General features: G+C 44.6%; 1 long non-coding RNA gene across 1 annotated transcript; it reads left to right on the top strand.

Moving 5' to 3' along the window:
• Positions 1-76,836: 76,836 nt before the first annotated feature.
• Positions 76,837-140,189, top strand: LOC146831414 (uncharacterized). Its single transcript, XR_014961278.1, has 3 exons — positions 76,837-76,936; positions 139,427-139,814; positions 140,078-140,189. It is a non-coding gene; the product is annotated as an uncharacterized LOC146831414 (long non-coding RNA).
• The last annotated feature ends 3,990 nt before the right edge of the window (positions 140,190-144,179 follow it).

Here is a 144,179-nt window from a genome sequence, read left to right as displayed (position 1 = left end):
CTTTAATCAGTGTCTTCTCTTCCTGTACAGAACTCCCCACTCCTGAATTTTATGATGTGTTGTTTACTAAAGCACAACAGACATCACACCTCAATCCTGACTGGAAGAGATCCCTGTTTTAGTTGTATTGGGGCATTATCTGCCTGTGAGACTCAATTCTGCTGTTTAGCAACAAAGAGTTGCTCGCTCTGCCGAAACATACAAAAGGAGCCAACTCAACCACATTACTGTAGTAAGGACTCCCTTAATACGTACATACATTGTTAAGTTAGCATAACCACGTTAGAGGTTAGAAAGCCATCTTGCTGCTTTTGCGCACGACACTGCGTTCACATGTTATTGCTTAAACAAACTGCTGACTCGAGTTTTGCCTCACACGAGAGCAATCTGTTGTTACCATCCCGAGCTCTGCGCAGCGACCTTGGTCTGCACATGATGTGACAAACAGTCTGAGTTGTTAGACAATGCATGTTTTCCACTCTAGGTTGATCGACCCACTATTTAGCCATAACACACGAGCAGCTGCAAATACCTGAAAGTTGGTGCTTTTAATATCACAGACATCATGTTTATTATTCAGACCGAAGACGAGCCTTCCTGCGAGAAGACTCCTGATGCTCCTGTGATGTGATTTCACTAAGCTGATCTTTGAGGTATGGGGTCCCCTATTCAAGCCTAAGAGACCTTCTACTAGTCTAATAATAATATTAGCTTCTTAGTAAAGGGAAGGTGGTAGTATCCCCTGTCATTATAACATGATCACCCCTTTTATATTCTATGGTATTGTAACGATGTTGATGGTTTTGATTTTAATCATTTGTCTGCTTGTATTAGCCAAAGTACTGCATCTTAGGACACGTGGTCTATAAAAATAAACTCTTTTTATTTACACCGTGTCTCCGTTGATTATTGTTGTGGACTGATGTGAGAATAATATACGAACAGGTATTTCCGATTCACACCATTACTGAGAGTATACTGAGTCGCTTGTTCTGGGTTGTCTTTTCATTGGGACCGGCGAGCTAAATCTCGGATAACGAATGGGACACTTATGCTAGCTGGATACTGGGTTCTGGGTTCTGAGGTGAGTTTCTGGTACACCACAATTCACTGAGGTCCTGGGGTTCTACGCATAGTTCTGTGTATAAGCAGAATCCCTGCAACATGGCGCACCTAACGTTTGGTCTATGAGTTGAAATGCCTTAGTAGTGCTTATATTAGTCCACAACACCCTCATTCTTGTTTCCGGATAACAAGTCTGACGGATTTAAACCTACCTATTTCTGTTGATATAGGTTTCTTCAAGCTTGATCATTAAAAAGGTTATTGAACCCTTGTGCTACTGAATACTTCAAGTGTATCTTGTCCTTATGGCGGTAGATATTGCGGCGCATAGCCGTGCAGCTCTGAAACGTCATTTGACGCAGTATGGGGTGCCGGACACTGGCATGAACGTCATCTTTGTGGTGGGAGCCGATGCGGCTCATCCCTATGAGTTGTTCTACTCTTGGGTGACGATTCCGGCGGTGAGTGAGGATGATAATACCTTTCATTCTTACACTGCCACTGCCGTGCCAGCGAACTATACGCCGTACAGGACACAAGAAATACCAATATCTGCTTGGCAGCATCTTATTTGGTTTAATGGCGCCCTTCCCCATGTGGTTATACCGCCGAGAATGGGCCCTTTATCAATTGCAGGGGCCACTTGGCTGGTACTAGCCGGATTTACGCCTCATCCCCGTTACCTCACGGTGACGGTGGCTGAGTTGCGTGTACTACACACTGCCCTTATTACGGTATATAGGGCGTTAGTGCAGTACGTATGTATGTATGTATGTAAGGAGATTTCTAGAGCGCATGGCTGCCCTTGAGCGTCCCAGCGCTAGAAGATACGACAGCGAGTTCAACCGATAGCGAAGCAGATGGTTATGGGAACAGCCATGTCTTTAGTGACTTTCGAAAGGGAAGCAGATTGTGTTGGGCCCGGAGGTCAGGCGGAAGGGAATTCCAAAGCTTGGACGCATGAAAGGAAAAACGTCGACCTCCTGAACGAGCTTTCCTTATCTTGGGAATTTGAATCAGATGGGCGTGCGAGGATCGGAGGATTCTGGTAGTGGTATATGGAACCACAAGGTCCTTTAATATGGACGGCGCTTTTCCCTGGACGATTTTGTGGGTTAGGCACATAGCCTTAAAATATACCCTTTGCTCAACGGGCAACCAGTGCAAAGCTCTAATCGCTGGTTTGGCAGAGCAGCGGGTCTTAGTGTTTGTGAGAATCCGGGCAGCGGCGTTTTGCACCACCTGTAGTCTGGCAATCACTTTTTTTGGTGCTCCGAGGTAAAGAGCATTACCATAATCCAATCTTGAAAGGATAAGACCCTGTAAGAGGAGTTTCCTTTATTGGAATGGGAGCAAGGGAAGAATCTTACGGGTGGTGTGTAGGAGACCAAGGCATATTCCAGCCGTTTTTCTTGCCTGGGTGTTTAAGGTGAGATTTTGATCAAGCCAGATCCCCAAGCTTTTAATTTCAGCTTTGGGGATTGGAGGAGCGCCCATGCATGGGGGCCATAGAGACTCCGGCCAGAAATGGGATTGGTTGCCTATCACCATAATCTCCGTTTTGTCGCCATTGAGTTTTAGATGGGATAGGTTCATCCAGCTGACTATGTCCCTCAGGCAGGAGTGCAGATCTATTTCGGGGTTATCCTGCCGGCTGAGGGAGACAACCAGCTGGGTGTCATCCGCGTAGGTCAGGAGTTTAATCCCATACGGGACGACAATACCTTCTAATGGCGACATATACACGTTGAAGAGCGTAGGGCTTAAAGATGAGCCCTGAGGTACTCCGCAGTGTATAGGTGTCTCCCTGGAGAGGAAATCACCCTCCGCCACCTGGAAAGATCGATTGTCAAGAAATGACTTTATCCACATCAGGGCCGAGCCAGAGATACCAAGGTCATGGAGTCTCTGGGCCAGGATACTGTGGTTGACGGTGTCGAAAGCCGCACTGAGGTCCAGAAGGATCACTGCCACTGATCCTCCTGTGTCGATGATTTTTCTCGCCTCTTCGACAACCGCCACCATCGCTGTTTCCGTACCCTGGCCGGGGCGGAATCCTGTCTGTGTAGATTTTAGCAATTTGTTGCTTTCCAGGAAATTTGATAACTGACTGTTGATGAACTTTTCAGCTATCTTACTCACGCATGGGAGCAGGGAAATAGGTCTGAAGTTGGCAAAGTTATTCGGGTCAAGATTAGGCTTTTTTAGTAAGGCCTTGACAATCGCTTTCTTCCAGCTTGGTGGAACACAGCCGCTTTCAATGGATGCGTTTATCAAACTCACCATGGGCGCCAGAATGGTGGGGGTGACTTGTTTAAGATGTCTGACTGGTGCTGGATCAAGCGGGGAGCCGCTTTTAAGGGATTGGAGGATGGGCCGCAAGGTTTCCTCACAAATGGGAAGGAACATATCAAGTTCTATGGGTGAATTCCAAGTCTGCTCTGAATGAGTGGATGCCGGATCGTTGGGAGGAAGTGGGGGAAGATGAAGGAGGATGTTTTGAATCTTTTGGTCAAAAAACGCGGCTAACTCGTTGCAGTGGTTATCCGGGAAATTGAATGTTAGAGGTGGCTCTGGAATTTTTAGAAGTTTTTTCATGATTTGAAAGGTTTCTCTAGACGAACAGGATGCCTTGCTAATTTTATCATTGAAAAAAACTGTTTGCGCGTCTTTGAGGGCTTTTTTGTAGATAAGAATAGCTCCTTTGTATTCCCTTTTGCTGTTAGGATCAAAGTCTTTCCTCCATATTCTTTCTGCTCTCTTGCAGGATTTTTTCAGGAGGCGGATCTCATGGGAGAACCACGGAGAAGAGGCTTTTTTCCTAGGTTTTAAATACGTTTTTTTAGGCAAAACGGCATCGAGGGAATTTCCAATCCAGGACCTAAACTGTATGTCCGCAGAGTGCGGATTACTATCGGGCCGTGGCCTGGTGCATTCAAGTACATGCATCCATTTATCCCGGTCAAGTTTCGGCCAAGGGCGAGAAAGTCTGCCCGGTGCTTGATTGGGCGGAGAATAGGTCTTGATCTGCAGGCTGAAAGGAATAAGTCGGTGATCGGTCCAGGGCACTGGTATCGGTATTCCCACCCTAAGATCAGGGAAATTGCAGAAGATAGGATCCAGCCGGTGTCCCAAATTATGCGTGGGAACATGTAGATGGTTTAATAGATGAAATTGATGGGCAGCAAGATCTGAAATCAAGTCAGCGGCCGTGGCATCCTTGGTGTTATCAAACTGAACATTAAGGTCCCCTAAAATTAGGAAATTGGGTCGAGTGCTAGCCAGGGCCACGGAGCATTCCAAGAGTGAATTGTGGAACTGTCCCATGGATCCTGGTGGACGATAAATAAGGACTCCTGAAAGGGAGTTACAAGGGGAAATTTGAATAGTGAAATGGATGTTTTCACAATCCGTCATTGGGCTATCGAGAAATCTGCACGAGAAGAGGTCTTTAAAAATGACGGCTATTCCCCCACCCCTGCCCTTCGGGCGTTTCAGATGTTGTATGGAAAAACCTTGGGGCAATGCCTGCACGATATCCGCATCTGAATCGGGGGCGAGCCATGTTTCAGTAAGAAACAGAATCTCTAGATGATGTTCTTCAATAAGCAGATGAATTTCGTGGGCATGTTTGGGGAGTGATCTGCAATTCAGCAGAGCCATATTTATAGTTGTCTGAGGGTTGTTCTCGTTTATCGAGGGGGTAAAGTTAAAGGGACAGTGGGGGCAGTTAGTACAGTGAGAATCTGGTCTCAATAAGTGAGAACCTGAGTGTATAAGAGGCTGGTTGAGATGATGTAGGTGGTCTCTGGAGTATGTAAGCCTTGAATTCTCACCAGTGCCTTGCTCCCGGCTCGGTCTGGCGCGGACGGGCGCAGACGGGCTTACCTCTGGCGCACCTCCGGAGCGCCACCGGCGCGCCCGCTGCGCTCGTCCGCTGCGCTGCCGGAAGAGGCACATGATTTATAGTTACGGATGTAGGAGGAAGAGAGCGTGGCCTCACTGCACGCCGGAATGGCGTCGGCGCTCGACTCCTCTGCACAGCCTGACCAGGTGAGCCTAATGCCCAGGATCAAAGTGCCAGGAGGGGGGGGAATGTGAGGATAAGCACAGAAAATACGTGACTCTCAAAGTTTTTTTAAAAAGTAGCACAACACACACTTTCCCGGCTTTCCGCCTCAGGAAAACTCGCAACCATCAACCGGCGCTTGTGGTCGGTACCTTAAGTATGTTAGGTGGTGGGCGTGGCCTAAACAGGGGCGTTGCCTCCAGAAATGGGCGTGGCCTCACTGCACGCCGGAATGGCGTCGGCGCTCGACTCCTCTGCACAGCCTGACCAGGTGAGCCTAATGCCCAGGATCAAAGTGCCAGGAGAGGGGGAATGTGAGGATAAGCACAGAAAATACGTGACTCTCAAAGTTTTTTTAAAAGGTAGCACAACACACACTTTCCCGGCTTTCCGCCTCAGGAAAACTCGCAATGTCACGCAATGTGCAGGCGGGGGCACCTGCTGTTGCGGGGCAGCCTACTGACCACCACGCGGTGGTCATTAGTCCTGTTATGGTTAATTCTGTTATGGGCAAGCGCCCCCAAACTAGGGATGATTTCCCCTTTTGGCTTGCTGAAAAATTTGACCAAATAGAAGCGGTATACCCGAATACATCTCCTGTGGAGAAACACAGGATCCTCACCATTAGTTTGCCTAAAGACTTGGTCCCCCACATAGATGATTGTGTAAATTGGGGCAAGGTCTTTGCAGCGACGTACGCGCAGTGCTTTGGCACTCCGTCTATGTTGCAGCTGCCCTCCGTTATCAAACGTGTTCAAGAGAACCATGGTGCGGAGTCTGCGATAGAGTTAGGGATGCGGCTCCTCGGACAATTTGACCTGGTGGCTACCATGATAATGGGAAACCTTAAGGGTGGTGCTTTGCACTTCCAGGTTCGTAATGAACTGAAGCGAGTTGCTGAAGAGGATAAACCGCAGGAATTTGCGAAAATAATCGCAGAGGCATACCGGGATTTGGGTCGTAGCTCTTTAGGAGTTAAGCCTGTAATCAAAATTCCCGATCTAAAACAGCAGGGTAAGGCAGAAGCCTCTGGTAAGGACGACCGACCAAGTTTTCCAAAACAGAATTGGCGGTCTAAACAACAGGGAAAGCAGCAGCAACAGAAACAGGGCTCTCGGCCTGCCTCTCCCGTACAGTCAAGTAGTGAACGCACTTATGATCTGCGTGATCGTGCTACTATTAAGTCTCCTGATAGATTTCAGGTTTCTGAACAGCGTTCTCCTCGTTCTTCACAGGAAACATCGGTTACACAGTCCGGTGGCGGAGGCGGTGGCAAAGGTCGGGGTGCTCCACAACAGCGTGACCAACCCCGACAGACTGAGGGTAAAGGCAAGTAGGACGAATTTGCACGACAAAGACCCCCGTTTCAGAAGAAGAAAGTGGCGGCTCTGACGGCAAGGTATGCCTCAGATAGTGCGGACACAGCTTCGGAACCGGACAGGGCGCTGACGCTACTGGACAGCGCAGCGGAAATTACCATAGTCCGTCAAGCTCTGCGTCCATTTCTGGCGGTGACAGCAACTGATATATTGGTTACTGTTGAAACAGCTGACACCAGAGTGGCTCCCCCTGACAGACTTTATGAAATAGTCTTATTAATTGAGGGTGACATACAACGTACAATAAAAGGGATTTTTTGGGATAATCTGACCACCACCTATGATATCCTCCTAGCGGAGGCAGATTGGCCTCCAGCTTTCATTTTAGAGGCTCCTAGAGGGGAGGAGGTAATCCTCCCGTCCTTTGCGCACACAGTGCCTAAGGACCAAGCTGAAGTGTATGCTGGGGAGTGGGCGCTTGCGCTTGCGCCGGCGGTGTATCGTACTCAGGTGGGATGGGACCGATTGTCCCCCTGCCATGAGATTCCATTGCGGTCTATGCCCCAGCCACAACCACAATATCCCATGCGTCGTGAAGCTAGACCCCACGTCGCGGCGATCCTTGAACAATTGGAATATCAGGGTGTTATTGAAACTTGTGTGTCCCCTATGAATAACCCTTTATTTACTGTAACGAAGCCTGACGGCTCGTACCGTTTAGTTTTGGATTACCGGCACCTAAACTCCCATTGCCGGACCTGCGCGGTACAAAATACACATAGCTCGGCTTTAGTCGACAGTCTCGTGCGTAAAAGGTTTAAAACGACACTTGACATTTCCAATGGCTTTTTTAGCCACAACCTGTCCACACTGAGTAGCCAGTGGACGGCGTTTACTTCGGGCAGCAAACAAAAACAGTTTACAAGATTAGCCATGGGTTACAAAAATAGCCCTGGCGTCTTTTCTGCTCGCGTGGTTTCTCTCTTAGAAAGAATTGACCCCGATGCATACTCCTATGTTGACGATATCTATCTTACGGATGATGAGCTGATGCCACATCTGTCTCGAGTCGACAATATTATCGTGAGTTTTGCTGACTATGGCTACAAATTCAATTTTGTGAAGTCTCACATCGCAGAATATACGGTGTTGTTTTTGGGCTACGAGCTCAACAATGAAGGTAAGGGGTTAGCCCACCACTTTCTGGAGAAGTGTGCACGCTTAAGTGCTCCTACGACACTGAAGAAATTACAATCTCTGCTGGGCTTTCTGAATTTCGGCCGTACGTACATTCCTGATTATGCCCAGCGTATCAAGCCGCTTTACGCCTTGGTACAACCTTCGTTTTCGAAGTCTAGCTGGCAGCTAGAACACTCTGCAATTTTACAGTCTTTACAGGCTGACCTTCTTGCTTCACAATACTTGCTGACATGTGATAACCGCACTAACCTGGTAATAAGAATAGTACCAGGCGCCGTGGGGTTCACGTATTTGACGTTTAATGAGGGCGATACAGTCCCCATTGCGTACAAATCCCACTTGTACACCTCTGCTGAATTACGTTTTTCCACGGTCGAAAAAGTTCTGACTGCTGTGCAGATGGCGATCCTCAAGGAGCGCGCACTGTCGCATGGGAAACAGATTCTGGTTGTAACACCATATCCTGCCTTAGAGGCAGTGACTAAGGCAAGTGTACCAAATTCTAAAGCTTTGCATCCACGGTGGATACAATGGGCCACAACACTGACGTCGCCAGATGTCACTTACATCTTTGATGCCTCATTACAGACTCAAGAGTACTTGCAGTATGAATTCGTTCATCCGGCACCTCTGTCTTTGCGCCCGCTCGAAGAATACCATTGTGTCATATACACTGACGGGTCTGCGCAGCCCGCAATTGGATCAAAGCACGCTTATTCAGCGGCTTGCGCAATTGTCGTTGGTACATTTGTAAATGGTGATTTCCAATCTGATGCAGTGCATACGCAGTCATTGGGTGATTGTACAGCGTAATTAGCGGAGCTTCGGGCTCTGGTGCTTGCACTGGAGTTTGCTGATCCCCGAGTCACTACTCTCATAGTGAGTGACTCCTTCTACTGTGTCCAGTCCTACAATGACAATTTACACTTCTGGTCTCAGAATGATTATCGATACACGAAAGGTAGCACAATTAAGCATAAAACGCTTTGGGTTCGAGTGGCAGACTTTAAAGAACGTCTCCCTCTCGTGAATGTTATTCACACTCTTGGTCACCAACGACTTGGTGTCCATGCTGTCGGAAACAGCTTAGCTGACGAGGCAGCGAAAACAGCAGTGGCTACATACTTAGTGGCAGCAGTTACAAGATCCAAAAGTAAGATTGATGATGACATCTTGGCAGCTATTGCTGCTACAGAGAAGGGAAGTGATTACCCGAAGGGTTTTCCCTCTCGTTATATTTATCATTTAAGTCCTGATAACGTCCCATTAGTGAGGATTAACGACGTTGGTGACAGAATTATTCCCAACGCGGACTGCAGACCAGCACTGATACTAGCTGCACACGAGGGGTTGGCGTCAGCCCACACCGGTGTGTCGGCTACAATATCTCTGCTACAACAACGTTACTGGTGGTTTGGTTTATATAAACAAGCGCGCGCATATGTTCTTGATTGTGACATTTGCCAACAGATTAAACCTTCTACTGTTGCGCGCCCACCACAGACACGGCTGTACATCTCTAATAAGCCATTTGGTTGTGTTTATTTAGATCACTGCGGTCCTTTTTCTTCTGATACTGCGTACAAGTATATCTTGGTTGCAGTGGATTCGTGCACACGTTTTCTTTGGGTATGGCCACAAAGGAGTGCTGACTCGCGGACTGTCATCAGGGATTTGCGTGTCTTTGTGGGAACTTTTGCGTGTGGTACCTTCCATTCTGATCAGGGCCCTGCATTCGCCTCAAAGGCTTACAAGGAGGCTATGAGAAATTTGGGGGTCCTAGTCAAATTTTCGTCCCCCTACCGGCCTGAGGGTAATAGTGTGGTGGAGCGAATGAACCGTGACTTAAAGCAATCATTGACAGCACGTGTTTTAGGCACAGGCCGGAACTGGCTAGCCCATTTGTATAACGTCCAACGTGCACTTAATAATCTCCCTAGAAGGTCTCTGGGTGGGCGGACCCCGTACATGATGCTCTTCGGAATCAGAATGTTTGTTCCAGACCTTGATGGTCTAGACATGGCGGCGTCGACCGCACCCTTTGACGTAGATGATCACTGTGCTGTTTTGCAGACTCTACAAGAAGCCAGAGACTCTCTTTCGAAAGAACACTTGCCCTCCACATCTGAAGCTGAGGTTCAGATTCCGGTAGTCGGCTGGCTACCCCGAGTTGGAGACCTGGTCCGTGAGAAGATGGAGAACAAGAAGGAGTTCGGCCCCTCTTATCGTGCACCAGTTCCAGTGCTTGGAGTGCAGGGTACAAGAACAGTCATTTTACCTCCACTTCCTGGTCGCAAAGAAAACAGGTACATCTCTATTGACAATGTCAAACTTCAGCGAGTGGCCGATACTTCTTAGTATGACTCCGGCAGTTTCATGCCAGACGATGCAAAGAAATTCAATGTTGGTTCCTGCTTCTAACACCTTGTCTGATGTTGCCATCGAGATGCATTCAGTTACTGATCCCTTGCTGATACCACCGGCTGGTGGTTTGCCCGAAGAAACTGAGTATGCTTATCCTACACGTGGACCCTCGCCTGTTTTACAATCTACAGCACTTGGCCAGTTCCGTTTCTCCTTTGACACTAACTCTTTGCCCTCAACTCCCCCATCGAACATTGCTGTTTTTGTAAGCTGGTTTAAGAGACATTTTTTGATAGCCCCTTGGACATACATCTGGTTGCTGCTTTTCAGTATTTTTTTGTTTATGTCCATTGGATTTGTTATAGTTTTTTTCCGTTTGGTGGATGGCCACTATCTCATAGAGAGATCGACAATTAGACTTATCAATGGAACTTTGGCCCCCCACTCCTCGTCCCACATCATGAAAAGGGACCAGACTTTTGTGAATATTACTGCCTGGCCCGTCATGGATGGAATCGCATGGGATGCTGTTAAATTTCAAATTCATGGGCCTACAGAGGTCATTAATGTACCTAATGTATTTCGTGTTTCTATGGGTGATGTAGTTAAACAGAACATACGTTCTGATGATTGGGATGTACACGCCATTGAGGCACTCTTTTCAGATTTGAAATATTATGCCGCTTTTGATGCTGAGGATTTGTATGAAAATGCGGCTAATTATGCAGAACAGTATTGTTTTCAACATTATGGCAATCACTTCCTGCATAAAGCAAATACATTTAGAAATTTTTTAAATTTTACCCAATGGGAACACTGTCCCACCCCCTCGTTTGGCAGTTCACATACATTAGTTGATAAGTATACTTATTTTACTGATTTCAGTGTTTCAGCCCCGGCATCCTTTTATTTTAAAGTTAAGCCTGAGTCTGCCTCCAAGGTTAGACTGACACACACCAAATTGCTTTATTCTAAGTCCTTTATGGATGAGTTGTCAATCAAAGGTTATGATCTGTGGAAGGCTACTATTGATCTTAAGTCGGTTTGGGGTTCCAAACCGTGGCAGGTTCAGGGAACTGAAGCTTTACACCGTGCCTGTCTAGTACCAAATCATATGTTGTTTTTAAATTCAACCATCTTCCAAACCACCTGTTTCGGATTGGCAACTTCTAAAAAACTAAATTCGCCTTCTGTGCCGGATCTGGGCGCTTACCCAAATTGGGATAACCACACAGATCTGTCCCTTCCTTCTTTGCAGTCATTAGTTTCTAATTCATCTTTCAATATTTCAAAATTTAGTAGTGAGGGATGGTTAATTTGGCAAAGCAGTTCTGATACCTGTCAACGTCGTTTTCTGGGACTGAAACCGGGGTATACTCAGGAACGCGTAGACCCACGGTTTGAGTCGTCACATACAGTAACTACGTACTCTGTAGGGAAATTATGTCAGTCCTGGCTGCGACATTCCACCTTGGCATCTGTCAAAGTTCATTTATCAAAATTACATGACAAAATAGATTTGAATGATTTTGTTAAAGGTCCTGTGGGTGGCAGATCCAAAAGATGGGCGTATGCTATTTACAACGAAGTATGGAAACTGTCGCAAATTGAGGCAGCTTCACGATTGAGAGCTATTGATCAGGCTAATATGGAAAAAGTATTAGCAGTTATTGATAACAGCATTAGCACTCTTTCTTCTCGAATTTATACATTAGATAATATTGTTTCTTCAATTGTTGATATTGTGCATGATGATATGTCTGTATTGTATCATGGTCAAAACCAGTTGCGTTCTGTTATGCAGTTTGCATGGACATTACAAACATTGAAGGCAGGGAAGGTCCCCTGGGACTATCTGAATACAACATCTTTATTTCTTCCCTTTAACCTTACTGACAAACAGCAGTTCATGTCCATGAAAGATGCTTCATATTCCTTGTTACATATTGAAAAGTTGGAGCCGTTACCTTTCTCTGTAGCGGAAGTAGATTCAGCAGTGTGGTTATTACACGGATTGATAACTCTCCCGTTCGCCCTTTTCAAGTTTACCTCTTGTATGAAGCACTGTGCTCTGGGTAGATATGAACAGCTGGGTACCGCTTTCATACATGAAGTCTGGTCCCTCCCCTTTACGTATAGATGTACAAGGGACGGTACTGAGGTTTATCTGAAGGGTGAGGAATGTACAACGACACCTGATCATTCTGTTGTATGTAGGCACATTCAGTTGCACGGTGCTTGTAATGTACATGCCCCGAATTTGGCCTGCGTCCTCAAAGGTATCCCGGTACCAGTGATTACGCCATCTTTCACGCTGCTTGCAAACGGTAGTTATTTGATTTTAAATAATGAAGCTTGCTGCGGGATGTTAGTGGGAATCCCATACATAGTAACTGTATCGCAGAGAGTTGTCTGCTACAATAATGTTCTGTTTCCTCCCCCGCATGGGCGGCTGGATGCTTCCATCTGGCCTTCGATTCCAACCTTGAAAGCAGAGTTCAACAAGATGAGCAGAATAAGAGCGCTATTGTCCCAAAAGGAGGTGCCATTGACTTCCTCCCGGGAAACATTTGTCCTTCACGTAGCAAATACGCGCACTGAGGTACAGGCGCTTTTGAATACTGACCTCCCCCTGCATTTTGGAGCTTTGATCCAAACTATTTTCAATGCCTCGTCCACGACTGGCCTGGCTCATTTTTTTAAACTTGTGGGCTCGGGCCTCGTGACCTCTTTCCAAACTATTTTTGGTGTGATTCCGGCATTTTTTCATTCTATTTTCTCGAGCGTCTTTGGAGGTGTCCCGTTAATTCTGGCGCTAGTGGCAGGTGTGCTACTTTTACTTTTCATCCTACGGAATGGCTGCTCTTTCTGTGCCACACGACAGCCTGTCCCGTCTGCAGCTTCTTCGTGACAGGATGCTTGAATACTATGGCGTCCTGCCATTGGCGACTTTGAGCCTGGCATATGGATTATCCTTCCGGTATTCCTACTTCACCTGCGTGCAACCTGTCTTCCACTGCCTAGATTGTCCCTTTGAATGGCCTATGGATTTGTGCTTAACCAACATGGTGTCTCCGGACCCGGATTATGATCGACTGATGAGGCCCTTAGTGTCTCACGAGTTCGCCTGTTCTGGTGTTCGGATTATGGCCTGCGGTGCGGCGCATGGTATCCTGGGTAATTGGGACATCGCAAGAGCGGCATATGACTTCTTGGATATGAGTTATTTGGAAGTACACGCTGGTTGCCCTCTGATGGTGCTAGAAGCTCCGCTAATGGAAGAACATGTATGTTCCTTTTCTTTGATTAACTGGATGGCTGAAACCTTCAGTGGCCGTGCCAATGATTTTCTGCTGGAAGCAGTGGCCACATATGTGGCATATACATTCATGGATTGAGTGAACTGTCGTCCACTGTGTTTTCCTCACGTGTCTTGAACAGTCCCTGTGCATCTGCACTTCTGCCCGGTGAGGAGTTTTTTCATTTTTTTCACCCCCCACTGCACGTTTGAGGTTTTTTGTTTTTTCTTTCCACTTTTGGTTTTTTCATTCTCGGACTTTGCCTGAACTGACCCTTGTTTTTTAAGTTGAATACGCCTTGTTCTGCTCTGTCGCACTTGAACTCTGCGTTCTCTCTTTTCTTGCATACTAAGTAGTGCTTCGATCAAGGGGGCATGTAGTAAGGACTCCCTTAATACGTACATACATTGTTAAGTTAGCATAACCACGTTAGAGGTTAGAAAGCCATCTTGCTGCTTTTGCGCACGACACTGCGTTCACATGTTATTGCTTAAACAAACTGCTGACTCGAGTTTTGCCTCACACGAGAGCAATCTGTTGTTACCATCCCGAGCTCTGCGCAGCGACCTTGGTCTGCACATGATGTGACAAACAGTCTGAGTTGTTAGACAATGCATGTTTTCCACTCTAGGTTGATCGACCCACTATTTAGCCATAACACACGAGCAGCTGCAAATACCTGAAAGTTGGTGCTTTTAATATCACAGACATCATGTTTATTATTCAGACCGAAGACGAGCCTTCCTGCGAGAAGACTCCTGATGCTCCTGTGATGTGATTTCACTAAGCTGATCTTTGAGGTATGGGGTCCCCTATTCAAGCCTAAGAGACCTTCTACTAGTCTAATAATAATATTAGCTTCTTAGTAAAGGGAAGGTGGTAGTATCCACTGTCATTATAACATGATCACCCCTTTTATATTCTATGGTATTGTAACGATGTTGATGGTTTTGATTTTAATCATTTGTCTGCCTGTATTAGCCAACGTACTGCATCTTAGGACACGTGGTCTATAAAAATAAACTCTTTTTATTTACACCGTGTCTCCGTTGATTATTGTTGTGGACTGATGTGAGAATAATATACGAACAGGTATTTCCGATTCCCACCATTACTGAGAGTATACTGAGTCGCTTGTTCTGGGTTGTCTTTTCATTGGGACCGCCGAGCTAAATCTCGGATAACGAATGGGACACTTATGCTAGCCGGATACTGGGTTCTGGGTTCTGAGGTGAGTTTCTGGTACACCATAATTCACTGAGGTCCTGGGGTTCTACGCATAGTTCTGTGTATAAGCAGAATCCCTGCAACATTACCCTTGACTGGACATCCCTAATTCCTTCATTTTACAGTTCTCAAAGAATGACAGACATCTGTGCCATCTGATCTATATCACTTGCCTGAAGAAATTGTGTCTTTTCTTATACTGAGTTGTCAAAGAATTCTGCTAATGTCCCTCACTGCAGAAACTCACATTGCAATATTCCAATGTTGTAACACCCACAACAGTCTCTCACAGATAGAAAATGCAAGGCAGGCTGGCTTTACCTCTGAGACCCCTTGTTTTACTCTTTTTATAGACCAAAATGTAGTTGCAGGGCTGGGATTCCAAAGCAACAGATTTATTGATTATGTTTTTGTGTATGTATGTATGTATGTAAGCACGTGTGTATCTATGCAACCTATAAAGCATGCTACTATCTCAGGTCTTCTGAATTCCTCATCAGAAACTAAACCATTCGATTTTATTCCTTGGACATCAACTGCAATAAATAATTTAAAAGGTTGAACTTGAAACAACTTGAAATTGCACAATTCTAAAACAAGTAAATAGCTTCAATTGAATAATTCTTGAAAAAGTGTGTACAAAAACCCAACATGCATTGGCATACATTCAGGGGCAGATTTATGAAAAATTCACCAAGCACAGCAACTAAAGTTACTATGCTGGGTTGTGTGAAAGGGAGAGAGCAGAAAAGCATCATATCTACTTAAATATGGTGCTATTTATCTCTCCGTGTTGGCGCAATTTAGACTGTCACTCGCCGACACACAGACTCTTATGCCATAGTGCAAGGGTGTGTGTGTTCTATTAGGAATCGTTTTTGTGCTGGAAGAGGAGCCATCCACCTCAATAACATAACATAATTTAACGTGTGTATTTGTAAAGTGCATGTTCACCCACAGGTCTCTTGGCGCTGAATAACAGATGTTTATTGTTAACCAACTCAGTGGTACTCATTTTTGACCTCAGATGGATGAAAGGCTGAGTGGACCCGACGGGATTTTAACCTGTCAAACACAGGCCCCTGCAATGGATGCATTAGTCCACTGAGCCACCAGACCCAGCAAAAACTATTCTTTAACACTTTTCCTGCTTTGTATGTGTACTGTACAATGTAGCACACATGCCAAGCAAGCAAAATGAGAAGAAATGAAAATATTTCTCTGCATTTTGTCTTCATCAAGGAAGTGTAAGATTTTAGCACAAATCCCTGTCTAACAGTGTTTGTAGATAGGGATTTGCATAAAAACCCATGGGTGGTTGCATATGAACACCCATATACCACCCACAGAACACCTCATTGATGCAAAGGATCTCCTACTATAACCCTCTGGAGAGCCTTACGTTCCACCAATAACCATCTGGCCAGGATTCCAAGGGTCCATCTTGTGGAAGTGGGTGGATGCTCTTTCTCCCTCTTGAGGCCGGCAGGATGAATTAATCTCCCTTTGGAATTGCGCCGAACAGACAATGAAGGATTATTTTGGAAAAAGCTCAAGACATGGCTTTTACTGTGTAGTCCACTTCTATTTCTTTTTCTTTCATTGACTTCGCCACATAGCGCCTGGACTCTCTCTTGAGTAGCCATGCTCTCAATAAATCTGCTACATCAACATTAAAGTAAAGTCAAGAAGTGCAATTTTTCATTACTTTGGGAAACTAGCCAATGCAAGTCCTGATTTGCATTGGAAAGTAAATCCCAGCATAACAGTTTGCGTCATGTTTTTATTACAAAGCTAACACACACCAGGTGCTAAGAGTTCAGAAATGTGAGTTTTAGTCTCTGGCACAGCCATGCAAACATGAATAACCTGTGTTTAACACAGAATGTTTAGAGTAACCTGTGCAGCTAAAGTTCGTTGAAGATACTCGAGGTAATGAATTCGAGAGGTTGGATATAGTGGAACAATACACTTTGGGGGATTTTCACAAGAATGTGTGATAACTACCGCAAGAGTAGCGTAACACAACTCTCAACATCGCAGCCTATCGCGGGAAAATAACCCCTTGTCAACATGGAATTCACAACAAGGAAGCCCCATGCAATAGTTTACCGAAACCGTGGCCAATGTCCGCGATACAACCACTTCGATGGAGATAAAAACACAAACCCCAACGCCAAAAAACCTGCGATGGGCCAAAGCGCGATAAGAAAACGGTGACAACCAGTGCGAGGGCAGCAATACTCACGCGTAATGCGGGAAAAAGCACAAGAACAGCATATGGAAAAGAAAATGCCACAGAAAAAAATACATCAACAGCAGAGTACCACGGATGCACCCTGACCGAACCCAAAGGACAACATGTACACCACAGCATCCAAGCACCGTGGAAGAACAGAACTGACAGGCACACCGCATGAAAGAGACAAGTGGCAGACAAATCAGAGCCGCAGGAATGACTTGCCCACCTTGCAGCATACGCACATAAGCAGAAGTGCACCTCGACATTAACAACATCCCGGTACAAACAGCAACCCCTCCACAACTGAACACAGGACACAACTGGTTCTGCAAATGTGCACAACATGGCATATCACATCTGAAACCGCATGAAAATGTAACATGACAATGTTCGAATACAACCTGTAACCTGCAAATATGTTTTAATCACACATGCAGTACAATTGGACATCTTCTATTGTCCCATGAGTGCGATGGACGGCAACAATGTGACATGCTCATGAGAAGTAAGTGTCAGTGATGGAGTTCCTACGGGCCATTCCTGCCGCAGTTGCAGTGTGATGTGGGCCACCTGCCCCATCATCACCATCATCTTACGGTACCTCTGGAACTGGGATCCATGGGGCATTGGTGCGAACACAGATGTTGTGCAACACACAACATGCAACGATCATCTTGCACACAATGTCCGGGCTGTACAGGAGCTTTCCACCTGTGCCATCCAGGCACCTGAAACGTGATATGGAAAATGCCAATAAAAAAATACATCAACAGCAGAGTACCACAGATGCACCCTGGCCGACTGCAGAGGACAACATGTACACCACAACATCGAAGCACCGTGGAAGAACAGAACCGACAGGCACACCGCATGAAAGAGACAAATCAGAGCTGCAGGAGCGACTCGCGCACTGTGCAGCATATGCACATAAGCAGAAGTGCACCTCGACATTGACAACATCCCGGTACAAACAGCAACCCCTCCACAAGTGAACACAGGGCACAACTGGTTCATCAAATGTGCACAGCATGGCAAATCACATCTGAAACCACAGGAAAATGTAACATGACAATGTACAAGTACAACCTGTAACCTGCAAATATGTTTTAATCACACATGCAGTGCAATTGAACATCTTCTATCATCCAATAAGTGCCATGGATGGCCACAATGTGACAAGCTCGTGTGAAGTAAGTGTCAATGATTGAGTTCCTAAGGGCGATTCCTGCTGCAGCTGCAGTGGGATGTGGGCCACCTGCCCCATCATCACCATCATCGTCCGGTACCTCTGGAACTGGGATCCATGGGGCATTGGTGCGAACACAGATGTTGTGCAACACTCAACATGCAACGATCATCTTGCACACGATGTCCGGGCTGTACAGGAGCTTTCCACCTGTGCTGTCCAGGCACCTGAAACGTGACTTCAACACACCAAATGTGCGTTCAACGATGCCCCTGGTGCGCATGTGGGCCGCATTGTACTGCCTCTGTGCGGGTGTGTCCGGGTCTCGGAGGGGTGTCATCATCCAAGGCCAGAGTGCACATCCTGTGACAGTGCACGGAGAAAAGAGTCAATACTTGGTTCGGCAGTATGTGATGGCAGGTCCACTCATACAGTGATGCTTGTGCTGGCTGTGTGTGGGGTGAGTGTAAGACAGCCCTCAGGGAGTAGCTGGTCCCAGGCACTCAGAAATGCAATGTCAGTACAACAAGGGGGAATGACGCGATTCGCCAGGGCTAGTGGCCCCGGATGCACGGCAGCCGACACGGGCCCACTGCCATGGGACGCTGACCTGCGGGAGACTGGGGTAGGGTCATGAGGGCAGAGCAGGGCCTCTCATGTGTCATGGGTGCCTTCTGCGGAGTGTCACAGGGAGAATGGGAGGCCTACCCTCAGGGCATGATGCAGGGGGCACATGCCAGCTCTGTCCGGCAACATGGCGGATATGAATGCCACAGACCCAGGCCAGACACTAAGTCCGTACTTGTCCGTACCCCCAGGCCACGGGCTCAGACACAAATGATGTCCTGCCAGAGGATGACGGTCACTCATGGCACACAGGGTAAGTGGCACCACATGTCGCAGGCCTGGGATATGGAATTATGCCTCACAGATCAAAGGGAGTCTTGTGCTGTGGCCGCTACCACAGACTTGGGGTCACTGCCATTCAGGACTCAGGACACTGTTCCACATGTGGGACCTACTGGGCTGAAGAGTACTCCGGTGGGGCATGTAAATTAGTGAGGAGTGATGTGGACCAGCGTCAGGGGGGACAGCGATGGTCTGCGGAGGCTGCAGAGGTCGCAGGACTGGGGCTTGGTGCTTGCACCGGCACATGCTGGGCCCTCGTTGACACACAAAGGTGTCGGCAGGTGAGCAGTGCTGCCCTGGTGCGCTGGGGTGGGCAGGCCTGGTCTGTGCTTCAGCGTCCTGGGGTGCAGCAGGTGCACAGGGTCGCAGGCCGCGCTGCTCATCGCGTCGGCCTCATGGCAGGCTACGGTGCCGCACTGTCAGTGATGTTGGCCTTTCCGGGAGTGGACCACGCCCTTTGCAACGGGGTTTGTCACCACACCCTTGCGCAGCCCTAGCGTACTCAGGGCCAACCCACTAGGCTCACACACACAGTGGGGATGCAGCGTGCAACACTTCCGTTATCTGGGCCACGGCCTGGGGTGACATGGTTGTGTCCACTGCTCACTACTCTCCAGTCACCAGCAGTTGTGGTCTGCATGGACATATCAGTTGTTTGCATTCCCATGTCTGTCATGCACATCCACGCCTCACTTCTCGTTGTGTACATTACCACTCATGGGTAACTTGCATCCTCATGGCTGCATTCCGCTTCGCCACACGTTCAGCTGTTGTGTGGCTGTGCTGCCATGAAATGTCTGTGTTGGGTGCAGGGGTAGCCCAGGATGACCATGGAGTGGTGTTGTCGTGTCTGGTAGGTGGTCATTTAGTTTGACATGTTGTATGTGAATTGGTTGTGTGTGCATTCCCACAGTTGTGTGTTGTGTGTTGGTGGCTTTGGGGTGTGTGAGGTGTTGATTTGGCACTTACCAATGAGCAGTCCCATTCCATATGTGCCATCCTGGAAGCACTGGTTGATGATGGACTGTCTGAAGATGAAGGAATCATGCACACTGCCTGAGTAGTTGGTGACGACATTGGTGAAGAGTCCTCGGTGGTCCACTATTGCCTGCACATTGATGGAATGCTGATGCTTTCTCTTGCAGTAGTGGTGTGCAGTATCCGCAGGGGGCACAAGTGGGACATATGTGTAGTCTATTGCCCCCAACACGGTCAAGAATCCGGCTATGGCGTAGAAGCCTTGCTTTGTCTCCAGATGTTCCTGCGCAGTGTTGGGGAAGTGAAGGTACTGGGGTATGAAGCTGAGGATGGCATCCAGGACAGGTGTGATGAACTTTGATAGGGCTGGCTGTGAGACCCCTCCGACTCTGGCAGTTGTTGGTTGGAAGGTACCAGAGGCCAACAGGTGCGGCACAGCCAGCAACTTTGTCTACGGAGGGATGTTGGTTCTCCACTGTTTTGGGACCGTCATTCTGTGAGCGATGTTGGTCATGATGCGGAGGATGGTTGCCCTTTTGAGCCTGTAATGGGCAATGACTTGCTCGGGCGTTAGGTCTGTGAGAGTGGTGCGTTTTCGGTACGTCCGCTGTCTCACTCTGTGCTGCCTCTGTGGTGGTCCGGGGGGTCGGGTTCGGGTCCTGGGGGTGGTGGCGGTGGGTATTGTGGCCCTGTTGGTGTTCCCTGCTGCATGATGAGTAGCTCCATGGCATTGTTTGTTCTTCGGGTGTGGCTGTGTGCGAGGCTCCGTTGCCTACTGCAGGTAATCGTCCGTCTTTACACCTGCTTGAGGCAGGTTTTAAATACCTGTGGCTACCGCGTCTTATCGCATGTTTTTGGTTTGCTTCGCCGATCTGGCAGTTTGTTATGAAAGTGGTGTAGTGGTTTTTTCGTGTGTTTTTGGACGGGAACCCCCACTCTGCGTCACATTAGCAATAGTTGCACGGATCTTCTGTGGTTATGTTTTTTGCAGCTGCTATCGCGGATAAACTGGTGCTGTGGGCTGTTAACACCAGCTTGTGAATGGGGCGATCGATTTATCGCAACTTTGGCTGCGAAAAAGTGCCGTTAACTCGGCGATAGCTCCTTGTGAATATCCCCCTTTATTTTAGTTTTTTCTAATCTAATTGCTCTGGTAGCCTTTTTTACTCTGTTCCATTCTCTTTTATCAAAACACCTTTTTCTCCCAATCGTTCACCAGTCAAAAGTTGCTTCTTTCCTTACCTGTCAACATTCTAATTTTGGTTCTTTATTTCTTTGTTGCTGCTTTCTTCCTTTCTCGTAAATCTATTGCTTTTTCTCTTCCCTCAGGTCTTTCCTTTCTACCGCTCTCTCCTCCTTCATTTGATACATTCGATTCTAATATGTTGCCATTGAAGGTTATACTTCCTTGCCCACCAAACTTATAGATTAACTAGCCTTAATGGACTTTTCGAGATTTTATAAAGTTTTGTGCCACTGTAATTCTAGCAGGGATGGGAAGAGTGGATGTCAAGTACCATATCAGATTCTGCCTTACTTCTTTTGGCCTTGCAAAGACACTGGGCCTTTCAGAACATTTTTTGATCTCAGAAGTCTGCAGTCTGCTGCCTGTCTAATAGCTCTCAATCTTTTTTCTTGTCTTGGTCTGATTACCTCTTGTCAGACCTTCTGACACCAAAAAATGGTGCTCCTGTTTACTGTTTGTCTGTCTCTCGCAGTGTGCCGGTCACAGGCTAGCTTTCCCTGCAGCTGTAGGTTATGCTCATCCAGTAAACGCAGAGAAAGAAACTCTTTGATATCTGACTTCAAAGAATTTTCTGAAAACAGGACATTTGACAATTGTTAGACATTATCACTTTGCTGAAAGCAGGACTGCTCCTCAAAACAGCATCACCAGTCGAACATAAATAGTCAGCTTTTTATGGACCTATAGTTCATTGCTTTTCAGAGTTCATTATTGTGTTGTGTTATTAAGTTCATACACAAGCAAAGAGGAAGTGTGATGTGTTTTCTCAGCATGTTGAAGTGACATGTATCAGAGGTATACACAAGTTAAAAGTAATGCCTTAAAGCAGGTAAGTTATACGTTTTATTGCAAATGTGCCTACTGAGATAAGCATTTTCACTGCTAGCTAGTCTGCTCGCTGCTGCAAGAGAAGTGCATTTTACCGATCACATAAAAATGCGAAACATTTCCTAAGATCGTTTCAGTTTAACTTTACCTTATCACTAGCGCATTCTGAAAAAAAGAAGAAATTCTCAAATCGTGGCGGGATTCAGACACCATTTCAATGAAGCTTTCCTAAAAAAACTGTAAAACATGTCTCCTTAACAAAACATTTCCTAGGATTGACTCACAAGGTGTGAGGTTTGGCGATATCAGATGCCAGCAGAGTGGCATGGCTCCAGATCAATTTTTTCGTTTTCCTTCGTTATGTTTTTAATGGACATTTTTGACTGGTTATAATAATAATAATAAGGGAGTTTTATAAAGCGCTTGGTTACGCTCAGATGGCGTGTCCCCCGCGCTAAAGCAGAAGAACTCCTGCATACTAGAACGTAAAGTCTGCACAGGTTACCGTGTATATAGGTATGTTTTTAGCTTCCTCCTGAAGCTAGGTTCAGATGACTCCAGACGGAGGTCCAAAGGTAGGGCATTCCAGCTCTTTGCCACCAGGTAGCGGAAAGAACTACCTCCCATGTGAGCCCGCCTTATCCTCGGGACCTTTAAAAGGCCTCCATGGGAGGAGCGAAGGGCACGCATGGGTACGTACCTGGTGATCAGGTTCTAGAGTGGTGTTGGCGCCTTCCCAGTAAGGATGCGGTGGCAGGTACAGAGGGCCTTAAACTCGACCCTACTCCTCACTGGCAACCAGTGAAGAGTCCGAAGGGCAGTTTTGGAGGCCGATCTTTTGGGAAATTTTAGAATGAGGCGGGCTGCCGCATTCTGCAACACCTGAAGGCGATTTATTGCCTTGCTGGTTGCTCCCAGGTACAGCAAGTTGCCATAGTCCAGGCGTGATGTGACGAGGGCGTGCACCAGCGTTCTATGGGCTGACGTAGGAAGGAGATCTAAGACCTTCCGTAGACTTTTCAGGACGCTGAAGCAGACACCCGCCACACGTCCTATCTGAGGTCCAAAGGACAGGTCAGCATCAAGCCAGACTCCAAGGTTCCGAACTTCTTGACAGGGTGTTGGAACCCCACCTAAGCATGGAGGCCACCACGCCGACGACCAGACAGATGGATTCCCCCCCACTACGAGCACCTCGGTCTTGCTGCCATTTAGTTTGAGGCAGTTGGTGGACATCCAGGCTGCAAGGTCTTGCATGCAGGCTCTGAAACTGTCCACCGCAAGACCGGGCACTCGCGAGAGGGAGATAACCAGCTGCGTGTCGTCGGCGTAGGACACTATGTGCAGACCATGGCCCTCAGCAATGGGGGCCACTGGGGAGACATATAGAATAAATAGGGTGGGGCTCAGGGACGATCCCTGGGGTACGCCCTGGCCCAATCCAATATCCCTGGAATAACATTCGCCCTGGCGGACCTGAAAGCTTCTCCCCGTCAGGAAGGACTGGATCCATGCGAGTGCAGCTCCAGATATCCCTCCACTATTCAGACACTGTAGCAAGGTGGTATGAGCTACAGTGTCGAATGCTGCACTCAGGTCCAATAGTATGAGGGCCATAGTATGACCCTCATCCACCCCCTGGGGTAGGGTCTCCACAGCCATCAGAAGCGCTGATTCCGTTGAGTGGCGGGGACGGAAACCAAACTGGGTATCGTGTAGTAGGGCAGCCTCTGCCACGAAATCCATCAGTTGCAGGTTTACCGTTTTTTCCGCCACTTTAGCCAAGTAAGGCAGAAGGGAGATCGGCCGAAGGTTCTCTAGCTTCTCAAAGCTGATGTTAGGTTTCTTCCTGAGAGGTAGAACCACCGCCTGTTTCCAGTCTTTGGGCACAGTCTTAGTGCTAAAAGACACATCCAGTAGGTGTCTAATATATGGTTCTAGCACCGGTAAGCTATCCGCTAGCCGTTTCGGCGTGGTGGGATCCCGCGGGGAACCCGACTTGACGGATCTGCAGATTTTTAGTAGGTCCTCTGGGGGCGGGGTGACAAAGTTGGTCAATATATGTCTGTCCCCCCATTCCCTCGGGCTTTCCGCAAATTTAGTCCCAGCAATGGGATGACTAGGAAATGCAGAGTAGATTTTGACTATCTTTTCGGCGAAGAAGTCCAAGATTCTGTCACAGGATTCCACCGAGCAGTCATCTGGAGCAATGGCTGGTTTCCTACTCGAGAGGGTTTTGTAGAGCAAAAAAAGCTCCTTCATCGAGTTACCAGCTTCACTAATTCTAATAGTGTAATATGCTGCTTTGGACTTCCTGATTAGCCCGTGATAAATTCGCCTCTCAATTAGGTAGGCCTCCCTAGTTTCCTAAGAAGGATCCCCCGCCACTGTCTTTCAACTCGCTTCAATGCTGTTTTCGTGACTCGTAGTTCATCACTGAACCACAGGGCAGTTTTTTGAAAGCGGTCACCCAATTTGGCGCGCGAAAGTGGGGCTGTACAATCAAGCGCCTCGTTGATACGCTTACATAGATTGATATTAGCCGTATCCGCACACATACGTTATAGTTGGAGAACTCCTGCATATTTTTGGTGCTGGAAGAAAAGTAAACCTAACTCTTATTGACCTGGCTTTTTCTGCAGTGTTTAAACATTTCATCAGTGAGCATCTTCTATATCCTTCAAGAAGTATGGATTTACCACTGTCCAACATTACTAAACTGGATTTCTTACATCTAGAAATCTACATCCTGTTTTTTCTTCACCTAACGCTTCCTCCTCAAAAGAAGACTCCGTCAGTGCTTTGTCATCTGTAAAGATAGTGAAGAAAGATCATCAATCGCAAATTAAGCCCTGCCCCAGACCTACAAGGGATATTCTGCTTGAAGAAATTAGAACTTTGAAACTTTTCATGAAGGAAACTAACAAAAGATTTTGTAGCTTTGATGATATTCACTATTAGAAAACCGACTTTCTTTTGTTAAGCAAAGGGTGAGTGAACCATAGCATGTTGCTCATAAGGTATCTTTGTGTGACATATGGACGAGAGGGCACTGAGATGATATCCTTTCTTAAATCTGTATTACAAAAACATCTAGGTGACTCCGAGCTTGCTAACCAAAGTATTCAAATGCCCAGGGCTGGTAGAACAATAGAGAAATTTGGAATTGTAACCAAGAAGCGAGGCATTATATTTCTTTTCCTGGAATTCACGAACCTCTTGAAGGTTATTTCAGCAACTGAAAAAAGAGAAATTCATTTTTAGAAATGGAAGCAAAATCTTTATATTGCAGGATGTAGTCAAATCAACATGAACATAAACACGATTTTTAGACTTAAGGCCAACTCTTAAATTGTTTAATGCAAGATATTGTCTTGTTCATACTTGTTCACATAAAGTCATTAAGAAACTTATAAAGGAACTCTGCCTGTCATTTGAGATGTCATCATTGATGTTATGAGTGATGTCACTGACCATGTCATGAGTAATGTAATATGTGAGGTCATAAGCAGTGCATTGCGGGGGTGCTAGTTATAGTTAGCTCAGCTAACTATAACTACTAAATTTCTCTGGTTTTGTATGAGTGAAATGTCAGCCTAACTATAATGTCCCTGTAACCTTGGGTTTTTTCACTGAATTTCTATGCTTTTTGAATTTTTAATTCTATCTCCTAACTATAACATCCCTGTAACCTTTGTTTTTTTCAGAGAATTTCTAAGGTTTTTCAAATTCTATTTCCCAACTATAACGTCCATGTAGCCTATGATTTTTTTATTGAAATTTTTTGGTCTTTATCTCCTTAACCGCGATGCAAATTCCGCTGCGGAGCGGGAGTTCTATTGAGTGGGCGGGGCCGCGTCGGCCAACGGACATGCGCAGCACTACCGAGGTAGTGCTCACGATGGCCGTTGGCTGATGCACGCACTCAATGGGTTAAATTATATTTTCTATCTGAAATGGCTCTATAGGTGTATTTTCATAAGCTCGTATTTTCTTCAGTGGATTAATAAGCGTTGTTTTTTTTCTTAATATTTTTTATATTCGCGACAATGTCAACGGGGTGTTTCTAAGTAACCTGAAATTCTGCATCAGGTCTTATGTATAGCAATCATATACACACAACCAATGCAACAGCTCTTGTCAGAGCCACCCTAGTACCTGATATATTGTGAAGTTTTTTTCTAAAGGTTTTTTCCTTTCGTTTTTTGAGATCTCCATGATGACGACGTGATCCCCGCAGACACGTTGCAAAAACAGAAAACAAAGCCAGCCATTCAATGACCATCAACATATCCAAAAATAATTTGTAAAAAAATCCACTGTGAACATTGCACTACACATATTACTATATACTTACTTCTTTCAAAGCATGTTTAAACTCATATTATTTTTGCCCTAAGTTTAAAAACCATCTTTCAGGCCTATTTTCTGTGTTTGGAGTTATTCAGGATGATGCTACATCACCACAGACCACGATGGGCACTTTCCATGAAGTGAAAACACATTTATGCACACACAGTATTTTACACACCAGGGGTTTATTACTGTACACTTCAAACTTGTGTTTTTCTAGTGTATTTCTAGAACAACCATCTCTAAAAGAGATTTTCCATTTTCGCAGTGATAGCGATGACATTGGTCGGCGCGATCATCCCCCGGTTACATAGCAAAACCGGAAATCTGAAGCAGGAATTCAATAGCCACCACCACATAAAAAAATTATAACTATATCATTAATTCTAACCATCACAGTAGGTAACTCAGTATATAAATAAATCTAGAAAAACATTTATCAGAATCTCAATCTCTATATAACAATGCATATTAATGGTTCACTGATATATTTTTCTATATTCCCACCAATTTTCTCGATGCTTCCGCGATGACCGTGATGTTGCCACAATGGTAGACTGGGACTCGCTGGTGCTCACAGTGTCATCACGAATATCACGTGCGATCAAAACAAATCCATTTTGGTACTATAACTTGTGTCACTAACATCCCCATTTCTCAAACATGGGGTCAGAGTAACTCTAATATGACCCCTTATATAAATTATTCTATAAAAACATTTATCAAAATCTCAATATCCCTATAACAATGCGTATTAATGATTCACTGACATTTTTTAAAATATTTCCACCAATTTTTGCAACAACGTTGATGGTTGTGGTGTTCCCGGGATGATACACGTGGGGCCCGGCTGGTGGTTGTAGTTGCGTCGTCATTGTGAACATCGCGTGTGATTAAAAAAATCTGTTTTGGACACATAACTAGTGTCACTAACACCCCCATTTCTCAAATATAGGGACAGAGTATCTCTACCCTGACCCCTTATGTGGGCTTTCACACAAATTTTTAAACCCCGGGAACCATTCTGATAGATAAAATCGTGGCCACAACTTTCTGTTCAGGTTGCGTTGAGCCAATCACAGCATTCCCTTTGGCACATGCATTCGTGAGTAATCTCAAAACCACCACGAAATATCCGTGGCCAGAGATTTCACTCTAATTATGGCTTTAATATCTAAAAATCTACTTAATGGATTTACATCAAATAGGCAAAAGGCACTTCCTCATCTTTCTCACTGCCAAATTTGGTGTAAGTCTGTTCAGTGGTTCGGGCTGTGGGTGTGGCTAAAAGCTCCTATAGGAATTAACATTACCAATGCACCCTTATTTCATGCCCATATTCTCGGTCCCCACTGCACAGATCACCCCCAAACTTTAAATGACATCCAGAACATACCTTGACACATTTTTGGGACACTTTAACAAAATTAGTCAAATGACGACAAAGTTATAGGCAAGTTTACTAGCAACTCAAAAAATGCCTTTCACATATATATATATATATTACCTACTGGCTGTCGCCAGTAGGTAGTTATAGTTAGGACCCTATTACCATAGGAAAACCGCAACATTCTATTTTGAATAACTTTGGCACCGGTCGACTAATCCTCGCGAAATTTTCAAAATAGGTGGGGCGCTACGCTCCGCTCCTACCCTGAAAGTCTCGGGGGGATTCGTCAAGCGGGGGCTGAGATAAAAGGGGGGTCCCAAAACGCGTTTTTCCCATGCATTTTTCCATAGGACCTTTAGACACAGCTACAGCCCGAACGGCTGAACAGAGTTAAATGAAATTTGGCAGAGAGGTAGTCCTCAGGTCAAGGAAGTGCCTTTTGTAGGTTTGGTGTAAATCTGTTCAGAAGATTCTGAGAAAATAGCCTTTAAATCAATATATATATCTGAGCCAGCTTACGGTGCGCTTACCGTACGCGTACGGTGACGTGCGCGAGCGCGATTCTGATTGGCTGTTAGATCTTAGAAAACATTCGAATCGGTGGAAACCAGGAAGCGGCGGCCGCCATTTTGTGTGTTTCACTCAGAAAAAAAAGGGTGATAACTTGAAAAGGGGGCAAGGAATAGAGTTACAGACCCCATAACATTTGAAAGGGGGTCAAAGAAGGACAGAAAAGTACAAAAAAAACATTTATTAATTTAAAAAAAAATCGCGGGGTACGCGTACGGTAAGCTTACGGTAAGCTTACCGTACGCGTACGGTAGAAAAAAAATAAAAAAAGAAATGAAATGCAGATTTAAGTGTTTAGATATTAGGTGGCTCTAAAAAGAGCCGTTGTGTTTATGAAGTGATTTTTTAGTGATACCTACAAGTAAGTACCGATGCAGAGTCTAAGGTTCAAGAGGAAGACTCTGTTCCCTTCATCATTGAAGTGTACACCATCTCCTCTATAAATGTCTTGCATGTCGTAACGCAAGTTGTTGTGGTAAATGGAACCCATACCATAGTCTCGGAGGAAAGCAGAAACAGATTTGTTGACGTGCTTTCTTGCTTTGTCAATCTGTGGACAGAAATGATTGGACCAGTTCCATTTTTGCCTTTGGCATATGTTAGAAAACACAAAGGCAGTTTTAGGGAAAAGTGAAAACAGTTGTGCAAAGGTCTCCTTCATAAGCATTTCCAGACCTACCCCAGTCAAAGTGCCTAGGTCATTGCCACCACAGTGCACTATTATGAGGTCAGGGTGTTGGATTTGCATGAAGGATTTCACCAATGGCATCAATTGGTGCCACTTTAACCCTCTCTGACCAATCCATTTAATGTCTACATTTGGCAAAGCAAGGTCTCTCACCATACCTGTTTTCTCTGCATACTTTTCACTCCAGAAGACATAGCTGTGCCCTACAATCCACACTGTGAACATCTTCAAAGGAGAACTGGATGCACTCAGGAGGTGTAATTCAGTAGAATGGTAAAAAGAAATGAAAGACAGTTTGGAAATGGAGGCATACATATATATATATATTTTTTTAAAACTGATTGGCTGTTTCATACCATTCTACAATAAAAACTAGGCTGTATGTGTAAATTTATAGAAGCATGTTTTGTATTGGTACAGAAAAATGTGTTACCAAAGAACAGTACTATGGATTTGCTGTTAGGTTTGAAAAGTCAAGCACTCCTGCTCTTTGGAAATGAAACATTGTGTGGTGAACTTCTGACCTAACTCTAAACAGCAGTGTTTCAAGAGCTGTTGCTATGGTAGCAGGCAGAAGTCAAGTTGGGGGAAGGGTACTAGGCTGAAGTCAAGTTGGGGGAAGGGTACTTTTGGAAAAGGGTTGGTTTTCAACCAATAGAAATGTGTGATTACATTTGAAAAAAAGGGGGAAGCACTGAGATTTGAAATTAACATGTATATGTGTGGAAAAAAAGAGGGAAACATTGCCATTATCTGGTTCTGCTGAGAGGAGAGAGGTGTACAGAACAGAGATCCTGGCTCTGATAATCTGCTGTTTGAGTGCCACATTTCTTTCACAGCTAACTAATTTTAAAGGTGAGTTTAGAGTTTGAGAGGGGATGTATATGGTAAATTAAGAAATGAATAATAGAATTGGAATTCCTTTTGTTGAAGTTGTGTTTATCATTTTCTGTTTTGGGAGAAATTTAAATGTGAGGAACATGTAAAATAATATGGACTATGTTTTCACGATAAATTAAGGTGTACTGGTATAAATAAGGAATACTTTAAGGGTTTGAGGTTGCACTCAGTAATGCAAATACATTCAGCATCAGTAAGGCTGGTTGCCCTTGCTGGAGTGTAGTCAGTCACCCAGGCTACACATGTTGCTGGTCTCAGAAAGCTGTTTGGTATTGCTCTGGTGATTTTACATTTGCATTAGATGAAAGGGGGAGGTATTTTTTTCTGCAGAAGCAGACTCTTAGCACACAGCCAGCTGCATATCCTGTGGAATCATGCATAGTATTCACAACCGAGTGGGGTTTGAGGTTTCAGTCAGTAATGCAAATACATTCAGCATCACTAAGGCTGGTTGCCCTTGCTGGAATGTAGTCAGTCACCCAGGTTACACATGTTGCTGATCTGAAAATGTTGTTTGGACATGTGCTTTTTTAAGAATCTGAAAAGTGGATTCATAATGTGTCAGTCTGTAAAAGTACTTATCACTTGCCAAAAAAAAGAGTAGTAAGTGTGCTTTCAAATTGGCAAAGAAATTTCGTTTTGTGACTAATATGAAAACATGACTCTGTGTGCAAATAGGAATTACAGGCAGAGATTTATTGCGTATTGCTCTGGTGATTTTACATTTGCATTAGATGTAAAGGGGGAGCTATTTTTTTGTGCAGAAGCAGACTCTTAGCACACAGCCAGCTGCTTATCCTGTGGAATCATGCACATTATTCACAACCGAGTGGGGTTTGAGGTTGCAGTCAGTAATGCAAATACATTCAGCATCACTAAGGCTGGTTGCCCTTGCTGGAGTGTACTCAGTCACCCAGGTTACACATGTTGCTGGTCTGAAAATGTTGTTTGGACATGTGCTTTTTTAAGAATCTGAAAAGTGGATTTAAAATGTGTCAGACTGTAAAAGTATTTATCACTTGCCAAAAAAAAGAGTAGTAAGTGTGGTTTCAAATTGGCAAAGAAATTACGTTTTCAGACTAATATGAAAAGATGACTCTGTGTGCAAATAGGAATTACAGGCAGAGATTTATTGCGTATTGCTCTGGTGATTTTACATTTGCATTAGATGTAAAGGGGGAGCATTTTTTTTATGCAGAAGCAGACTCTTAGCACACACCCAGCTGCTTATCCTGTGGAATCATGCACAGTATTCACAACCGAGTGGGGTTTGAGGTTGCACTTAGTAATGCAAATACATTCAGCATCACTAAGGCTGGTTGCCCTTGCTGGAGTGTAGTCAGTCACCCAGGTTACACATGTTGCTGGTCTGAAAAAGCAGTTTGGACATGTGCTTTTTTAAGAATCTGAAAAGTGGATTTAAAATGTGTCAGACTGTAAAAGTATTTATCACTTGCCAAAAAAGAGTAGTAAGTGTGGTTTCAAATTGGCAAAGAAATTACGTTTTCAGACTAATATGAAAACATGACTCTGTGTGCAAAGAGGAATTACAGGCAGAGATTTATTGCGTTATGCTCTGGTGATTTAACATTTGCATTAGATGTAAAGGGGGAGCTATTATTTTATGCAGAAGCAGACTTTTAGCACACACCCAGCTGCTTATCCTGTGGAATCATGCACAGTATTCACAACCGAGTGGGGTTTGAGGTTGCACTTAGTAATGCAAATACATTCAGCATCACTAATGCTGGTTGCCCTTGCTGGAGTGTAGTCAGTCACCCAGGTTACACATGTTGCTGGTCTCAGAAAGCTGTTTGGTATTGCTTTGGTGATTTTACATTTGCATTAGATGGAAAGGGGGTGTTATTTTTTTATGCAGAAGCAGACTCTTAGCACACAACCAGCTGCTTATCCTGTGGAATCATGCACAGTATTCACAACCGAGTGGGGTTTGAGGTTGCAGTCAGTAATGCAAATACATTCAGCTTCACTAAGGCTGGTTGCCCTTGCTGGAGTGTACTCAGTCACCCAGGTTACACATGTTGCTGGTCTGAAAATGTTGTTTGGACATGTGCTTTTTTAAGAATCTAAAAAGTGGATTCATAATGTGTCAGACTGTAAAAGTACTTATCATTTGCCAAAAAAAGAGTAGTAAGTGTGCTTTCAAATTGGCAAAGAAATTTTGTTTTTTGACTAATATGAAAACATGACTCTGTGTGCAAAGAGGAATTACAGGCAGAGATTTATTGCGTATTGCTCTGGTGATTTTACATTTGCATTAGATGTAAAGGGGGAGCTATTTTTTTGTGCAGAAGCAGACTCTTAGCACACAGCCAGCTGCTTATCCTGTGGAATCATGCACAGTATTCACAACCGAGTGGGGTTTGAGATTGCAGTCAGTAATGCAGATACATTCAGCATCACTAAGGCTGGTTGCCCTTGCTGGAGTGTACTCAGTCACCCAGGTTACACATGTTGCTGGTCTGAAAAAGCAGTTTGGACATGTGCTTTTTTAAGAATCTGAAAAGTGGATTTAAAATGTGTCAGACTGTAAACGTATTTATCACTTGCCAAAAAAAAGAGTAGTAAGTGTGGTTTCAAATTGGCAAAGAAATTACGTTTTCAGACTAATATGAAAACATGACTCTGTGTGCAAAGAGGAATTACAGGCAGAGATTTATTGCGTACTACTCTGGTAATTTTACAGTTGCATTACTAGGAATGGGGGAGCTATTTTTTTATGCAGAAGCAGACTCTTAGCACACACCCAGCTGCTTATCCTGTGGAATTATGCACAGTATTCACAACCGAGTGGGGTTTGAGGTTGCACTTAGTAATGCAAATACAAACATGTAAAATAATATGGACTATGTTTTCACCATAAATTAAGGTGTAGTGGTATAAATGAGGAATACTTTTAGGGTTTGAGGTTGCAATCAGTAATGCAAATACATTGAGCATCAGTAAGGCTGGTTGCCCTTGCTGGAGTGTAGTCAGTCACCCAGGTTACACATGTTGCTGGTCTCAGAAATCTGTTTGGTATTGCTCTGGTGATTTTACATTTGCATTAGATGGAAAGGGGGAGCTATTTTTTTATGCAGAAGCAGACTCTTAGCACACACCCAGCTGCTTATCCTGTGGAATCATGCACAGTATTCACAACCGAGTTGTGTTTGAGGTTGCAGTCAGTAATGCAAATACATTCAGCATCACTAAGGCTGGTTGCCCTTGCTGGAGTGTAGTCAGTCACCCAGGTTACACATGGTGCTGGTCTCAAAAAGCATTTTGGACATGTGCTTTTATCAGAATCTGAAAAGTGCATTCAAAATGTGTCAGACTGTAAAAGTACTTATCACTTGCCAAAAAAGTAGTAGAATGTGTGCTTTCCAATTGGCAAAGAAATTTCGTTTTCTGCCTAATTTCAAAGCATGACTCTGTGTGCACACAGGAATTGTTTTTAGATATTTAATTTGTGAAGGTGTTATTGTGATTTTCACTTCTAGGAAAGGGGTACTTAGTATTTTAAGATTTGAAAAGATCATAAAAAATTTAGTAATATATTTAAATATAAAAAAGGAATTTTTTTTTAGTTTTTTTCAGGTATTGCTGAAGAGCAGTGAACAAAATTTAAGATGCCTACAAAATCCAGAGTAAGGAAAAACCACAAAAACACCTATATTTGAAGACAACTGGAGGACCTAAGTTAGTTGGAGATGCTCATGTTGGGAAAAAGAGAAAGTCTTCTGGTAAGCAGACAAAAGATTTTTTAAAGAACATCTTCAAAAAAAGGAAAAATGTACAAAATCTCTGTACTGGAAAGAATGTTTTCAATAGAAAAGAACAGGAAAAAATTGAGAATTTAGTTAATGCAAATATACCTTCTGCAATAACAAAGATTAACTTAAACAGAAAAACAGCGTTTAAAGAGATACGTAGAAAAATGTTTCAGAGAAGAGTTATGTCCAATTTGATAAAGGATGTGAAGAAATATAAGAAAAAGGCAAAATATTCCAAGAGAAAAAAAGAAATTGAAGCCATTGCAGCAAAGGCATTAGAATTAAAAAGGAAACTATTCATTTTAATTTTGAATAGGATGCGTACATTAGATAAAATGGTTAATGTACTGAAATCACAAAGCAAAAGGAAAAGAGTAGTGAAGAGAACAAACTTTTGTAAAGTGTTTTTAGGAGAATGGATGCATAGTTCAAGTAGTGAACCTTTTTTTAATGAAGAGAGTTATTTTCAAAGTAATAGTTTGCTGCATGCAGTTGACACCAGAGGTCGTGCTTATGAAGTGAAAAAGGGTTGCATAATGGAGAAGGAGATAATGGTTCCAAGAGATGAGGTACAAGTGATGGCGGATGAGGCTATGGGGAGACGTCCTAAAGCCCCAGTGTACACTTGGAATTGTAGTAGTATTTGCACTGTGCGTCAGGAATCTATTGATAAATTTCGTGAGTTTCTAAGAGAATATAGTAAAAAAAAGTGTAAAACAGAAGATTAAGGTGCTTCAAAGTCTAGATCCATGCAGAGTGAGAGAGAATACTGGTTTGCAGGGTCATTCTCTGGCTTGTCTATCTAGAACAGTGTGTAATAGTGTTTTCCATCATTTTAGGATGCTGGCTGTTCATCATACTGAAATGAGAAAGTTTGTGAGACGGTTGTATTTTGCTAAAAGTCCAGCAATAAAGTTAGATGAATTGAATAGGGCTCTGTTCCGTGGATCGGTATCAGATGTAGAGAAGGTTATTGATGAAATTCAGTTTTGTTACTTTGGTCCTGAACAAGACAGTGCAGAAAAGGACACAGTAAATGAGGAAGAAGTGGAAGAGAATGTAGAACCCTCTGTAAGTAAAACATTTAATGATCACATAACAAAATTTGCAATAATCTCTAATGAAAGACCAAATATAACTTGTATTTGTTGCCGCAGAACTCATTATAGAAAACAAACTAGGAATGTTGATCTCTACAGAAAGAGTGAAAATGAAGATAATTATAAGTGGAAGGATTTTGCCACATATATATTTCTTGAAAATTGTTTTGAATTGGGTGAAGATCAGCGTATTTGTAAATACTGTTACAACAAGTTAGAGGAAAATAGAATGCCAACCAGAGCTGTACATAATAATATGGAATTGGATGTTATTCCTGCCGAACTTTCTGAATTAAATACATATGAGTCTATACTTATTCAAAGTGTTCATCCGTTGCAGACCATAGTACGTATGGAGCCCAAAACTGGTAAATTACCTCCTTCAGATTTACTGAGAGGTTTAAAAGGTAGAGTGGTGTATTTGCCCTTGGATTTGAAAAAAAATATGGAAACTATTGATGCAGATACTTTGGAAACTGAACCATTAGTTATTCTGGTTAATGGTGTACCTACAAAGAATAAGAAGATTTGGCAGGAGCTGGTAGATGTACGGAAAGTACAAAGAGCAAATTTGTATTTGAAAAGGAATAACAAATGGTATGAATCAATTTATATAGAAGAAGAAGAAGAAGATTTACAAGAAGACACAGAAACACCAACTGGACAAATTGAAAAAGTGGACAAGTCAAAGGAAGAAGAAATTTATGAACATTTTAGCATACATCCTCTACATTCAAAAGTTATGGGAGACAATATTGATCTGTTTCAGATGAAGAAAGCAAAAGAAACTCCCGTGAGTGTATGGGAGGAGAGCTTGGAAGCTCGATGTTTTCCCCAGCTGTTTCCTAAAGGAAAAGGAGGACGATACGATGAACGTCCAGAACAGATTCCAGCTTCTGAGTATCGGACTACAAGACTATATGCAGAAGATCCCAGATTTCGACAAAGTATTCCTTATTTGTTCCATCTTTTATTTGAAAGCGACTTGTCTGCACTATCTTATGCAGTAAATCACATTTTAAAAAGTGGAGTACATTTACAAAATGTGTCTGCTAAGGATTTTATGGAGAAAGTGCAGCACCGAGATGATCATTTGGAAACACAACTGATCAATCTGATGGCTTGTCAGCGTGGGACAAATGAATATTGGTACCGACGCCATGGTGAATTAAAATGCATGTTACGGAATTTAGGAACACCAACATGGTTCCTTACCCTAAGCTGTGCTGAGTACGCTTGGGATGATTTACTGGATTTTCTACGAGAGGCAAATTCAAACATTAAAAACATCGAATACAAGACAGCAGGAGAACTGTGCTCATTGGATCCGGTTAATGTTTGCAGATATTTCAATCATAGATTTGAGGCTATGATATCCTTCATCTGCAATAAAAAAAATCCACCTCTTGGAGAAGTAGTGGATTTCTTTTGGAGAAAAGAGTACCAGGCAAGAGGTGCTCCTCATATTCATATGCTGTTGTGGATCAAGGATGCCCCAAAGTTTGGAACAGATACTGATGAAGCAGTGTTATCTTACATTGAAGAATATGCAACATGTGCTATACCAAAAAGCACAGAAGAGAAAAAGTTAAAGGAGCAAGTTTTACGTTTCCAAAGTCATCGGTGTGGAAAATACTGTCGACGGAAATACAAGAGCAAAGATAAATACTACACTAAATGTCGATTTGGATTTCCTAGACCTGTTTTTTCAAATGGAAGAGTAAACAGTTTTATGTCATCTGTGAGACATACTATCACAAGAAAATCACCTAAGAATACCTACAACCTAAAAAGAAAAGAAGAATCAAAAAATATAAATGACTACAACCCAGTCATTTTATCCATGTGGAATGCTAACATGGATATACAGTATGTAGCTGACAATTCCATTGCTGTTGCTCGATATGTAACGTCTTACATTACTAAATCTGAAAAAACTGAATTGAAAGAAATGTGGGAAGAGATTTCTCACGAGAAGACTGTCAGTAAGAAGCTGTACAGTTTCAGTTTAAAGATGTTATCGCATCGAGAAATTGGAACCTACGAATGTTCAGATAGGTTATCTTCTGCAAGTCTCTACTCGAAATCAAGAAGAATAATTTGGGCAAGTTTAGGCCTTGCAGCAATGAGAAATCGGGTACTGAAATCTGTTGGAGAAATTGAATATTTGGCCGAGAATGACCCAGAAAGAACAGATATTTTGAAATCAAACATGTTGGACACATATTATCCAAAAAGAAGTCATCATCTGGAGAACATGTGTCTCTATGAAGTGCTGCAGAACTACATTTATTCACGGAAAGCCGCAGAAGACATCAACAATGGAAAATATAAAGTCATTGGTGAGGAAGGATGTTTGGTGAAGCAAACAAAAGGAAGTTTGATAAATCACAGGAAGCTGAGTTGCGACACTACTGACAAAAAGGAATTTTACTACTTGGCTCTTTTACAGCTGTTTAAACCATGGCGTACAGAGGATGAACTACTGGGAGAATTTCAAAGCTATGAAGATTCTTTTAATGCTTGCAAAGATAGCATACAATGCAGTACATTCTCAACTTATCTGCAAATGTTAAATGAAGAAATTGAACAGGAAACTACAATTGCAGCTGAAGTAGCTAGAGACAGTTCTCAAGACAGCCAAAGTTCAGGAACACTCAGTCAAGATCCCCTAGGACAACCAATCGTTGAAAATGAAGCATCAATAGCCATGAATGAAGTGGAAACGGCTATGAATCAAGCTCAAGGAGAATTTATAGACTTACAAAATTTGGAAAGACAACTGAATGAAGAGCAGCAACAAATTTATGAAGAGATCAGAAGCAAAATTGATCACGGATTTCTACATGAAAAAAAAGAGTGCTCATGCACATCATTTCATCCAATCAGGATGTATGTAAGCGGACAAGCTGGAACTGGAAAAAGTTTCCTAATAAAAGTCATCAGAAGCTACCTACAGCAAAAAACGGATTCTACTTTGTCTTGCGTGGTTACTGCTCCAACTGGGTTAGCAGCATATAACATAAAAGGAATCACCTTACATCGTTTGCTAATGTTACCAGTGGAGCATGAGAACAAAATACAATACAACAAGCTAACTGGAGAAGCATGCTTGGAAGTTTCAAGAGTATTGAAGAAGATGCAAGTTCTCATTATTGATGAGGTGAGCATGGTATCAAACTTAATGCTTGCCTTTGTGCATTTAAGAATGCAGCAAATTCTAAGGACAGACTATGACGTGTTATTTGGTGGAAAACATGTCATAGTTTTTGGGGATCTTCTACAACTTACTCCAGTTAAAGGACAACCAGTGTTTAATACTGTGACACATGAAGACACAAAGAAGTCATTGGGAAGCATCGGTAATGCAAATATTTGGTCCTTCTTTGAGTACAAGGAACTTACTACTAATATGAGGCAAGCAAACGATGAAGAATATGGAAGTATTCTGAAAGATATCAGAATTGGACTATTCACAGAAGTTGGCAAAAAAGCATTACAGAGTCGGCTACTACATAATTTATTTCCAAAGGAAGAAATAGTTGCAGAGAAGATATACAAGAACATTGCAGAAAAGAAAAGTGTCATCTGCTTAATGCCAACTCTACGTGAATGCTCAATATTCAATGAGGAGCTTTTAAAATTGGAAAAGGAAGATATCAGGATATTGGAAGCAGTGGACAAAATTGAGGATGGAAGAATTACTATCACATTAACCGGCACACTGAAAAATAAATTGGATTCACTAGAGAAGAACATTTCCAAAACAGCTGGATTAGAAAAAAATCTATATGTTTGCATGAACTGTAGAGTATTTTTAAGGAGAAATTTGGATGTTGAAAAAGGTTTAGTTAATGGAGCTATGGGAAGAGTTGTGGGTTTTATTAATTATCAGAAAAAAGATGGAATTGAATGTTTAAAAATAAAATTTGATCAGATAGAAGAAGTTAAAGACATTTGTCGTTGTTCAGTTTGTTTCATGCTTGTGAAAGACTTATATGTACGTAGGAAGCAGTTTCCGTTTTCTCTAGCATATGCTGTAACTATTCACAAGTCTCAAGGAATGACTGTAGATTGTGCTTTTGTGAACATTGGTTCAACTGTGTTCAAAGAAGGTATGGCTTATGTAGCTTTGTCACGAGTGAAAACATTATCTGGTTTATTCATGATAGACTTTGATGACTCAAAAGTTAGTGCTGATACAAATTGTGTAAAGGAGTATAATAGATTAAGAAGAACCTATGCTCCTCATTTAGGTCAGTATCCTGTGTTGGAGAAACGTGTAGTTTCTCGCAAAAGGAGAAATGAGAATATCTGTAATGAAGATGTAGAGAGGAGGAAAAAAAAGAGGAGTGATGTAATTGCAAGCAAAAAGAAAAAGGAAAATGAAGAAGAGGTTGTAGGATGTCATTTTGAAAATAGCTCTGGTGTCAACTGCTACGCTAATGTAGTGCTGAATGTTGCATTTTATCTGGAAAGTGTGCAAGAGCAGATAATAGTAAATCAGAGAAAAAGATTCTGTTCTAAGTTGAGTCTCCTTTTTTAAAAGCTGAGTAATGATAAAACTCAAATAGAAAGTGCTACTGAAATTAGAAAACTTTTAGATGTATGTTCAGGACGAACACAGTTTTCTCAAAATGTACAGCAAGACGCACAGGAATTCTTGATGTTTTTTCTTCAGGTACTGGAAGAAGAAGGGGTTCCCATTGAAAATATGTTTGGTGTCTCTTATAAATGGGAACATAGTTGTGAAAACTGTTACAATACATGTGGCTCTAATGTTGATTCTGAAAGGTTTATTTATTTAACATTGCCAGAAAGTAAAACAGTCACTTTTGCTAAATTAGTTAAAGATGCTAATCATAACATGGAATGCGGTGAGTGTCAATCTGAAATGTTTTTAACGTTAATTTTAAAGGAATACGGACAATATGTAATTTTAATGATGCAACGATGTAAAGCTGATGGTTCAAAATTGGATACTTTAATAAAGAAGTTTACAGGACAGCAATTATCAATTTCAGGAAAAACTTTTGCAACAGTTGCAATAATTTTCCATGAAGGACCTACTGTTACTTCTGGACATTACACAGTTTATCTTAAATGTGAAAAAGGCTGGACACTGTGTAATGATTCCCAATTGATTTTCAAGCAACGTTTGCCTTTTGATTTAGCAAATTCCTATCTAATCTTCCTGAAACCTAAATTTTAGAGAGACTTGGCAAGATCTGTACAAAACAATTTTACCATTTTATTGGATTACCATTGGAATTTTCAAAAAAAATGATTTTTCAAATTATCATTTGGCCTAATGGAAAGGTAACCAATTGTAATGTGGACTTTTTAAATTTTTAATGAAACTTTGGAAAACCAAAAATTTAGACAAAATCGATAACATCTGCACAATTTAAATTTTGGAATGTTATTGGATTGCCATTGGAAATTTATTCAAAAAAGATTTTTAAAATTACTATTTGGCCATGAGGAAAGGTAAACAATTGTATTGTGGACTTATTTAATTATTAATTAATCTTTCGGAAACCAAAATGTTACAGAGAATCGGTGAGATCGGTACAATTTAAACTTTTGAATTTTATTGGATTACCATTGGAAATTTAATCAAAAAAGAATTTTAAAATTACTATTTGGCCTAAAGGAAATGGAACCAGATGTATTGTGGAGTTATTTGAGATATATTTTTGTGATTATACTTCTGAAACAAAAATGTCAGACGGTATTTTAAAGAAATAAGTATTGATATTAGATGATATTTTTTTAGAATATTATGCATTTCTATAATGTTATGTTTAAGTAAAAAGAGATTGTGGGCTTTTTTAAAACAATCTTTGAGATTGTTATTTTTTTTTGCCCGCTGTTAAATGATGAATGCAATTGCTTTCACAATTTATAGTGAAATGCAATATATTCTGAAAACAGCAAAAAAAAGGCAAAACATTTTTGGGGAAAAATATGTAAGTACGTGTACTGTGTTATATATTGATTTATTAAATATTAATACTTTTTTCTTTTTTTTCAGATTGTGAAAGAAAATTTTCAAAAAAAACCAACCATTTTTTCAAGTAATTTCAATTACATTTTAATTAAAAATTAAATTGTTGGGTGGGTCAGGTAACTGAGAAATTAGAAGGTCTCTTTCTTCCACTTTATCTCAAAAAGATTTTTAGTATTTAGTTATTAATTCCTCAAGGATCTTGAGATAAGGTAATTGATTTTTAGTGTTTTTTAAAAAAAAAAAAAAAAAATACGCTTACCGTACGCGTACGGTAAAAAAAAAAAAAAGTTTTAAAGAAAAAATAAAAAAAAGTTGAGTGGTAAGGTTGGCTCTTAAAAGAGCCGTTGTGTTCATGCAGGGACAGAGGAAAGGAAGTATGGGAACATTAGCTGGTTGGACATTTGTGCTGGTCTATTTTGTTGTTAATGAGGGAAACACTGGTCTCCCTATGAACAATTAGATCATGGCAAAATGAACACCGCATACTAACCCTACCAAACCGAGGGTTCGTTTCCACAGGATCAGAAAAAGGTGAATGTGCCCCCACTGATGAAGGGCTCTGCGGAGTTTCCGAAGAAGAACTCGGCTGAGCTGCTGTGGATGTGCTTGGTTGACTTACTCTAGGGTTGCCCCTAGTATGTCTAGCATGTGTCCTAGGGTGTACGTCGTGAAGGTGTCTCAACATAGTGTGATTCCCGAAGGAATACTTCTTGTTGGGATTACCTCGCGAAAGTACACGCTGGCACAGCTTGCAAGTCACCAAGGCAGCATTGACTTTTTTCTCACCCTCTGGAAAACTGAAATACTCCCATATGAAAGAGCTCTTCTGTTTCCTCTTTCTCTGCCTGATGGTGGTGCTGCTAGCCTCACTCTCAGTAGAAGAGTGCTGGTCTGCCATCGTATCACAAAGACAAGTCAGCTCCTTCTCCTAAGGGATCACAAGCAGAAATGAGGGGAATGGGTGTGGTGTAGGAGAGTTCTAGAACTGAAAGTAGTTTCAACCAATCAAAAGTTGTGTTTCATGATCACATGACCCACCGTGCACGTACGTTACGCTTACGGTGCGCTTACGGTGCGCTTACGGTAAAAGTACGCATGCGCGTAAAAAAGAAACGCGCTCGCGCGCATGCGCAAAACAGTCACTCCACAACACTTCCGCGTAAAGCGCGCGTGTAGCGTACACGCCTACGCGCCCCACGCTCAGTACACGCGGCTACGCAAATTGCGTAACTATACGCAAACAGAGTAGATAAATTACGGACATTGCGTAAACCGTACGCTTACCGTACGCTTACCGTACGCGCACTAAAAAAAAAAAAAAAATAATAATAATATTTTCTATGTTATACTAATATATCTGCCTGTTTGGTAAAAAGAAAAAAAGAGAAAACTTGATATATTGCAGATTTTTTTTTTAAAAAAAACATAGTGTTTTAAGAGAATAAAAAGTTTTAAAAAAAAACTTGTTTTTTTAAAAAAAAAAACACATTTAATATAAGAATTTATAATAAAAAAATCATACAAAATCAATAAAAAAAATATGGGAATCACATATGTTATAGGTAAGAATTAGCATTTAAAAAAACCATACAAATTCACTGAAAAAACCATGGGTTTCACACACGTTATAGTTAGAAATTAGCATTTAAAAAACCTTGCAAATTCACTGAAAAAACCATAGGTTTCACACATGTTATAGTTAGGAATTAGCATTTAAAAAACCTTGCAAATTCACTGAAAAAACCATAGGTTTCACACACGTTATAGTTAGGAATTAGCATTTAAAAAACCTTGCAAATTCAGTGAAAAAACCATAGGTTTCACACACGTTATAGTTAGCTGGACATTTCACTCGTAAAAAACCAATGAAATTTCCCCGTTATAGTTAGTTAAGCTAACTATAACTCGCGCGCCCGCAATGCACTGCTGATGACGTCACATAGTACATCACTCATGACATGGTCAGTGACATCACTCATGACATCACTGATGACATCTCAAATGACATCACTGAGGACATCACTGATGACATCATCCATGTGATAGAGTGGCAGACCTCCTCTCACCCTAATATAACCTTTGATACACACATTCAAAAATAGAGACTGAAATTTTCAAAAAAATGGACATACCAATACCAATTACAACAACCTCTTCAATAATTCTAAGATCCACATAAACATCCACTCATTCACCAACAGTCCTGTACAGTCACTCATTCGTGTACTCACACATCATATGTACTCATACACCTATACATCCTGTAACACAATGCCTCTCATCCATAGAGTTACTCACACACATAGTTACTCATGCTAATAAAGAATCAAACATACATTTATTTGCATATACAGTTATACACACACCACCACACTTACTTCTATGGAAACTTACACATACTTAGTCTTTTAAACAATCACTTATAGAAACACATACTTATTCATACAGGAACTCTTTCAATCTCTCACTCTCACATACACTCACTTATATACACCAATAGTCACATATACTAGTTTAAAACATATGTAGTTACTCATAAAGACACTATTGAGACAGCCATTCACTCACTAACACACCCATACACACATTCTTCCACCCATACAGTCCTGCACATATGCTGTCTTCAACACATACAAACAGTGAGTCACTCATTCATGCACTTATGCACTACGTAATACCCCCCACTGAACCATACAGACACTCAGACACTCATACTGATACTCAAAAAACCAACTAATAACCTATATAGACACTCATGTAGCTGCTCACCAACCCATGCAGCCACTTATACACAAAGTGAGAGACTGATACAGGTATTTACACATTTAAACATTACTCACTTAGCCATGTATTCAATAAGATACACTTAATCAGTCAGTAATACAATCAATTTTTCAAAAACAAATCATCCATTTAGACACTTATATACTCAATTATTCTTCCATCGACCTTGAGATATACATATATAAAACATATTTAATTTTCAGAAAAACACACATTCACTGGATGATGTCATCAGTGATGTCATCAGTGATGTCATTTGAGATGTCATCAGTGATGTCATGAGTGATGTCACTGACCATGTCATGAGTGATGTAATATGTGACGTCATCAGCAGTGCATTGCGGGCGCGCGAGTTATAGTTAGCTTAACTAACTATAACGGGGAAATTTCATTGGTTTTTTACGAGTGAAATGTCCAGCTAACTATAACGTGTGCGAAACCTATGGTTTTTTCACTGAATTTGCAAGGTTTTTTAAATGCTAATTCCTAACTATAACGTGTGTGAAACCTATGGTTTTTTCAGTGAATTTATATATATATATATATATATATTACCTACTGGCGGTCGCCAGTAGGTAGTTATAGTTAGGACCACGTTTCCATAGGAAATCCGCAACATTCTATTTTGAATAACTTTGGCGCCGGTTGACGAATCCTCGCGAATTTTTCAAAATAGGTGGGGCGCTACGCTCCGCTCCTACCCTGAAAGTCTCGGGGGGATTCGTCAAGCGGGGGCTGAGATAAAAGGGGGGTCCCAAAACGCGTTTTTCCCATGCATTTTTCCATAGGACCTTTAGACAGGGCTACAGCCCGAACGGCTGAACAGAATTACTTGAAATTTGGCAGAGAGGTAGTCCTCAGGTCAAGGAAGTGCCTTTTGTAGGTTTGGTGTAAATCTGTTCAGTAGATTCTGAGAAAATAGCCTTTAAATCAATATATATATCTGAGCCAGCTTACGGTGCGCTTACGGTACGGTTACCGTACGCGTACGGTGGCGTGCGCGAGCGCGATTCTGATTGGCTCTTAGATCTTAGTAAACATTCGAATCGGCCGAAACCAGGAAGCGGCGGCCGCCATTTTCTCTCTCGCACTGAGAGTGATGATGAAAATACAAAGCACAAAAACATGTAAAGGGGCTGTTTAGACAGCTCCCACACACATAGCCATGTTGAGGGAGTCCCCAAAGATCCCCCAAGGCCAAAAACGGAATTTTTTTTTTTCGCTATTTTCGCCGATTACGCTTACCGTACGCGTACGGTAAAAAATTATATAAAAAAAAAAAATTATCCACACTCTCCCCACCCCGTGTGCAATTGGTGGCCGATGGCCACCAATTGTGCATGGCTTATAACAGATAAGAGAAACTATAATATTTAAAAAAAAACAAAAAAAAAAAAAAAATTATCCACACTCTGTCCACCCCGTGTGCAAATGGTGCCCGAAGGGCACCATTTGTGCATGGCTTATAAAAATTACGAAAAATTAAAATATTACCTTTCAAAACGAAGTGCATCATATGTCCTCCATGTGCGCACGGTGCGCGAAGCACATCGTGCGTACATGGCCCATCTAGCGCAACGTGGGCACGCGGTGCGTGTAGCGCACCGCGTGCCCACCGTGCGTGCACGGCACTAACTGCGTAAAGTGGGCGCGCGGTGCGCGAAGCGCACCGCGTGCTTACTGTGCGCGCACGGTGCGCGAAGCGCACCGTGCGCGCACAGAACGAACTGCGTTAAGTGGGCGCGCACGCCACGAATGGCGTAATGTAACTTAGCATTTAAAAAACCGTACAAATTCACTGAAAAAACCATAGGTTTCACACACGTTATAGTTAGGAATTAGCATTTAAAAAACCTTGCAAATTCACTGAAAAAACCATAGGTTTCACACATGTTATAGTTAGCGGAAATTTTACTGATAAAAAACCAATGAAATTCCCCCGTTATAGTTAGTGCAGGCAACTATAACTCACGCGACCGCAATCTTCTGCTGATGACATATGTGTCTTTATGAAAAAAAAATATTTGTAATATATGTATAGCTAAAAATGTATGGAAGAAGACATGGGCAAATAAGTGTCTAAATACAGTATTAGCATCAGCAGAAGATTGCGGTCGCGTGAGTTATAGTTGCCTGCACTAACTATAACGGGGGAATTTCATTGGTTTTTTATCAGTAAAATTTCCGCTAACTATAACATGTGTGAAACCTATGGTTTTTTCAGTGAATTTGCAAGGTTTTTTAAATGCTAATTCCTAACTATAACGTGTGTGAAACCTATGGTTTTTTCAGTGAATATATATATATATGAGGAGAACTTTGTCTGCTGCTGCCGCATTCACAGGAAGGACGAAAACGGACCCGGAACAATTCAGTGCAATGTAAATTTATTTATCTATAATTGCACCACGTACCACCATTTTTGGGACACTTTCACAAAATTAGTCAAACGACGACAAAGTTATAGGCAAGTTTCCTAGCAACTCAAAAAATGCCTTTCACATATATATATATTATCTACTGGCGGTCGCCAGTAGATAGTTATAGTTACAACCTAGTTTCCATAGGAAATCTCAAAATTCTATTTTGAATAACTTTGGCGCCGGTTGACGAATCCTCGCGGAATTTTCAAAACAAATGGGGCGCTCCGTTCAGCTCCTACCCTGAAAGTCTCGGGGTGATTCGTCAAGCGGGGGCCGAGAAAAAGGGGGGGTCCCAAAACGCGTTTTCCCCATGCATTTTTCCATAGGACCTTTAGTCGAAGGTACAGCCCGAACGGCTGAACAGAATTATGTGAAATTTGGCAAAGAGGTAGTCCTCAGGCCAGGCATGTGCCTTTTGCATATATGATGTAAATCCGTTCAGTAGTTCCTGTGAAAATCAAAAGTAAAATCATATACATATCTGGGCGGAGCCTAACCACACATCTCATTGTGAGATCTGATTGGCTGTCAGCACTTCATCCAAGAAGTGTTGGCTGCCATTTTGGGACCAATATACATGATAACACCTCATTAAAAAGCATTGCAGTTAATAGAAGGTTTTAAGACTTTAGTTACATTATAAATCATTTGTTGATGGTACCATACTCATTTTAGGAATTGTGGTATGTTCTAAGGTGATTTTACCATGTGAAAAATCCTTCTGCTGGGTTATCATGAATCATGTTTGATAGAAAACTATTTTCACATGCTTTTCCCACAGAGGTTTGGAAGGTGATCTATAAGCTAAACTGAGAGCATATTTTCTGTAAATTCACATTATCTTTCTCAGTCATGTGAGAATGAAGTCTGACATTCTCAGTAAAACATGTACATCCAACAAGGGCAGATACTGTCAGTTGATTCCTTTGTGTTCTACTGCAGCTTCCCAGTGTGTTCCAAAGAACAACTAGAGCGCTAACAGTCTTACTTATGACAAAGGTATGGCACACCTGAAGCCATCTTGATTGGAATAAAGTGGTAACATTTAAAACATTTAATTTGAAAAGGAACAAAATGAGAGGGTTCATTTTGCCATAGAATGTGTGATTAGTGCTGCAGAAAGAAAAATTAGGGCACATTTTGAGTGACTTCTCAAATCCTCTTCTATTTCATTAAAGAATTCTGACATGCAGACTGAAACATGCACTTTCAATACCAGCAGAAGACTTCCCTGGTGATCAGTAGCTTTACTACAGTGATCTAATGAGCTACTAGAGTGCTAACATTCTGAATTTATGGCAAATGTGTGACACATCTGAATGCCTTCTTCATTGAATCAAAGTAAAAAACTGACAGTATGCCTACTGAGGAGACTGCAGTAAATGAGGAAATTAGGAATCTGCATAACAAGGTTCCCAAGATGGCCACCAGAGACAAAAGAGCCCAAATGTAGCACAAATATCACCGAGATGTAGCCCAAGTATAGCCCAATAACAGAAATCTCAGAGTGTTTTAAAGAACAACTAGAGCGCTAACCGTCTTACTTATGACAAAGGTATGGCACACCTGAAGCCATCTTGATTGGAATAAAGTGGTAACATTTAAAACATTTAATTTGCAAAGGAACAAAATGAGGGGGTTCATTTTGCCATAGAAATTATGATTAGTGCTGCAGAAAGAAAACTAAGGGCACATTTTGACTTCTCAAATCCTCTTCTATTTCATTAAAAAGTTCTGACATGCAGACTGAAACATGCACTTTGAATACCAGCCGCAGACTTCCACGGTGAGCAGTAGCTTTGCTACAGTGATCTAATGAGGAACTAGAGTGCTACCATTCAGAATTTATGGCAAATGTGTCACATCTGAATGCCTTCTTGATGGAACCAAAGTAAACAAGCATTGAAAATGCAATAGGTCTCGCCCTCGTTTAAGTTAAAGCAATTCTGTTTATAATTAGGTGGCTTTTTAGCTTTGCTTTTATTAGTGTTTTTCAAAATTTCAGATACATACCATGCATATGTATGCATATATGTCTATGTATATGTTTGCATGAATTTATATTTATATAGATATGCAGATTATATGTTTATATATGTATATATATATATATACAGACATATATAAATGCATATGCATATATATGCATATATATATGTGCATATGTGTTCATGTACAGAGAGGTAGAGAGGTAGAGGTGTATAGGTAGAGGTGTAGAGGTAGAGAGGTAGAGGTAGAGGTAGAGAGGTAGAGAGTAGTAGAGAGAGAGGTAGAGAGGTAGAGAGTAGAGAGCGAGTAATAGAGAGTAGAGAGTGAGTAGTAGAGAGTAGTAGAGAAAGTATCAGAGAGTGAGTAGTAGAGAGTAGTAGAGAGTGAGTAGCAGAGTGAGTAGTAGAGAGTAGTAGAGAGAGAGTAGTAGAGAGTGAGTAGTAGAGAGTGGTAGAGAGAGTAGTAGAGAGTGAGTAGTAGAGAGTAGTAGAGAGTGAGTAGTAGAGAGTAGTAGAGAGTGAGTAGTAGAGAGTGAGTAGTAGAGAGAGAGTAGTAGAGAGTAGTAGAGTAGTAGAGCGTGAGTAGTAGAGAGTGAGTAGTAGAGAGTAGTGGAGTAGTAGAGAGTGAGTAGTAGAGAGTAGTAGAGATTATATGTTTATATATGTATATATATATATATACACATACATATATAAATGCATATGCATATATATGCATATATATATGTGCATATGTGTGCATGTACAGAGAGGTAGAGAGGTAGAGGTGCATAGGTAGAGGTGTAGAGGTAGAGAGGTAGAGAGGTAGAGAGTAGTAGAGAGAGAGGTAGAGAGGTAGAGAGTAGAGAGCGAGTAATGGAGAGTAGAGAGTGAGTAGTAGAGAGTAGTAGAGAGTAGTAGAGAAAGTATCAGAGAGTGAGTAGTAGAGAGTAGTAGAGTGAGTAGTAGAGAGTGAGTAGTAGAGAGTGAGTATTAGAGAGTGAGTAGTAGATAGTAGTAGAGAGTGAGTAGTAGAAAGAAGTAGAGAGTAGTAGAGAGTGAGTAGTAGAGAGTAGTAGAGAGTGAGTAGTAGAGAGTGAGTAGTAGAGAGTAGTAGAGAGTGAGTAGCAGAGTGAGTAGTAGAGAGAGAGTAGTAGAGAGTGAGTAGTAGAGAGTAGTAGAGAGTGAGTAGTAGAGAGTGGTAGAGAGAGCAGTAGAGAGTGAGTAGTAGAGAGTAGTGGAGTAGTAGAGAGTGAGTAGTAGAGAGTAGTAGAGAGTGAGTATTAGAGTGAGTACTAGAGAGTAGTAGAGAGCGAGTAGCAGAGAGCAAGTAGTAGAGAATGTGTAGTAGAGAGTGAGTAGTAGAGAGTGAGTAGTAGAGAGAGTAGTAGAGAGTGAGAAGTAGAGAGAGTAGTAGAGTAGTAGAGAGTGAGTAGTAGAGTGAGTAGGAGAGAGTAGTTGAGAGTGAGTAGTAGAGAATCAGTAGTGGAGAGTGAGCAGTAGAGAGTAGTAGAGAGTGAGTAGTAGAGAGTGAGTAGTAGAGAGTAGTACAGAGTGAGTAGTATGGAGTAGTAGAGAGTGAGTAGTAGAGAGTGAGTAGTAGAGCGAGAGTAGTAGAGAGTGAGTAGTAGAGTAGTAGAGAGTGAGTGGTAGAGAGTAGGAGAGAGTAGTAGAGTGAGTAGTAGAGAATAGTAGAGAGTGAGTAGTAGAGCGAGTAGTAGAGAGTAGTAGAGTAGTAGAGCGTGAGTAGTAGAGAGTGAGTAGCAGAGAGAGTAGTAGAGAGTAGTAGAGAGTGAGTAGTAGAGAGTGAGTAGTAGAGAGTAGTAGAGAGCGAGTAGTAGAGAGTGAGTAGTGGAGAGTGATTAGTAGAGAGCGAGTAGTAGAGAGTGAGTAGTTTTGAGTGAATAGTAGAGAGTGAGTAGTAGAGAGAGAGTAGTAGAGAGTGAGTAGTAGAGAGTAGTAGAGTGAGTAGTAGAGAGTGAGTAGTAGAGAGTAGTAGAGAGAGAGTAGTATAGAGTGAGTAGTAGAGAGAGAGTAGTAGAGTAGTAGAGAGTGAGTGCTAGAGAGCAGCAGAGAGTAGTAGAGTGAGTAGTAGAGAGTAGTAGAGAGAGAGAGTGAGTAGTAGAGAGTGAATAGTAGAGAGTAGTAGTAGAGAGTAGTAGAGAGAGAGTAGTAGAGAGTGCAGTAGAGAGTGAGTAGTAGAGAGTAGTAGCGAGTGAGTAGTAGAGAGTGGTAGAGAGTGAGTAGTAGAGTAGTAGAGAGTGAGTGGTGGAGAGTTGTAGAAAGTAGTAGAGTGAGTAGTAGAGAGTGAGTAGTAGAGAGTGAATAGTAGAGAGTAGTGGAGAGTGAGTAGTAGAGAGTAGTAGAGCGTGAGTAGTAGAGAGTGAGTAGTAGAGAGTGAGTAGTAGAGAGTAGTAGCGAGTGAGTAGTAGAGAGTGAGTAGTAGAGTAGTAGAGAGTGAGTAGTTGAGAGTGAGTAGTAGAGAGTGAGTAGCAGAGAGTAGTAGAGTAGTAGAGAGTGAGTAGTAGAGAGTAGTAGAGAGTGAGTAGTAGAGAGTGAGTAGTAGAGAGAGAGTAGTAGAGAGTAGTAGAGAGTCAGTAGTAGAGTAGTAGAGAGTAGTCAGTCAGTGTCAGTGTCAGTCAATGTCAGTCAATGTCAGTCAGTCAGTGTCAGTCAGTCTGTCAGTGTCAGTCAATCAGTGTCAGTCAGTGTCAGTCAATCAGTGTCAGTCAGTCAGTGTCAGTCAATCAGTGTCAGTCAGTCAGTGTCAGTCAATCAGTGTCAGTCAGTGTCAATCAGTGTCAATCAGTGTCAGTCAGTGTCAGTCAGTCAGTGTCAGCTAGAGCAGCTCTGCTGACCTGGTTCTCTGGCTCTAAAGTAGGCCTGGGCGAAAATTTTGTTCCGTTTGCGGAAATTGCGATAATTTGACATTTTCGCATTCCGTGGAGAGCGCGAAAATGTCAACATTTCCGCTATCCGCAGCTTGGCGATAATTTGTTTCTTGCTCGCGCTGTAAAATAATACATTCTCTCGCGCGCGCGATCGCCTTACCTGAATCCCTGCGTTCGCTGACAAGTTTTCTTGATCCGGTCGCGTTCTCCATGAGATGTTGGATTGTTTTGAGCCATTTGCACTGTCTCGCGACAGTTCGCGCCCGCAGTGACATGCGTCGCGTGTTCACGTCTTTCTTCTCGCGATCATGCACCGCGAGACAACTCAAAACAAGATGGCCGCGCCCGCGAGCAACCACATGGGTAAGTTGGCGACCCGCAACCATGCAGAAAATCTTGCGAACATGCGGTAAAGAAAATTCCGCATCTTCGCGATATTTCCGCTTGTTTGCGATAATTTTAAACATTTTCGCGATAATTTGCGAAAGTGGATTTCGCAAATTCTGCCCACCCCTAATCTAAAACAGCTCTGCTGACCTGGTTCTCTCTCTCTAAAGCAGCTCTGCTGACCTGGTTTCTCTGGCTCTACAGCAGGTCTGCTGACCTGGTTCTCTGGCTCTAGAGCAGCTCTGCTGACCTAGTTCTTATGCCACAGAGCAGCTCTGCTGATCTGGTTCTCTGGCTCTACAACAGCTCTGCAGACCTGGTTCTCTGGCTCTAAAGCAGCTCCGTTGACCCAGTTCTATGGCTCTGAAGCAGTTCTGCTGACATAGTTCTCTGGCTCTATAGAAGCTCTGCTGACCTGGTTCTCTCCCTCTTAAGCAGCTCTACTGACCTGGTTTCTCTGGCTCTGCAGCAGCTCTGCTGACCTGGTTCTCTGGCTCTAGAGCAGCTCTGTTGACCTGGTTCTTAGGCTCTAGAGCAGCTCTACTGACCTGGTTCTATGGCTCTAAAGCAGCTCTGCTGATTTGGTTCTCTGGCTCTAGAGTAGCTCTGCTGACCTGATTCTCTGGCTCTAAAGCAGCTCTGCTAACCTGGTTCTCTGGCTCTAAAGCAGCTCTGCTGGTCTGGTTCTCTGGCTCTAAAGCAGCTCTGCTGACCTGGTTCTCTCCCTCTAAAGCAGCTCTGCTGACCTGGTTTCTCTGGCTCTACAGCAGCACTGCTGACCTGGTTCTCTGACTCTAGAGCAGCTCTGCTGACCTAGTTCTTAGGCTCTAGAGCAGCTCTGCTGACCTGGTCCTCTGGCTCTACAGCAGCTCTGCTGACCTGGTTTTCTGCACTCACGACGCACGCACCCGACTTCGCGAAAATATATTTAAAAATAATATAAGTTTCTTTTAAGTACAAATATATTATTTTGATGAATATCTTACATAATCGCTTGCCTTAATATGTATAATAAAGACACATACATATAATTTTGGAACATACATTTTTTTTGCGGGAGTCGCGCACCCAGCGCGCCCCAGCTCGTATATGATGTCACGCGGGACCCGCAAGAGCGCAAACATCTTGTACCGTAATGCGCATGTGTCGCGAATGCGCGGGAGCAGGAGTCGCATACTGGTCGCATACCAATCGCGCATATCACGTGATATTAAATGCATATGATGTAACTGAAAAACACGCAGCCGTCGCACATTATACGCGGATCTTTCCTGACTTTTCTAAAATGGCGGCTAGAATGCGCGCACCCACCGTGATGTGTACACTTTGAGTCCGCGACTGCGAAAAAAAAATTTGATTTTTTTTTTAAAGAAAATGATATAAATATATTAAAATAAAAAATGAAAACAAGAAAATTAATCAATATTTCAGTTTTAATTAAAAAATGTTTTTTTTGCAATTTTCAGAAAAATATATGTTAGTTAATGAATAAAATATTTATAAATAAACAGTTAACTGTAGAAAATCAGTACAAAAAAAAGATATAACTACTATCACACTTAAAAGTTAGCATTTAAAAACCATTGAAATTCACTGAAAAAAAACATAGGTTTCAGAGACGTTATAGTTAGAAATTAGCATTTAAAAAACCTTAGAAATTCACAGAAAAAAACCATAGGTTTCAGGGGTGTTATAGTTAGCTGCCCATTTCACTCGTACAAAACCATAGAAATTCCTCTGTTATAGTTAGTTCTGCTAACTATAACTCACGCGCCCGCAATGCACTGCTGATGATGTCACATATTGCATCATTCATGACATGGTCAGTGACATCACTGATGACATCACTGATGACATCTCAAATGACATCACTGATGACATCATCCACTTGACAATCCGATACACCACATCATACACTATTATAACCTTTCATCACTCACTGTAAAATACAGAGTACCATATTTGAAACCATTGACACACCAATACCAGTTACTACATACCCACTCACTGATTCCTAAGTCTACACACACAACTACCCATTCAACAACAGAATCATCTATACATGCAGTCATTAATTAATAGAACACTATCAAATGCACTTATACACATATATAGACATTGACACATCAGCAGTCATCTTAGTCGGTTATGCAGTCATCCTACTCACTCATGAAAACAATGTATTGCACTTAAATTTACTCACTTACACAATTATCCAACGACACCTCATTTATTCAAACACATAGTAACTCATTGTTAATATGTTAAAAAAGCACCATTACAATTATACACTCATTCATATATTTACTCTCCCAATCACTGACTCTTACACAAACTTATTTATATACACCAACTCTCACATACAATGCCTTTTATTTTTTTACTTTGTTGAAGATGTACAACTAAACATATATTCGCTCACCAACACACAAATAAATACAATCAGTCACCCAAACAACTGTTTCCACATGCACTCTTAAACCCATACACCTAGTCAATCAACCATTCACACATCTATGCATTGAGTTACACACACCCCATCCAACCACACACAAACTCAGTGTCCCATACAAATACTCACCCAACTAATCAATAACTAATATACACACTCATGTAGTTAGTGACCAACTGAGGCAGCATGTTATACAACAACAGAGACAGTGCTGCACACATTCACATAGTTTCGTTACTAATCCATGTATTGAGTGAGACACTTTTAATTACTCACTTAAAAAGACAGTCAGACAGCTACTAAATCCTCCATCCAGACAGTTATATATCCACTCAATCTTCAATACAGATTGGATGATGTCATCAGTGATGTCATCAGTGATGTCATTTGAAATGTCATCAGTGATGTCATCAGTGATGTCACTGACCATGTCATGAATGTTGCAATATATGACATCATCAGCAGTGCATTGCGGGCGCGTGAGTTATAGTTAGCAGAACTAACTATAACGGAGGAATTTCTATGGTTTTGTACGAGTGAAATGGGCAGCTAACTATAACACCCCTGAAACCTATGTTTTTTTCTGTGAATATATATATATAATATATATATATATATATATATATATATATATATATATTCACTGAAAAAACCAAAGGTTTCAGGGGCGTTATATTTAGGACTTGGCATTTAAAAAACCTTAGAAATTCACTGAAAAAACCATAGGTTTCTGGGGCGTTATAGTTAGCTGGACATTTCCCTCGTACAAAACCCTAGAAATTCCCCTGTTATAGTTAGTTCAGATAACTATAACTCGCGCCCCCGCAATGCACTGCTGATGACGTCACATATTACATCACTCATGACATGGTCAGTGACATCACTGATGACATCATCCGGTGAGTATGTGTTTCTGTACAGTTTTAATATGTTTTATATATATAGGGAAAGGTCTGTTGAAGAATGAGTGGGTGTCTGTGAATGGATGATTTTCTAGGTGCATAAATGACTCTATAAGTGAGTCATTAAATGTATCTTACTGCAGACTAGTGACTAAACTGTGTGAATGTCTGTATGTGTCTGTGTGTTGGTGCATAAGTGGCTGCATGGTTTTGTGAATAACTATATGAGTGTCTATATGGGTTATTGATTGGTTGTCTGAGTATCTGTATGGGTGCCTGAGTGTTTGTGTGGGTAGGGTGTGTGTGACTCTATGCATAGATGTGTGAGTGGGTGATTCTATGGGTGCATGGTTTTAAGAGTGCATCTGTGATGGACTGTATGGTTGGGTGAGTGTATGTATGGGTGTGTTAGGGATTGAATGTATATTTCAGTGGTACATGTGTGACTAACTACATATGTGAAAGGCAGTTTATATGTGTGTAAGAGTATATAAGTGGGTATACGTGAGAGTGTGTGATTGTGAGAGTGGCTGCATGGATGAGTGTGTGCTTGCATCAATAATTGTATAAGAGCGTAAGAATGTGGTACTATTTTTATGAGTAAGTGAACTTGAGTGTGTTTAACTGTATAGGTGAGTAAATTGGACTGTGTTTAATTATTTGCACGACTGACTAGGTGTGTCAGTACCTCAATGGATGATTGGCGGTGTGTGAGTGTCTATATAGGTGTATAAATGCATATGATAGTCTTGTACAGAGTGACTGTAAGTATGAGTGACTTTACCGGTGAGTGAGTGGAGGTGTATGTAGACCTAAGAGTTAATGAGTGGGTATGTAGTTATTGGTATTAGAGTATCTATGGTTTTCAAAATGGCCGTCTGAAATTTTGAGTCAGTGTATCAAAGGTTATATTAGGGTGTGAGAAGATGCACTAATTTATCACATGGATGACTTCATCAGTGATGTCATCAGTGATGTCATTTGAGATGTCATCAGTGATGTCATCAGTGATGTCACTGACCATGCCATGAGTGATTTAATATGTGACGTCATCAGCAGTGCATTGCGGGGGCGCGAGTTATAGTAAGCTGAACTAACTATAACAGGGGAATTTCTAGGGTTTTGTACGAGGGAAATGTCCAGCTAACTATAACACCCCTAAAACCTATGGTTTTTTCAGTGGATTTCTAAGGTTTTTTAAATGCTAATTCCTAACTATATCAGGCCTGAAACCTATGGTTTTTTCAGTGAATTTCAAAGGTTTTTAAAATGCTATTTCCTAACTATATCAGGCCTGAAACCTATGTTTTTTTCAGTGAATTTCAAAGGTTTTGTAAATGAAAATTTTTAATGTATTAATTGTTATACTGATTTTTTTGATACTGATTTACTACATTTTTTTAACTATTTATTTTTAGGTATATTTTTTTTAATTACATTATACATTGCAATACAAAATATACTTTCTCAGAATAGGCAACAGACTTTTAAATACAGTAGTTATTATTATTATTATTATTCTGAGTTGTATATAGCGCCTGGTTACCAATAGGCATCCCAGCGCTTGCCGGCACATACCACTACTACAAGAATGCAGGGATTACACGATAAACAGAAAAGTTTTTAAAAGTTTACGGAACCGAAGAAGACTAGCTTCCGAGCGCAGTTGTAGGGGCAATGAGTTCCACAAAGAGGCCACATTTATTGAAAACCTTCTGCCACCGGTTCTTGCCTTTTTCACCCTGCCAACCTGAAGGAGATGTTGATGGTCAGAGCGGAGAGAACGAGGGGCCTTGTAAGGCTGGACCATCTCCTCCAAAATAGGTGGACCTACCCCATGCAGAACTTTGTGGGCGATACAAAGTGACTTGAATTTCACCCTGTCCCTCACCGGGAGCCAGTGCAGTGCCCTCAACGCCGGGCGAGCAGATTGACGCCTAGGGAGACCCGTCAGAAGCCTAGCAGCCGCGTTCTGCACTTGCTGTAGTTTATTCAGGGTAGATTCGGGAGCACCCAGGAAAAGCGCATTGCTGAAATCCAGCCGCGAGATGATAAGTCCCTGGATGAGAAGCCTACGAGTGGCTACTGGGAGCAGAGGCAGAATCTTCTGGGCTGAGCGGAGCAGGCCAAAGCACACGCCAGCAGTCTTTTTGGTTACAGTTGTTACAATGGGCAAAACAATTTCAAACACAAAGCAACATTGAGCTCAATGTGAATGTCTAGTTAAATGCAATTAGTTACTTTATGGATTACTTTTCTAACCATAGGACTGGATCCTAGATTCAGACCTTGGACATCTCCTGTAAACAGTTGAGTAAAAGAGTTTTGGTTACAGTAGTTATTTTTAAGGAATATTATTATTAGTTTTTTTTTAAGTTTGAGTTTATTCATCAAAGAAGGAGAAAGATAAAACACGTGCATGAAATGAAATACACTGTATAAGTTAATAAAAAATAAATAAAAAATACATAAACGATTCAATGGAGAAAGAATGTAACTAAAGTACAAATGTTGTCCACTAATATAAGATGAAAACTCTTAAAGAATAAAAAAGGAGGGGGGAAGGAGGGGGGAATAAAGGGAAGAGAAAAGAGAGGGAGTAGAAAAATAAATAAATAAGGTATCACAATTTATCTATTATAAGTACAAGAGATAACTTATGCAAAATTATTACTATAAAACAACATTTTAAGAGTGAAAGATCATATTATGTTAAGAAAAGATTGAACAGTAGGGATTAACATTGAAAAACAAACAGGATATGTGTAAATACAAAATATGACCATATATTCTAATCACGGAGGTTTCCGAACTTCATCAGAAGTGTTGATTAATGTAACAGTAGTAGAAGCTACTTTAGTTAAGTAAGAGGTCAAGGCAGCCATAGAAGATCTCTCTTACTAGCTAAAGAGACAGGTGTAACGTAGTTGGTGTCTAGTATATGGTGGAAACAGACAGCATTCCACCATGCTTGAAAAGTGACTTTAGTAGCTTGCTTCCAGTTAGAGGTTATTAGATGAAGAGCCACTGCTAATAGTAAATCCACTATCTTAAAGTTAGAAGGTGATTGGGACCACGGAGGAGCTAAGGAGCTTAGGAATATGTTAGGGAGGGAGAAAGGTACTTTGTTATTAAAATTTTTATGTATTTGATACCAAACTAAGTGCCAAAATTGGGAGATAGAAGGACACTCAAAAAGCATATGTTTTAGATCTGCATGAGTGCAGAAACAAGACCAGCGAGAAGCTGGGGAATCTGGAGAGAAGGAAGAAAGTTTAGAAGGGGTAAATAAAAGATGGGGATAAATAAAATAAAGGGATTGAGAAGTGTTAGCTGCTCTAGAAGTTTTATGAATTTTAAACCATATTTTATCCCAAAAGTGAGTCGGCAAGTTTTGTGATAAATCCTTCTCCCAAGTCAACTCAGTCTTAGTTTTAACCCTTTCTGAGGCGAGAAATTAAAGTTTATATAGAGAGGAAGCTGAGGGAGATGAGGTTAGTAAGGGAAAAAGGGTGAGAGATTTCAAAGATGGACAAGAAGCAGAGGGTAAAGAAAGAAGATATTGAGTGAGAGAAGGAAGTAGAAGACTGTGTTGTGCTCTAGCAGATGATGGTAAAGAGAATTTCTCTTGAAGCACTGAGAAGGACATAGGGGTGTTGTCAGAAAGTAGTTGTGAGATCCAGAGGAGCCCTTTGGATCTCCAGGACTTCCAATAAATGGTACGGTGTTTAACACATAGTAATTTATTATGCCAAATAGGCTGTTGGTCTAATATAGAAAGAGAAGGGTAGGAAGAGGGCAAAAGAGGTTTAAGAATTTTACATGCGTGGGAAATAACTGGGGAACGTGCAGAAGCTGTAATATTAGTAAAAGCGAGAGACTCAGTCAATTCAAAAGGAGCTAGAAAAGTTTTTTCCAGAGAAATCCAAACAGGAGGATAAACACCATGGTCTGAGGAGAGCCAACACGAAGATTGCTTTAGAGAAAAAGCATAAAGGTAAGATTTAAAATCCGGAAATTTAAGGCCACCAGCTAACTTGTCTGCTTTCAGAGAGGATAAAGCTATGCGAGGCGACTTATTCTTCCAAAGGAATTTCATTAGTAGAGAGTCGATATTATTGTATTTTAAAAGTTGACACTTAGAACATTTTTCAAATAGAATCACCAATGTTATCCTATGGCAGAAAATTCACTTAGCAGGTAAGTAGTGTTATCTGTACTTTTTCTTACTCAGTGGTGGATCCTGGATCCAGCACTGGCCAACCTCCTGTAAACAGTTGAAAGAATGTGTTTAAGTCATACAGACGATTTTTTAGGAATATTTTCAGTTTGTGAAAATAGACAGAAACTTTTCTGCTGAAAACCACACAATGGATTCCTATGGAAGGAAATACAAGTTACTGGTAAGTACGCTTAGAATTACTTTTCAGGGTCCGTGCTGGGCTAAAAGATGCAGCACTGGGTTGTCTCCTGATAACAGGTGAGTAAATCGGAATTCGTAGTTCGGCTGATTTTAGAGGAATATTTGTACAATGGTGAAGGAAGGGGGAGGGGCCTGAGATGACATGTGCAAACATGCCCTGTGGCGCGTTTTAAGTTGGGGAATTAATTCCTCTTCAATCCTGAGGTCCCCTGGGGGCCAACTATCCCACCCGGTACCTCCAGTATGCGCCAGGGAGCTGCATTGCAGAGAGGTATTCAGAGGCCATGCCCCTTTTTACAACACTCTGCAACACAGCTCCGTGGCGCTTACCGGAGGTACCTGGTGGGCTAGTTGGTCCCCAGGGACCCTCAGGATTGAATAGTTAATAATTCCCCAACTTAAGACACACCACAGTGTGTGTTAGCAGAGATATCACCTCAGGCCCCGCCCCCTACCTTCACCACTGTGAGGAAATATGAATTTTGTGATCAGTTATGTCCCCTATCGTAGACCCCAACGGCTCCATGTACATGCTATAAGTACATGTATGTTCCCTCCTACTCCAGTTTTGAAGACGCAAATATATGTGCGTCCACCGTCAACATGTCCTCTTTCAGATCCGCCATGAATGGGTCAGATATTCCATTCCTAAGTATGAAAGGCCACCGACTTTATGTGGTTCACTTTTCATATTTTACAGATTCAGGCGAGTAGGCCCTGAATTCTGTCATCAAGCCTTTTCCTGTCTTCTGCCTCTGAAAGCTCCAGTCTGAGCCTGCATCTGTATCCATGAACTTTGTCCTACTCCCTGCGCGGTTGACGGTGCCTGATCCAGCCTATCGCCTGCCAAAAACTGTATTTCACCTTCAAGATTATCTCCTCCCTCCTCATCTGATGCATTCCTGTCTAGCAGTTTAGGTAAACATTCCTCCAGCTACCGTGCAAAGGGGCCAGGCCTCGCTGTCCTCATGCAAGTAATTCATAGCCCCGTTACCATGGAATATTCCTACCCCCTCGCATCTCATGTAGACACTTAGACGCTTGTACACGCACTAACAGTCAGTATAGAATAGATTCTATCCTAGAGACCTCTCCTTTTGGATAACACAGTTCTTTAAACATAGGATATTAGATATGATTTGGGATTAGGTTGACATAACCCCAGACTTCTGTCTCCACATGTAGAGCTAAATGTCAAGTCCCCTTCACCCTCTAGTTGCACGTCAATCACACGTCATGCGGCTGCGCGCGCATCTCTGCCAAATATTTCTGCTGACATTGCAGGATTCTTCTGTGGATCCACCCACTTGTGACATCATGTTTAATGACGTATTTTAGTTACACCCATGTATACGCCTCTATTAGTTACGTATGCACAGTTTATCTGTATTATCAGCTGTTACGCCTCTTGCATCTGTTTCACTGTAATGCATTTTCTATAAAACTGCTTATCTGTCAATAATATATGTCCCTTCCTTCCTGAACTTTCGTGGTGATGGAATAGAAGGCCCACAATTCGAATTGTATTCCTTTGTATAGGAATAAAGCCTTTTAAAACCTCTAATACCACGGATTCTGCCTCTTATTTTTACTGAGTTATTCTCACTAAGACTTTACCGCATAAAAAATAGTACCGGTAATTAAATATTTACCACATAAATTGGCGCCCGAATAGGGACACTTTCTCATCTCACGCGCCGGCGGTGCGTTGCAGGCCCGGTCTCCTGCCACAGCTGAACGGACAAAAACGCGTACCCGCAGGATTTCCTGTATCTCCCTCCGGCCAAGCGGGGACGACTGAGGCTGCGATCAACACCCAGACGAGGCGGTGAGACGTGCGAAGTATCCCGACCAGAGCCTAGCTGAGAGAGCAAGATCCGAGGTATACAGAGTCCCACCAAGTTCCGAAGTTCCGAGTCCAGTCGAGTCCAGTCCAGTCCAGTCCAGTTTCAGTTCCGTTCCGAGGCCTTCTGTTCCGAGCTACCCGGTGAGTACCATTACCGGGGAGGCATTTAACGTGCACATAGTCTGTGCCGGTCAAGACGGGTTTGGGTACACAAGTCCGGTCTGCACTGTTTCAGCAGTGTATCTGTACTGTTTAGCAGTATATATAGTATGTTTTGCATATAAATAAGTATTATCTAGTGTCAGTATTATGTCAGTCACTAGTTTTCTATTGGTTATCATTGTTCGTTAAAAATGTTAAGCGTTAAATGTTTTAATACGTCCTATACATTGTGGTGTGAATGACTGTTCATTATTGTGTTCATCGTATAAAGTGTGTTCTAGAAACAAGATCTAAAAATGCCGCTCTTTTCGAAACTAAGACAGATCAAAACTAGAAAAGGTGTACTCGAAGAAGCTGTTCCCATTCCACCTAGGGATACTCCAGGATACTTTATGTATCATAAGCATGGTCTGGATGCCGTATTATTTCTTGATTTATGGGTGGACTACACCAAAGAATTACCAGAGAGTCAGAGATGGCCCGCAACGGGGACCTGGGATGCAGATTGCATCATGAGAGTAGAAGAAGAATTATGGAAAAAGAAAGCCAGACAGTCACAGAAAGATGCCATTGAATTATGGCGTAAAGAATCATACAGACGTACAGAAAAAGCGCTCAGACAGGAAGAGAAAGGTAGAGAGAGTTCAAATAAAACCCGAGAAAATCTATTACTTGAGGAAGGTACCCGAGTAAACTCAGAACAAGTAGATAGACAAAGAAACACTCTTATGAATGGTATGTATCCTCTTCTGGCCGAAGGGTTACCTAAGGCTACCCCGGAAATACCAAAAGATTTAACTCCTCCATTGCTCCCGATAAAAGCACATCCCAAAACAGCAAAGGACGTTTTCCTTTCCTCCTATTTAGATGACGTAGCTCCCGAGTATGCTAATGCCATACCGCACATACCGCTTGCCGATGGTGTTCAACACCAAGAGCATCCGTCTGTATCCCCGCAACTACAAACTCCTACACAAGTTCCCACAGGTCCGTCCGTTTCTACAGTTTTTCCCGCATCCACAATCTCTATCCTACGTCCAACGAATCCTTTCGTGCCTAGCGCCTCAGATGGTGCTACAGGAGGTACGACAGACATGTTTGCCACCCCGCCGCGAAACAAACAGACCCTTAGAGATTTAGCACTCCAACGTACACCCCAATTAGCGACATCCGACATGTTTAAAGAACAGCTTGTGGATTGTAGATACGACCCAGTACCAGGTAGACAGGACAAATTGCTCATATCATCACTACGTATACGACGGGCTACATTATATTTAATGACGATACCAGGAATGGTTGACCACCTAGACGAAATATATCGCTTTGTCCAAACAGGGCGAGGTCCAGAAAGTATTAACGAAGCTATGGAATACCAGAAAGTGGATGTACAAAGACAACTACTACGTTTTTTCATAAATTGTGTAATTAGGAATCAAGACAGGCCCGGGGCAGACCACGATATCATGCAAAGACTTGTCAAATGGGGTCAGAACATATCAGAAGAGAAACATGATAGACAGGCGTGTATAATCGCCATGTGTCGAAAGATCCGCAAGGAAGTAGAACGAATACATAAAGAAAGACGAGAAACAGACAGAGTAGAATCAGAAGAGGAGGAGGAGCAAGAATCAGAACAAATAGAAACGATAGCTTACGTAGGTAGAGGAAGACCCCATAATAATACTAGAGGCTTTAATGATCAGATACGTCCAATACGTCCAGAATATAATAGACATTTTCCAAACCCTATGTTAAATACAAAATCCCCCGAACACCTATTCCAAGCCGCTGATAAATTACTCCGAGATCAAAGGGGGTACCATGTGCTCGATTCCATGGACGAACAAGAATTAGCTAGGTCAGCAGTACAATGGGCTGACAGTCCCAGCGACTACAATGATGATGTACTTGCACACACGTTTCTGAATCTTGACCCATACGAACAGCGCTTAGCTAGCATATACATGATTCAACACCTCCTTATATTATATAAAAGCCAACACTCCGATCCAGGACCCTTACCTGACATATTGACAGAACTACTAACGAACATATGGAGAGGGTCAAGTACTGATTTGATTAAAGAAATTCTAGAATCCCGAAATCAATATTTAAATTTCGTATGCCCAGAACACGTTCCAGTTCCCATCATGGGAAGAAAAATGTATCACATAGATAGACAGAACCCGTTACGCGAAGTACACCCAATCAGAGGTGACGGTAATAACTTTACACGCGTGTTTGTGTACACGCCTATAACTAAACTAGAATTATTGGAAATGAAGAAAGTAGTACCCAGCCATGACAAGGACCCAGCAGGTTTCCACCGCGAGATAAAAGACATGTTACTCATGGGAGAGTATACCTACCCCAATATTATGAAAATATTAAAAGTCCTATTACCCTCCGGTGTTTATGAGAAACTCAAAGAAAAGGAATGGGAGGTGGGAGACCAAAAGATAGATTGGACAGCATTAGAAAATGAAGAGAAGGCCCGAGCTGCAGGATCAGGACTTGGGGAAAAGACTACAGCACTAGCAGGACTACTAGTGCAGGTACTGCCACGTTTATTAACTACGAAAAAGGAAGACTGGGGTGCAATATCAGCCTGCAAACAAAAACCAGATGAAGACACTAGTGATTTCTATTCCCGATTTGAAAAATGTTTTGGTATAAATAGTGGCATAAAAGCGAGTAGTGAGTCATATCCACATCTGTTCGTGACAAAATTAGTTGAAAATTCTCTGCTACAAGTCAAGAATAGAGTATTGAAATTCGAAAGTACCTGGCAAGGTAATACCCCATCACAGATGTTACAGATGTTACAATATCATCACAATAGAATTAGAGAAGAACAAGAACACGAACAAAGACGTATGAAAGATACAAAAATGAAAATGCTTGTTGCTCAGTCAGTTCCAGCCGATGGTCATCATAAGGGTAATTCCGCAGGTCCTACGAAAGGGACATGTAACTATTGTAAACAACAAGGTCATTATATACACGATTGTCCAGTCCTGAAACATAATATTGCTACAGGTAGAACCCAGGAGAGACCACGTCCACCTAGACAGGATCAGAATCAACAACAAATTCCTCAGCATGCACAACCTAGGTTAGCTCCGCAACAACTAGCTCCGCAACAGACAGTTCCACAACAGACCGTAGCACCACCACAAGTGCAGCCTATTGCTGCAACACAAGCGACAACACAACAGATGTATCAGTATGCACAAGCAGATTATCCCGATTATCAGCGATACTCATGAGATAGCCTAGAGAGGGAAGTTGGCTTACCCCTTATTGAGGTTCCTGTAGACCAAGAGGGACCTTACGTACATAGTGAACTATTAGGGGAAGACAGAAAGTTTTTACTTGATACAGGGGCAAGCAGAACAACTATAAGACGCAGTGAAGTTCCAGGGGCACCCCTCTCAGGCTCACAGAATATTTCCCTTGGATTCTCAGGAAAACCTATAATAAACGACGTAACACAACCTCTTCCACTTACGATTGGTCCATTGACACGTACTACAGATTTATTGCTTACTAAATCATGTCCAGAAAACTTGTTAGGTATAAAAACATTGAAAGCTCTAGGAGCTATAATATGTTGTTCTCCGGAAGGAGTACGACTATTTCTACGTGACTTCAAAGGTCACTACGTGTCCAGAGACATGGACCACCGACTGCAGAATTTACCTACACATTTATGGGCACAAGGCCCCACTGATGTTGGTTGCATGAATATTACACCATATCGTGTCACACTAAAAACAGGAGTAATACTACCACGAATGCGACAATACAAGTTACCACCCGATGCTGTTGTGGCTTTACTGCAAATTATTGACGAGCTCATTGCACAAGGAGTGGTTGTCGAAACAGACTCCAATGTATGTAATTCCCCGATAATTCCGTTTCTTAAAAGAACGGATCCAAAAGCACCACCAGTATATCGATTAGTTATTGATCTGCGCAAATTAAATAAATGTATTGTACCACAATACCCCGTGGTCCCAGATATCTCTTCATTACTAACAGCTATTGACTCAGAAGCAACGTTCTTCACTGTAATCGATCTCAAGAATGCTTTCTTTAGCGTCCCAATAGATCCGGAAAGTCAATACTTGTTCGGGTTCAGTTTAAATGGACGAAGTTTTAAATTCACACGCGCACCTCAAGGATTTACAGAAAGCCCCAGCATCTATAGCCAAGCACTGAAACGAGAACTTGACAGTATCCACATGCCAGTTAACACTGCCTTGCTTCAATATGTCGATGATCTGCTGATCACCGCTCGAAGCGAACCTGAATATGAAAAAGCGTCACTGACGGTTTTAAAATTTTTGGCTGACAAGGGGCACAAGGTGTCCCCTTCTAAGCTGCAATTCTGTGTCCAGCGAGTTGTTTACCTTGGACACTCGCTGTCCAAGGAGGGAAGGCAGCTTACACTCGACCGCATCCAGTTAATCGCTAACATGCCACCACCCAAGACACAAAAGGAGGTGCAGGCTTTTATAGGCCTCACTTCATACTGTAGGCAGTGGATCCCTCAATATGCATTTCTAGCAAAACCACTCATCCAGTTGACAACACAGGAGGCAGCCACATTGACTGTCCTCCCTTGGACTCAAGAACATACACACGCCTTTGAAAGCTTAAAGAAAGCTTTATGCCAAGCACCTGTTTTAGCAACACCATGTTACAGTAAACAGTTTACACTCTTTGTTACAGAACGCGAAGGTACTGCCTTGTCAGTACTCACTCAGGAACAAGCAGGATCACACAAACCATGTGCTTATTTCTCTAGTACATTAGATCCAGTAGCTCAGGCTCTTCCTGCGTGCCTGAAATCGGTGGCAGCAACAGCTTTAGCTATCAGACAAAGCGATGCCATAGTGTTAGGACATCAATTGACAGTACAAGTACCACATGCAGTAGAGGTTCTCTTGAACCGCACACAAACACAACACTTGACTATAGCGAGACTCACCGGTTACGAATTGACATTATTTCAGCCACACATAGAAATCAGACGTTGTAATACGTTAAATCCTGCCACACTGTTACCAGTGGGCGGAACAGATCCATTGGCACATGATTGTGTCGAAGTCATTACTATCACGACGAAACCCAGACAAGACTTGACAGATATTCCTTTGTCAGATCCAGACTTGACATTGTATGTAGATGGGTCATGTATGAGAACAAGTACAGGAGAGTTAGTGGCTGCTTACGCAGTCACAACAGACACTGAAGTCATTGAAACAAATCGTATTAACACTTTGTCAGCTCAAGCAGCAGAGCTCATCGCTCTGACACAAGCCTGTGTTCAAGCCAAAAATAAAAAAGTCAACATATACACAGATTCACGTTATGCATTCGGAGTCGTCCATGACTTCGGCGTACTGTGGCGAGAGAGAGGTTATTTAACTTCTCACGGTGCCCACATCCAACACGGACCCCTCATTCAAGCCCTATTAGACGCAATTCATCTACCTACTGCAATATCGATTATGAAATGCAAAGCCCATACAAAAGTTACCGATATCATTTCTCAGGGTAATGACCTAGCTGACAGAACAGCTAAACAGACTGCTCAGAATCAGACTCTCACAACTGACATGACAAAGACAATAGTTCAGACACTAACACATTGCATGACAGTTAAGGATCCCGCCCTTGATGTAATTGACATACAGACACATGCTACACCAGAAGAAATAAAGAAATGGACTGAATTAGGAGGGATCCAAACGGATCAAGGATGGATGACGAAGGAAAAATCTATATGGTTTCTTCCCGACTCTATGGTTCAAGTCATCATTAACACAATACATAGTCCAGCGCACCTAGGAGAAAAAGCTATGCTAGACAGCATTCAACACATTTGGTTCAACAAACACTTGCGAGCAGCAGCTAAACAAAAAGTTCGTACCTGTATGATATGTTGTCAGTTTAATCCAGGTAAAAGCATCCCCGTAGAGCAGGGTGGATTTCAACCTCCCGATCATGCTTTTGAAGTCCTCCAGATGGATTATATCCAGATGGAACGATGTCGAGGATTCAAATATGTTCTCGTAGTTGTCTGTGCTCTTTCCCGTTGGACAGAAGCATACCCGGTTTCAGATTACACTGCTCCGACTACTGCCAAACAGTTAGTTCGAGAATTCTTCCCACGATACGGTTTACCACGTGTTGTCTACTCAGATAACGGCCAGCCGTTCTCATCCGAACTAATGAAACACGTTTCCCTTTTGCTAGGCTACCAATGGAAATTCCACTGTGTCCGACATCCTGAGGCAGCAGGTCTCGTGGAACGCCATAATCAAACTCTGAAAATTAGATTGTCCAAAATATGTAGGGAAAAAGGTGTCGACTGGATAGTAGCCTTACCAGTTGCGCTCTTTTACATGAGAATGGTAGCACATTCTCGAACTGGGCTATCCCCGTACTAGGTGATCTTCGGTAGACCACCAAATATGTGGGGGACGCCTATACCTCGCAAAATCACTGATGTTGACTGTAATATGCTGACAGATTACCTGGCTTCCTTGATGTCTGCACTACAATCTTGTCGTTCACAGGTAACCGCAGCTTTTCCCGATAATACTGAGGTGAAGCCCCATGACGTGGTTCCTGGTGACCTGGTTTTGGTCAGGAATTTCGACCGGAAGACCCAACTGGATCCTAGGTGGAAGTCGCCTAAGTTGGTTCTACTGACTACAAGGACGGCCGTGAAGATTGAGGGTCGCAAAGGGTGGTTGCACTCGAGTCATATCAAGAAATTTTATGGACTACCATCCAGTGTAGATACTCAACCCTGTATTCCCTCACAGACAGACTCAAAGCTCCCCTTGGCTGAATTAACAAAACCAGAACTTTACAAACTAAAATTGAGGTCTAGTAAGTCAGACAATTTGATTGTTTAAGTCCTCTCCAAGGTGAATCGGTTGAATTTGTCTCTGACATGTATCCTCTAGACTGGAATAGAGAAAGAAATCATCAGATGCAGCTCAAGAAGCATGCGTATTGTAAATCATTTCGTAGTCACTGCACAGTAACATTATTAATTTTGTTTTCTCTAAGTCTTCTGATTATTTTTTCCAGCATACTACTGCACATGTATTACCCTATTCTTAAACATGCTTACAATATAACTGCAGAACATTCTTTTAGCGAATTACCTCCGCATGAGTTGTCATATAGATTTGCGCTGCGCAACAACACATTCATTAGTATGTTACATCATTCCCATCAGACCAGCAATGCCACAAATTGTTGGATATGTGGCCGACTCCCTCCTTATCAGAACTATAAGGGAGTTTTGCCCCTCTTTCCATATCCGTTTACACACAATGGCTCCTGTGGAGCATGGTTTAGTCTGATTAATTCCCTAGATTCAAATTCCGCAGTTTATCAAGACAACTGGGTTTGGGGAAACCTGAACCTAGTTTTACTTAAAGTCTGCTACCCTAACAAGGAGGGACTCCCCAAAAGAACAGGAACTGATCTAGAAAATGAAGTATATGGATTAGGTAATTTTACACTTAACCTCATGATCCTGAACGTTGAATCTGAAACTACACCAATCTTGCCCGCCATGTCAGTATTCCCAGTAAAAGGGGAATTATGTATAAGAAAGAATGGTTCCATACACATGGGCCATAGTAAATGCACCACTGTAATAAAATTCAGTGATCAAGGCAAGTCTACATTTAGAGCTTCCCATCATTCCTACTTCATATGTGGCCAGACCGCATATATATGTCTACCTCTATATTGGGATGGTACCTGTTACATAGCATTTCTTCTGCCACCTGTTTTCCTAGCTCCTCCTGATTATCATAGAAATACCCATTTAGTACACAATAGACAACAGAGAGATCTCCCAATTGTCGATTACACTGAAACAGCATGGGAAAAATACACAGATTTCAATAAAGGATTCTTTCCCTATATAGGTACAGTCACTAATAGTAAGCTGATACGTAGATTAACCAGAACCCTTGAAGCAGTAGTGAACGAGACTATTTCCGCTTTAGGCAATTTAACAGAAGAGCAGTCTGCTATGCGGATTGTTGTGCTTCAAAATCGTCTTGTCCTTGACGTCATCCTGGCTGATAGGGGCGGAGCTTGTAGGGTCATCGGATCAAGTTGTTGCATTTTCATACCAGAAAATTCGCCGTCAGTATATAAAGCCATAACCCGCCTTCATAAGATTATAAGCCAGATACACCAGAGTCCAGGCACCTGGACTTGGTCCGGTTGGTTCTGGGGCGTGTTGTCAGCCTGGGGATGGAGAATCCTATCCTTCCTAGGTATTGGCTTTCTCATACTATTCAGTTGCTGCTTATGTCTACAATGCGGGCCAGCGATTTGTGGTCTGTGTGCCACATCGTGTATCCCACATCCAAGTTTTCATTCAAGATCCCGGAAGAAGAAAGAAGAACAAATGATGCTATATGAACAGATCGATGGATTGAAGATGATCGATATCTCCTGAGGGTCCGTAGGGGACAAGGAGGGAATGAGGAAATATGAATTTTGTGATCAGTTATGTCCCCTATCGTAGACCCCAACGGCTCCATGTACATGCTATAAGTACATGTATGTTCCCTCCTACTCCAGTTTTGAAGACGCAAATATATGTGCGTCCACCGTCAACATGTCCTCTTTCAGATCCGCCATGAATGGGTTAGATATTCCATTCCTAAGTATGAAAGGCCACCGACTTTATGTGGTTCACTTTCCATATTTTAAAGATTCAGGCGAGTAGGCCCTGAATTCTGTCATCAAGCCTTTTCCTGTCTTCTGCCTCTGAAAGCTCCAGTCTGAGCCTGCATCTGTATCCATGAACTTTGTCCTACTCCCTGCGCGGTTGACGGTGCCTGATCCAGCCTATCGCCTGCCAAAAACTGTATTTCACCTTCAAGATTATCTCCTCCCTCCTCATCCGATGCATTCCTGTCTAGCAGTTTAGGTAAACATTCCTCCAGCTACCGTGCAAAGGGGCCAGGCCTCGCTGTCCTCATGCAAGTAATTCATAGCCCCGTTACCATGGAATATTCCTACCCCCTCGCATCTCATGTAGACACTTAGACGCTTGTACACGCACTAACAGTCAGTATAGAATAGATTCTATCCTAGAGACCTCTCCTTTTGGATAACACAGTTCTTTAAACATAGGATATTAGATATGATTTGGGATTAGGTTGACATAACCCCAGACTTCTGTCTCCACATGTAGAGCTAAATGTCAAGTCCCCTTCACCCTCTAGTTGCACGTCAATCACACGTCATGCGGCTGCGCGCGCATCTCTGCCAAATATTTCTGCTGACATTGCAGGATTCTTCTGTGGATCCACCCACTTGTGACATCATGTTTAATGACGTATTTTAGTTACACCCATGTATACGCCTCTATTAGTTACGTATGCACAGTTTATCTGTATTATAAGCTGTTACGCCTCTTGCATCTGTTTCACTGTAATGCATTTTCTATAAAACTGCTTATCTGTCAATAATATATGTCCCTTCCTTCCTGAACTTTCGTGGTGATGGAATAGAAGGCCCACAATTCGAATTGTATTCCTTTGTATAGGAATAAAGCCTTTTAAAACCTCTAATACCACGGATTCTGCCTCTTATTTTTACTGAGTTATTCTCACTAAGACTTTACCGCATAAAAAATAGTACCGGTAATTAAATATTTACCACAACTGTGCAAACACCCTGTGGGGTGTTTTAAGTTGGGGGATTAAATCCCCTTGAATCCTGAGGTCCCCTGCCGGGCATCTAGCCCACCAGGTACCTCCAGTATGCGAGAGAGAGCTGCGTTGCAGAGAGGTGTTCAGAGGCCACACCCCTTTTTACAGCACTCTGCAACGTAGCTCCATGGCGCTTAGTGGAGGTACCTGGTGGGCTAGTTGTCCCCTAGGAGACCTCTAGATTGAAGAGTTATGAATTCCCCAACTTAAAACGCGCCACAGGGCGTGTTTGCACAGTATCACCTCAGACCCCGCCCCCTACCTTCTCCACTGTGCAAATGCGCCCCGTGGCGCATTTTAAGTTGGGAGATTAAGCCCCCTTGAATCCTGAGGTCCCCTGGCAGCCAACTAGCCCACCAGGTACCTCAGTAAGCGCCAGGGAGCTGCGTTACAGAGAGGTGTAAAAAGGAGCGTGGCCTCATTACACCTCTTTGCAACGCAGCCCCCTGGTGCATACTGGAGGTTCCTCGTGGCCTAGTTGGCCCCCAGGGACCCCAGTATTGAAGGGGAATTCGTTCCCCCTCTGCAAACGTGCCAGGGGGCGCGTTTGCAGAGTGATGAAAGGAGGGGGCGTGGCCTCCTCCCCGATTCCGTTTTTTTTCTTTTTCTTTTTAAGAAGGGGGGCTGTGTAGCCCCCCTTCTTTTTCTTATATTTTAGCCCTGGGGACCCCATCCCTAAGGCCCTCCCTCAGGCCCTGCCCCCTATTTTTTTTTTATTTAAAAACTGTGGAGGGGGGCCGCGTAGTCCCCCTCCCGAGGCCTTAATCTTCCCCGGGGACCACATCCCCCGGGGCATGGGCCTTTTTAAAAAAAAAAAATATTGTTATGGAGGGGGGTTGCGTAGCCCCCCTCCTGTGGCCACTTAAGGCTCCGGGGACCCCATCCCCCGGGGCCGTTTTATTTTTTTATTTTTAGGAGGAGGGCCGTGTGGCCCCCCTCCCGGGCCACTACTGGCCCGGGGAGCCCATCCCCTGGGGCCTGGCCATCTCGTTGGGGACCGTGGGGGGGTCCCAATCCCCCCGCGGTCCCAGCCGGCTCCAAGCTTCCTGTGGGAGACGGCATTGCTTTTCCACATGGGGAGCAGCTAACATGCTGCTCCCCATGTGGAAAAGCAATCGTCTTTGCTTCATTGAAGCGAGAGCAGGTTTCCCTGCTCTCGCTTCAATGAATCAAAGCAGTTTGCAATGGCAGGGTGGGAGCCGCGAGGCTCCCGCCCTGCCATTACAAACAGCAGTGTCCCGGGGGTGGGCACCCCGTGACACTGCAGGAGCCGGCCCTGGGGGCTGGTTGTCCCCAGGGCCATCTTTGGCTCCAGGAGGGGGGCCGCATGGCCCCCCTCCCACTTAATTTAAAGCCCTGGGGGGTGGTGGTCCCCGGGGCTTGGGGGTCCGTAACGGTCCGTAGCAGACCCTGATGGCACCACAAAGGTGTCATCATTCACGGAAGGTATTTTCCAAAAGGCAGTTGATAAAGACATTGGTGTTTAGACAGGAGTGAACATCAAACACACAAGGGTTTTACATTCTTTTTATTTTCTGGGATTTCAGACGGACTCACTTGAGAGTGATAACGGAGCACTACAGGAACCATAAGGCTGTGAATATAGCCACGCCCACTGGGGCAGGCTCTCCAAAAATGACAGTGCACGTGAAAAAATGTTTGCATCCACAGAACGCCATTGAGGAAGGGAAGTATTCCCGAAACCGGTCTGGCTGATTTTTTCATGATTGTTCCCTCCGCTTTTCACTGCATGCAGCTGCCCTTAAAAAATGTTGGAATATTGGCACTTACCTTGTGGCTTCTTCCAGTGGGGCAACCTTTTCTTGTGGATATTGGGCGGCTATCCCCAGCCGCGGAAGAAGCCCGCTGCAGTAGCAGACCCTGATGGCGCCACAAAGGTGTCATCATTCACGGAAGGTATTTTCCGAAAGGCAGCTGATAAAGACATTGGTGTTTAGACAGGAGTGAACATCAAACCCACAAGGGTTTTTACATTCTTTGATTTTCTGGGATTTCAGACGGACTCACTTGAGAATGATAACGGAGCACTACAGGAACCATAAGGCTGTGAATACAGCCACGCCCACTGGGGCAGGCTCTACAAAAATGACAGTGCATGTGAAAAAACGTTTGCATTCACAGAACGCCATTGAGGAAGGGAACGATTCCCGAAACCGGTCTGGCTGATTTTTTCATGATTGTTCCTTCCGCTTTTCACTGCATGCAGCTGCCCTTAAATAAATGTTGGAATATTGCCACTTACCTTGTGGCTTCTTCCAGTGGGCCAACCTTTTCTTGTGGATATATATATATATATATATATATATATATATATATATATATATATATATATATATATATTAGAAGCAAATTCCCAACTCTTCCCGCTTCCCATCCGGCAAACAGCGAAGAGAGAGTCACGGACACCTCGTTTCTTCGTGGCAAAATCAGGTCTTTATTTTGAAATTACAGCCTTTCGACGCGTTTCGGATATCACAGTATCCTTGTTCACATGTATATATATTCACTGAAAAAACCATAGGTTTCACACACGTTATAGTTACGAATTAGCATTTAAAAAACCTTGCAGATTCACTTAAAAAAACCATAGGTTTCACACATGTTATAGTTAGCTGGACATTTCACTCGTAAAAAAACAATGAAATTCCCCCGTTATAGTTAGTGCAGGCAACTATAACTCACGCGACCGCAATCCTCTGCTGATGACGTCAGATATTACATCACTGTATTTAGACACTTATTTACCCATGTCTTCTTCCATTAATCTTTAGCTATACATATAATACAAATATTTATTTTTCAGAAAGACACATATGTCATCAGTGATGTAATTGAAAAATGCATGGGGAAAACGTGTTTTGGGACCCCCCTTTTTCTCGGCCCCCGCTTGAAGAATCGCCCCGAGACTTTCAGGGTAGGAGCTGAACGGAGTGCCCCATTTGTTTTGAAAATTTCACGAGGATTCGTCAACTGGCGCCAAAGTTATTCAAAATAGAATTTTGAGATTTCCTATGGAAACTAGGTTGTAACTATAACTATCTACTGGCGACCGCCAGTAGATTATATATATAGATATATAGATATATATATATATATATCTTTAACACAAACACCTCCTCGATGAAGAAATGCTGAGAGGCCAACTGAGGGAAGCATGGAAACCCTTTATTTAAACAGCACAAGCATGATGCATTTCGGTAAAATAACCTTCCTCAGACGCTGTTGCCGCTACCAGGTAAGTGGCTCCTCCCTCGTTTTTAAGTGTCCTGCATGGCTCCCATAGGTGGGAGTATTCCGACCCCAAGTCACATGGTTGGTCTCTCACTGCAGTCCAACATAGACCACGGTACCCAGAAAGCACAGTTGCCGACTGAGTGCTGCATGGGGAAGGCAAAGATGATCAGGTGAAAAAACGAGGTAATTGAGTGGAAAGTCCCGGTTCAAAAATAAAAATATCAGGCTTCCTTGAGTCCCTCACCAGATCCAAGCCTCTGGAGCAGATTATCGTCGGGCCATAAGTCGAAGGTACAGTGATTTCGACTCCTTGTGAAGTCACAAGCTGCACTTGGCAGCAGTCCCTGGCTTCATCTGCAGTCGAGGCGGGCAGGAGTTGATCCAATCACTTGGAAAAAACAGAAGCGAACAGCTGCCGCTGGTGTCAGCCTTACTCCCGCCACTTGAAAGAACGGGGCCTCTCGAGTGCCGCTGGCAAGCACTCAAAGATAAATCTTTAACACAAACACCTCCTCGATGAAGAAATGCTGAGAGGCCAACTGAGGAAAGCATGGAAACCCTTTATTTAAACAGCACAAGCATGATGCATTTCGGTAAAATAACCTTCCTCAGACGCTGTTGCCGCTACCAGGTAAGTGGCTCCTCCCTCGTTTTTAAGTGTCCTGCATGGCTCCCATAGGTGGGAGTATTCCGACCCCAAGTCACATGGTTGCTCTCTCACTGCAGTCCAACATAGACTACGGTACCCAGAAAGCACAGTTGCCGACTGAGTGCTGCATGGGGAAGGCAAAGATGATCAGGTGAAAAAACGAGGTAATTGAGTGGAAAGTCCCGGTTCAAAAATAAAAATATCAGGCTTCCTTGAGTCCCTCACCAGATCCAAGCCTCTGGAGCAGATTATCGTCGGGCCATAAGTCGTAGGTACAGTGATTTCGACTCCTTGTGAAGTCACAAGCTGCGCTTGGCAGCAGTCCCTGGCTTCGTCTGCAGTCGAGGCGGGCAGGAGTTGATCCAATCACTTGGAAAAAACAGAAGCGAACAGCTGCCGCTGGTGTCAGCATTACTCCCGCCACTTGAAAGAACGGGGCCTCTCGAGTGCCGCTGGCAAGCACTCAAAGATAAATCTTTAACACAAACACCTCCTCGATGAAGAAATGCTGAGAGGCCAACTGAGGGAAGCATGGAAACCCTTTATTTAAACAGCACAAGCATGATGCATTTCGGTAAAATAACCTTCCTCAGACGCTGTTGCCGCTACCAGGTAAGTGGCTCCTCCCTCGTTTTTAAGTGTCCTGCATGGCTCCCATAGGTGGGAGTATTCCGACCCCAAGTCACATGGTTGCTCTCTCACTGCAGTCCAACATAGACTACGTTACCCAGAAAGCACAGTTGCCGACTGAGTGCTGCATGGGGAAGGCAAAGATGATCAGGTGAAAAAACGAGGTAATTGAGTGGAAAGTCCCGGTTCAAAAATAAAAATATCAGGCTTCCTTGAGTCCCTCACCAGATCCAAGCCTCTGGAGCAGATTATCGTCGGGCCATAAGTCGTAGGTACAGTGATTTCGACTCCTTGTGAAGTCACAAGCTGCGCTTGGCAGCAGTCCCTGGCTTCGTCTGCAGTCGAGGCGGGCAGGAGTTGATCCAATCACTTGGAAAAAACAGAAGCGAACAGCTGCCGCTGGTGTCAGCATTACTCCCGCCACTTGAAAGAACGGGGCCTCTCGAGTGCCGCTGGCAAGCACTCAAAGATAAATCTTTAACACAAACACCTCCTCGATGAAGAAATGCTGAGAGGCCAACTGAGGGAAGCATGGAAACCCTTTATTTAAACAGCACAAGCATGATGCATTTCGGTAAAATAACCTTCCTCAGACGCTGTTGCCGCTACCAGGTAAGTGGCTCCTCCCTCGTTTTTAAGTGTCCTGCATGGCTCCCATAGGTGGGAGTATTCCGACCCCAAGTCACATGGTTGCTCTCTCACTGCAGTCCAACATAGACTACGGTACCCAGAAAGCACAGTTGCCGACTGAGTGCTGCATGGGGAAGGCAAAGATGATCAGGTGAAAAAACGAGGTAATTGAGTGGAAAGTCCTGGTTCAAAAATAAAAATATCAGGCTTCCTTGAGTATATATATATAGATATATATTTCACAGAGTTTCCCACAGCGCTTCTTGCTGATAGTGGAACTTGGACACCGGTTTCGTGCTGGTAAATATATGTTATGCTGTACCCGGCAAGATGGTGCGTTTCGTCCACCTCTTGGGCTTGTTCACATCACGAGAATGACTGTGAAAGCCATCTTTCTACAACATACACCATGTGATTGCCCGTCGGCACAGTGAAAATGAAGAACAGACTATACAAAGATTATATCACAATTAACACATATATAAAATGGACAAATGTAGCAAACGTAGCATATGCTGAATACTTTTCTGGTAAGGTTTGAACATGATTGAAAACTATACTGCATTAAAACTGGAAATAGAAAACTAAAATTATAGAAATATGGAAAAATAGAAAAAAGAAATAGAAAAAAGTGAAAATACGGCCCACAGAGTTAAAAAGGTAAACCACGTGGGTTGTTTTCAAATGAGACTGCCTCCCGTGATCAAGGCTCGAACAGAGCAGAAACGTTGGGATTGACTGCCTCTTACCTTCGTGCTGTCTCACCATTAAAGCATTTGAAACGCTGCTCTGCCAAGTGTCAGTGCACCTCTTTTGTAGTTGGAAGGAGGTATTGTTGGGATTTGTATCCAGAAGCCCTACGCTGGATTGCACTGGCCGCCCTTCAAGGTTCAGGCTTGTGTCGTGGGACACTGTAGCTTGATTTACTGTTTGGAGCCTGACCTGCTTGCCCCCTTTGAATGTGTATCACTGCGTGTGGCAAGTTGGGAGCAGAAGGAATCTTCCGGTTCTGCTGGCTGGAGCGACGTTTTCATACAGTGAGTGAAGACTGAAATTACGAACTGTGTTTTTTGGTGGACTTGGCTTTAGCGCTCAGGGAATGGATTAAATGCAAGAAGTGGTTGCGCATTATGGTCATTCATCAATATGAAAGGACTGCGCTATTCACCTTTGAATTGAAGATTTTCCCTGTGCGTGCTCTTAGTGAAAATACGGCCCACAGAGTTAAAAAGGTAAACCACGTGGGTTGTTTTCAAATGAGACTGCCTCCCGTGATCAAGGCTCGAACAGAGCAGAAACGTTGGGATTGACTGCCTCTTACCTTCGTGCTGTCTCACCATTAAAGCATTTGAAACGCTGCTCTGCCAAGTGTCAGTGCACCTTTTTTGTAGTTGGAAGGAGGTATTGTTGGGATTTGTATCCAGAAGCCCTACGCTGGATTGCACTGGCCGCCCTTCAAGGTTCAGGCTTGTGTCGTGGGACACTGTAGCTTGATATAAATATATATATCAATAAATATCAATAATCACCGTCCAATTCATATAAGCACAATTAAAATGCCAAATTGATTCTTAGTACCCCTATGTTCATAGACTCTACAAGACGATGACGTAAATGTTGTTGCATATAAATATACGAGGGGAAAAAAAACAACAACAAACTCCCTGCATAGTGCTGGGGTTCACTGGTATTGTATCCTACATGAATAAGTAAAGTGCAAAGGGGCTTAATGAAATCTATATGTGAACTGCTGTCTTCTGTATCATATGGAGAGAACGTATTTTTAAACATTATAATAATGATATAAACATGCAAAGTGCAATTCTCATTCCGATACGTGCATCACAGTGTTCAATTTTATCAACATCATTTACTGGTTATGGAGCATTATTCTAATTAATTCTATGAAATCGCAGTCCCATCAGGAGTAATATCATCACATATCTAAATTCAAACCTTGCTATTATCAGCTAAATGCCATTTAATGCCAATCTGTCTCTGATAAATCAATTCATTATGAAAATCTATGTTAGTCTGTCAAAACAGAAATGTGCGAAAAAAGTGCTCCAGTGCATGTTAATGAGTTTAAAGTGCTTCAAAAGTTGTGTTAAAAATTTGTCAACTATGGACAGAGGGGAAGAATGGCAGCTGTTAATGCCTACCTTATTGTATTTACAGGAACTGCTACCATGGTGCGATTAATAAAATTGTAAAACTCATCAGTAAATTATAGTTACCCCTCCTGGTTATAAATAATTGTGGAGTTCCTCCCCAGTATTTAATCCATTTGGCATTCTAGTATCCAATTCCAAGATTAATTTGGATTATAATTTTCTGAACTGTTTCTTCCCGTTTCCACCTCTTCTCAGTGGCGGCACTGCACCAATGACATAGTATTTCAAATCACTCAAATTGTTGTCGTGCATAGCTTTAAAGTGCCTTGCCACTGTATTTGACATATCCGAATTAACTATGGCCCTCAGATGTTGAAGGATTCGCACATGAACTTGCAGCTTAGTGCTTCCCACATATTGTAACCCGCATGAGCACGTTAAAACATAAACTGCTAATTCTGTGCGGCAGTTGTACCTACCCTTCAGTTTGTTAGTAGTGGGGCCATATACTGAGGAGTATTGAGTTGTGTTCGAGCCATATTTGCATGAATGGCACAAACTACATTTGAAGAAACCATTTTGTGTTTTTGGATTTAGTATCACACAGTGCCAGCTCGTTCTATCTAGGCCATTGTGCATCGACTTAGCTTTTCTAAAATAGCTTTTTCACGGATTGATGTATCTTCACAAATTCTTTTCAAAAACCTCACATTTTTGGTTCAGCTGCTGTGTGAAAAGTTTCGGGGTGATCTGTCAAGGTGGAGCCAAGATAAAATGGGGGCCTCAAAATACATTATCCCCATGTTATGTTTATGGGGATTTTTCGCTTCTTGAACACGACTACAGCCCAAACCGCTGAACGGAATTACTACAAATTTAGCAGAAAGCTAGATGTTGGACCAAAAAGTGAGCGTTTTGTGATTTGGTGTAAATCCATTCAGTAGTTTCAGATGAATTTAAGCTAAAGATAAATATAGCTATCTGAGAGTCCAAAGTCCACTGAAATCCTACTGAAATTTGATTGGCTGTCAATACTTCAACCAAGACGATTTGGCAGCCATCATGGGACTCAGCTTCAAGCTGAGTCCCACAAAAAAAGTAAAAAAACACGAAAGAAAAGGGGGCCGGGTAGTAATATCCTGACACCCCAGATATGGTGGGGGGCTCCTACAGGGACCCCGCCGGGGGTTAAAAGCATTTTAAAAAAACATTTTGGCAGGATTTCCTCTAGATCCATGAACTGCCCAAAAATCTAAAATAAAAAATGAAGCACAGTCTCCCACACTTTGTTGTTAATTGGCCCTGGATGGGCCAGGTCCCTGGGCATTGTATAAATAAAGGAGGGGAACGAACAAGCCCTCCTCCTGGGGCTTATTATGCCCTGGGGACTGCCACCTCCCTGTGGCTTCTCAGATTTTAGTAAGGGGGGTCCTCTTGGCCCACCACCCTGGGGACCTCAACCTCCCCGGGCTTTCACTAAATGAATGTGGGGGGCCACATGGACCCACCTGCAGCCCAGGCAAATGCCACCTCCCCAGGCTTTAATTTTGAAAAAAGCGGGGGGACACGAACTCCTCTGCAACCTCCCTGGGGTTTTTGCAAACTTGCATGCAGGAGGCAGCGCACCCCCTGCAGCCCCAGGGACCACCACCTCCCCAGGGCACAATGGCAAAATAGAAGGGGGCCACGCGGCCCCCGTCCTGGAACCAATAATACCCATGGGGGCCTCCACCCCCCAGTGCCGGCACCTGCAATGGCCCGGGGTGTCGGTCACCGGTGCATTGGAGTATGCTATGGCTTGTGGGAGCTCTACTGCTCCCGCCAAGTCATAGCAAACTCTGCTCCACTTTTAGCAAGTGAGAGCATAAAATGTGCTCTCGCATGCTGAAAGCAGAGCAGAGTAGTTTATTTTGGACAGTGGGAGCTGCATGTTCAGTAGCTCCCTCTGTCCAAAAGCAATGCCGGCTCCTGCAGGATGTTGGGAGCCAGCAGGGACTGCGGGGTGTTCAGGCCCCCCCCTGCGGTCCACAACAAAGTGCCTGGGTGCCCTGGGTGGGACTAGGGCATCCAGAATAGAGGTGGCCCCCCTCCCCATTCCATTAATGCCTGGCCCCAGGGTATGGGGTCCCTGGGGTGAAAAATAAGCCCAATGAAGTGGGGCTATTCAGCCTCCCTCCCCTAACTATTAAATAAAAAAATTCCTGGCAACTTGCCAGAGGCTTTGTGTTAGCTCCAGAGGGACCTTGGGGGCCAACAAGCCCTCCATTTACCTCCAGTGAGTCCCACAGAGCGGGATTGCTAAGATGTCTTTGGAGGCCACACCCCCTTTATGCACCACTCTGCAAACACGCCTCCTGACATGCTGCTGGTTTTATGATGAAGTCCCCTTTTCTCCAGATGATACTTGGGGACAACAAGCCCTCCTGTTACCTCCAGTAAGTCCCACACAGCCGGATTGCTGCGAAGTCTTTGGAGGTCACACCCCCTTTCACCACCAATGGGAAAACGTGCTTCATGGTGCGCTGCTGGTTGGGGGATGAAGTCCCCTTGGCTCCAGAGGGTCCTTGAATGAATATGAATGAATATTAGATTTATAAAGTGCTAACTTAGCCCAAGGGCATCGAGGGGCTGCAGAGGACTGTTGTACAAACCGAATAATAAACTCATACTGATGTCTTCGTAAAGAGCCAGCTTTTCAAGGCCTTGCGGAAAAGAGAGTGTGACACATGTCCAGATGGACCATCAGGAAGAGAGTTCCACAACCTAGCAGCGGCAGTGGAAAAAGGCCCTGCCTCCCCATCTAACCTTCTTAAACCTCAGGACTATTAGCAGATTCTTGCATAGCGCTGGAACATCGCTTTAATGGCCTCAGGGCCTAGGCCATAATAAGCGTTGTGGGTAAGGCATAGAGTCTTAAAGAGAATTCTTCAATCCAGAGGAAGCCAGTGCAACGTGATGAGGGAATCCGAGACTGAGTGGTATTTCTGCAGATCCATCACCAACCTTGGGAGCCTACAAACCCTCCTGTTACCTACTGTAAGTCCCACACATCGGGATTGGTGAGAGGTCTTCAGGGGCCACACCCCCTTTCCTCACCACTGTGGAAATGCACCTCCTGGTGAACTACTGGTTGGGGGATGAAGTCCCCTTGGCTGGTAAGGGTCCTTGAGGGCCAAAAACCCCTCCTGTAACCTCCAGTAAGTCCTAAACAGAGTGATTGCTGAGAGGTCTTCGGAGGCCATGCCCCCTTTCTCTACCACTCTGCAAACTCACCTACTGGTGCACTGCTGGTTGCGGGATGAAGTCCCCTTGAATGCTGAGGGTCTAGCAGGCCAACCACCCCTCCTGTTATCTCAAAAAGTGATGCACCGGTGGCGCAAGGGGCTTGTCAATATGAACCTATATGAGTTACCTTTTAAGCGCATACCCCCATGTGCTATGTCTGCCTACGGCCTACCTTAAGGTTGATTTATATGTAGTAGAAGAGTATTTTAAGGCCTGACAAAGGCTTTTTAATGTCAAGTTGACATGGCAGTATAACTGCACACACAGGCTCTACAGTATAAGACCAGTGAAACGTGTAAACATCTACTACTCTGGATGTATGAGTTGTTTGTGTCAGTTCTTGAGTACATATCTGATTGAGTGCATTAGCCCCTGTATGAGTGTGTGAGCATTTGTGTAAGCAACATTAATAGCATACGAGTGGCTCTCTTAGTAACTCTATGAGTATATAAATCTGTATGCAAGTGGCTTTCTGGATAGCTTACTGGCTGTGTTAGTTAGTGTTATACTATGTAACTGCATGTGCAACTAGCTCTGGTACTGCTAGATACATAAGTGCTGTGTGAGTTTGTGAGTGAATGATTAGGTGCCACTGTCACTGTCTGACTGTATGTGTGAGTGTCTCTATGCATTTGTAAACACATATGTGAGTTGCAGTATGAGTGGGAGACTGGATGTATAACTGAACATATGTGTCTATAACTGTGCATGTAAATTACTTAAACTTAAAAACTGTATGTCTTATCTTTTAAGCACATGGCACCTTGTGCTATGCCTACCTACAGTCTACCTTGTTGGTGATTTATCTATAGTAGAAGAGTAGTTAAAGGCCTAACGAAAGGTTTTAAATATCAAGCCGACATTGCACTAAAACTGTACATACGAATCAAAAAAGAGGGGAAGTAGAGGAGATAAATACAGGGACTCATTCTCCAAATCATCATGCTGTCCTTAGAAAATTCTTTCTTCCCCTTCACATGTTCTAGAAGGCAGAAAATGTTCATATGTGAATTGCAGTATGGGTGGAAGACTGGATGTAGAGCTGAGCATATGTGTCTGTGATTTTGCATGTAACTCACTGGACAATTGGTCCCCTTGGAGTATTGCAGGACACCCACGGTACTCAAAAATTCAAAACATTGGTCCTTCTGATTGGCCATGGGAGCTCTTGCTCTTATTGGTCATTTGATTTGATTTGATGGCCCCGAAATTGAAGATAATGATGTGGTCACCATTACTGGACTTGAGGACTTGTCCTTAAGTTCTGAAAAAAAGCCCCATAATTTAGCAGGGTGGGAAAACCATTAAGCCTAGAACCCCAGATCACAAGTTGTCCCACAACAGGAGCCAGCAGCTAGTCATATTCACGTGTTTTGTTTCACATTTTGGAATTTAAAGTCATTATTTAGCCCTTTTTCTATTGTAGTGGTATTTATATATAGCTCACATCAGTGACATGGCTTTGAAACACTTTGTGGTGACCAGCTATATAGCCAGGGCTCAAATATATGATTGCAGAGTTTAAAAAAGATAGGAATTACTGAGCTATTCTTATCTACAGTGTACAACATTTATAAAGCTTCTCAGCAAAATGTTTCCAAATCTGGTTGACCATTCTTTAATACCAGAGCAATATCAAGCGCACCTAGAAGCTGTATTTCAATGAGCTCATTAAAACGGCCTCCAGGTCAGCCTCAGTCCCGCGCAACAAGTACAGGGCATTCCTCCCCAAGTCACTCTCTCCTGCCTGCACCTTCTGAGCCGATACCTATTTCTAGAATTATCTCTCATACTACATCATGTGTCACTTTACCACAGATGACTATCACTGTCGTATGCCTCACCCCAACTTACAATGTTTTCTGTCACTACTAACATCTTTTCTTGAGCATGCTGTCCAGAGATGCAACAGTCTGCTTTTGTTCCATGTGCCTTTTACTTTTTGTCATCTCAAGTAGGCTTACGGCACTCAGTTTACTCTTTCCTCTATATCTGACTATCACTCACTCACCCTGGGGATGGTTTGCTGGTTGAGCAACTCTTCTGGGTGGCTTTTCCAATGCCACCAGTTTCAAACAATTTTCACTGAAGCGTAAAACACCAAATAAATGAGCCATAGACTTAGTTCAAAATAAATACCCACTCACAGTTCCTCAGCAGACTTTCCATCTGCAGCACTCTGTGCCAGTAATGCACAACCCTCGTAGTTTTTTCTAGAGTGTGTGCTCACCTCATGGTGGCTCAGTCCCAATGCTGCCTTTCTTCACAATATTTCTCTGCTGTCCTCACATGGTTTGAAACAATGCCGTCAACTGCCCTTTACCACTTTCAACCACTCGTATCTGCTGCCTGGTTTCTCCACTTTAATGTCACCAGACTAGGGCCACTCCTTACTCTGAGATCACTTCTATACTCCCAGAACATTTATTCCCCTGTGACAGCCCTCTTCCCATCATTCTCAGACATTGTAACAATCGATGACCGTGTCTATGTGATGACCATCCCGTTATGGTTAGGTGTTGAAATAAGATATAAAACTGATATTTAAATAACAGAACTACACTAATATTTGCTAGTTATATTTTAGTGAACTAATTATAATTTGCACTCCTATCATGTGCTACCAGTGACCTTGCATATTACATCACTCATAACATGTTAAATGACATTATTGATGACATCAATGTTTTTATGCAGTAAAAAGAATTTACAATCTAGAATTTGTAGAAAAATCTCTATTTTAAAAGTTAAAAACAATCAAATTCTGTCTGCGCAAGGGTCTTGCAGATGTTTTTCTTTTCTGGGTGCTGCTGCAGTCTGTGGCAGTGGATAGGAGAAGTTACTCATTTAAATATCCACTTATATCTTTAACACAACCTCGAACACTGGAAACACTTTACAAAGGTAGACTGTTGCTGTAGGTCTGTGTAATGAAAACCTTGAATGCAGTTAATGTAATGTATTTGGTTTGTAATTTTCTTACATAAATGAAAAAAGTACCAAGAATATGCAATATATCTACATGTACATGGTAGCATCCAGAAAGCAACATGTGCCTTTAAGTTCCTGTGACAAGTAACTACTCTCGGTGGTGGTAAAACAGCACTTAGAACTCCTCAGCTATTTAAGACACCAGTAAGAGTCCTAACTTGGCACACCTAGTGCTCACTTTATATGATCTGGTTTAGAGTGTTTTTCTAAATAGAAGTTTTATTAAAAAAGTTTGTTCTCATTTCTTTGTATAAGGGATAAAGCACACTGTAGTACATTATAAGGATATTGCAAGTCGCTGGCGATTTCTGTGACCATATAGTGCACAAGTCCAATGTTCCTTTATAGGGTCATGAAACTCTGGGGTGACTTGCAATATATGCTTAATACACAGAAGAGGTTTTGTTTTCATTCTTTATGATACATGGTAACAGCATCACCATTTCCACAAACAGTTTAAATGCTTGGACCTAGATTTACCATGATTTTGCATCGGTGTTGCGTCAGTTCTGTGGGGCAGCCCCAATGCAAAATCATCTTTGGCAGTTTAAAGGTGATACAAAGCCACTTTGCATGGCTTTTTGTGGTTTAGTCAATACAAAGTAATGCAAGGCAGTGCATAGTGCTGCCTTGTGTTATTTTTCAATGAGTAGTCATTACATGGATGTGACATGGGTGATCACATGCATCTACCCATGAATTTTGATGAAATCCCAGTGCCAGAACCCTGAGTTACTTCGCCCAACAGCAAGGTTGAGGCCTTTTACTCTTGATGTCCCCAACACAAAGTGAGATATGGCATTTAAAAAAATACACAGAGTCCCCCAGGGTCAGGGCTCTAGTGTTTCAATAGGCGGGTTCTAGAGTCCCAATACCTTCTCTGTAGCAGTAGTGGTAATTTCCAATTTACTATAGGTGACATTCAGGGTAAACTCCATTAGTAGTTTGACTTCATTAAAATTCAAATGTGCACCAGTTCCTAAGCTCTATGTGGGATGCAAGTTCCCCAGGGGCCTTCCAGACCATCAATCGTCTTACCCGCACCAGAAGGACCTGCACAACTGGAGTCTTTGAGAGCATCCTTCCTTGAGGGCATAGAGGTTGCAGCAGCTTCCTCCAGTGAGTATTGCACACGCAGCCCTGCAGGGCACCTGTTGGTTGTACTAGAGTCCCTTACACGCGTTCATGCAAGGAAAGCAGCCAAGTATCGTCAAAACTCCTCCAAAACTGCTAAGTTTCCTTGGATTCTCCCCGTATGTGGGGGTGGTATATTTGATGGTCCTGGTGCAGATCCTCAGTCAGGATGCGCCTGCATTTGTTATCATGGTGGCCACTTCCTCTCAATGATGGTTATGGCCATACCACTCTCCTTGCCTTTCTCCCAGTGGTCTCACCAGACATACAGGGTCACCATCCTGATTCACACACAGGCTATTGCCCGATAGGCACAGCAGCAATCGGCAGCCCCACCTGGCATATGGGTCACCAACTTCACTTCACTCATGGACTATAACCTTATCGGTGCAGAAGCCATCTCCTCACACTTTGCTTCAAAGATCCAATCGTCAGGATCACCCAGAGGACCTCATTCTTTCCAGCACTTTTTTCTTGCTCACAGACACACTGGCCTAAGCAAGCAGGCAGGCACAGGTGTCAGGGGCAGGTAGTCTTGGATTCCCTGGGTGATATCCCTTCACCCAGCTTGGGAACTGGTAGGCCTTTGCCTCCAGTCGTGGTCACAGGCAGAAGTCTGGCAGAGCTGCCCCTTTCTGTAACAGCCTTTCTGGCTGCTAAAGAGTTGATACATTTTGAGACTACAAGAACCCCTTTTCAGTGCTCGACCCTATACCCTGGCCTTGCTCCAGAAAGCAGTCTGTCTCTGCCGGAACAACTCTAAACTTCATAGGCCACCAAAGTGACTAGAGATTCCAACCTGGATGTCAGCCACGGTGATGCATATCAAAAGTTACCCAAGACTCTCGGCCCCTCTCTTTATGATTCTCTTAACAGCCCCATCTCCTTTCTGAAATGTCCCAGACCCATTTCCAGTGACCTCTCTCTGAATCAAAGAGCTCCTTTTAAGTATACTGAAGAACCTGCTCTACCTTCCTCCACTGTGTTCCACCCAGCTCACAGGAATTCAGCAATCCACATATCTGTTTGGTGGGAATCCTCTACCTCCTCGTGCTCCTCTTGTCAGCTCTAGCTCTCCCAAAATACAACCTACAATTTTCCATGTATTGTACCATTCACAGGCACACATAACAGACATTCACTGCACAGCACTACATCTTCTATGTTTTGTAGCATTGACAGACCCACATACACCTAACATATGCATACAACACACACACACTGCACAGCACTACATACTAACCAGAGGTAGGCCAAGGGGGACTTAAGCACACATCAGCAGACCGTTACACAAGTGGGGCTGTAAGGTCCACTCCAATGGCAAAGACAAAAAGGCCTTTTCACTTCTATTGATCACTACATTGTATTCTGCCACCATGATGCTTGCACTGCTTAACTCCTAACAAAGACAGCAGCTTTTCACCATTATGTGGGAAGCACTTTGGGCACCCCTTCCAATCCAAAAAGACTGAAATCTGTGAGACAGGCCTATGTCATGGAGCACACTCATGATCCGTCTTCACCAAAAATATTAACACTTCAATTACAAATGTAAAAACCCAAAACATTATCACAAATATATTATAAAATGTGTTTAATAAACGTAAGAAAATATATTTTTATACACAACTCAACAATAGGGGAAGCATTAGACTTTGGAGGGTTAGATTTACTATTCCTGGGTCTGTCAAAGCAAAAGTAGGGAGAAAAATATGACTTTGAAGGGGTTAGATTTACTATTCCTACATCAGTCTGTGCACCAGTATGGAAATTGTTGGGCCTCAGAGGGATACATTTATTATTCCCACTCCAGTCTAAGCAACAGTAGGGAAAGAGTTAAACTTTTGAGGGGTTACATTTTTTATTCCTACTCCTGTTCCTGCAAATGTAGGAAAGTGCTGGACTTCGGAGAAGGTAAATTTGCTATTCCCATTGCAAAAAGAGCAATAAGAGGGAGAGTGTTGAACTTTAGAGGGTTGTGTACACTATTCACACTCCAAACAACACAACAGTAGGGAACGTTTTGGACTTCTGAGGGGTTGAATTTAGTCTTCGCACTCCAAACACCGCAACAGTAGGGAAAGTGTGTGCGTTTGGAGAGATTAGATTTACTATTTCTTCTCCAGTCAGCTTAACAGTTCAACAGTAGGGAAAGTGTTGGACTTCGGAGGGGTTAAATTTACTATTCCCAAATCCAATCTAAACAACAATAGGGAAAGCCTTAGACTTTGGAGAGGTTACATTTACTATTCAATCGTACTCCAGTCAGCGCTACAGTAAGGATAACTGTTGGACTTTGGAGGGTTAAATTGACTTTTCCTACAATAGCACAACAGTGTGGAAGGTACTGGACTTCCGATTATTTTACATTTACTAGTCCCACTTCAAACAGAGCAATAATAGAAAAAGTGTTGGACTTCAGAGGAGTAAGATTTACTTTCCCCACTCCTGTCTGTGCAACAGTAGGGAAAACGTTTTCTTAATATATCTGAATAACCATATTAATTTAGAAAACAAATGAAACAATTAATATACAAATTATTTAATTAACATTAAATTTATATATATATATATATATATATATTTATATATATATATATTTTTTTTTAAATATTAATTAACCTTACACCTTATACCCCTAAAAATCTAGCAGCCCACACCTAAAACAAATCTAAAGTAAATAAATATAGTTCAATTTACTTGGGTTAAAAGCAGCTATAACATTTTCTTATTGCAGGACTCTCAACTCAACTATAATAAGGTTTTTAGATATGGGTTTTTATACAGGGATTACAGGCTCCAATATTTTATCTACGCAATGCACGTTACACAGTTATCAGTTTCTTATTTTCTTGTGGGAGGGGAACAGGAATCATTTAACTAGAACATAGTTGCAAAAAATAAAAGACACGGGAAAAGTTCAGATGCCTTCCACACCATTCTAATCATGTAAACAAGAGATAGTTGTAATCCTTCCAGCATGATACAGAAAACCATTCAGATAATTACATAGCATCTTTATCTCTAGGGTTCTAACCAGAGGTTTCATGTCACTATTACTCATCAGCGAATGTTTCCCGTCTTGGCTATTTCAGGAGACTGAATGACTGTGCTTGACACTAAATATTAAGGAGGTTTACTAATCGTCAACCGTTTTAACCCAAAATAAATTCAATCCCCTCCAACAGTTTTAGTAGTCCTAGTAGTCTAGTGATGTGTTGCAAGACAATTTATGTTAAGTTCAAAACTTTTTTTCATTTTACGAAACAGACTTTTGTCAGACAATGTGCGTGTCCAGGTGTGGTATGAGGACGGAAATGTAGGAGTTTGAAGTGTCAAAACCTTGATGACTGATAGTACTGCAAAATAGGTCAGATGGTTTGTACGTAAAACAAAGACGTAAAAAAAACAACAAAAAACAAGCAAACTTTCAAAAACGTTTCTTAATGTCTGTTCAAAAATTCCAACTATTTTTGCAGTTATAAGGAAGAAGAACAGTTTTGCGCTTCAATGACCAAGATGGATTAAACGCTCAAGGACTTTGAATGTGGAGCTTATAATTTTTGTGAAAAGTAAACATTTCAAAATTTGTCTGACATTGAACATTATAAAACGATTTGACCCTATATAGTATGAGAGCAAGTATAAATCGTGATGTTACCATTAAGGGACAGATGCTCATTTATGTTGTGTTAAATGTATTTGTGTTAATAAGTGGGAGAACGTCCACCAGTTATGTTCTGCACGTCGATATGGTAAAAAAACAGGTTAGTAAAGCATAAGGCTCTAGGCCTGTCACACGCAGGGGCGTGACGCAGGCCGCTCCATTCTCTGTGACGAAGGGGGATCCCCAAGCATTCAGGTGCTCCCAATCCCTCAGGGGGGCATTACTCTGTCCGAGGCCTGTGGATATCTGTGCGATAATCCTCTTCACATTCTACACCACTGGTCACAAGTTGATTTTGTATTTGCTATTTAAATTGCCAAACATCAATCAATCAATCAATCAGAGGTTTATAAGTGCGCTACTCACCTGTGAGGGTCTCAGGCAGGGCAGGGCCGGACTGGGAACTGAAAGCAGCCCTGGCAAAATTTGCCAGACCATCCCCCGTCCGGCGCGTAGCGCGCGAGCGCGGTGAGCGTGCACGACCGTTACTAAGGGGTTTTGGGGGGGGTTCTTCCCCCAAGAAAATTTTGGAAAACAGACCAAAATGGTGAATTTTAAAGCACATTTTTCATTACATATTCAATTGTATCAACTTTCAAAGCACAGTAAATAGTAGATGATGACCTTAAAGAGCACCAGGTTACCCATTGTGGTCCCCGGACCCATGAAAACTTCTGGCATGTCTGAGTATTTGTGCATTTTTGAAGGCCTCTACATGTTGGTGCATGCAGATAGAAACAATGCAGAGCTGCTGTGCAGTTGCGGTTGACATGCATGATTCGCTAATATTAAAATAAAAATATTACGAGGACTGCATGTCAGAGATTGTGAAATACCTTGCTGTGCGTGCCAGAAGTTGTGCTCAAGTTGTAACTACGAGGCGCACGTTCCGAAAATTTCAATTGGAAACAGCAAATAAAAATGTGCAAGTATGTGTACAAAAAAGCGACCACAGCAGAAAAAACACCAATGCCACATGCTTTTGGGCTGTATATTGCTTTCAGTGGCATCAGTGAACACAAAAACAAAACCTTTAGATTAATTGTTCAGACAGTCCCTTTATAGCAGGCCGGGGAGCCTTGGGTTCATTAGCTCTCAATACTTCTTCACTCTCTGACCACACTTCCACCCAGGAGGAATCGCGTTAGCACTCAGAGGCTGCAGAACATTGATCCCCTCTAGAGATCTGAAGGATCCGCCAGTCATCTTGAAAAAGGAGGACTGTCTCCCACATGAGGGAAGCTTATGTCTGGAGAAACATTAAAGGGTGGTTTGTCATTCTCTTTCCTTGGAGAGATACTATGAAACTCATAAGAGGAATTATTTATTTTCACTGGGATTAGATGCGAAGGTGATATGTGTAGAACCACAGCACCCACCTTTAGAAAGGTTTTCACCTTATCCTAATATTTTTTGCCCGAAGGAAATATGTTCTGATGTCAATCGTGAAGACTATTTTGATTTAGAAGCTTTCCTCTTTAATTTCATCAGGGGTGTGGCGGAGTAGTTTCATGTGTCCTGCGGTAGCAAAGCACCTCTGCTGCGTACCCCAATACTGATTGTCTAATACTGTAAACAAGGGCACAAGCTTGCACACCATTGTACAGTATTTGCCAAAGACTTGGGCTCTAGGTGCAGGGTCATTGTCAGGACAGTTGGAGCACAGTTTTGAGAAAGGAGCAATCGTCTATAGTATTGCTCAGGTTCAGTTAGACATGAATAGGCCATCCGATAACATTAAACCAGAACTTGGGGTGGGGAGGGGTTGTACGATATTTACTAACAAGAGGATGCTCCCAGAGGTTTCGCTCCGAATCATGAAGTAGAAAGCCCTGGAACATGTGGAAGCTACCATCTTAAAGAGCCAGACGTGTTTATGGCTATGTGACTGTCCCTAGTATAGTCTTCTTACATTGCAAGTTCTTGGAAGATGCAAATCAACAACAGAAATACCATTTAAAGAGTACTCTTTTGAAGCCTGAAGAATAACAAAAGAAAAAATTAGTTCCACTCAAAGCAAGGGATCACTGGAGAAGCCAATCACTATGTACTGATCGATCGATGGAGAAATTGGTGCAGTGGCGGGTGACATGACTAGGACGCAAAGCTCAATTGTCAAAGGGGATTTGGACTTGAGGGCACATTTTTTTTTTCAAGTTAACAGTGTTCATTATGGGGACTCTTTTTTCAAGCCAAGTCTGTTATTGCTGCTTATGACCACACAACTTTGAGCTTCTCTGTTATTGTTTAGTCTACATATGACTAAGTGAATCACTAGTCCAGTTCTTTACATTACTCTTCTAATTAAAGCACCACACAGCCCTTTTACAATGTTACTATCATCCACACTGTGCACATGCACATAGGTATGTATACAGACCGATTTCCAATCACAGAATGTCCCAAATATGCTTAAAAGTGGAAGCACAAGCCATTTGTCTGTGATCCATGGAGATTCTGTTATCAGCACTTCTCCCTTTTTTCCACAAGAGCAGTTCAAACATGAATGGGAAAAATATCCTAGTTTGCAAAAGTTTTCTATATAATTATGACTCTGCCATATTTGCCACATAATACAACATCTGCTACATTATCTGACAATTTTAACTAATAAATTGTTTTTAGCTCAAACGGATCAAAAGTTACTAAAAAATGTGACTTGTGCTGCTGCGAAGTGGACGGCCCTTTGCAAAGGTTGACTGATCACCTTTCTCACTGCTGTAGTATGTTACACTGGTACTAATAAGGCAAAATCTTTCCAGAGATTGATAGCATGTGTAAAAATGCCAAAATAATAAAAAGTGTCAGAAAATATATTGCATTACGTTGCAGCCTTTTTTTGCTGCATAATGTAGTCAACACTGCGGTATAATTTTGTCTTCTTTTGCTGCATAATTCCAGTGGCCCCGAAGCAGGCAGCACATCTTAAAAGTGCATGTGCATGAAGCAGAGAGAATGGGAAGTTTGTGAACTTAGTTTAGCGTGCGTGCAAATCCTGTATTGCCAATCACTGGTGAGTTCCAGCTACTACTGCTGAAACAAGGCCAATAGCGATACCAATGGGTGAGGCAGACTGGCCTCAAGGGCAGGGCCGGCTTTAGCGCTGGTGGTGCCGTGTGCAACAGTGTTTGTTGGTGCCCCCCAATGACCACCTCCACCACAGAGTCCCTCAATTCCAGCCTTCAACAGTGCCCCTCAAGTCTCCATAACCACTCTCTCTCTCAGATGCATTTAATTTGATTTACAGCGCCACTCAATCCAGTGTAGGGTTTCAGAGCACTTTACATCACACAGACTACACAGAGACCATCAATTATATATGTGTAAATCACTGTATAGGAAATGTTACATAAGACAAAGGACTAAAAGGTGTAGAAGTCACATGCCAACCATCCTAGTGGGCAGTATAGTTTAATAGTGATTGGTCTGGACAAACACAAACTCAGAATTTAAAATGTAATGCCATGGTGGGGGGCTCTCTTTAATAATCAGAATTGATTTCTATCCAAATGAACACTTTTTGCAACATTAGGATAATCAAAGACTGGGGAAAAAAGATAATGCTCTAATTTGTACCTTGCAGTTTGCATGCAGCTCTTAGATGACAATAGCTCACTATTCTATATTAGGATTTTAACTTCTAAACTACAAGCAACCAAAGATCTGTCTTTAAAAATCAGTAACCCACTGACATATTTACATTATTTGCACTTTGTGATCTACATAGTACATGTTCTTTGCAGCAGGCACATTAACTCAGTCAGTCAGTCATGAAAGCTTTATTCGATTTTCAGAGTAAAATCATAAAAGCATACATACATTACATACATATGAATAAAAGTACATTACATGTTTAAAACAGATAAGAACAGTTAAAAAGGATAAAAAGACATAACATGATTTTTAGGATGGTTGCATTGAGTTCCGAAATTTGATGACCAGTTTTAAAAAACTAGTTACTGCAGAGGTAACACATTCATCTTCTAATTGTAGGAGCCTAGTCATGGCGGATCTGCAGGTGCGGATTCCCCAGGCTTTTAAAATCGGTTTTAGGAAGGCTCCTCTGGGCAGCTGATAAAATTTACAGAATAGAATACAATGTATATTTGATTGGACAGAAATATTGTCACAGGGACACAGTGGTATTTCATTAGACCAAAGGTTACAAACAGGGAATGTAATCATGCGGAAAAAGTTGCCAAATCTAAGTCGGGTCAGTAGCGTTCGTGCATAGCAATTTGGCTGGGTTAGGAGGTACCTTTGAAGGCCTTCATTGATAGTTACTTTTTGGAAATCAGTGACTGTAGTTTTGGATTTTTCTAAAGTCCATCTCTGAGAGATTAGATGGTCAAGAGCCAACTTTCTTAGAGTTTTTCTGGGCACCATTTCCATACTTGATGGCCTCACAAAAAACTCCAAATGGCCAAGTTCGATCAACATATTTTTTACATATGCAAGCCATTTAATGTTTGTCAGACCATCGAGGCTAAAACAGTCAGTAATTAGATCTCTATTTAATGAGGTCTCTGGAGTAACCCAGATTTTATGCCACAAGAGTACGGGCGCAATTTTAATAACATCCGAGATGTATTGCATGCCCAACTCAATATGTATAAAATAAGTTGATGTTGATTTAGGGACTCCAAGTAAGTAACGTAAAAACTGATTTTCTGTTTGTTGTATCAAAGATGGATTTTCAGTCCCCCAAAGGCCTGCTCCATAGGTGGCAGTGGAAACGCATTTAGCTTTGTAGATTTCAATTAGCTCTTTCACTGGCCTGCCACCTATTTTCGTGGAGAACTTTTTTAGGGCGCCTATTTCTCGAGTGAAGGCTAAGTTTCTGGCATTAATTGCTGCTAGCCAGTTTCCTTTCCTATCAAAATTTATACCTAGATAAGAAAATTGGTCTGTGGTCTCTATTCTCTTATTATCTAAGAAGATTGGGCAGGACATTTTCTTTGTGCCAGGTCCACAGGCCATCGTGAAGGTTTTTGAGATATTAATTTTTAGCCCTCGTTCTTTCATATAATTCGAGAATTTCTGGACGGCCCTCTGGAGGCCGATGTTAGTTCGAGACATGATGGCAGCGTCATCAGCATAAAGAAATATTGGGGTAGGAGTGCCCAGAATTGTTGGGTAGTCATACTGAGATTCCATTAAGTGTTTGCCGATGGAGTTTATATATAGGGTGAAAAGGAGGGGGGCTAAAATGCACCCCTGTCTCACCCCTCTCTTAATACGAAATTTGCCAGAGCACTCCCCTTTGTTTCCGAAGCGTACCCTGGCTCCTGCATCGCTATAAAGTGCTTTTATGAAATGTAAAATATTTAAGTCTATACCCATCTCTGATAAAATGGACCATAGTATCTCGTGGTTCACGCAATCAAAAGCGGAACTTAGGTCCACAAACGTAACAAAAAGTTTTCCCTTTTTTGCCTGATTATATTTTGATAGAACTAAGGCCAAATTTAGGCTCTGTTCTATAGTACCTTTACCAGGGCTAAATCCGTACTGTAAGTGTGACACTATCTTGTTCTCTTCTGCCCAAAATTGTATTCTGTCTAAAATTGCCCGGGCTGCTACCTTCATTAGTGCGTCTAAAAGCGATATTGGCCGGTAACAGGTGGGGTCGTCCCTGTCTCCTTTCTTGAAGATCGGAACGACTATGGCTTCAGACCAAGACGGTGGGAACCCATGACGATTAGAGTGGTTTAAGACATTTGTTAGCAGGGGGCCCCACAAGTCAGGTTCGGCTTTGTACACGTCTGTCGGAACGCCATCCGGGCCTGGAGCTTTGCCTGAAGGGCTATCTTTGATTGCCTTTGTAATCTCCAGGCTAGAAAAGGTTATGTCTATAGGGAATAAGGTGGGTAAAATTGTAGTTTTTTGGATAGATGACCCATCCGCCATTAAGTTGTCATGATTGAGATCTTCATTTATATCATATAGAAGTTTAAAATGGTTCACCCAGGTTTCCCCATTGATGGCTATGTCTATGGTATCTGTCTGGTTATTTCGTAAATAGGGAGTGTTAACAGCTTTCCAGAAAGCTGTATTATCCTTAGCTTTAGAGGCTTCAGTTAAGGCCAACCAGGCCTCTTTACGTAGCGTTTGTTTCCTCGATTTTACAGCCAAATTATATGCTTTTCTACAGCTACGAATCTCGGCTGGAGATTTGTTTGTTTCATGTAGCGCCCTTTTGAGAGCTTGAAGAGCTCTAGTGCAGTTTTTGTCAAACCAGCCGTGGCTGTTTTTAGGGTAGGAACGATATTCTCTGGTTAGCAATTTTTTAAGCTCAAATTGAATTTTTGAAAAGGAGGTCATAATAACTAGTGGCTCCTCATTTTCTATTAAGCAGACAGATATGTCATTTCGGGAGGTTTCCATTAATTTATAAAGGAAATCTACGGGATTTACCCTGTTCCATTTTATCGAGTAGCCATTTTTTGTGGCTAGATTAATGTTAGGGTGATAGGTGAACTTCTCTATGAAGGTCTGATGTTTATTTTTAATTTTTAGATTGAAAGAGATCGGGTAATGATCGCCAAAAATGGCATCATGTGTTACCCAATCTGCAATCAGCCCTGCGTTGGGTGAGGAAATAAGGGTAAAATCAATAATTGAACTGCAACCCCGCCCATGAAAAGTGGGTTGAAAGGGGATGTTTGGGGTGCATAGTTCATTCATAAAGGACAGGTTAAAATGAAAAAGCGCGTTATTGAGGAGATTTCCCGATTTAGAGTGAACGAAGTGGGTTGGGTTATCATCCTTATGGGGACCAAGGCCGCAAATGCCTTTAGATCCATAAGGACAGATTGTACAATTAAAATCACCCACCCAAATCAATAACGTCTCGTCTTCTTTCTGGGTCTTAGTGAAATTTATACTCTGAATAAGTGTAACGATCTGGCTTTCTAGGCTGTTGATTGGGATGTTATTATAAAAATTAATAAGGGTCACGGATTTTACGTGGCCCCAACTAATAACTAAGATCTGATAAAAATCAGAATATAGATAATTAACAACTTTTATATCCTGTGTCGTAGAGAGATATATGGCCAGGCCTCCTTTGTTTCTCCCCTGTGGGGTGAATTGTGCAGGTGCATGAAGGGTCTGATATCCCAATATGTGGAGTTCATCAACAGCCCACGTTTCCTGGAGACAGATGATACTAAAAGTAGATACAATGTCTAACCAGGGTTGGTGGGATATTTTGTTAATGAGACCTGCAATGTTCCATGAAATAATGTTATGGGCCAACAATGGCTTCTTTGTGACGGAATCATTGATAATTTCATCTCTGAATATAGGATTTAAAGTTGTAAGGGAACTGGGCTCAGTGATAAGATCCAATTGGGGAGTAGCTTCCAAAGGAAGTTTATCAAAATCAGTAAGAATCTGATCGTTATGTGCCTCTTTGATTAAGATTCCCTGGGCACGATGGTTATAGGCGTCCAAATCGGGGGTACCAATGTTTGGGTACAGATTGGAATTCGTAAGAGACTGTTCGTAGAAGTGGGTTTCCGGAAGTGCTTCCGTCTGTCAGTCCGGATCGTCTAGGTCTGTCAGTGCTTCGAAGCGATTAGTGATAGGGACAGGCCATGAGGGGTACTGAGGTGGATTACGAATGTTTCGATGTTGATAAGGATGAGACCTGTGTGGGAAGAGTGAGGGTAGAGAGTAATCCATCCACTGTCTTGTTGTATTAAAGTGGTGAGATAGTGGCAAGTGTCTCACATTTCTAGGTGGTTTAGAGGTGAGTTCGTTGTTACAAGGGGTAAGAAGAGATTGGGGATAGAAGTAGCTCAAAGCGCGAGTTGATATTCCTTCCCTTCCTCTCTCTGAGAACCAGTCCACTATGTGGGTTACTGCTCTTGGGTCTTTAAAGTTGGTGATTATAATATCACCCTCTATGTCCTTGGGCCTGCATCCCAACCAGGACAACCTTCTAACATGTAATATCTCACCATTAATATTGGGAGGCAAAGGCCTATGCTTGCTTAACCAATCAATTACTTTATTTTTAAGTTCTGTGAACCCCTCTTTCTTACCCGATGCTAAATTTGGGACTCCTGTCAATATAACGGCATAAGGTGCCGCCTCGGGTGGCAAATCTATGCGCACATCCGTTCTTTTTGGGGACTCAGGTGGAGGGACAACTCTAGTATTGTTAGTGGGCTTACAGCCTAAGGTATTGGGTGGGGGTATTTGTTTCCCTTCACCTGTGGTGCCTAATGCGGTTCTAGGTGTAGGCAAGGGGTGTGCATTAGCTTTAGGTGGTGGTGGAGGGTCCCTTGGAATCATAGTAGCAGGGGATTTATGAGTGTCAGTTGTTTTAGACATTACAAGGTCTTTCAAAAGAACTGTATTTGAGGAGGATGTTACTGCTAAAGTGTCTAATTGTTCGGTTAGCCTTTTTAGTCTCTCAGATAGTGGGAGTATTAAGGATTTAACTAAATGTTCAATCCTCTTGATTAAATCGTCATTTAAATCAGGGACAGCAGATGGTTGGTCCTTAATGGCTTGTGCAGGGTGTAGTCTTGGTGTTTTGGGTCGGTTGCCTTTCATGCCCTCGCCCCCCCGCTTTCTCTTTGCTGTTACCCCAGGTCTTAGTTTAATTTGGGGATTATTGGGTCTTGATTTTTCTTTGGGTGGTATTATGAGTGGGGCCTCTGACGGAGTGGAATGTGCAGAGGGGCCCGAGTTAGTGTTAATGATCACAGGTTCTATTGAAGTATCCGCTATCAATGGCTGAGTTTGTAAAAGCAGAGGAATGCCTGGATCGGTTATCTGGATAGAAATATCGTTCATAGGTGGTAGTGTGGGGGAAGGAATTGTTTGAGTGGGACCTAGCGATGAGCGTTTATTAGGAAGTGGGCCGAGCGACAGACGACGCTCTGTGTCCGCTATTTGATGGTCTAGTTTCGAGACAGCCTTTGCCAAAAAATGGTCGAGGGTACCTTTCCGTGGGGGTCCTAATAGGGGAGATATCACTTTGGTTGCGTTATCAGCCAGTTTAAGGGCCATTTTAGGGCGTGACAGGGTGAAATGGATAAGTGACAACTACTTGCAAATTCTATAAGCAAAATAGCTAACAGTCATTAATAGCGGTATGGATAATATGACAATGATGGAAAAGTCTTACTATCAGTATTGCTTTCAGTCCAGAGATCCAGAGCCAAGGGGGCGGGCCCGGCCTGGCCTCCCTTGGCCCCTGACGGCCACAGACGGCCCGCCCTCTGCCCGGGCTCAGCCCGGCGCTGCCCGCGCGCGGTCCCGCGTCGCGGGGGTGGTGTCCGTTTTTTAAACTCCTCCGGGCGCGGGAGATGGCTTTGCGCTGCTTCCGGGGTGGGAACAAAGAGGGAGCCTGGGTATTGTAGTCTCTACCTCCCTCCACACTGCGGCCGCGAGATTGGAAACGCGGCGGCGGGAGGGAGGAGGCTGCAGGAACTGCTGATGTGGCACCACTCGAGAAAGAAGCTGCAGAGGTAGGACCCAACAGGTACAAACGGTGGATGTATTCAAAAGACGCCCGCTCTGCCGAGGTGGTGTCCGTTTTTTAAACTCCTCCGGGCGCGGGAGATGGCTTTGCGCTGCTTCCGGGGTGGGAACAAAGAGGGAGCCTGGGTATTGTAGTCTCTACCTCCCTCCACACTGCGGCCGCGAGATTGGAAACGCGGCGGCGGGAGGGAGGAGGCTGCAGGAACTGCTGATGTGGCACCACTCGAGAAAGAAGCTGCAGAGGTAGGACCCAGCAGGTACAAACGGTGGATGTATTCAAAAGACGCCCGCTCTGCCGAGGTGGTGTCCGTTTTTTAAACTCCTCCGGGCGCGGGAGATGGCTTTGCGCTGCTTCCGGGGTGGGAACAAAGAGGGAGCCTGGGTATTGTAGTCTCTACCTCCCTCCACACTGCGGCCGCGAGATTGGAAACGCGGCGGCGGGAGGGAGGAGGCTGCAGGAACTGCTGATGTGGCACCACTCGAGAAAGAAGCTGCAGAGGTAGGACCCAGCAGGTACAAACGGTGGATGTATTCAAAAGACGCCCGCTCTGCCGAGGTGGTGTCCGTTTTTTAAACTCCTCCGGGCGCGGGAGATGGCTTTGCGCTGCTTCCGGGGTGGGAACAAAGAGGGAGCCTGGGTATTGTAGTCTCTACCTCCCTCCACACTGCGGCCGCGAGATTGGAAACACGGCGGCGGGAGGGAGGAGGCTGCAGGAACTGCTGATGTGGCACCACTCGAGAAAGAAGCTGCAGAGGTAGGACCCAGCAGGTACAAACGGTGGATGTATTCAAAAGACGCCCGCTCTGCCGAGGTGGTGTCCGTTTTTTAAACTCCTCCGGGCGCGGGAGATGGCTTTGCGCTGCTTCCGGGGTGGGAACAAAGAGGGAGCCTGGGTATTGTAGTCTCTACCTCCCTCCACACTGCGGCCGCGAGATTGGAAACGCGGCGGCGGGAGGGAGGAGGCTGCAGGAACTGCTGATGTGGCACTACTCGAGAAAGAAGCTGCAGAGGTAGGACCCAGCAGGTACAAACGGTGGATGTATTCAAAAGACGCACATTAACTTTCTGCGCAACCTTTCAATGAATCAAAACTTCCACTAGACAAAACTCTGATCTCTCTCTAGGAAGAAGATTAATCAACGTAGTTATCATAACATTTCTATTGTTGCCAAAAATGGCTAGAGGCCAGGAGGTAGGCAGCAAGCACTTTTAAAACCATAATATACTTGCCACCCAAAGTCAGCACCAAACACCGGTCGCACCACCCTAGAGCTGGCACTTCTCAAGGGTCCTGTGACCTCAGTGACAGAGTCACTGTTGCTCTAGGGTGTGCTACTTTATAAGCCTGTCCGCAAGACTAGAGGTGAACTTCGGTATGGATTGTGGTGGACAGACCTCCAAGGTTAATCCACACTTGCCCCCACTAGGGTAAACTTGCTGGTGCTAAGACACCGGGGCTTCTATGGCCTTGTTGGGCCTTCTTAGGCCTGGCATGGGAATGTGCTCCCTCAGGAGAGTGGTCTGGGAGACTGGTCATGAAGGCTGAACCTGGTTCCTCAGTTTTAAATCCACAAGCTCTGACCATAGTGCCACATCCTCTCCCCACTGAGAGAAACTCGCACTGCCTTCAGCTACAACCTAATTGTGCCCTGCTATAAATACCTGGATGTGACTCAGTTCAAATTACGTACTAGACAAGAGCAATATATGCTGCCTAAAAAAAGTAACACCATCCAGAAAAAAACAACACCCATAGGGAATGCAAGATTAAGTAAAGCAGTAAAGCATGTAAAATGGAAGCAGGAGCAACATGGATAACTTAAAGCATTTACACTCACTATTCAGAAATCAGTGTGTGCTTGTGCCTGAAAAGTTAAGGACATGACTACAGGGCCCGGAAGGGACCTGCTTCAATGTCCATTGCTTATAGCCTTACAAAACGCAAGCAGTGTGGTTTAAAAAGACCACATCCATGACCACCGAGCCGCAGTACGCATTTTGTTTTCAAATCCACCCATCAATCCGGCATTGCAGTATCTCCAGGAGTCTTGCACTTCCTCATTCAGGGAAAACAATGCTGTTTAAAGAAAAGATAAAACAAAAGCAGCACTTCACTGGCAAACTCTGTATAGTGGCGCTAATGTGTTTGGGTGTGAATAAAATCAATCTGGCTGCTTTGTGAATACTGTCTCGCTTTATTTAGTTATTTATTTATGTTTCATAGTTGAACCTTTTATTTCTCTCACTCCTTAGTCTGTACTTTGGAATAGAATAAAGTCAGAAAAAGACAACATTTGAAGCAAAAGTATTTTTGGATCCATTTCACAGTGAAACAAATAAACGAAAGGAGGAAAGAGGGGGTGAGAAGTAGGCCAGCCCAGCCACCGCCTCGCTCGCTGCTACTACTGACGCACAACAAACAAAAGTCACTGCTCTGCTGAACCGGCCGGGGCCTAGGCCCTTCTTGCCCCTTCCTTAGGCCGCGGCCCTTTTGCTTCTGGCCCCGGCCCATTTGCGACGCCAGCCCGTCTCAGCCAGTTACAAAGTTTGTCATGTCTCTCCCGAGAGGAGAGAGTGTCATAGTTATAGAACCCAAAGACTTGAGCTACAATCCCACCATCGCCACATGGCTTACATTTTGGGCATCATTTCTGCAAAAATGGGAGTGGTTACACACACTGTGCAGTATTGGAACCGAACGTATGACAACTCTCAAGGCTGCAGAGCGTATGCCACGTGATACTCCACTTTCATCAGTAGCCACAGACAGCGGGATTTACCGCAGCATCAGGCTAGTGAGAGATTTCAGAGCCCAACACCGACCCCCCTGCCCAGCACTAAGCTAGGACACCGATGCATCCACTCCGGAGATTGCGACCGCCTGATCACTGGCTCGAGTCCCAGCGCCTGCGCCCACCCTTAGGACGTGTAACATTGAGTAGCCTACAATAAACATCTGTTACTCAGCGCCAGAATGCCCGCAGGGGTGAGCATACACTTGCAGGTGGGCGCTGTTTAGCAGGGCAGGTGCTGGTCCGGGTTCTGAGATTCTTTCCAAGTCCCTGTGTGCCGGCATCGGCCCCAGGCGCTTTCGACTGAGGCACTAACTTGTGTGTTCTCCCAGTTTATCCATTGACCCACCCACCTCTGTCCCTCCACGCTTCCTTTCAGACGCAGAAGGCGCCTAGATGTGAACCCAGTTGCACGGCGCACTGTACGTACACCCATGGTGGGAGCTGTCACACCCCCCGGCCCCAGACAGCGCCACCAGTCACCCATAAATAAGATCTGGCCAGGAACAAATAACACTCACCTGCAGACTGGGGGAATTAAATCATGGGGTGCCGTTCTCTTTCCCTATTGCTGACTGTCTCCCTCTAGCCTCTGAATGCCTGCCTCGACCTCGCCTCAGAGCCACGTCAAGTCACGTCACTTCACGTCACCGGACCATGATGATGCTGTAGACGTGCGCAGCGTGACAGGTCAGGTGGTGTGTGGGGGGGATGGGGGTTTAATAAAATTATAATGAGTAGGGCGGCGGGTGGCGGCTGATCATAATAGCCTAGTAGCCTGCCTGCACACGCGTCGGAGCACGAGCACCGCAGCAGAGAATCCTTGTCCTGCTCACACCAGGCCTCAGTCAGACAGGCAACTGTAAGCACTGTGTTCTGTTGTCCAAATCGGCCCCAACAACAGAACCGGCCCCCTGTCACAAAATCGGCCCCCACCCCATCCAGCCTACCGGGGGATTGCCCGGTGCCCGGAATCACCAGGGAGGGGGAACTAAACATGTTTTTAGTCTTGGGAAACATGTTAATTACGGCACATATATAGGTAAAGTTTATAAATTTTGCCGAAATTTCACGTTTTGCAGTTTTGTCTAACTTTTATTTCACAAGTGCCTACCTCAGAATAAATCTCCCATTAGATACAATTTGGACACTGTTCATCCAGAAAATGTCTTGAAGAGAAACATTTTCTGCATGAACCAGTCTCCTGCCCGAGTCTTGTGATCATATGTTTATGCTAGATACACCAGCAGTGGCGGCTCGCATAGGGCGTGCTGCAGGGCGGTTGGGAGGGTCGGGGGAGGGGCTGGGTGGGGGGTAGTAAACTCGGACATACAGCGGAACGGAGGAACGTAATAATTACTTTCCTCCGTTCCGTCGTATGTCCGAATTTACTACCCCCCACCCTGCCCCTCCCCCGTCCCGCTTCACTGCCCCGCAGGACACCCTATGCGGGCCGCCACTGGATACATGCACGTTTAGAAAAAAGCTAACCAGACTGACTATCTATCCTTTGGTTTTTTTCCTGTTTTTTTAAGGACTACATCACCTATGTGCAGTATCACTTATCTGAATATTACACTATCTAAGGGGCATATTATCAAGAAACGGCGTTAACATTATCGCCGCTTTAGCGGCAGAAAACTGCCGCTAAAGCGGCGATAATCGGCTTGAAAATATGCCCTTGAGAATTCCCATAGAAGCCCATGTTCTGGTGTGAACATGGGCTTCTATTGGAATTCTCTGTGGCATATTATCAAGCCCATTATCGCCGCTTTTGCGGCAGTTTTCTGCCACTAAAGCGGCAATAATGTTAACGCCGTGCTTGATAATATGCCCCACAGTGCCTTTTAAACAATCCATGACCTAATTGAAAAACAGACCTTACTTACTGCACGTGGATGCCATGTGCCGAGCTGCTACATGGTGATTTTCTAGACATAACCACACTGTTGGGTCTGCGCCGGTGCTATCAGCGCAGGGGCCTCCCATTGTGGGCCGCACCACTGGGGTAATTATGAGGCATACACACTCTGCAGTCAGGTACTGGCTGAGGAATATCGTGACCACTTGACATCATGGGTCAGACCACCTGTTGCATGTCCACGGGGCCCAGGAAAACGAACAACCCTACATCGGTGATGCATAATAGAGAGGTGTCCCCAAGCACAACTTTCCTCCTTTACGCAGACATAAAAAAACAACCATCAACAGCTGAGTCGTACTTAATACAAATGCACATTGAAAAAACTAGTGCAAGGCATTTCACAACTTGGTGAAGTGGGTGAAAGACGAGAAGGAGAGACAGAGAAAGAGAGAGCGAGAGAGAGAGAGAGAGAAAGAGAGAGGCAAAAACAATATTAGCTGTATTCTATTTTTGGCATGTTACATCAGTTTACCAGAAAGTCTGTTGGACGAGAGGACCTCATTGGACACGGCCTGAGGTGGTACCTTTCAGTCATGTGCCACCTGGGAGTCTCACCACCAGCTCCAGACCATTCTAGGGGTTGACAAACCTCAGGATCATAGTGCAGACTTGAGCTGTCCTCTCTAACCCTTTCACTGGACATGGACAAAGTTGCTGGCAAGAAATGTTCATCACCCTCTGGAAAGGGTGTCAGCACGGGCGAAGAAACTTGGCTCATTGGACATTTGGCGCTTGAGTTCAACCTCCTCAGGTATAAGCACACCGTGATTGGGTGATGGTGGTGGATCAGCGAAACTGGCATTCGGTCACCGGAAGAGCTTGAAGAAAGAAACATTTCTCATGACCCATAGTTCCTTTCACGTAGGTCACTTTCCGCGCGTCAACTTAAAAAAGCCACAAAAACTTGCTCCATGGATGCCAGTTCTTGTCTAGCACCATGTCCCCAACGCAAATGACTCTCCTCTTGGCACTTTGTGTTCGAGAGACATAGTCATTCTGTGCCTGGTGCCAGCTTAGCACTACATCCACTAAGTTGTGTAAAACTGAGGGTTTCTCCCCATGGGGAATGGTATGATTAATGTCCCGATTCATGCAGAGGACACAGGGGCTTCACCTTGGTTGTGGTATGTGGCGAGAGTAGGTATTCCCTCAGAAAAGCATACAGGGCACACTCCATACTCCATATTCTGTCCATTGACAGGGCAATTCTGAGAGTCTTGTTTACAGTGTGCATAAATCTTTCACCCTCTACGTTTGCTTGAGGCCCACATGTCGTAATTCATCTGTGATGGATGCCACAAGATTGTAAGTACTCTGTGGACTCCTGACTAAAGAACTGGTGACCACTGTCTGTTCGGATCTCACTCAACAACCCATGAGTGGACATGACTTTTTCCAAATGGGAGATCGTGTGGCTGGCTGTTGTTGACTCAATGACCTCAACTTCAGGGTATTTTGAAAAATCATTTATGACAACCAGCATGTGTCTGCCATTAGGTTCGCACAAGCCAATGACACCACCCTGTACAATGCTTGGGAACAAGCTCACAGCACCCCTGATTCCGACTCCCCTGGGTACCCCAGGTTTTTTATTAAAGAAGGCTATTGTATAGACAAGCGTCCTCTTCTGGCCCTCACCAGTTACTGGTTCCCAAGTCTTTCAGGGAACAAATTATGTTCTTTTCACACTCACACATCATGGCTGGACACACAGGGTCAGAAAAAACAACGCAGAATATACTACGATATTTTTACTGGCCTGGGATATACCGAGATATCAAAGTACATTGTCAGGCTTGTATAATATGCCAGAAAAGGAACACTCACCGACCACCTGGAGTACCCTTACAGCCACTACCCGAAATTGGGACTCCATTTGAGAGGGACGAGATGGACCTTATAGGGCCTTTGCCCCGGACAAAAAAGGGCCACTTATACGTACTGGTGATAGTGGACTATGCCAACCGATTCCCCAAGGCTTTTCCCCTTAGGACTCCCACCACCCGTAACATAGCAGACTGTTTCCTGGAGTTGTTTTCCCGAGAAGGGTTCCCCAAAGAAATACTAACAGATCAGGGAACACCATTCGTCTCGAGACTTATGAAAGAGGTATGTCACCTCTTGGACCTCCGTCACATCCGAACGTCAGTATACCATCCGCAGATGGATGGCTTGGTAGAGCGTTATAATGGCACATTGAAAAACACGCTCAAGAAAATGTTGGAGGTAGAAGGGACAGAATGGGACCGGCTCTTACCATTGGCGTTATACGTCATCCGAAGCCAAGTACAGAGCAGTCTTGGATGTTCGGCCTTCGAACTGTTATATGGGCGCCAACCTCGCAGCCTATTGGAGATGACCAAGGAGGCGTGGGAGAAGGAAGAAACCCTGGAGACCCGAGAGATGTTGTAATACACGCAGACGTTAAAAACCAAAATCGGGAAGCTTAGAGATCTGGCCTACTCAAACCTCGCGAAGAGCCAAGAAAAACAGGCCTATTATTACAACCGAGGAAAAAAATGGAGAACCTTAGCGGTTAATGACTGGGCCTTGGTATTACTCCCGACCTCTGCTAACAAATTCAAGAGTGAATGGAAAGGTCCCTATCGAGTCATCGCCTCTATCGGGAAGAATACGTATAAACTACAACTGTCACCAAACCGGACCCAGGTTTATCACATAAACATGTTAAAAAAATGGATAGGACCTCCACCAAAGACTGCCTCCCAACTCTGCCTACCAAGGGGAAAGAAGGGAACACGTTGCAACAATTACCGATCAACCCTGAGATAAGCCAGAAAGAAATGAAGGAGCTGAGGGAGTTCCTGCAAGCACACGCTACATTATTCTCCGACCTCCCCGGGAGAACCCACCTCGCCAAACATAACATTGAGACTACCCCGGGAAAAGTGATCAAGCAACGCCCTTATAGGATACCCGAGGCTCGAAGAAAAGCAGTCCAACAAGAAGTCCACGACATGCTGCAGCTAGGGGTAATCAGACCATCCAGAAGTGAATGGTCATCTCCTATAGTGATGGTGCCCAAGCCTGATGGAATTATTTGGTTCTTCATGGACTTCAGGGCACTGAATGACATATCGTCCTTTGATGCCTACCCCATTCCCCGCATTGATGAACTCATAGAGAAGTTAGGGGAAGCCCGTTACATTACCACCATAGACCTGACCAAGGGGTACTGGCAGGTACCCTTGAGAGAAGAAGATCGAAAGAAGACGGCTTTTTCAACTCCCGACGGTCTGTTCGAATTCACGGTGCTACCCTTCGGATTGCATGGCCCTCCGGCCACATTCCAGAGGCTAATGAACACCATCCTGCAAAAACATCAAGCTTTCTCATCAGCTTACCTTGATGACATCGTGGTCTTCAGTCCGAACTGGGAAACGCACCTCCAACATCTACACACGATCTTCCAGACCTTAGGAATCGCCGGTTTACATGTGAATGCTAAGGAATCCCGAATGGCTTTCCGCAAAGTGAACTATTTGGGATACGTCCTTGGTCATGGCCTTATAGCTCCACAAACAGAGAAAATAAAAGCCATTACTGCTACCGCTTTCCCTTCAACAAAACGAGAGATGAGAGCCTTTCTAGGCCTCATAGGATATTATCGACGCTTTATTCCGAACTTCTCGGAAGTAGCAAACCCCTTGACCAACACCCTCCTTAAGAATGTAAAACCACATGTTCTCCACCATCCCACTGCACAGATGTCACAGGCCTTTCACACTCTGAAACGTGTCATCACCTCTAGCCCGGTTCTATCCTCATCAGACTTCTCTCGTCCCTTCATATTGCACACAGATGCCTCGAATGATGGGTTGGGTGCAGTTTTGTCACAGGAGTCGGAGGAAGGGGTGGAGCATCCCATAATCTATATCAGCCGAAAGCTGTTCCCCAGGGAGATGAGGTATCCGACCATTAAACGCGAATGTCTTGCGATTAAGTGGGCTACCGATAAGTTACGCTACTATCTAGAAGGGCGGCACTTTCTCCTGTATACTGACCATGCACCCCTTCATTGGATGAGTCGGAACCTCTCCAACAATCCTAGGGTTCTCCGTTTTTTTCTCTCACTCCAACCCTTTTCCTTCACACTAAAGCATCGGAAAGGGAAGGACAATGCTAGTGCGGACTACCTCTCCAGGACATTTCCACTCCCCGAACGGGAGAAACCGGTGGTGGAGGAGTGTCACGAGGACAGCGGGGACGACCTTATCCAAGGGGTGGACTGGTGGGAGGCTCGAGATGTCACGGACCGTGTCTTTTCTACTCCACAGGGAGATGAGTGGACGCCGTCACTAAGGGAGGAAGCAACACCAGACGCCTTCCCCTTTAACTGGGAAATGCTCACAGACAACCACGCCCCCTACGATGACGACGCGGTCGACCAACCAATAAGACCACATGAGGAAGCACTCGGGGTGTGTATGTACACCGGAGCAGGAGACGAGGAGGTGAGAGGAGGGTCGGAGCAAGACTATGGAGATCGGAGAAGCGAGGAGACTCGAAGGAACTCGTTGAAGGAGGAGAAGCCGGAGACTGGAGGACTCCGCACCCTCGCTTCACCGAGCCGCGCCCACGGAGGAGCGTGGCTGACCCAGGTACGTGAACGCTTCACGGGTTGGGTCGGGAGGTGGGAGAAGGCTGAGAAGTAACATCAGTCCTGCTTGCCGCCTCGTTTGTACATAGTTAACGTGATTGCCCCCTCCTCACTTGCACTGCTCCCCCTTTCACACCGGACGTATAGAGTGTTTTCTTTTGGCACCTGAGCACCGGAGTGTGTCCCTCACCCCCCGGGTCCCTTTACGAGTATTTTACAAAGACGTCCTATTGACCCCAGCCTCTGTCTTTGTCTCTTCCTTTGTTGGCTTGCCGCCATCCGGAGTCCCCTGTCTTCCACGCCGAGACCAGGAATCGAACCCCAGAGACATCTGATGCTGGAACGAGAAGCTCCCCTGGGACAAGAGTAGACATCGAGGGTGATACAATCCCTAACAATCCATAACACCCTGGCTGCTTCAAACACTCAAGACCCTTTAAAACTAAAACCCTCTCTCACTAGACGCCGAGTCTTGCGTTATACTTCGCACTCGCTCACAGGTCTGTATGAACTGTGGGTGGCTGGCCATAGAAGTAGATATGAGAATGGTGGCATCCCCAATGCACCACAATGGCCTTCTTCTCAATATAAGAATAGCACTGCTCCATCTTAGTCAGGGCATGACTGGCATACGCCACTGATGCCCATTCACCATTGGATTGTCTCTGTGATAAAACAGCCCCTAAGTCAGTCCACATGGCTTTGCCCTTGGTCAACTTTTGAAGCGGGACAGTTAGGGCTGTCAGGTTTGGGATAAAACACCTGCAGTAAGTAGCCATTCCTAAAAAACTGCGCATTCTAGTGACAGTTGTGGGTGCAGGTGCTGATTGGATGTCATGAACTTTCGCAGGATCAGGCATGACGCCCTCCTCCAAAAACCATTACCCAAAGAATGCTATCTCCTTTTGAAGAAAATCAAATTTTTCTTTGTGGATTGTGAGACCATTATCCTTAAGTCTTTAAAAATTGGCCCTCAGGCGTTCGAGATGTTCCTCCAGGGGCGGGCTATGGACCAGAATATCATCACTGTAATTAATGACTTGTGTGAGGCCAGCCAAGACCACCCTAATTGTGTCTTGAAATACTTCTGCTGCACTCAGCACACTGAAACTGGGGGGTTTGTACCTCCGCAGGACCACATGGGTGGAAAATGTGGTGATCACTCTAGATTTCAGGACAAGCATGAGCTGGTGGTACCCTGCACGGGGTCCATTTTGGAAAAACACATGGAGTCGCTGACTTCAACCAAAATGTCATCGACCGTGGGTGTGAGATGTCTTTCACGGTGGACAGCCAGATTGGGGAGGCATATGTCAACACAAATTACGACTTCCTCCAGCTGCTTGGGTTTCCTTGCATCACTATTGGGGATAATCAGGGCGTATGACGGTCAACCTTTTCGATGATATCTGCTTGCTCCAATTTCCACAGTTCAGCTTCTACCTTGGGTCGTAGTTGAAAGGCTACCCTCCGATGCTTCAGCGCAACAGGTTGGATAGAGTCATCAATGTGGAGGTGTATCAGACAGCCCTTGAGGCACCCTATCCCTTTGAACAGAGATGCAAACTCAGCCAGCAGTTCGTCCACGCTACCTAAGTGGATGCTGAAAGCAAACGCAATGAGTTGCAGACATTCTGCCACCCAACAACTTTACAGCATCCCTGAACCACCTTACATACACCTTGGCCTTAGAAGAATTCACCAGGTTGGAGTGTATGGATGATATGAACGTTTCCTTCTGGGTCATCATCGTCATCCATATCTTCGTCATCTTCTGGCATAGTGGGGGATTGCATAAAGTTGATTCTTTGGGGTCTCTGTCCATTTTTGGTTGTGGAAGAATGGCAGACCTTGGCAAAATGGTTACGCTTATTGCATGCCGAACATCGGTTTCCTGAGCAGGGCAGGGTCCTTGGTGTGGATATGACCCTCCAGTGCCGTAACACATCATAGGAGCTGAGTAGATCTGAGGTAGGGTTTCTTTTTGTCTGTACTCACACATTTACGTGTTCCATTTTCACCTGACATTGCAGAACCATTTCATATGTGCAGCTCGCACTTTGGAGAGTTCTTTGGAGCGACTCATAGTCAGTATGTCTGCATTGGACATCCCTGGAACTTGGAGAATGTTCTCTCTGAGCTTGACAGAAGAGCAGCCCTGTATGAATTGTGCATGAATTTCACCATTGGCATCAGGCAAAGTACAGGTGCTGGCCATATCTCTCAGGCGTGCATAAAACTTGCCAATGGATTCTTCAGGTAGCTGATGGGCTTGGTGCAACAAGAACCTATTAAAGTCGGGATTTGCGAGGATTGAAGCGAGCAGTCAAAGCCTGTTTAAGTGTAGCATAGGTGAATGGAGGGCCAGCCTCAACAACAGATTTTCCAAGTTTGTGAATTGCAGCCCCTCCCAAATGTAGTTGCATGGGACACCGTCTATCATTTTCTAGACTCACCACTGCAAAATAGCTCTCCAGTCGCTCAAACCAGTCCTTCCATCTCGTCACTTGAGCGGGTGGGGGCCCGTTCATTACAAACCATTCCAGAGCAGTTATGGAGGCCACGATGATTGCAGTAGCAAAAAGCTGGTAGAGGTAGCGCAGGGGTCAACATACTGACCTTGGGTGAAGATGACCTCCACTAGCGATGGAGCAATGGAGTAGAAGAAGTTGTGGGATGGCAGGAAGTGGCACCAAGCTTGCCGTGGTACAATCTTAGAGTGGTATGAACATATCCCAGGAGTGCTGGAGTCTGGAAGGCTGATGGTCTGTGCAGGTGTGGGGTCTAGTGTCCCATTTGTTTTTCAGGCATGCCTGAGGTGGGAACATGAGGAGTGGTGCCACAGGTGCAGGCAGGAGGCAGCAGGTGCACATTTCATGACTCACCATGCAGTACAATGATGTGCAGACAGGCAGGTCAAACAGCATTCCATGCCTGAGGAATGGCAGCAGAATCAGTGAGTGGACCAGTACTATGGACGGTTGGCAGACACTCCTCCAACAAACCCCTCAAAACCCTGGTGAAAACAGAGCTGTAGCTGAGGATCAGGCATCCCTGACAGGCATCTCACCCAGGAAAAGAGCAGGGCTGGAAAAACAGTAACATGGCACCTGGTGCAGGAAGAAAAAAACAGGGAAAACAGGCTCATGGGCACCAAGAGGCCAGGCAATTGATGCAGGATATAGTGCCCCTTTCTTCCAGGAAACCGGAGCGCGCACGTGCACAGCGCGGTGTAGCACTTGGTAATGTCAGAGGAAGGAGCAGGCTGCGGCGAGGGCAGCAGGAGTAACAGGGGACGCTCCGCACTCCCTACCAGATGGCCCAGCAGGAGCATGGGCAGCAGAGCAGCAGGGGATGTTCTGCTGGGCAAAACAGCTGGAAACAGGCTTTACAAAGGCAGCAACACAGCAGCACGTGACTGCGGGTGCCGGCAGGAACAGCAGGTACGGTGCGAAACAAGGAGCACGAAGAAGGGTGGGTGAAACCCACTCATCACCAATTTGTTGGGTCTGCACTGGTGCTATCAGCACGGGGACCTCTCAATGTGGGCCACACCGTGGGGGAAATTATGAGGCATACACACGATGCAGTCAGGTACTGGCTGTGGAACCTCGTGACCATGGTCCTGGCCTACTTTATTGTCTACTACTTGACGTCATGGGTCAGACTACTCATTGCACATCCACGTCCAGGAAAACGAGAACCCCTACACCGGTGATGCATGATAGAGAGGTCGACCCGAAACATAACAACATAACACACACGTGCCAACTCACACAGTGCCACCGTGTAACACACGGTAGCAGCCCCTTGGGCAAGGGCCTTTGCTCCCCCCTGATGACTTTGGCACTATTTAGTCTTTTTGCCCCCCCTGGGGGGCAGATGGGGGCAGTTGCCCCCAATCTGCCCTCCCCGGCAGGCAAAAATCCCACTAGACACCAGGGAATTAAAAAAAAAAAAATAGGGGTGTGGGCTGCCAAAAACGGGCAGGCCCATGCCCCCACCCCACCCCCCAATTATCACAGTCTTTCTGCCCCCCTGGGGGACAGATGGGGCATTGGCCCCTAATCTGCCCCTTCGGGGGGGGCAGAAAGCCCACTAAACCCCAGGGATTTGTTTTTAGTTTTTTTTTAGGGTGGGGGCTCCCCGAAACGGGCACGCCAATGCCCCCACCCACCCGCCATCATTACAGCCTTTCTACCCCCCTGGGGGGCAGATGGGGCATTGGCCCCTAATCCGCCCCTTCAGGGGGCGGAAAGCCCACTAGAAACCAGGGATTGTTTTAGAAAGTAAAAATAAGGGTGGGGGCTGCCCAAAACAGGCATGCCCATGCCCCCACCCCCCTGCAATCATTAGTCTTTCTGCCCCCTCTAGGGGGCAGATGGGGCATTGGCCCCTAATCTGCCCCTTCGGGGGGGCAGTGAGCCCACTAAACACCAGGGATTTGTTTTTAGAAGGATTTTTTTAGGGTGGAAGCTGCCCAAAATGGGCACGCCAATGCGCCCACCCACCCGCCACCATTACAGCCTTTCTGCCCCCCGGGGGGCAGATGGGGCATTGGCCCCTAATCTGCCCCTTCGGGGGGGGGGGGGCGGAAAGCCCACTTGACGCCAGGGATTTTTTTCGTGCAAATTTATTTAGGGTGATGGATTTTATTTAGGATGGAGGCTGCCCGAAACGGGCACACCAATGCCCCCACCCCCACCGCCATTACAGCCTTTCTGCCCTCCCTGGGGGGCAGATGGGGCAGTAGCCCCCGATCTGCCCTCCCCAGAGGGGCAGAAAGCCCACTATCAACCTGGGATTTTGTTTGCGCAATTGTTTTTAGGGTATGGGCTGTCCAAAATGGGCACGCCAATGCCCCCACCCTCCCCCCCACAAAAATGACAGTCTTTCTGCCCCCCAGGAGGCAGATGGGAGCTGTAGCCCCCAATCTGGCCCCCCTGGGGGGCGCAGAATGCACACTAGAAACCATGGATTTTTTTGTTTTATTAGTGTAGGGGTAGTGGCGCCCCAAAATGGGCATGACAATGCCCCCACCCCACCCCCAGAGAAATTCCAGTCTTTCTGCCCCCCCCGGAGGGCAGATGGTGGCAGTGGCCCATGATCTGCCCCTTGGCGGGGCAGAAAGCCCACTAGGCGCCAGCGAGTACGCAGGCTTTTTTTATGCGTGGGGGCTGCCCAAAGTGGTCATACCAATGCCCCCACCCCCACAACAAATAGCCACAGTCTTTCTGTCCCTTTAGGGGCATATCGGGATGAAACCCCCTTCCCCGATTCCCCCCAGGGCGGCAGAAAGCCCACTGGGCTCAGAATGTTTTTTAGCAATGTGCATACCTGTGGATTTTGGGCCCTAGCGCAGTTGGTACGTAGGCAAACCTAGCAAAACTGTACATTTTTGAAAACTAGACACCGAGGGGGTGACTTGACTGGCTCTCACCAGGTTCTGTTACCCAGAATCCATAGCAAACCTAAAAATGTGTCCAAAATAACACATTTTCCTAATATTTCTGTGGTGGAAAGTTCTGGAATCTGCAAGGGTCCACAAAATTCCACCCACCCCGCGTTCCCCAAAGTCTTCCGAGAAAAATGGTACCTCACTTGCATGGGTAGGCCTAGTGCCCGCGTCAGGCAAGGGCCCAAAACCCAATTGAGGAGACATCAAAATTACCTATCACAAAACAACCTGGTTTTGCAAAGTGGGTCCCTTGAGTTTTTGGCCCCGGTGCTCGGCGGCCACCTAGGGAAACCTACCAAACCCACACATTTCTGAAAACTAGACACCCGGGGGATTCCAGGGAGGTATGGTTTGCGTGGATCCCCCAACGTTTCCTTGCCCAGAATGCCCTGCAAACCTCAAATTTAGGTGAAAAAAATCACCTTTTTCGGGTGGGAAAGTTGTGGCATCACCGGGCTTGCACAAATTTCCTACAACCCAGCGTTCCCCTGGGTCTCCCGATAAAAACGGTGCCTCACTCGTGTGGGAGGCCCAAGTACCCGCGACAGGCAAGGGGCCCACAACGTAGTGAGGCGACATGAAAATTGCCTATCTCAAAACGACCTGGTTTTGCAAAGGGGGTCACTTGGGTTGTTTGCCCGGTGCTCAGCGTCTACCTGGGGAAACCTACCAAACCCACACATTTCAGAAAACTAGACACCCGGAGGATTCCAGGGAGGTATGGCTTGCGTGGATCCCCCAACGTTTCCTTACCCAGAATGCCCTGCAAACCTCAAATTTAGCTGAAAAAATCAAGTTTTTCACACATTTTTGTGTGGGAAAGTTGTGGCATCACCGGGCTGACACAAATTTTCATGTCGCCTCACTACGGTGTGGGCCCTTGACTGTCGCGGGTACTTGGGCCTCCCACACGAATGAGGCACCGTTTTTATCAGGAGACCTGGGGGAACACTGGCTGGTAGGAAATTTGTGTCAGCCCAGTGATGCCACAACTTTCCCACACAAAAATGTGTGAAAAGGTGATTTTTTTTCAGCTGAGGTTTGCAGGGCATTCTGGGTAAGGAAACTTTGGGGGATCCATGCAAGCCATACCTCCCTGGAATCCCCCGGGTGTCTAGTTTTCAGAAATGTGTGGGTTTGGTAGGTTTCCCTAGGTGGCCACCGAGCACCGGGCCAAAAACCCAAGTGACCCCCCCTTGCAAAACTAGGTCGTTTTGAGATAGGAAATTTTCATGTAGCCTCACTGCGTTGTGGGCCCTTGCCTGTCGTGGGTACTTGGGCCTCCCACACGAGTGAGACACCGTTTTTATCGGGAGACCCGGGGGAATGCTTGGTGGTAGGAAATTTGTGTCAGCCCGGTGATGCCACAAATTTCCCACACAAAAATATGTGAAAAAGGTGTTTTTTTCAGCTAAATTTGAGGTTTGCATGGCATTCTGGGTAAGGAAACGTTGGGGGATCCACACAAGCCATACCTCCCTGGAATCTCCCTGGTGTCTAGCTTTCAGAAATGTGTGGGTTTGGTAGGTTTCCCTAGGTGCCGGCAGAGCTAGGGTTAAAAAACTACAGCTAGGCACTTTGCCAAAAAAGTTTCATTTTTCACTGCGAAATTGAGGTGTGTCCGCGATGCGTTTTGTGCCATTTCCTGTCGCGGTCACTAGGCCGACCCACACAAGTGAGGTACCATTTTTCTCGGAAGACTTTGGGGAACACGGGGTGGGTGGAAATTTGTGGATACACGCAGATTCCAGAACTTTCACCAGAGAAATGTCGGGAAAATGTGTTTGTTTTGGCAATTTTTTAGGTTTGCAAGGGATTCTGGGTAACAGAACCTGGTGGGAGGCAGTCAAGTCACCCCATCCTGGATTCCCCTGGGTGTCTAGTTTTCAAAAATGTATAGATTTGATAGGTTTCCCTAGGTGCCGGCAGAGCTATGGTTCAAAAACTACAGCTAGGCACTTTGCTAAAAAAGGGTAATTTTTCACTGCAAAATTGAGGTGTGTCCACGTTATGTTTTGTGCCGTTTCCTGTCGTGGGCACAAGGCCGACCCACACAAGTGAGGTACCATTTTTCTCGGAAGACTTTGGGGAACGCGGGGTGGGTGGAAATTTGTGGATCCACGCAGATTCCAGAACTTTCCACCAGAGAAATGTGGGGAAAATTTGTTTTTTTGGCAATTTTTTAGATTTGCAAGGGATTCTGGGTAACAGAACCTGGTGGGAGGCAGTCAAGTTACCCCATCCTAGATTCCCCTGGGTGTCTAGTTTTCAAAAATGTATAGGTTTGCTAGGTTTCCCTAGGTGCTGGCTGAGCTATGGTTCAAAAACTACAGCTAGGCACTTTGCCAAAAAAGGGTCATTTTTCGCTACGAAATTGAGGTGTGTCCACGTTACGTTTTGAGCCGTTTCCTGTCGCGAGCACTAGGTCGACCCACACAAGTGTGGTACCATTTCTCGAAAGACTTTGGGGAATGCGGGGTGGGTGGAAATTTGTGGATCCACGCAGATTCCAGAACTTTCCACCAGAGAAATGTGGGGAAAATGTGTTTTTTTTGGCAATTTTAGGTTTGCAAGGGATACTGGGTAACAGAACCTGGTGGGAGGCAGTCAAGTCACCCCATCCTGGATTCCACTGGGTGACTAGTTTTCAAAAATGTATAGGTTTGCTAGGTTTCCCTAGGGGCCGGCAGAGCTAGGGTTAAAAAACTACAGCTAGGCACTTTGCTAAAAAAGGGTAACTTTGCATTGTGAAAATGTGGTGTGTTCACGTTGGGTTTTGAGCCATTTCCTGTCGTGGGCTCTATGCCTACCCATACAAGTGAGGTACCATTTTCATCGGGAGACATAGGGTAATTCAGATTTGTAAAGGAACTGTTATTACCTATTGGCTTTCGATGCATTTCTACCTTCCAAGTGAAAGACATTGTGTAAAAAAGAAGTCATTCTAAAAAATGACTGATAATTCTCATGGTAGGATGAGTATTTCCAATTTCAGAAATGTGCAAATATCTACTGTTTCTAAACTCTATATTTTGTTCCCATTTTAGAAATACATAGGTGTCTTTCATACCGATTTTTCCATGTACACATTTTTACAGAATATTTACTTTATACCCGGTACATAATTAAAAACCATTGCAAGTTGCTGCTCAGATTTTGGCTCTGGGTTCGTCGGGTTCTTGGTGAACCTACAAGTCCTATATATCCCCACAACCAGTCATGTCCAGCGGATGTAACGGTATATTGCTTTCAAAGAGCTGTCATAATTAGAAGAAGTTACAGGTGAAAACGTTGACACAAAAGGCTTTTTTTTCAACAAATTTTCAATTTATCCTATATTTAACTGTTAGTTTCTATAAAGAAACCTTGATGGATCTACACAAATGACCTCTTGCTGAATTCAGAATTTTGTCTACTTCTCTAAAATGTATAGCTTTCCAGGATCCATTATTGCTTTTGTACCCATTTCTACCATTAACTGGAAGGAGGTCGAAAGCACAAAAAATAGCAAAAATCGGCTATGTCCCAGAAAAAAGCCAAAACTGTGTACATAATGTTGGGTTTCTGACAAAAGTCTGGTATCCCCTAAAAGCTGGGGAAATGGTGATTTCAGCCCCACAAACCCTTTTTTGATAACATTTGCAGGGAAAAACCCAGATGCTTTCATTTGCAGCCCATTTTTCCCCCAAAAAACTACATTTTGCTGTATTTTGGCTCATTTCTGTGACCCCTCCAGGGGAATCCACAAACCCTGAGTACCTTTAGAATCCCCATGATGTTGGAAGAAAAGGACGCAAATTTGGCGTGGATACCTTATGTGGTCAAAAAGTTACACTACCCTCAGCGCGCACTACCCCAAATAGCCAAAAAAGGGCGTGGCACAGGAGGGGGAAAAGGCCTGGCAGCGAAGGGGTTAAATATGCCAGTTGGGTGTAAACCAATGTTATCATGTTTTAAGGGGGGAGCACAAGCACTTTAGCACTTGTTCGCAGTGCTAAAGTGTGCAGAGTATTAAGGCAAGCAAAAACAAAGTCAGCAAAAACAGGAACTTGGGAAGGAAAAAGTTGGGGGAAAACCATGCCAAGGAAGTCAGGCCCAACACTGAAAAAATATGAATGTAGCATATTACCATAGTAATAGCTGTCCTCGATAGACACACATTCATATCTGGAGTACTAATAGCATTCTTTTATTACCTGCTACTTGAGCAAAAGCATTTAAGCATCAAAAACCCACAAGCACGGCCACCTGTTATTAAAATGTTGTATTGTTTTTTTCCGATTGTTCAACTTGCATTGTAAAAGAGACGGCATGCAGATTAGGCTACATATAGTTATTATTTCTGTATTGAATCCTTTAGGCCTCTGGCTAGCTCTGTACCTCACCACAATAATGAACAAACTCACAATGTTGCTGTTCAAGAAGTTTCTTATGGAAACAATTACTACGCAGACTCTCATATCAGGGGCCTTCTATGAATTCAGTTTATCACATCCTAGGTCCCCAATACTCTCCTTTCAGTGTCCTTTGACTTATTTAACTGTTAAACATTTCAACACCCTCACACTCAAGAGGCTGACAGTGCAACACATCACATTGCGGTGCTGTATCTAGGCCTTTTCACTTGGTGGGCTCACATGACTTACAGTACTGTGAGATCAGCCTTTTCTGCATGGTCACCCTTTTTATGCCTTTTGCTGGATCCTATATTTTTCTGCCGTTAGAACGCTGTACACTTTAATCTTGCTGACCAGGAGTAAAGTGCTTGTGCTCCATCTTTAAACATGGTCAAATTGGCATATTCTTAATTGGTACATTTACCTTACCTATAAGTCTCTAGTATATGTTACAGAATATACCTAGGGCGTTTAATCTAAATGTCACTAGTGAACTGCATCACCTATTGTGCCACCCAGTATACTGATAGTGTAAAACCTAACTTCAGGCCTAAAATTGTAGACTAACTAGAAAAGATTAAATACTGCAATTCAACCTGCCAAAATAAACCCATTTGACAGGTCAAATCATCCCTTTTAAATATTAACAAGGCATCCTGATCCAGGCCTTGCAGTCCACAAGGCAGGTTGCCTGCTATTTAAAAGTAGGACATGTAGAAATGTAATGATAACATGTCTTTACAAATACTAGCACCCAAAAGCAATTTTTTACCCTGATGAGCCTAGCTCTCCTATGTAGAAAATTAGAGTACAGTTTAAAATCCTAATATTCTACCTCAAGAATATGACTAGCAAGAAAAATATTTGAAAGAAAAAGGACAGACATGTATAAAAAAATATATATTTTGGTGTAACATGAGAATAATCTCCAACAATTAATGATACAATTAAATTCCTAGTTTTTGTCTTTAACAGATAGGTCTATTCAGGTAAGTATTTGTGAGATTTAGAAATCCAACTCATGTTTTGCCCCATTTTGGCTTGCAGGAGTTGGCTTTTTCAAAGCATAAGTTCTATTCCCAGTTGCAGGTGAAGCAACTGGAGTCAAGCTGTTGTGGTCTTGGCAGAAGCTGTATGCAAATAAAGAAAGACCCTCTAGACAATATTAGTACAGGCTTAAAAATAGCCAGAGCTAAACTTAGGGACCTCAACTAGTCACTGCAGTAGTAGTCATGCTGTTATCCTGTATCACTGTTGGAGTTATGTGTCTGTCCTATATGTTTAATACATGGTCTGCCCTATTTCTTTTACATTGAAATTACTATTGGGGATATTAGGGTATTGCCCACTTCTTAGGGTCATTCCGTACGGTTTGGTAAGAAACCAGTCCAGGAACAGTGTAGCCCTGGATTTCTACCCTTCTTTTTTGCCAAATTCCTTATAAAAATAATCAAGCAACTATATTTAATAGTTATTAAAAATCCAATTTAGTGGTGATGTGCGATGTTTAACAAATATTAAGGAAAACTAACTTTTAGAAAATACCTTTCCCCTGCCTGAGGTTCCTAGAGGCTAAATTTGCATTGGCTCGCTGCTTCTGCCAGCCAGTAACTAGTATTTCAATGGATGTGAAAAAGGTGTGGCAAAAAAAATAGTCTTACCCTGTGAGCATCACTTTTTTACATTGCAATGTCAAATTCACTTTATTGTCAAATCACGCTCGACGGGTCTGCTGGCTTTACATATAAGGCTAAGGGCCTGATTATGAATTTTCTGGTCTGGGAACCGCTGTGCCCGCGGTTGTGGTCCGATCGCCATGACCTGTGTGGTCTGACCACCATATTTACAAGACATGCTATTCTATAAAGGAAACACTGCCACTATCCCATTGACACTGCCAGCCAACTCAGACCACGGCGGCTGCACAATAGGCCAATGAGCTTGTGGGAGGCTCGGAACACCAGTGAAACCGCCGGCCCAATTCTCAGTTGCTTAACAGTCGCCGTGACCATGGCAGTCCAACCACCACATCTGAGACATCAGAAAGGGAGGGATATAAGGTCAAATCTCAGCTCTACTCACCTCTGTATGTCTTTTGCCACCATGGAGTTGATCGTACATGTCCTGTTGCTGCTGTGCCTGCTCGATCAAGTTCAAAACCCACTTTGTCACAACCAAAATTGGCAGTAAGTCATTCAACTACCAGTTCCCATAGACTCCTCAACAAAATGATGCCAGGCAAAGGATTCGGGGTTACCAAAGTATACCATATTTATAGGGACATTCTCTGGGATTGTTTCATATTTATATTAAAAAAGAGATGCAAACATTAATTTGTGTTCCACAACAGCACCTACTCATCAATATCATACCTATTAATGTCTGGGACATACTTCTTTTGCCCCTTCACACGTGTACGCCATGTCACTACTGATGGTCACTTTTCATGCAGCTTACAATTTGTCTAGTCTTGCTAAGGCCACATAGAAATCACTACAACTACCATGACACCCTGCAACTGTAACCCTAACCAAGATGCTATATTTGCCCCTTCTCACTTGCCTGCCATGTCACTACTGACGGTCACTTTACATGTAGGTTACCATTTGTCAAGTCCTGCTAAGTGCACATAGAAAACACTACAACTGCCATGATGCCCTGTGACTGCAACTCAATCCAAGATGCATTAGTGAATGTGAAACACACACATTACACACATCCCAGGTCCTGTTTTCATGTCAAAAAAACATCCATATGGGTGTTTCATTTAAGTACAAGACACCATCTATGATATAACTCTGTATTGGACTCTCACCCATCACCCACAAGAAAAGACAATGTCAGTTAATGGGATTACTTTCAAACAGTGTGAGAAGCATTCTAATGACACAATGGAAACATTCTCGGCAGGAAAGCTCTGCCTCTATCAGGGGAAACCCTGAAAGGTTAGGGCCCTGGGGCACAGTACATTTTGCACATGCCTGTCAAACTCAATGTGGACTGGACCTGTGAATTGAAGTATATCAGGGACAACTAACAGCATTACCAAGTGCCATGGATGGGTAGGTAATGTGTAAGTACAACTCATGAAAGCAAACACAGTGCAAACAGTATGTGTCACACATCTAGATAAAGTAGGTGTAAGGTACACACAGGAAAATGGACACATGTCCATGCAGAACTCCATAAAGGTATGAAAGGTTAACACCCTCCATGTATGGATATAAAAATATCTAACTTCAACACACCTAACACCTATCCAACATAGATCATAGGGACATCTTCAGCTTAAATGATGTAGACAGTGGCCAGGACAAGCTGAAATACTTACCATATCATATAACACCCAATGCAATGGCTGCACCAATCTGAGTTCATTCCACATATACATCCATCCAACATTACACCTAGTCCTGTGTAAGTCCAGCTCTGGGCCCAGGGACACATCATACTAACCACTCCACATTGATCAGCAATCAGGAATCAAACAAACACAACTGCAGTCACACATCGCTAACAATACAAGATCATCAAATAGTTAGAACAATAATGGCAGGACCAATGTCTAATTAATTTCAAATCAAACAACCCATCATGGGAAACAAAAGCCAATAGCCAGTCCATTGTCAAGTCATGTGCCATAGCACAATGTTGTGCCACCAAACTTGTCCTTACTGACACTGCCAGGGAACTTCCTCACAAAGGGGCATCTATTTGGCACAGCAGGCACCTCGAAGATGGTACTTGGGGTGGGGGCTATGGTTTAGGGAGGGGTGGGTTTGTCCTTGGCGGGTTCTTCTTTGGTTTGTGGGGTTTTGGGCAGGCTAGTGAGGGTTGAATGTTGTTTCTCAGGGGCGGAGTGAGAAGTGGAAGGGACGGGTTTGGGTGTGGGACAGCTTTTTGAGACTTTGGGAGGGTGTGGATCGGGTTTCACAGAGGTAAGGGCAAGGGCAAACAAGACTTCATCCCAAGGAAAACAGGCAGTATGTTCGGGATGGAGTATGGTTTGGGAGGAAGAGGGAGTGGAACTGTGAACTGTGTCTGCTGTCTGCACTCTGTGTTGTGTTGGTGTCTGCTGTGTGGGTGACTGTGAACATTTGCGTTTCCTTAATAGCGATTATTAAGAAATCACTATTAAGGAATCGCAATTGCCTATGCACGTACGTTTCGAAAAAAAATGGTGGTTCCTACTCATTTCCTATTAGCAAATCACAAATTGCGATTCACTAATGGGAATGCTTTCCCATTCATTCCTATGGGCCTGAGGAAACCATTCGCAATTTGCGATTACCAAATAGGTAATCGCAAATTGCGAATGTAATTTCAATGGTGCTAGGGGGCCAAAAGGCCACTCTGAAGCACCCCGACAATTGGCATGTGTGCACATGTGGTGCACACACATACCCCAAGGGCATGTGTGTGCTCCACATGGCACTTAGAAAAATACAGTTTTTTGCATTTTTCTAAGGAATTGCAAATTACCATCAACTTGAAGTTGATGGTAATTTGCGAATCCTCAATGCAAAGTTGCAATCTGAGATTGCTTCTTGCATTGCATTTAGGGAGTCACAAATTCCCTAACTGCATTTGCAAAAAAGGGAATCGACAAATGCCCCTGTGTGTGTTGCTTTGTTGTCTGCAGGTATGGTTGTGTCAGATATGGTTGTGTCTGTGGCGGGTTCTGTGTGGGTTGCTGTGTTGTCTGCGCGTATAGTTTTGTCTGTGGGGGGTCTGCATGTGTTGCTGTGTTGTCTGTGGGTATGCTGGGGTTGTGGGATGGTGAGGAGGATGAGTGTCTGATGTGTGCATGCATGTTTGAGGTTTATGGATTTTTGTGTTTGTGTGTGATGCTTGTGTCAGTTGAAGTGCGTGCTTGCTTAGGTGTGCATGTGCCTCATATATGAATGGGAATAGGGGAATTTGAATGGGGAAGGGCCAGGAGGTGGGGTGGGGATCAAGGTTGGGATAGGTGGAGTTCTGCCATGAGGGAGGAGGCCAGAGCCTGAAAAGATCTCTATAGGCCAGACACTGCAGAGTGAATGCCTTCCAGTTAGGCAACTATCTGGGTCAGCTGGTTGCTCTGCCCCTGGATGGCATTCAGGACTGGATTTTGACCCACAGAGATGCTCCTCAGGAGGTCAATAGCATCCTCACTCAGCGTAGCAGGGCCAACAGGGCCAGGGGTTGAGGTGCCTCGAGGGAAGGAGACTACTTCCCTCTTAGGGGAGTGGGAACAACCAATTTGTTAGGGGACAACAGGTAGGGTGGCGATGCAACTGGGGTGGCAGACATGAATGAAGGTGGTAATGATCCTGTGGGGTCCCACACCACTGGGGAGTGTCTACCGGAGGATGACTCTGTAGATGAAGAGCTTGAGCTGCTGTCCTCCGATACACTTCCTGCAGCCCCCTGGTTACAGGGTCCCTCCGTGTCTGACATCTCACGACCAGAACAGCTGTGACCAGCTGTGTCCCCACCAACGTTGGCCCCTTCTCCTCTGCAAGCCCTGGATGCATCTAAAATAACAAGTAACATGGGTTTATTACAACTGCATCTCCACACCTAACCATCACAGATCAACAGAAAACATTGAAGAAGTCCTCATATAACACCAGCTTCATGGTTCATTCTACAGGCTTCAAATTTAGAATGAGCATGTGCATGCATAGCCTACAAAATGTTGGGTACACTCATGTCATAACCCCAGAAAAGCCTAGATGCATTTATGGAGTTGTTTACACTCCTTATGTCCATACTAGGATGGTTGATCACCTTGTATATTGTGGCACTTGTATGTCATTTTAAAATGATTTAATCAAATAGGATGGATACAAGCTTGAGAATTACACAATGCTCACACAAGGCCCAGTCTGAAAAAATCTACCTTTTACTCATAACACCACATGATGTGCTGAAGGTGAAGTTCATCACCAATATACCACTAATTAGTATTGTGGTAGATTTCATGTGACATGCAAATGCTCATTGAACATTGATGACACTTTGCACTCCAACTTACATCATATGGCCACTACCCGAGAAGTCAAATGAAAGCTGTACACATGTAGTTTAGCTATGTATTACATTTAGCATATAACGTTCCCTGACATTGAGGTCCTGACACTTAGAAGATAGATCAAACATCAACTGCTCTTAGTCGGTCGCATTGGCCTCCTGTTCAGGAGAGAATCAGGTTTAAGGCAATGTGTATTATCCATAAGTCCATTGCTGGTAATGGCCCTCCTATGATTCAGTCCATGGAGCAATTATATTGCACCAATAGGACTCTCAGATCTAACAATAAACAACTTCTTGCAGTCCCTAGGATTAAACGGTCACGGACTGGAGGTCAACGGTTCCCATATAGCGCTGCCAAGTTCTGGAACCAGATTCCAGACTACATTCGTCTTGAACCTGACTATCTCAGGTTCAGGAAGCAGTTGACCTTTCTCTTTCCATGAGCGGTGGTGAATGATAAGGTGTCACAGAAAGCGCTGGGATGCCCTTGGGTAGCCATGCGCTGTACAAGTGCGTATTCATTCATTCATTCATTCATTCATTCATTCATTCATTCATTCATTCATTCATCTGGCTAATGCACACTGGCCAGCATATAGGCACTAATGCTAATGGCACCAGTGATGTTTGCACTCTCATTTCACTGTATGACCAGTACTTACCAATAGGAACTGTTGTAAAGTCACTGCATGTACTGTGCACTCTATGTCATGTCACATATAATAGGGCCACCATCACATGAGAGACAGTAGTGAGGGAATATCACTCCTCACACAAAGAAGACAAGTTGCCCCTGTAGTACAAGTGTCACCCAGATTTGCTAAGAACATAAGATGATTACTCACTTCACACAGCCAGGTGTCTGCTCCAAAGAGAAAATTGGATGTGGAGAGGACTCTGTTGTGTTCCAGGTCAGAAAGACAATAGACATAGCATAGCTGCATGTACCTACTATCATACTTACACCAACAATTGCTCATATTGTGTGAGGCACATGAGCCACCACCAATATGGTTGGTGAAATGCCTGTCTGTTACACCCAAAGTTGGCAATATATCATGTATGATTATAGCCAGTACTCACATTATGTAGCTGCTGTTGGGTCCTCAACTGCTCATCAAGCTCCAGTTTGGCCATTGCCAGTATGCGGGCAATTAGGGGGTCAGAGTCCTGCGCATGCCTCTTCTGCATTGGGAGGACTTCCCCACCTGGACCTCCATGATCTTCCAGGTCCAGCACAGCATGTCCTCCCACCTCTTTCTGCAGTAGACGCTACGCCACTTGAAGACCCCTACAGTCTGCACATTCTGGAAATGCCTCTCCAAATGGCCATCTTCGGATGGGTGTTGACCCGTATGGATGCAATAGATGTGAAACAGAATGCAATAGGAAGTATAAGAATAACTGTAGGTTTGATACACATATTGTTGACATCTTGTACAAGCATTCATCAAGAGACAACATGCTATGAGTGTCCTTGTCACATGATAAGCATAACTAACAAATGGATGCACACAGATCTGGTCATCTGATGACTAACCTCAACCCTGCTCATAATCTACACTGACTGAGGCAGCCCATTAACATCATGTAGACCAGGGTCATACTACATGGAATTTGATGTGATGTACCATGACACACAGTATACAATTTGGACCTTCTGAAGGGTAAATTACCTTTGTATGACTGTCCAGATACCTTTACTGCCAGGCCCCTTGCATTGATGCATATGCTCCATAAAGGTGAGGTCCATAGCATACACAACATCCTAAGCTTAAGGTCACAATGTATGAGTTGGTATGTGTGTCACTGAGAGCTACCTCTCTGGGGAATATGTGTACTTGTGGTCTACTTAATGGGATAATCATAGTATGTCCGACTATATTTGTGAGGTATGTACTGCCAGCACAGGACACACCTTTTGCCGTATGTTGCACTGTAACAGGGATGACATTCAAAATCACATTGTATGTGTTATGTGATAGCAAATATTGTAACCAAACAGATGATTCACATTTCGAAATCTAATCTGAAGTAACCCACTATCTACACTGTTCATGTCTCAGATGTGCAATAGGCCTGTATAGTGGAAGCAACTCTATTGGAAAAGTGTCAACAGATCTATGTGAGTGAGGGGACTCTCATTGGTGACAGACACACATTGACACAGTGGGTCAATGAAAAGAAGTATCAGGTCAGGTAGGTCTCCTCAGTCACCAATCCCTATTAACCATGTTACATATATCAGAACTACTAGTGGGGCAGAAAACTCTTTCATGGATCTTCAAGTATAATGGGACATTACTCTGTGGATCATGTTTCCTGCCACAGTAACTCATGCCCAGGCAGCGGCATAGCCCAGACTGCCCACAACTCATTGTCAGGTCTTGCTCTGTGCAGGCTGTGCCTACTGATCCCATATGAACCTCACATTTCCTCCAGTACAATTCATAAAAGTGAATATTCTGCCAATCTGATATGTAAGGCAGCATGTGGTTGTGTGGCACTCTGAAGGTGTCTGTGAGGTATAACTACCTCTCAGACAATGTTTTTACAACACCTGATGTGGGCTCAGTGATCTGTGGGATGGTACACATGGCTAACATCATCCTCAAATGTGTATTATACAGACATGGCTCATTGTGTAAAGCCTATGCAGAACTCTGCACATATACCATGATGTGATCTGAGAAATCATTGTAGCTACTATGAACTTGAGCCCTTCATAGATATAAACATCTCACACAAGTAGCAATCACTCTTCTAACACATTACAATGGTGTTCTTCTCTCCACAAAGTACAGGGCCCCATAATCAATTACATGTATGTCCTGTGTAGGCCCCATACAATGTATGCAATGTACATAATGCTCACACTCGGGCACTCAGAGACAGCTTGTAGCTTGTGTGAATAGAAAGGAAGCATTATACAGAGTTACATATTCATTAGAGATTAATATCTGTTCGTCTGGTGAGCCATAGAGCTGACCATACTGGGGAAGGAGTGGTCCTCATCTACCAGGGTACCCAGCTCTTCTGAAGTAAAGGGATGGACCCTTTCACCAGAATGGCATGCCATAATTGCTCCCAGTGGTGGCAAACAGCAGCTAAAATGGAGGAGGTGTTGATAGCAGCAATGTCAGGAGGCAAGTGAGTTATTTTTCAGTCCGCAGCGTACATGTACACCACATACGTAGTCAGCAGAGTTGGCACACCCAGCTATTGGACTGCGGTTGTCACTAACATTAGCCTATTGGGGTTGACTTTCACCAGTGGCGGACATTCGAAAGGTCCCATTAGTGAGATCAGGCATCTGCCATGCTAGTTGGGAAAAAGATATTGATGACAGTTAAGTGCTTCACCGCCACTACAAATGAGGGCAAACATGTTGACTTTTGAGAAACTCTGTTCCCCTGTCATGTTCAGTACAAAACATCATCTGTATAGTGCATTACTGTGTACATAGGCAAAATGAGCACGGGATTCTGTACACCGCGTTGGGGGTATTTCACTTAAAATGTCAACCCTCACTATAGTGCTGATTTACCATTTCTGATTTGATGATGTGCTCAGTTCTGTTACAGGCCTGTGAAGGCCACCTTGGGGATGACTGGTGAAATGTTCAACATTTGACAATGATGACGTGAAATGTTTAATGCTTCATGAAGCATCAATGTTTAGACATATGACTCTTGCCTTACTCTTCATATATGTTACTCTGCACTCTGTGACCAATATACATTTTTAAGTTGCTACTCACTTGGGGGCATATCAACAAGGGCTTTATCTCTGCTTTTTTGGCTTTAAAAGCCAAAAAAGCAGAGATAAAACTAGCGCAATATCAACAACAGGGTGCTAACACGCAAATTTGCATGTTAGCACCCTTTTACTCTACGCTTCCCCTTGCATCTCTAATGAGATGCAAAGGGGGCGTTCCAGAGTAAAATAATAGGAGAAATGTCGCTAAGCGACATTTCTCCTATTATCAAGAATGTCGCTAACCCTGTTAGAGACAAAAAAAGCAGCGCTAACCGCGGTTAACGCTGCTTTTTTACGTCTGCTAATTTTCAGACTTAGCCATGATATCCTATGGAAGGAGGATATCATGGCTAAGTTTGTCTGTCCCTATCAACAAGCTAACGTGAGATTATCGCTGGGTTTCCAGCGATAATCTCACGTAAGCCTGTTAGCATGTAGATTTTTATCGCTATTGAGATAAGCGTTGCTAATAGCACGCTATCTCAGCGATAAAAATTCACGCTAGCCGGCGATAATTATCCTAGCGCTAAGTGCGCTTAGAGATAATTATCGCCGGTTGTTGTTGATATGCCCCATAGGTACCCTGGGAGAGGGAGGAGAGACCATAATCAAGAGTATCGCCCATTTCCAGAATTTCAGACCATGGAAAAGAGACATGTGATACAGAACTTTTGTGTGAATCGCAAAACAATACTAGACTTATGTCATCAGTTGGAGCCTGACTCATACCTCACATCACTTATCCTACATCAATTCCACCATTTGTCAGAAAGTAAAACCCAGCAGGAACAGAATTTGTCTCACATATACATCTAGTATGTGTAAGCTATTCACACTAAAAAGGACATGTCTCCTAAAAAAAGTATACAAAGACATGACAATTTGACACCCTCCATGTGTGAATGTAACAAACAACGACCTTGCACACATCAAACACACATCCAAACTATATCATTGGGAGGAAAGCAAGCTAAATGATGGACTGTTTGCTAAAAAAGTTAAAATACTTACCATATGATATCCCATCCATATCAATCGAATATCAATCTAAACCCCTCATTTGAATGCATCCCACATATGCACCCATTGAACAGTTACCCTTCTTCTGTGTAATTTCAGCACTGGTTTGAGGCTCAGATTATACAAACCCCTTAAAATGGATCACCAGTCAGGGTGAAACAGACAGAACTGCTGTGATATCTCCCGAAGTATACAATAACATATAGGGGCCGATTCCAATGGCCAGTCGGACAGCTGTCCATAGCCTTATCGTGCGACCAACACGTACCCGTAGCCAGTCCGTCCTGTAGAGGAAGTACGATGCGCATAACTGCCAAAAACACGACCGACACGTAGGCTGTGAATCAATCCCCATTCTCCGTCCAAGCCGTAACTCCTAAAGATGAACCGAGTCGCCCGGAAGCAGTATACATAGCAGTTTCCGGCATGACAAGTACGATGCGTGCTTCCTACGCGCCGGACAGGTCGTCATGCATGGGACGTCACAGCATCCGGAAAACAAGCATATCAGCTACGATTCGTGCCACAAATCAATACACGGCTAAGAGACGGACCAGCTTGCAGCGGGTACGAGACGGAGCAACAAGCAGCGTGTACGACACGAACATATCATGAATCCCATCGCGCAGGTCATACCAGTACTCTACATCTATGAACGGATCAGGGACTGATGCCGACAGCGCAGGCGGTAAGTCAGACACCTGCAACACAAACAAACGACACGTACCCGCAAACTGGCACACACACACAGAGGATCCACATCCTGGCCACCAACAACAGCCCACCATAGGGGTTGCATGGCCAGCACCACAAACACCCCCACCCATAGTGAATCTGTTGCCCATCACTACTGCCACCCCCACTCACAGGGGACCTGTTGCCCATCACCCCTGCCACCCCCACTCACAGGGGATCTGTTGCCCATCACCCCTGCCACCCCCAGCCATAGGGCGTATGTTTCCCATCACCACTGCCACCCCCAGCCATAGGGCTCATGTTGCCCATCACCCCTGCCACTCCCACTCACAGGGGACCTGTTGCCCATCACCCCTGCCACCCCCACTCACAGGGGACCTGTTGCCCATCACCCCTGCCACCCACAGCCAGAGGGCTCATGTTGCCCATCACCCCTGCCACCCCCACTCACAGGGGACCTGTTGCCCATCACCCCTGCCATCCCCAGCCCTGGTGCTCATGTTGCCATCACCCCTGCCACCCCCACTCACAGGGGACCTGTTGCCCATCACCCCTGCCATCCCCAGCCATAGGGCTCATGTTGCCCATCACCCCTGCCACCCCCACTCACAGGGGACCTGTTGCCCATCACCCCTGCCACCCCTACTCACAGGGGACCTGTTGCCCATCACCCCTGCCACCCACAGCCATAGGGCTCATGTTGCCATCACCCCTGCCACCCCCACTCACAGGGGACCTGTTGCCCATCACCCCTGCCACCCCCAGCCATAGGGCTGATATTGCCCATCACCCCTGCCACCCCCACTCACAGGGGACCTGTTGCCCATCACCCCTGCCACCCCCAGCCATAGGGCTCATGTTGTCCATCACCCCTGCCACCCCCAGCCATAGGGCTCATGTTGCCCATCACCCCTGCCACCCCCACTCACAGGGGACCTGTTGCCCATCACCCCTGCCACCCCCAGCCATAGGGCTCATGTTGCCCATCACCCCTGCCACCCCCACTCACAGGGGACCTGTTGCCCATCACCCCTGCCACCCCCACTCACAGGGGACCTGTTGCCCATCACCCCTGCCACCCCCACTCACAGGGGACCTGTTGCCCATCACCCCTGCCACCCCCAGCCATAGGGCTCATGTTGCCCATCACCCCTGCCACCCCCAGCCGTAGGGCTCATGTTGCCCTTCACCCCTGCCACCCCCACTCACAGGGGACCTGTTGCCCATCACCCCTGCCACCCCCAGCCATAGGGCTCATGTTGCCCATCACCCCTGCCACCCCCACTCACAGGGGACCTGTTGCCCATCACCCCTGCCACCCCTATTCACAGAGGACCTGTCACCCATCACCCCTGCCACCCCCAGCCATAGGGCTCATGTTGCCCATCACCCCTGCCACCCCCACCCACAGGGGACCTGTTGCCCATCACCCCTGCCACCCCCAGCCTTAGGGCTTATGTTGCCCATCACCCCTGCCACCCCCAGCCATAGGATGGGTGATGCGCAACACATCCAGCATACTCCAACATCAGGTATGTCCGCAAAATACATCCCCCATAACATCATGACAACAGTGTGTAGTCTGTGACAAATGCCCACAACAGTGATTATGGCTACGAGCATACAATGTAAGTAACAGCACATGTGTGACCAACACATGAGTGTGACATACACAAGGCAAGCATCACCATAGCACTGTGGCAATGTAAAAAGAACACCCCCTCACTGTGTAGAACAGAAGTTAAGTGGGGGCTCACAAAATGCAGCAGATGTGGAGCATTGTGGTGATGGGGACCAAACCCCCCTCATCACAGTGACCAAAAGGTAAGTGTCATCATGGTCAAAGCTGCAAATAACAAACAGCATGTATGATCCCTGCTCCTAACACATCAAACACTTCTGGGGCAAACTAGTGGTTGTGTCCCATACACACAGAGATGTGGTGAGGCTAACAGTGCTGTGAAAACATAACACACTCTCGGCCATGTGCAGACAAGCACCACACATGGGGGCTGACAATGCATACAGTGTACAATGACACAACAGCAGAAGTGACCATCAGCAAGCATGCACACATCTCGAAAATAGACACACCAATCAAAACAACATGTGTATACTCTAGGTGACAGCTCACAAACTCACATTCCATGCGAGCAATGGGACCCAACAACCAGGATGAATGTGCATAATGATGTGAAATGACTCACAGGGACAGCATGCAAAATCACAGAAACAGCATCCAGACAAAGGCCCACAACAGCAATACCAATGCACTGGTGCAGATGCACAAACACAAACAGGAAAACTCACAATGCACATCGGACACAACATGTGTGTGTGTGTGTGTCACAGTATCCCCAGGCAACTACACAACCCTGAGGGGGGCTGAACCACAGTGACACAGATGGGGACACAGTGCCATACAAAAGTAAACCATCAGTGGGACACCCTCAGTGGGCAATCAGGCATTGGGAGATGATAGGGAGCAGAACAGACACATGTGACACAAGTTGGAATGAACACCAACTAACACAGCAAGAGACTGACACACAACACCACTACCCCCAGGGACTAGACAGTGGGGTGCCAAAAGCATGCATGACACCTCCACTGTGATGACAAAGGCAGATGTCGTACAAACTGGGAAACCCAGACATGTGCCTGTGCCACAAACGTACATCACACATACACAAACACAAATCACTCAGCATGGCCCCTCATCCATGGGCAAACGGGAGCTAGGGGACCATCCATGCAAACATTCACATCAGTCCACCCTCAACACCACACACCCTGAACTGCAACAATGTGTATCTGTGAAGCCCACATGGACAGGTGACATGGCACATGTACCCATGACAAACACAGGAATGTTGGGATGAACTAAGGTGCACAGACACATCACACAAGGACAGTTTACAACACTGTGTAATGACAGACATACTGCACAGTATGCGGGACATGGCCATGACCTCAGAGCTCATGTAACCTTCAGAATTCCTGCCACAGTCCCAGGACAATGCAGATGCCAAGGAGAAACACAAGGCACACATGCTGACACCTGCCAGCTTCGTAGCCGTGAACCCGACAAGTGAGAGCAGTCACACACACATACAAATGTCTCAATCACTGAAAACTACCACCTAGGGACAACTACATGATATTGCGAACAAACAAGTGCCTTGAGGAACCCTGACTGTGTCCCATCTGTGTCTGACAACAGCATCAACACTCAGAACTGACAAATCCCAATGATGATACACCAATTAACAATAGTCTGTCATGCACCCACACATCTGGTAGCCCATTGGAAAGGTAGTGGGATGAACCCAGTACCACTCAGCAAGCATCAACAACAGGAACATCTCAAGGGAACACTGTCTGTGTATGAACAGGGTTGTGGACACACACACATGCTCATACAACACACGCCATGGGCCCATGCCATGTCACTGGACAACACACTTACTTGAGGGGACACAACTCCTGTGGGAGCCCAGCGCGACGCAAGTCCCACTCATGTCTGCAGAACACTTGGTCAGTCAGCCATCAGTTACCACACAATGAAGGCTCTGGTCACAACAGCCAGGGTATGGGAGTCTCCCCTAAGTCATCTGCACATACCCAAAACATATGTCTAGCAAGTTGCACAGAGGCCCCAGTTGCTCCTATTACAATGATGCCCACACTTGTAGGTCCAGTGTCGATGAGCATAAAGTATGTGGAAGTGACAAATTGGACAATGGGAAGCACATCATATGTGCAGGGGTGCAAGCCACAGATGTGACCATTGCAATGAAATGCTCACAGAGAGATGTACACAAATAGTTGATCCAGACACACCCAGGTAGCTGCAAAGGATGATATGGATACCCACCAGAATAGGATACATATCTCATGGACCACAAGGAGTACCTCACATCAACACATCAGTATTCTATATTGGAAACCAAGCATTACAGTTGCAAGGGCATGTTAAACATCATCAACATAATGTACAGCTAAATCAAGTTCACAGGGATAAAGAAAAAAGCTTTATTCAGCATATTAAAAGTGAAACGTCTCTTCTAACAAAAGGCCAAAGGCCAGTCCATGTCCAAATGCCAAGGAGTGAACTAGAGTGACAATTGTCACACCTTGCTTGCCTGCATTGCTAAGGACCGGGGTCATCCCCTCGGAGGGGCATACATGGGGGCAGGCCAGGCACCGCAGGGACAGGATCAGGGCGCAGCAGAAGGAGGCAGTGAAGCAGTGATGGATGCAGGCGAGACACTTGCAACTGCATTGGAGCTGACTGGTGGGTGCTGTCACAACTGTGGGGCACAAGTCAGATGGGGTGGGTGCCGGCACAACTCCAGTGGGCAGGTCAGATGGAGTGGATTGGCTCACCACTGCAGTGCCCAAGTCAGACGGGGTGGTCGTGGACTCCAAAGCAGTGCCTACATCCATGGGAGCAGAAAGGGGGACAGGTGAGGTCGGCAGGGCAGGGGAGACACGGTCTCCACATCAGTGGCACCAACTGTCTGACCAGGTGTGGAGGAGCAAGTGCTAGGGGGGATGGCCTTGGCATTTTGGGGATGGTGTATCTGTGTGTGGGGGAACCCGGGGCAGGGAGTGGCAGGGGAACCTCTGGAGTGGTGGCCTGGGGGATGGAGGACGGAGACTTTGCTTTGGAGCTGCGTGGTGGTGGGGGGTCTTGCTCTTCTGGCAGTGGGGGGACTTGCAGGTGGGTGTCTCGGTCTGACTGTGCCTGGGGGAGGGTGTCCGGGTGTGAGGGGCACTCCCTTCTGTGTGTGGGGACTTCCTCTTCCCCTTGTAATCTGGATCTGCAGGGTCGGTGGGGAAGAGGCCAAGGTCACAGAGGAAGAGCTTCTGGGGGGATGGGGTTGCAGGTGAGGCAAGGGAAGGGGGCTGGGAGGGAGAGGTCTCGGAGGACTGTGGAGTGGTTGTGGATAGCTCTGTGTGTGTCAGCAAACCAGCCCCTGTGAGTGTGGAATCAGTCCCCTGCGCTTGCTTGTGTGCATGTCTAGACCTTGGTTTGGGGGTTTCTGTGCTTGGGACAGGTAGGGTGCTATGAATCGTGGGTGGTGCAGGGGTAGGAGGGGTGCGGGACTGTTGGAGGAGGGACACTGCTGCCGTCAGGGAGGAGGCCACGGACTGATTGGTCCTCTGTAGGGCAGACATGCCCGAGGAAATGCCCTCCATGAATGACACCAGTTGTGTCAACAGACCTGTGTGTGCATGGAGGACCTTCAGCATCAACGTCTGCCCTACATGGATCTGTTGAAGTAAGTCCACAGACTCCTCACTCATGGCAGCAGGAGACACACGGGCAGGGGGTGCGGTGCCTGGCATGAAGCAGACATGCTCACAAACACGGGAGGCCACAGGGACCTCTGGGTTGGGAGCCGATGGGAGAGGGGTGGTGGTGGTGGTGGTGGCAGTGGCGGGGGCAGGGACAGCCTCACTAGCTGGGGTTTGGTGGCTGCTGACACCCGCCTCCACAAGGGAGTCATCCTCAGAGCTGCTGTGGCCCTCAGCTGGGGGGGATGGTGCTGACGACTCCTCTGTGTGGCTCAACTTGCCCTCCGTGCCACTGGGTCCACGCGACTCCTCTCCTTCTGTCCCTGTAAGGCTCTGTGGCTCCTCCTGGTCCGTGGAGCTGTCCCCTCCTGTGGCCGTGGATGTATCTGGATAGGAATAGGAAGTAACAGAGCTACATCAGTCACCTGCACCGACTGCACACACCACAGTTAGTACATCACATCACAGGGCAAACCCTGGCATCATCAGCTGAACACAGCTCAAAGTGCCAACACTGTTTAGGAGAAGACAATTGTCATTTTCAACCTCAACCATGGCACACATATCCCTCCTTGACTTTCACACATATGTCCGTTGCATGTTGGATGCTAATACCCCTATGTGCCAACATGCACCACCCACACATCAGTTGTACATGCAAGTGAACTTGTAGGAGTATGTAACTATACACACAGCACATCTCTTGCTACTGACTCAGTACAGGTGTCCGGGTGAAGGGACGGGCAGATACTCATTCCACATGCTTGTGATGAATGCCAGCAACACACACTATGATGTACTCCTGTCCTGATGGTCAATACCACAATGTGGTGCATGGTGCACACTTGAACACAATGCAGGCTCACTCATAGCAAGTTATATGCCATGGCACTGGTATGCCCTGAAAGTCAGTCAACACTGTCTCCTGTCACAGGAACAGGACATCCAGACAACAACAATATGCACTGACTCACAGTCCTAGCTCTGGGGTAAAGCAAACTCATGAGATGACTGGCGCACTTGCCCATCCCATGCAAACAACATATCCAGGAGCCAGAATACCCCACATCATGCAAATCAGACATATGAGTGTCAGCAAACACACATCCCTGTACATTAACACATCACAGTCTGCCATGCATGTAACCCAGCTACATGAAGGACACAGTTGCATACACCATTGTGCGCTGTCAGATGATCACACACCTATATGTCACACAGGTCTTGTCTCTCACAGTCACATCGCAGATGTCATGCTGACCCTCTGAATCATGGACACCCCAGTTGTACGTAGCAACAAGCCACACCCTAATGACACAGAGGCACACACCTGAGGGCACATGTCACAGAGCACAACCTTCAATTTCATACACAGGAGTGGGATTACAGAGTGTTTCTAAATGCCCTTGAGGGGGGCATGACTGGCCAGGACTAAGTGGAACAGTGTTTGGCCCTGGACAGTAGTCAGGTGGCTAAGCAAGTGAGATATACTTGCTATACATACTCCTGAGGCCCCTAAATTGGAGTCCCCTGCTGCATGGGTTTGTTTGGAATACCCCAGCCACATGTTGCGAGTCAGACCTTGGTACACATCTCAATGGCACACACAGATCACATGTCAGATCTCAGGCATTGTGTAAACAATTGACCCACCCATGAAACACACAACAGATTCACGGGAACTTATGCTGACCGGTACCTGAAGCATAGCTGACTGCAGGGACACAGTGCCCTAGTGACACAAGCAACAGATTGGAGGGGCCACACCTGTGGAACAGATGAGGAGGGTGGATCAAACAAATGAGGGACCTGAGTTTGGGACTACAAGAGCTATGTAACGTGGAAGTGTGAGCAGGACAAAAGACTGCTATTTGCATGTCAGACATAGTACACAGATCAGACATGGACTCACCTCCTTCCTGCTGCTGTCTGGCCTTCAGCTGCCTATCCAGGTCTGGGAAGACCACCGCCAGCATCCGGAGCATGTGGGGAGTCAGGGTCCGGTGTCCACCCTTCCTGCATGGAGGTGACAGCTTTAGCTGGACTCTAGCTATCCTCTGGGTCCATCCCCGAAGGTCCTGCCACCTCTTCTGGCAGTTGCGGATCCGGTGCTTGTAGACCCCCACAGAACGAACAGCCCAGGCGATGGTCAGCCAGATCGCCTGCTTCTTGTGGGCATCAACCTGTGAGGAGGACAAAGTGAAAAGTACATTAACACACATGCCCCAGATTTGTGCAGCACACATTTGGATATACATGTCATCATCACAAAGGGAAATAAATTACACAGGTAGTGCAACCATGGGGAAGGTAAAATCACATGCATGTCTGACATGTTAACAATGCCTGGACAGTAAGAGCTTGCAATAATGCACTTTAGCAGCAGGAAAATGATTCATTGCATGTACCTACCCACTTTGGGGGATGAAAGCAGTCATTGAGACTACTTGCCACTGGTGTACACACTGCTAGTACTGCTAGTCAGTCAACATGCATAATTAGGAAGGCAGTGGACTGCACACTCACCTGCTCCCCTGGTTTCCCATAGAGCTTTCTGTACTCTGGAAGGAGCCCGTCCAGCAGGGCCTGGTTCTCCTCCTCAGTGAAGGCAGGGGCCCTCTCCAGAGTATGTGCCATAGCAGGAGCCAGAGGATGCATAGACAGCAGCAGTGGTAGCAGGGATGTGGTCCAGTAGCATGTAGTGCAGGCAAGTGAGCTCCCTGGGGGCTAGCCAGCCTTATATCTGTGCTGCAGAGGCAGACTCTGTGCTATGTGTCCAAAGTGATAGGTCCAACATGGTTGCATTCTATGAATCTGGCCAATCCATTTAAAAGTACGACTCGTACATGCCTTCCGCATCGTTCAAATCTTCACCTTCAGGGAACACTTGAAATTGCAACATTGTTGTAGGCATCCAACTGAATTTCCAGTGCACAACTCGTACAACTTTTGAATCCGCATCCGTCTCCATGACAGTCCAGAGCCAATGAGTGTGCACGGCTCGTTCAACTGACTGTACAACGCGTATTTTGAATGTACACATGCACCCGTCTCCATACGATTCAATGGCCAAGGCATATGCCTGTCTCGGACCATGCCTGATCGACGCGTATGCATGATAGTCACCCGCGTCGGACCTCATTGCATTCAATGACAAAGCGTACGCACGGCTCGGACATGACCCATGCAATGCGTATGCATTGTCACCCGCGTCAGACCTCATTGCATTCAATGGCAAAGCGTACGCACGGCTCGGACATAACCCGTGCAATGCGTACGCATTGTCACCCGCATCGGACCTCATTGCATTCAATGACAAAGCGTACGCACGGCTCGGACATGACCTGTGCAATGTGTATGCATTGTCACATGCGTCGGACCTCATTAGTGTGACTATTATACGGATGCAACACACATATACTGGCCATGGACACCTGCGCACACCTGCCACACTATAGCATTGGCCACACAGTGGCCCATGGCATGTAAGGCTGCATTCCCTGGGTGTTTGGGGGGGCCACAGCAGTTTTTTTGGCTGACACTTTGTGCAGCCACTCCCAGGCTGTGCACGTGTACATGGGGGTAGAATCCTTTGTGTGTTGTGCACATTACCACTGTGATGTGCAATTGTACAGTAATGGGCATGAGTCAAGGCCACTCTGTCAGGTTGGATATGTTAAGGACATGTCACATACACCCTGAGTCCTGGGTGTGATGGCATGTACATCACAGTGAGACCTGTAGCCACAATACTGATGTGCACCCACAGTCTGTGTGCATGTTGTGTCTCAGATGTGTCTGATCACATGTTACCAATGGGTGACAGTCTCCACATCCATGTGGTATATGCATCAACCTTGATGGGGTTTGTGTCTAAGAGACATACATGTAGGGCCAGCAGGAACAACAGTGGCCCACACAGCCAGATGATTGGCCATTGTACTACATAGGACTCATGTGGACATGTGGTATTGAGGTGTGAGGTGGTGGTCTTGTAGGTGACATATGTGTTCATGCCCAACAGCACACACCTCAGTACATTGTGTAATGTTATGAACTAGCATGTGATAGTGACCGTGGTCATGGCCACATGGGTGGATGCACTGACAATCTTCCTTTGAGCATCTCTGTACTGCAGGGCACCAGCTGTCCATCGTCCGTTCCCAGACCTTGCAACCATGCAGAAACGCAACTGCATCAGATGGTACCGCTTCACAAGGCCACTGATTGAGGAGTTGGCGCGGCAGTTGGCACCACATCTGCTACCTGGCCGGACATACCCTGCAGCACTGACCCCAGAGGTGAAGGTGATGGCAGCCCTGCACTTCTTTGATACCGGTACCTTCCAGTACACTGTGGCTACTGCTGGTGGTATGTCGCAAACGATGTTTAGTCGGGTGCTACGTGATGTCTTGGAGGGGATGTTGCAAATCCTCGACCTGTATATCAAGTTCCCGAGCCCAGATGAACTCCCTGAAATTAAGGATGCCTTTTATACACTGGGGAGGATGGCGAACGTCATCGGATCTATTGATGGGACACATGTTGCCCTGATACCACCACAGGCACATGAGCAGGCATACCGGAACAGGAAGCACTACCATTCAATAAATGCTCTGGTGGTCTGTCTTGCTGACATGTCGATCACATATGTGTGTGCACGGTTCCCTGGTTCGGCGCACAATGCCTACATTATGAGGAGTAGTCGCATTGCAACGCTGATGTCACAGATGCCAGCTCAGCGTGCCTGGCTTGTCGGTGTGTACTGACTGTTTCTCATTGTGTGTGTTTGTCACTGTTGTATTCCTACAAAACTCAGCAACTTTTTCATTTTTGTGTGTGTAGGTGACTCCGGATACCCAAACATGCCGTGGTTGCTGACACCCCTCAGGAACCCTGTGACGCCAGCCGAGCTGTGCTACAATGCGGCACATGGTCGGAGCAGGAGGGTGATTGAGCAGACATTAGGCCTCCTGAAAAGCCGCTTTCGCTGCCAGGACAAGACCAGAGGTGCCCTCCCATATGAGCCTGCAAAGGTGTGCAAAATAATCCTTGACTGCTGCATGCTACACAACATGGCGGTGCGTAAGGAGGTGCCTCTCATCCAGGATGACGATGACGATGACCAACGTCCGGCACCTGTGGAGGATCCCAGCCTGAGCCAAGATGCCAGTGATGATGAAGATGATGGTGACGTCCGCTCCCAGCTCATCAACAACTTCTTCACCTGAATGTGAGTTTACAGGGTTGTTATGTGAATGTATGGAGGTAGCCTGGAATGTGTTGAGCCAGCTCTGTTGCTGTCTGAGTGTGTGTGTGTGCCACTTGACTGGATGCGTGCTGTGATGTGTCCATTCAGGTGGTGTGTACTCCACAATAGGGTAGTATTGCTAACTAGTGTTTGTGTAGGTGTTTTGCAACATGGTTTGTGCATGTGCATTGCATTTCTCTCCTGTTCTTCTGTGCTTTTGACTGTATCTTCTCTGTCCTTCCCAGGGTCCTTTGCCTATTGTGTGGTCAACACTGACCCCCAACACCCAGAAGCCAACACCAGTGTGGAAGTTGAAAATTCCCATCAACTGATGTACCACACATCCCTGGACTTCCATTCTCCAACACATTGTGAGCGTGTGTCCACTGTTACGTAGAATTACCGTGCAACTAGTGTGGAATAAACGTGTTGCTGATGTGTAATGAACCTGTGCTACGCTTTGTTATGTGCATTGTCTGTCTTCCCACATCTGAGTGACATCTGCTTACCTCACCTGTGGACTTGTTACCACTGACTGGGCTTGGTGTTGTGTCTGTGCATGCCAATGTGTTTCAGGTCAACATCATTGTGTGTGATGAGTAATATGGCCATGGTGAGTATGTTTTATGTTGCCATAGTGGTGTGTGTCCCTCACATGTGTCACATCCACATGACTCACCTTACGTTGGACACATTGTTGCAGTATTTGGCATGCACTGTGTTGTGTAGCAGATCAACATCTCCCTGAACATGACAAGTTGGAATCACAACAGAGGCAAGTATGGTGTACTGGTGAGTTTATTTACAAACATGTGTGAGGGAAGTGCACAGGATGGTGGGTGCTGTACAGTGGTTTGGGAATCCAATGTTCACATTGGAGTTGGAAGTGCTGGTAGATGAAATGTCCAGAGTAAAGTCCACAGTCATCTGATACATTTGCCCAACATGAACCCTCCATGTCATGTGGGCGAGTTGTGTGCGATTGGACAAGGTTTGGACTCGGAGGCCCTGGGGGATGTGCTGGGACATCTGCCTCTCATATGTCCTTCTTCGGACGACCCCTCTTCTTCTGGGGGGGGGTTCCTCGTGTGCAGGCCTCTGCGGTGCAGGGAACTCTCCGCCAGAGTCCTCCTCCATCCCTGTGGCACTGGCAGATGGTGTTGCGACAGATGTTGTTGGCACACAGGGGGGTGTGGACAGGTTGGTGTTGATCAGGCGGAAGCATTGTAGTATGTCCTGATGCACAGCAGTGATATCATCCCACTTGGCCTCTAAGCGGGCATGGTGGGCGACCTGCTCATGTTGTATGTCCTTGAGGATCCCCACTACCTGGCCAAATCCTCCGGTGCTATCCTGGTATGCATCTAAGATGCGTGCCAGTTGGGGGTCATCATGCAGTCCAGACCCCTCTGCAAGGCATGCCCTGTGCCTACCACCCCTCCCAGCACCCCTCTCCACATGGGCAGGACCAGTGGCGGTACGCACAGGGACCCCTTGTGTGGTGTTGCTGGGGGTGTTGGCTGTAGCTTCCGGGGGGTCCTGTGTCCCTGTGCTGTGGGTGTTGATTGTCCTTGGTCTGTCCGTGTTGGCGGGGGTGCCCTGTCGGTGTCCAGATGCTGGAGGCGTGGGTACAGGGGGGGCAGATGTTGATGCTGCTGGTGCTGCATGATGGCTCACATCGGAGGGGCCAGGTTGGTCGTCGTCATCCGAAGAGGAAAGTGAGAGTGTCAGACCAGAGCACTCAGTGTCCACCAGAGTCTGGGACTGGGTATCCTTGTCATTTGGTGCTGGGTGCCCAGCACCACCTGTGTTTGGAAGAGACACACAATGTGATTTATTTTTCTACATGCATCGTTGGTTCACAAACATGACATTTTCTACTTTTCAAACAGATGCCTGCCTGTACACTGCTATTTCCCAGCTTTTCACAGACAGAGTTTGATATTGTTGTTGGCCATTTCCCAGCATGGCCTTGTGCTCCGCACAACAGAGCCCAGTGTCAGACATCTTGTCAGTCCCTTCCCACTCCCTGTGAGGCGGGTATGGTTCAGTTTGCTCTTGCAGTGCCATGTGGGTGGGTGTAGGTTGTCTGTGACTGTGACTCCCATCATACTCTTGACTACACCCCCCTTCCCAGCATGCCCATGCTTCCTCCCTCTTGACTCTGCTTCCCTGTGAGGGGGTGTGACAGCAATGGCAAGATGGCTGACTGTGAAATCCTGGTGTTTGTTTGGCTGCAAGTCCGAAGTGAGCCCCTGTGCTTCACACAGCAGCACCCAATACGGGGTATCTTTTGCTGGTATTTCAATGAGGTGTGTGTCAATGCATTGTACCCGGTGAGTTGTGTGGAGTTTGAGTTGGGGGTGTCTCCCCATGCTGAGTAGTATGGTCAGGGCTGTCAGTCCTCCTTCCCATCATGAAACGTGCTTCCATTGTAGGGCGTGCAAGTTGTCTTTCAGGATGTCAATCAGTGGTGTCCTACTTCTGATTTGCACACAAGCCCTAGCAGGGCCTTGTGCTCCCCACAGCAGGACCCAGAGTCAGCCATCTTGTCAGTCATTTTCCACTCCCTGTGATGTGGGCATGTTTCAGAGAGGACTTGATGGGCCAATCAGGAGGGTGTGCATTATCTGTGACTACAGGCCCCATCATGCTTTTGGATACACTCACTTCACCTGCATCCCCACTATTCCTTCCTGACAGCTGCACTGGGAGGTGGTGTGTTTGTGGTGGCCAACTGTCTGGCAGGGTCTATTTGGCTTAGTGCCACTGGCTTGCTCTATTTGTTTCTAGGGGCAGGAGATCATGACCCTAGAGGTAGGTGCCAGAAGAATCCTGAGGCAGTCTTTGCACTCAGGCTACCTGATATAAGAAGCCTGAGGAGGCAGCCCTCTCCTCTGAGGTGTCCAAAGTTGTCTTAATGTTGAGTCAGAGGATCCGTAATTTTTAAAGTATGACTCCAGCAGATAAGCACTCAACTGATTCTTTGACTTGACATGGAGACTTAATTGTGTGGCACTATACATCTTCATATGCCTTTCTGCTGTTACTGCCTGCAGTTCAGCCTCTTTAAATTCGATACCAGACTTTAAAGTATAGTGTTTTATATGTGAACTGAATTTACTAAGTGGTATCACTGTCTCACAAGACTGGAGTCTAAAGTAAGCCTGGGTGGTGAACTCCAATCCCCTTGCAGAGTTCGCGGAGTTTTCCCCACTTCGTGTTATGCAGAGTTCCCAAAAACTCCGCTCCATGTAGCGGAGCATAGTTTTTTTCCTTCCTCATGCTCGTCAATGTCAAGTTGGAGAGCGTGAGCGAGAGAAATCAACTTGCCGGCGAAATATCTCAACACGGGTGCTGGGATTTCTCAATGAGAGTGAAGGCATATGCTTGCAACCGCTCGCATTGAGAAAATGTCCTTTCATGTTGAGAAAGCTGCTGCTCGAGTAGATAATCTACTCAAGCAGCGGAGAGGAAGCAGCACCTGCTTGCACCGCTTGCGCTGTGCATGGTGCCATTTGTGATAATTTGACAGTGCGGAGAAACACCAGGCACTGAAAATTACAGCGAAATGCATTTTTCTAATGCACTCTGCCGCTTGCGGAGCTCCGCGTAGTGTGGGGGAGGTTTTTCGCACTTCGCAGAGTTCCATGTAGCAGAACTCAGCAAAGTCTACCCTGGCTTAGTCTAAAGATCTCATGGCTGCTACCAATCTGAAAATTTGGTTCCAAAGTTTCCAGAACAGTCAGTTGTTACAGGTCTCACATTGTAACAACTGAATTCATTTATCACTTGTGCTCTGGGGCCACAGTATTATTAGCCCCTAAACTAAATACTTGTCTGTGTCAACATGGTGTTTTTAGGAGTGATTTCTCACAAAAAACAAATCATCACTACAGATCTACTAATTGTTTTTTTTTCTTCGTTTTAGTCTTGTTTTATTTATTAAAATAAGTTCTATTTGTTCAACTTGATGTGGGATCCGTTTTGTGTGGTGTTTTTACTGTTTTACTGTTTGAAGTGTTGCACAAATGCTTTACACATTGCCTCTAAGTGAAGCCTGACGGCTCTGCGCCAAGCTACCAGTCGGTAAGCAGAGGTTAATTTAGAGTTTGCCTGCACCTTACCCTGACTGGGGTTGTGGTTGCTGCTTGACCAGGGCTCACACCTCAGGCAACCAGTAACCCGATTTCTAAAATTGTTCAGATTGCACTGACTCGGTGAGCAAAGGAGAGGTCTTTATTCTCAACCCTAGAGGGCTACTTTCAGTTTATTGTGATGCCCTTTGGTTCAAACAATGCTCCTATCACCTTTCAGAGGTTGATCAACAGGGTCCTCGCTGGGAAG

Source organism: Triturus cristatus, chromosome 5_1 (genome assembly GCF_964204655.1).
Source record: "Triturus cristatus chromosome 5_1, aTriCri1.1, whole genome shotgun sequence".
Classification (NCBI taxonomy): Eukaryota; Metazoa; Chordata; class Amphibia; order Caudata; family Salamandridae; genus Triturus; species Triturus cristatus.
Note: the sequence above shows the minus strand (reverse complement) of the source record. Positions and strands in the feature narration are given on the sequence as shown.